At 53.8% G+C, this 137,408-nt stretch overlaps 31 protein-coding genes across 31 annotated transcripts; 9 read left to right on the top strand and 22 right to left on the bottom strand.

Moving 5' to 3' along the window:
* Positions 1–29,644: 29,644 nt before the first annotated feature.
* Positions 29,645–30,613, bottom strand: JKF63_05719 (uncharacterized protein; the record flags this gene model as incomplete). Its single annotated transcript, XM_067901673.1, has 1 exon — positions 29,645–30,613. One exon carries the CDS (start codon positions 30,611–30,613, stop codon positions 29,645–29,647), a length of 969 nt encoding a protein of 322 aa, XP_067757699.1.
* A 1,191-nt stretch (positions 30,614–31,804) lies between these two features.
* JKF63_05720 (uncharacterized protein) lies at positions 31,805–32,998 on the bottom strand (the record flags this gene model as incomplete). The annotated part of the gene is made up of 1 exon (XM_067901674.1): positions 31,805–32,998. The coding sequence occupies one exon, from the start codon at positions 32,996–32,998 to the stop codon at positions 31,805–31,807; it is 1,194 nt and encodes a 397-aa protein (XP_067757700.1).
* A 737-nt stretch (positions 32,999–33,735) lies between these two features.
* Positions 33,736–34,071, bottom strand: JKF63_05721 (uncharacterized protein; the record flags this gene model as incomplete). Its single annotated transcript, XM_067901675.1, has 1 exon — positions 33,736–34,071. The coding sequence occupies one exon, from the start codon at positions 34,069–34,071 to the stop codon at positions 33,736–33,738; it is 336 nt and encodes a 111-aa protein (XP_067757701.1).
* On the top strand, positions 33,890–34,423 carry JKF63_05722 (uncharacterized protein; the record flags this gene model as incomplete). The annotated part of the gene is made up of 1 exon (XM_067901676.1): positions 33,890–34,423. The coding sequence occupies one exon, from the start codon at positions 33,890–33,892 to the stop codon at positions 34,421–34,423; it is 534 nt and encodes a 177-aa protein (XP_067757702.1).
* Positions 34,424–34,681: 258 nt separating this feature from the next.
* JKF63_05723 (uncharacterized protein) lies at positions 34,682–35,017 on the bottom strand (the record flags this gene model as incomplete). The annotated part of the gene is made up of 1 exon (XM_067901677.1): positions 34,682–35,017. One exon carries the CDS (start codon positions 35,015–35,017, stop codon positions 34,682–34,684), a length of 336 nt encoding a protein of 111 aa, XP_067757703.1.
* On the top strand, positions 34,836–35,408 carry JKF63_05724 (uncharacterized protein; the record flags this gene model as incomplete). Its single annotated transcript, XM_067901678.1, has 1 exon — positions 34,836–35,408. One exon carries the CDS (start codon positions 34,836–34,838, stop codon positions 35,406–35,408), a length of 573 nt encoding a protein of 190 aa, XP_067757704.1.
* A 218-nt stretch (positions 35,409–35,626) lies between these two features.
* JKF63_05725 (uncharacterized protein) lies at positions 35,627–35,962 on the bottom strand (the record flags this gene model as incomplete). Its single annotated transcript, XM_067901679.1, has 1 exon — positions 35,627–35,962. One exon carries the CDS (start codon positions 35,960–35,962, stop codon positions 35,627–35,629), a length of 336 nt encoding a protein of 111 aa, XP_067757705.1.
* A 644-nt stretch (positions 35,963–36,606) lies between these two features.
* On the bottom strand, positions 36,607–37,410 carry JKF63_05726 (uncharacterized protein; the record flags this gene model as incomplete). Its single annotated transcript, XM_067901680.1, has 1 exon — positions 36,607–37,410. The coding sequence occupies one exon, from the start codon at positions 37,408–37,410 to the stop codon at positions 36,607–36,609; it is 804 nt and encodes a 267-aa protein (XP_067757706.1).
* A 1,671-nt stretch (positions 37,411–39,081) lies between these two features.
* Positions 39,082–40,380, bottom strand: JKF63_05727 (uncharacterized protein; the record flags this gene model as incomplete). Its single annotated transcript, XM_067901681.1, has 1 exon — positions 39,082–40,380. One exon carries the CDS (start codon positions 40,378–40,380, stop codon positions 39,082–39,084), a length of 1,299 nt encoding a protein of 432 aa, XP_067757707.1.
* A 1,037-nt stretch (positions 40,381–41,417) lies between these two features.
* JKF63_05728 (uncharacterized protein) lies at positions 41,418–42,716 on the bottom strand (the record flags this gene model as incomplete). The annotated part of the gene is made up of 1 exon (XM_067901682.1): positions 41,418–42,716. One exon carries the CDS (start codon positions 42,714–42,716, stop codon positions 41,418–41,420), a length of 1,299 nt encoding a protein of 432 aa, XP_067757708.1.
* A 701-nt stretch (positions 42,717–43,417) lies between these two features.
* Positions 43,418–44,626, bottom strand: JKF63_05729 (uncharacterized protein; the record flags this gene model as incomplete). Its single annotated transcript, XM_067901683.1, has 1 exon — positions 43,418–44,626. One exon carries the CDS (start codon positions 44,624–44,626, stop codon positions 43,418–43,420), a length of 1,209 nt encoding a protein of 402 aa, XP_067757709.1.
* Positions 44,627–46,516: 1,890 nt separating this feature from the next.
* JKF63_05730 (uncharacterized protein) lies at positions 46,517–47,437 on the bottom strand (the record flags this gene model as incomplete). The annotated part of the gene is made up of 1 exon (XM_067901684.1): positions 46,517–47,437. One exon carries the CDS (start codon positions 47,435–47,437, stop codon positions 46,517–46,519), a length of 921 nt encoding a protein of 306 aa, XP_067757710.1.
* Positions 47,438–48,899: 1,462 nt separating this feature from the next.
* Positions 48,900–49,781, bottom strand: JKF63_05731 (uncharacterized protein; the record flags this gene model as incomplete). Its single annotated transcript, XM_067901685.1, has 1 exon — positions 48,900–49,781. The coding sequence occupies one exon, from the start codon at positions 49,779–49,781 to the stop codon at positions 48,900–48,902; it is 882 nt and encodes a 293-aa protein (XP_067757711.1).
* Positions 49,782–50,794: 1,013 nt separating this feature from the next.
* On the bottom strand, positions 50,795–51,526 carry JKF63_05732 (uncharacterized protein; the record flags this gene model as incomplete). Its single annotated transcript, XM_067901686.1, has 1 exon — positions 50,795–51,526. One exon carries the CDS (start codon positions 51,524–51,526, stop codon positions 50,795–50,797), a length of 732 nt encoding a protein of 243 aa, XP_067757712.1.
* A 1,044-nt stretch (positions 51,527–52,570) lies between these two features.
* Positions 52,571–53,332, bottom strand: JKF63_05733 (uncharacterized protein; the record flags this gene model as incomplete). Its single annotated transcript, XM_067901687.1, has 1 exon — positions 52,571–53,332. One exon carries the CDS (start codon positions 53,330–53,332, stop codon positions 52,571–52,573), a length of 762 nt encoding a protein of 253 aa, XP_067757713.1.
* A 1,220-nt stretch (positions 53,333–54,552) lies between these two features.
* JKF63_05734 (uncharacterized protein) lies at positions 54,553–56,448 on the bottom strand (the record flags this gene model as incomplete). The annotated part of the gene is made up of 1 exon (XM_067901688.1): positions 54,553–56,448. The coding sequence occupies one exon, from the start codon at positions 56,446–56,448 to the stop codon at positions 54,553–54,555; it is 1,896 nt and encodes a 631-aa protein (XP_067757714.1).
* A 2,857-nt stretch (positions 56,449–59,305) lies between these two features.
* Positions 59,306–60,148, bottom strand: JKF63_05735 (uncharacterized protein; the record flags this gene model as incomplete). Its single annotated transcript, XM_067901689.1, has 1 exon — positions 59,306–60,148. The coding sequence occupies one exon, from the start codon at positions 60,146–60,148 to the stop codon at positions 59,306–59,308; it is 843 nt and encodes a 280-aa protein (XP_067757715.1).
* A 2,330-nt stretch (positions 60,149–62,478) lies between these two features.
* Positions 62,479–63,621, bottom strand: JKF63_05736 (uncharacterized protein; the record flags this gene model as incomplete). Its single annotated transcript, XM_067901690.1, has 1 exon — positions 62,479–63,621. The coding sequence occupies one exon, from the start codon at positions 63,619–63,621 to the stop codon at positions 62,479–62,481; it is 1,143 nt and encodes a 380-aa protein (XP_067757716.1).
* Positions 63,622–65,104: 1,483 nt separating this feature from the next.
* JKF63_05737 (uncharacterized protein) lies at positions 65,105–69,418 on the bottom strand (the record flags this gene model as incomplete). The annotated part of the gene is made up of 1 exon (XM_067901691.1): positions 65,105–69,418. One exon carries the CDS (start codon positions 69,416–69,418, stop codon positions 65,105–65,107), a length of 4,314 nt encoding a protein of 1,437 aa, XP_067757717.1.
* Positions 69,419–73,256: 3,838 nt separating this feature from the next.
* On the bottom strand, positions 73,257–74,483 carry JKF63_05738 (uncharacterized protein; the record flags this gene model as incomplete). Its single annotated transcript, XM_067901692.1, has 1 exon — positions 73,257–74,483. The coding sequence occupies one exon, from the start codon at positions 74,481–74,483 to the stop codon at positions 73,257–73,259; it is 1,227 nt and encodes a 408-aa protein (XP_067757718.1).
* A 1,604-nt stretch (positions 74,484–76,087) lies between these two features.
* Positions 76,088–76,579, bottom strand: JKF63_05739 (uncharacterized protein; the record flags this gene model as incomplete). The annotated part of the gene is made up of 1 exon (XM_067901693.1): positions 76,088–76,579. One exon carries the CDS (start codon positions 76,577–76,579, stop codon positions 76,088–76,090), a length of 492 nt encoding a protein of 163 aa, XP_067757719.1.
* Positions 76,580–79,552: 2,973 nt separating this feature from the next.
* JKF63_05740 (uncharacterized protein) lies at positions 79,553–80,509 on the bottom strand (the record flags this gene model as incomplete). Its single annotated transcript, XM_067901694.1, has 1 exon — positions 79,553–80,509. The coding sequence occupies one exon, from the start codon at positions 80,507–80,509 to the stop codon at positions 79,553–79,555; it is 957 nt and encodes a 318-aa protein (XP_067757720.1).
* Positions 80,510–86,387: 5,878 nt separating this feature from the next.
* Positions 86,388–87,344, bottom strand: JKF63_05741 (uncharacterized protein; the record flags this gene model as incomplete). The annotated part of the gene is made up of 1 exon (XM_067901695.1): positions 86,388–87,344. The coding sequence occupies one exon, from the start codon at positions 87,342–87,344 to the stop codon at positions 86,388–86,390; it is 957 nt and encodes a 318-aa protein (XP_067757721.1).
* An 818-nt stretch (positions 87,345–88,162) lies between these two features.
* On the bottom strand, positions 88,163–90,391 carry JKF63_05742 (uncharacterized protein; the record flags this gene model as incomplete). Its single annotated transcript, XM_067901696.1, has 1 exon — positions 88,163–90,391. One exon carries the CDS (start codon positions 90,389–90,391, stop codon positions 88,163–88,165), a length of 2,229 nt encoding a protein of 742 aa, XP_067757722.1.
* A 7,141-nt stretch (positions 90,392–97,532) lies between these two features.
* JKF63_05743 (uncharacterized protein) lies at positions 97,533–99,611 on the top strand (the record flags this gene model as incomplete). Its single annotated transcript, XM_067901697.1, has 1 exon — positions 97,533–99,611. The coding sequence occupies one exon, from the start codon at positions 97,533–97,535 to the stop codon at positions 99,609–99,611; it is 2,079 nt and encodes a 692-aa protein (XP_067757723.1).
* A 1,696-nt stretch (positions 99,612–101,307) lies between these two features.
* JKF63_05744 (uncharacterized protein) lies at positions 101,308–103,311 on the top strand (the record flags this gene model as incomplete). The annotated part of the gene is made up of 1 exon (XM_067901698.1): positions 101,308–103,311. One exon carries the CDS (start codon positions 101,308–101,310, stop codon positions 103,309–103,311), a length of 2,004 nt encoding a protein of 667 aa, XP_067757724.1.
* A 1,729-nt stretch (positions 103,312–105,040) lies between these two features.
* JKF63_05745 (uncharacterized protein) lies at positions 105,041–107,671 on the top strand (the record flags this gene model as incomplete). The annotated part of the gene is made up of 1 exon (XM_067901699.1): positions 105,041–107,671. One exon carries the CDS (start codon positions 105,041–105,043, stop codon positions 107,669–107,671), a length of 2,631 nt encoding a protein of 876 aa, XP_067757725.1.
* Positions 107,672–112,047: 4,376 nt separating this feature from the next.
* JKF63_05746 (uncharacterized protein) lies at positions 112,048–114,564 on the top strand (the record flags this gene model as incomplete). Its single annotated transcript, XM_067901700.1, has 1 exon — positions 112,048–114,564. One exon carries the CDS (start codon positions 112,048–112,050, stop codon positions 114,562–114,564), a length of 2,517 nt encoding a protein of 838 aa, XP_067757726.1.
* Positions 114,565–122,698: 8,134 nt separating this feature from the next.
* JKF63_05747 (uncharacterized protein) lies at positions 122,699–125,587 on the top strand (the record flags this gene model as incomplete). The annotated part of the gene is made up of 1 exon (XM_067901701.1): positions 122,699–125,587. The coding sequence occupies one exon, from the start codon at positions 122,699–122,701 to the stop codon at positions 125,585–125,587; it is 2,889 nt and encodes a 962-aa protein (XP_067757727.1).
* Positions 125,588–128,119: 2,532 nt separating this feature from the next.
* JKF63_05748 (uncharacterized protein) lies at positions 128,120–129,994 on the top strand (the record flags this gene model as incomplete). The annotated part of the gene is made up of 1 exon (XM_067901702.1): positions 128,120–129,994. The coding sequence occupies one exon, from the start codon at positions 128,120–128,122 to the stop codon at positions 129,992–129,994; it is 1,875 nt and encodes a 624-aa protein (XP_067757728.1).
* A 2,991-nt stretch (positions 129,995–132,985) lies between these two features.
* Positions 132,986–133,939, top strand: JKF63_05749 (uncharacterized protein; the record flags this gene model as incomplete). The annotated part of the gene is made up of 1 exon (XM_067901703.1): positions 132,986–133,939. One exon carries the CDS (start codon positions 132,986–132,988, stop codon positions 133,937–133,939), a length of 954 nt encoding a protein of 317 aa, XP_067757729.1.
* Positions 133,940–137,408: the final 3,469 nt, after the last annotated feature.

Consider the following 137,408-nt stretch of genomic DNA (forward strand, 5'->3'; position numbering starts at 1 on the left):
CATTAATTGTAAATAATGACTGAAAAATGCCGCGGACATGAACAACCCACAATCATTGCTATAGCGTTCCTGACGTGGCGAAAATTGTTTCACCAAACGCAAAGCTGGCCAAACCTTTTGAGGTTCTCATTGAGTTGTTGCTCCAAAATTGGGGATGGTGCGGAATCATAAAGGGATAACTGAATGCCTGTTGCATCCTCGTCGTCTTGCTCCAAAATGCCCGCTATCCAATGCTTCATAATAAAGATTGGAAAATAAACAAAGCCGTGCTCGCACACCATCTTCGTAAGTTGTTGGGTTTTATCGCGGTCCAAGTACACCATTGTATCCGACGGAACGATGCGTTTTGGTGGGAGGTACTGCTCGTAAATGGCGTCGAGTTCTATGTTTGATGTTTTGCCTTCGAGCATGTCGCCGCCCCACACTTCCTTGCCGAATTCGCGGGCAATATTCGACATATTTTTGGTGTGTGTGTGGATTCCTCCTTCAAAACGACGGCTGCCGTTCCGTCGCGCATCAGTTTTTGGATTTTCCTGCGGTTCGCCTCCGCGGTATGTGTGGCCTCTGCCTCCTGCGTTTCCGTTGCCGTAGCCGCCTCGCCTGCTACCATTTGAATAATTTCGTCCTTGGTAACTCTTGTAATTTGCGGGGGCGTCCGAGCGGTATTGAGTGCTTTGGCGCGTTTGCGCGCGCATGCGTTCTTTCATCATCCGAGAAACAAGCTCACGATCATTGGCATTGAGGGTGTCCAACTTTGCGTAAGAGTGGTGGCGAATTCATCCCAGCTGCTCAAGTCCAACGCTCCAATTGGTGACCCGTCCGTGCCCACAATTTGCGCATACGCAGCTCCACCTTCAAGCGGGTCACATTTATCGTCCTTTGAGTTCCGGAACGTGCTTTTGGGTTTTTTGGTGTAACCAGCGCCGCCTTCAAATTCCGCCTTTTTAGTCATTACTGCAGCCTGCGCTGTTTCCATAATGTCTCGCGTGAATCTCGCCAGGCGTGGCGTTTGTGGAAGCAATGGCTCGCTGACTTCTTGGATAATTTGTCGCCATGTACGCATCTGGGCTCCCATCGCCCTTGCAACATGCACGTTGTACCGGAAAAGGCGCGTCGGCTTGGGTTCTTCGAGAAACATATCGAGCCATAACGCGATCCGCTCCCTATCGCTCAATTCTTTCAGCTCCGGCCCGGATAGGCCGAGCAGGATTACCGCCGACGCCGCCACGACTGGTGTCACCTGTGATGCTTCGATTGCCGTTTCCAGTTTTCCAGGGCCCCTTCTAACGGGTCTCCCGTTGTTTGGCGTAGGCTCCGGAGCGCCTCGATAGCCTGTTTGTCTGCATTTTCCGTGTTCATGCATTCGCGGAGCCGTGTGTCCGCGTAGATGGTTTGCGCTTCCATCATGTTGTGTTGAATCCTCGCGTCACCGTCCAACGGCACCGTTCGGTCCCTTTCCTTGTCCTTTTCAAGACCCTCAGCCAGGCGCACAAGCTCTTCGTGATACTTCTCCGCTGAAATGATCCCTTGTTTGCGGAGACCTCTCCACGTCTTCGCTCTAGTCGACGTGCTTGGGTTGTTCAAAAAGAAACTGATGTCCACATCGCCCTCCTCGGTGGAAAGCGAAGCGATATCCGTCTTGTTGCTCATTGTTAAGCGCGAATGTTGTGAAGTACAATCGTCTTTTTGTGACGTGGCGGAACTTCTTGAACGGCTAGATGACGAGAAGCTGCGGATCTGCCTGGGCGCGTGCGTACGGTATTTTTTGTGCAAAATGTGTTTTTGTTTTCGTTTTTGCGTCAGAGACCGCATTAAACCCACTTAGATTACTTACTGGATTTGTATCCAATTCCATAAGAGACAGAAGTAGAAGGAGAGAGAACGAATAATCATTCGGTAAAGAGATAACAAACATACACGCATGTGACATCACATTTGTAGAAAACCACTTCAAGAGCATATCGGCACACAAGGTGCACTGGACCAAACCGTCCCGGGTACACCCGGGTCCGGGGTACCAAAATACATTCGGACCAGACATCTCGGACGAAAACCCGGACATGCATTCTTCAGAAATCCCCCGCACCACACACTGCATAGCAGTGAATGTGCGTCACTCACTCGGAAAGCCGGCCGACCACATGGTACCCGACCCCCTCGCTCGGACCCCCCCCCGTGCCGAGCTTAAAGCCCATTTCAATCCATCCAGAAAATCATGTACCATTCGATTGCCTCCGTCGAAAAGACTTCGCCAATGAAACCCTAACCCTAACCCTAACCCTAACCCTAATGCTACCGACCTGTGTGAGATGTGTCGCGAAAGAAGGAGGCCGAGGGGAAGTGAGGGAGGCGTGGCCTGAGGTGGGGCAGGTCATGGCATGATTCTTCGCGACCCCGATGGGAAGCGGCAAGGCAGGCACGCGACTACAGCCGCGTGGCCGCGTAACTGGGGTTCCGTTCGTCCACCCTTCGCGTCCAGTCGCGTGTGGGACACGTCACGTCGTCTACATCTCCGTTGTGTGTTTTTTCTTGTGGCTTGGCACCGGTACCGGGGAAGCCCCCAGCACCGAGTGCCCCTTCATTTGTGCCAAAGGTGTGCATGCCAACGGACATGCAAGAACAACGGATCACGAAAGTAAATCTGAAAACATATGAAACTACAAAGGCAAATCAGCTCCGACTGAACAAACGGTGGTGCCCGAGGGAAAAAAGGAAGAAGCCGAGGCGAAACGAGCACTCGTGTTGTCAGTGGGCAAAAAGATGAAGACAAGGGAATCTACTAAACTAGAGAAATCGAACAAATCAAAGAGTGACAGAAAACAAAGAAAAGATACTGGGTGGATGACAAACGCCCCGCCGGCGTTCGTCAGAGGGTTATGGCGAACACAGCGTGAATCCATGCTGTGTTAAGAGAAAACTGGAAACAAGAGAATCTTTAGAGGAATCAATCATAAACGTTAGAGATAGTTTTTCCATTTTTCGGGTCATCCTGGCTACCATTTCTTCACCCAGCGATGCCCAGCCATGAACTATTGAAGGGAAGAAACATGCTGAAAAAGTAAAGAATCTGAAAGGAATGTCATTACGGAGGGAACAAATCAATCAACGGTTCCCCTTTGTTAAAGCCCGCGGGGTGTTGAAACGCCATTGGCATATGAGGGTGGTTAGCTTTCCGGAAAGGTTTTACAACAGAGGAAGCGCACCCTTTCAACTTAGACACCCGCTCTCTTTCTTGGAAACCCGGGGCGCGGGGGAAAAGGAGAGCTGGTCGAAAACCCCCCTCGGGCACATGTAAAAACACGGAATAAAATCACAGTCGCGTGGCATTCTTGACCGCCTTGAAAACAAACTGCTTTGCTGATCTGCCATCGTGTGGCATGGAACAGCTTAAACTGAATCAACATTCTGAAAACCACTTCACCGTGGACCAGACACCGTCAGGAGTTCCGGTTCTCAGGGTTGGGTGGGTGGGCGTTTTTGCGTCAGAGACCGCATTAAACCCACTAAGATTACTTACTGGATTTGTATCCAATTCCATAAGAGACAGAAGTAGAAGGAGAGAGAACGAATAATCATTCGGTAAAGAGATAACAAACACACATACATGTGACATCACATTTGTAGAAAACCACTTCAGGAGCATATCGGCACACAAGGTGCACTGGACCAACCGTCCCGGGTACACCCGGGTCCGGGGTACCAAAATACATTCGGACCAGACATCTCGGACGAAACCCGGACATGCATTCGTCAGAAATCCCCCGCACCACACACTGCATAGCAGTGAATGTGCGTCGCTCACTCGGAAAGCCGGCCGACCACATGGTACCCGACCCCCTCGCTCGGACCCCCCTCCCGTGTAGACTTTCAATCCCTCCAGAAAATCATGTACCATTCGATTGCCTCCGTCGAAAAGACTTCGCCAATGAAATGCTACCGACCTGTGTGAGATGTGTCGCGAAAGAAGGAGGCCGAGGGGAAGTGAGGGAGGCGTGGCCTGAGGTGGGGCAGGTCATGGCATGATTCTTCGCGACCCCGATGGGAAGCGGCAAGGCAGGCACGCGACTACAGCCGCGTGGCCGCGTAACTGGGGTTCCGTTCGTCCACCCTTCGCGTCCAGTCGCGTGTGGGACACGTCACGTCGTCTACATCTCTGTTGTGTGTTTTTTCTTGTGGCTTGGCACCGGTACCGGGGAAGCCCCCCCATAGCGCGCGGTTAGCCAGAAACCACTCTTGCATCTTTTCTTCCCTCGAAGTTCTTCATCTCATGGTGTGCGTGTGTGTGTGTGCGGGGTTGGTCGTCACACTTCTCCGCCCTCCTCGCGGGGCCGCTCTTCGCATAGCGGGCACCACGTTTGACGGAGAAACGGCACACCGATGGGAGCTACACGCTCCACCTCCAGCGACCCCGTCGCGTCAACCCCAAAGTGGCGCGAGTAGGCGTCAGCCGGATTCTGCGCACCCTCGACGTAGAAAAACACTACGTCGATGCCTCTGTCATACCAGAGGTCATATGTGTACTCGAAAAGTTTGTTCAGTGCATAGCCTCTGCCAATGCCACCGAAACCGTTCAGGTGCTTTTGTGCAATCACAATCGCCCGGTGATCCGTTGCCAGCGCGATGCGTGCACCATCGGGAACGCGATGGTGTTCCACAATGTATCGCAGCATCAGTTGCGCTGCGCGAGGTTCCGCATGTGCCGAGTACCTCGCCTGGAACCGGTCCGTCTCGAGGTCCGGATCTCCTAGTTTGCCGTCCGGATTCCTATGGCATTGTTGCTGGTATTTTCGCAGTTTTTCCAGCACGCGGGTCGCCTCGCCGTCCTCACCGCAGAGCTGCTGCTCCAGGTCCTCGGTCCAACGTTGTCGATACGTCCACATTTCAGTGGCGCCGGCCTCGCGCAGGTGAAGGACCGCACCCCAGCCTTCCAGCGACGCGTCGGTGAAACACACCGCGTCGTAGGCCGCCTCGTCATAGGACGGGTGACGCTCATTCGATATTTTCCACCACTGGTTGTGCACAAGTGCTCCGCCAATCTCCTGGAGTGTGCGCGAAACCGCCGAGTCAATGTATGGAACTGGGTCGTCCCAGTCGAAGCCCCGAAACGTCAGACGGAATATGCCGCGGTAGGTTCTCAACAGCTTGAAGGCGCGAGCCGGGTTCACCTGGGTGGTGTGGAGTGCGAAAAATATCAGCGAGATCAGTGACGCCAAACTGCGGATCGTGTGGGAAGTTTTCCGCAGCGCAATCTGCATCTTCGCCACCGTCTTGACCGAGTTCCGAATCAGACGTTCATGTCCGTTCCACATGTATTCCTCACCGAGAAACACCGTATTGGCACCTGCCATCTGCAAGATCGCCTCGTCGGACATCACCTCCAACTCGTCACGGTTTGGTGATGTCATGAGGTTTGCCGCCTTGATGCGCGCCACGACCGCGCGCACCGCCATCAGGAACTCACGTTCCTCACCTTCTTTCGCTGCGATCAGAATGTTGTCGATGAGGGTGGTGATGGTGACTGGCGTGTCGATGTCGACGATCGTCCAGGTCACGGCCTGACCCACTGCAACGCTCCACCGCGCACCGGTCGGGAGCGTCCGCAGACGGTAGTATCGCCCGTCATGTCGTGCTCGAAAAACGAACTTGTTGCGGAGTGTCGCCGCGATCGGGATAGCGTCGTAATAAGCTTCGAAATCGATCTGCAGCATGTAGCGGGCGTATCGCAACCGCTGCCGCCTTCCAAGGCGAGTGTCGTAGTGGACGCGTGGCACGTGATGTGTCGGGATCACCCGGTTCAGCAGCGGCTCCGTGATGAGGCGCCGTCTGCCCTTCAACTCGGGCACCGTGAACACGTTCACGCCATGCACTCCCTCAGGCAGTTGCGCCTGGGTACCCAATTCGTTGGCAGGACACGGCTCGAATTTTCCCATGTCGACTGCCTGGCGGATCTCGTCCGCTGTCAGGGCGCATTTTTTGATGGTCCGCGAGGTCCGCAATCCGTCATAGAAGCAGGGATCCAGGAAGCACTGGATCCGGCGAAGAAAACGCTTTGTGGAGGCGCGTTTTGTCGGCATCATCAGCACCGCCTCCATATCCAGCGGCGTGTTTTGTTTCAAGTGCAGCGGCCAGTGCTTTACTAGCGCCGGCCTTTCCGCCATCACTCGGACGAACCCGGACATGCGATCCACCATGTCCGACACCTCTTGCGGTGCAATCGCGAGGTTCGCACATGACGATTCCTGGGAGCGGAAACGAAACACCGAAGTCGCCGCTTCTAGCGGGTCTGGAATAGCGCTCTTCCTGCGTTTTCCCTTGCGGTCTCGGCCTCCACCGTAGGCTGCTGGCCATACCCAAGGTAGCGCAGCAGCGTGGCTTGTTTGGCGTGGCCTGATATCGTCATCAAGTCCTTCAGCGGGACACCCGCTTCCGCCATGCAGCGGAGTGCGCCTTTTCGAATCGAGGGCAGCTGTGCGCCTCGCATCTCTGTCCGCACCTCGTGTGCGATCCGCGACCTCAGCTCCTCCGAGTGAGGCGCGAACAACTCCTCTGATGGTTTCCGTTTTGCCATCATCTCTTGCAGCGTGGCTGCAAGGTCTCTGGTCAGCATCGACGGCACAGGGTATGGACCCCTCGTCTTGGCACCTTTTCCTTTGCGTATCGTCAGGGTGATTCGCACGCACGGCTCCTCCTCTGCGATGGTGGTCGCTCTTCTCCTGCTGTGGTGGTCCGGCTCCGCCGCGGGTGTCGGAAACACCGTCACGTCCTTCACACGCAGCGTGGATATGTCGCACGCTCGCGCCGCGAATCCCCACATCATCGCCAAGAAAAGTGCAGCCCGAGGATGGCCTAGGCGAAGTCGGTCGAGGATTTTCTCGACCTGCGTACGCGATACGAAAGGAGGCGCGTCTGGCACCGACTCCTTCATGAAGCGCTGCGCCGTGCCAAAAGCGCTTCGCCATTCCGGGTCGTCCTGGAGGCGAATGCCTCGCGACTGGGTGGAATAGAGCGGCAAGTCGCGCAGCGCACCCGCTACTCCCGCAAACGCCTTCGCTGTCGTTGCCCACTTCCATTTGCGTGCCCGAGCGGTCGACAGGATCAGGTCGATGCACGCCGACGGAAGACGCATGAGCATCTGCTCTGAATTCATACATTTTATGCGCGTCAGCCATCGTAGATGGTGTGCGCGCGTGTCCGGCCTCACAAGACTCCATGCCAGCTGTGAGACGTGTGGCGGTTTCGCGCTGAAGAGGAACCAGTTTCTCGGGCAGGCCTCTGCTTCCTCTGCTTGCGAAAGAGGCCTGCCCTGCATGTTTAAAGGGTTTGAACGGATATCCTCGAGTGCTCGTTTCGCCTCCTCCGATATGTTTGCGTCGACATCGGCGTATCCATCACCTTTCCTGTTGCCAGGAATCCTGGATGTCTCGCCTTCATCGCCTTCATCGTTGATGTCCGGATCGACGTTCACTCCATCACCTGGCCATCTTTTCCGTCTGGTCAGACGTGGCGCTGGATCATCCGAACGACCTTGATGTGTCTCCGGCGTCGCACCTCTTGGACGAGGCACGTATCGGGACGCGTGGCGTGACGCACGCTGTGGCTTTGAGGTCGGGTAATGCGTCATCCCGGCGGGAATGTACACACCCACCGTCGCTTCCGACGCCACTTTTGTGAGGACGTAATAGCTCGGGTATCGCACACCGTTCATGTCTTCCGGTGCCTCGCGGAGTCTCGCTCCGAGAAGAAACTTATAGTTTCGTAACTGGTCAGACAACGCCGACATCGAGGGCCCTCGAACGAGATACAATTCGTCGATCGGAGGGTCCGGCGACACCTCATCGGCTCCGTTCTCCTCACGGAAAATCACCTCATTCGGATCGGTCGGTGATGGATCCACGATGTGGATCTTCTTGTGGAGAAGTTTCAGCATCTCTTGAACACTATAGGGTTGCAGCGGTGTCAGTTTGTGTCGCACACGCTGCTGTCCAACGGCTGTGTCGCTCATACCGCGCGCGACACCATCGCCGGCTCTCGCCAGAATCGTCGCAGCCCATAGGTGATCCAAAACAAATTCGTATACCCTCCTGGCGTGTTTGTTTGCCTCTGCGAATGTTTCTTCTATCCACTCGGAGATGCATTTCCCTTGTGGAGGTGGTGGTGATGGATTCGCCGGCACGTTTTCAGCTACACTCACGGTCGCGTTCGCTGGCATACTCCCTGGGATGTTCTCTGAGACAATCCTCTGCTCATTTTCTGATGCTTTTTCAGGAGTTTTCGCCGATGCGCTCTCAGGCTCGTGAGTCACGACTCGTGCTGATGCGCCATCAGGCTCGTGAGCCACGTCTCGTGCTGATGCGCTGGTTGTTTCATTGACGGGCACGTTGTCCCGTAGTGCTGCAGCGCGTGCGTCGGCACGCGCGATCGCATCAATCAGCAGCATGTCCTCATCATCGGATGAGGGGTCGCTTAAATGTGGGGAATGTGATGTGTTTTCTGTCACCTGAACTGGATCCACGGACGTTTGTCTACCACGTTTCTTTGCAGCCTTACGCCTTGGAAGCGGAGCATCCATCGAGGACCTGTCCGAACGTTTTCGGGACGACGCCTGCGATGTCGATTTTCTCTCCTGTGGTGTGCGCCTCGTTCGCGCAGCTCGGTCCACGTTCCTCTGCATCCTGGTTTCCTTTTTCTTCTGTCTCGAAGATGGTTTTGGAATGCTCTGGACCGCTCGTGTGGTGCGTGTCGTTGGTCGTTTCCGATTCGGCGGAGACTTTTTCGACTGCTTTAAACCACCGCCTCCGTGGAGGGCGTCGCGTGATCCGGACGATTGGACTGCGTCATCCATTTTTGCACGCTTCCATGGCATCTTTGCGATTTCATCGTAAAAGAAATCTTTCCTAGATACCGGGTGGTTCGTGAGCACCTTTCTCATTTTCGTGAGGAAATAATCACGAGGCGGGTGATACTGCGACGCCGCAAAAAATAGTCGTCGCAAACACCGTGGCAAATCACGCCGGTGATCGACCATTAATTGTAAATAATGACTGAAAAATGCCGCGGACATGAACAACCCACAATCATTGCTATAGCGTTCCTGACGTGGCGAAAATTGTTTCACCAAACGCAAAGCCGGCCAAACCTTTTTGAGGTTCTCATTGAGTTGTTGCTCCAAAATTGGGGATGGTGCGGAATCATAAAGGGATAACTGAATGCCTGTTGCATCCTCGTCGTCTTGCTCCAAAATGCCCGCTATCCAATGCTTCATAATAAAGATTGGAAAATACACAAAGCCGTGCTCGCGCACCATCTTCGTAAGTTGTTGGGTTTTATCACGGTCCAAGTACACCATTGTATCCGACGGAACGATGCGTTTTGGTGGGAGGTACTGCTCGTAAATTGCGTCGAGTTCTATGTTTGATGTTTTGCCTTCGAGCATATCGCCGCCCCACACCTCCTTGCCGAATTCGCGGGCAATATTCGACATATTTTTTGATGTGTGTGTGGATTCCTCCTTCAAAACGACGGCTGCCGTTCCGTCGCGCATCAGTTTTTGGATTTTCCTGCGGTTCGCCTCCTCGGTATGTGTGGCCTCTGCCTCCTGCGCCGCCGTTGCCGTAGCCGTTTCGCCTGCCACCGTTTGTATAAGTTCGTCCTTGGTAACTCTTTTGGTTTGTTTGGCGCGTTTGCGTGCGCATGCGTTCGTTCAATATCCGGGAAGCAAGCTCACGATCATTGGCGTTGAGGGCGTCCAACTTTGCGTTAAGCGTAGCGGCGAATTCTTCCCAGCTGCTCAAGTCCAAAGCTCCAGTTTGTGATCCGTCCGGGCCCAAAATGGGTGCGTATTGCGCCCCGCCCTCGAGCAGGTCGTGTTTGTCATCTTTTGCCCGCCTGAACAATCTTTGCGATTTCTTTTCATGGCCGCCACCTCCCTGGATATTTGTCGCTGTGTTATCCGCCTCTTTCCGCGCCTCCTCTAGCGCAATCCGGTTGAAACGCGCCAACCGAGCCGTCTCAGGAAGTAGAGGGGTGTCCACTTTTGAGAGTATTTCGCGCCACTCCATGTTGTCACCTTCAAGCGCGCTGGTAATAAACGTGTTGTAACGATATAAACGCGACGTGCTTGGCTCATGTACAAAAAATTCGTACCAAAGAGTGATCCGCTCTGCAAGGCTCATCTCCTGAGCCCCAGGCCCCGCAAGGCCGAGCAGGATTACCGCGGATGCTGCCATGATCGGTGTGAGAAGTTTTGCTTCGATGGACGCCTCTAACCTTGCCTGTAGTCCTTCCATTGGGTCCGCTACCTCGCTCAAACGCTGCAAGAGTCTCTTGTTTCTATCCTCCGTAGATAGATACTTTCGCATTTCCTTATCGGAAAATAACGATTGCGCGTGCATCATTTCCCTCTGGATGTTGCGCGGGTGTTCCTCAAAGGTCGCCCTGCTGTCATATGATCTGGCAGATGCTGACCCGTCCCCTTTGCCTTCGAGCAAGCCGGTGGCCATACCCATGCACAACTCGATAAATTGGTTGTGATCAATGCTTCCTCCGAGGTACATCTTTTTTATCGTTGAGGCTGAGGTTCGGGTTTCGGGATTTGCAAAATAGACTTTCATTTTCTCATCAAGCTCCTCCTCTGTGAGTCGTCTGGTTGGCTCCATTGTTGCGTTGATGTTTGATGAGTCGTCTGATAAATTGTCTGATAAATCGTCTGGTAGATTCCCTGATAAACGGCGTCTGTTTAAACTTTGTTGGCGTAACTGAGCGTGCTTCAATTTTTGTGTAAGAATTCGTTTTTGCGTCAGAGACCGCATTAAACCCACTAAGATTACTTACTGGATTTGTATCCAATTCCATAAGAGACAGAAGTAGAAGGAGAGAGAACGAATAATCATTCGGTAAAGAGATAACAAACACACATACATGTGACATCACATTTGTAGAAAACCACTTCAGGAGCATATCGGCACACAAGGTGCACTGGACCAACCGTCCCGGGTACACCCGGGTCCGGGGTACCAAAATACATTCGGACCAGACATCTCGGACGAAACCCGGACATGCATTCGTCAGAAATCCCCCGCACCACACACTGCATAGCAGTGAATGTGCGTCGCTCACTCGGAAAGCCGGCCGACCACATGGTACCCGACCCCCTCGCTCGGACCCCCCCTCCCGTGTAGACTTTCAATCCCTCCAGAAAATCATGTACCATTCGATTGCCTCCGTCGAAAAGACTTCGCCAATGAAACCCTAACCCTAATGCTACCGACCTGTGTGAGATGTGTCGCGAAAGAAGGAGGCCGAGGGGAAGTGAGGGAGGCGTGGCCTGAGGTGGGGCAGGTCATGGCATGATTCTTCGCGACCCCGATGGGAAGCGGCAAGGCAGGCACGCGACTACAGCCGCGTGGCCGCGTAACTGGGGTTCCGTTCGTCCACCCTTCGCGTCCAGTCGCGTGTGGGACACGTCACGTCGTCTACATCTCTGTTGTGTGTTTTTTCTTGTGGCTTGGCACCGGTACCGGGGAAGCCCCCAGCACCGAGTGCCCCTTCATTTGTGCCAAAGGTGTGCATGCCAAACGGACATGCAAGAACAACGGATCACGAAAGAAATCTGAAAACATATGAAACTACAAAGGCAAATCAGCTCCGACTGAACAAACGGTGGTGCCCGAGGGAAAAAAGGAAGAAGCCGAGGCGAAACGAGCACTCGTGTTGTCAGTGGGCAAAAAGATGAAGACAAGGGAATCTACTAAACTAGAGGAATCGAACAAATCAAAGAGTGACAGAAAACAAAGAAAAGATACTGGGTGGATGACAAACGCCCCGCCGGCGTTCGTCAGAGGGTTATGGCGAACACAGCGTGAATCCATGCTGTGTCAAGAGAAAACTGAAAACAAGAGAATCTTTAGAGAAATCAATCATAAACGTTAGATATAGTTTTTCCATTTTTCAGGTCATCCTGGCTACCATTTCTTCACCCAGCGATGCCCAGCCATCAACTATTGAAGGCAAGATGGTGCTTGGAAAACTAAAGAACTTTTAAAGAAGAATGACCTTAATGGGATCAACGGTTCCCCTTGTTAAAGCCCACGGGGTGTTGAAACGCCATCGGCATATGAGGGTGGATAGCTTTCCGCCACGATCCTACCATCTCGGAAGCGCACCCTTTCAACTCAGACCCGCGCCCTCTTTCTTGGACAGACCCGGGCGCGGGGGAAAAAGAGAGCTGGTCGAAACCCCCCTCGGGCACATGTAAAAATACGGAATAAAATCACACTCGCGTGGCATTCTTGACCACCTTGAAAACAGACTGCTTCGCTGATCTGCCATCGTGTGGCATAGAACAGCTTAAACTGAATCAACATTTCTTTAAGAAAAACCACTTCACCGTGGACCAGACACCGTCAGGAGTTCCAGTTCTCAGGGTTGGGTGGGTGGGCGTTTTTGCGTCAGAGACCGCATTAAACCCACTTAGATTACTTACCGGATTTGCATCCAATTCCATAAGAGACAGAAGTAGAAGGAGAGAGAGCGAATAATCATTCGGTAAAGAGATAACAAACACACATGCATGTGACATCACATTTGTAGAAAACCACTTCAGGAGCATACCGGCACACAAGGTGCACTGGACCAAACCGTCCCGGGTACACCCGGGTCCGGGGTACCAAAATACATTCGGACCAGACATCTCGGACGAAACCCGGACATGCATTCTTCAGAAATCCCCCGCACCACACACTGCATAGCAGTGAATGTGCGTCACTCACTCGGAAAGCCGGCCGGCCACATGGTACCCGACCCCCTCGCTCGGACCCCCCTCCCGTGCAGAACTTTCATCCATCCAGAAAATCATGTACCATTCGATTGCCTCCGTCGAAAAGACTTCGCCAATGAAATGCTACCGACCTGTGTGAGATGTGTCGCGAAAGAAAGAGGCCGAGGGGAAGTGAGGGAGGCGTGGCCTGAGGTGGGGCAGGTCATGGCATGATTCTTCGCGACCCCGATGGGAAGCGGCAAGGCAGGCACGCGACTACAGCCGCGTGGCCGCGTAACTGGGGTTCCGTTCGTCCACCCTTCGCGTCCAGTCGCGCGTGGGACACGTCACGTCGTCTACATCTCTGTTGTGTGTTTTTTCTTGTGGCTTGGCACCGGTACCGGGGAAGCCCCCCATAGCGCGCGGTTAGCCAGAAACCACTCTTGCATCTTTTCTTCCTTCGAAGTTCTTCATCTCATGGTGTGCGTGTGTGTGTGTGCGGGGTTGGTCGTCACACTTCTCCGCCCTCCTCGCGGGGCCGCTCTTCGCATAGCGGGCACCACGTTTGACGGAGAAACGGCACACCGATGGGAGCTACACGCTCCACCTCCAGCGACCCCGTCGCGTCAACCCCAAAGTGGCGCGAGTAGGCGTCAGCCGGATTCTGCGCACCCTCGACGTAGAAAAACACTACGTCGATGCCTCTGTCATACCAGAGGTCATATGTGTACTCGAAAAGTTTGTTCAGTGCATAGCCTCTGCCGATGCCACCGAAACCGTTCAGGTGCTTTTGTGCAATCACAATCGCCCGGTGATCCGTTGCCAGCGCGATGCGTGCACCATCTGGAACGCGATGGTGTTCCACAATGTATCGCAGCATCAGTTGCGCTGCGCGAGGTTCCGCATGTGCCGAGTACCTCGCCTGGAACCGGTCCGTCTCGAGGTCCGGATCTCCTAGTTTGCCGTCCGGATTCCTATGGCATTGTTGCTGGTATTTTCGCAGTTTTTCCAGCACGCGGGTCGCCTCGCCGTCCTCACCGCAGAGCTGCTGCTCCAGGTCCTCGGCCCAACGTTGTCGATACGTCCACATTTCCGTGGCGCCGGCCTCGCGCAGGTGAAGGACCGCACCCCAGCCTTCCAGCGACGCGTCGGTGAAACACACCGCGTCGTAGGCCGCCTCGTCATAGGACGGGTGACGCTCATTCGATATTTTCCACCACTGGTTGTGCACAAGTGCTCCGCCAATCTCCTGGAGTGTGCGCGAAACCGCCGAGTCAATGTATGGCACTGGGTCGTCCCAGTCGAAGCCCCGGAACGTCAGACGGAATATGCCGCGGTAGGTTCTCAACAGCTTGAAGGCGCGAGCCGGGTTCACCTGGGTGGTGTGGAGTGCGAAAAATATCAGCGAGATCAGTGACGCCAAACTGCGGATCGTGTGGGAAGTTTTCCGCAGCGCAATCTGCATCTTCGCCACCGTCTTGACCGAGTTCCGAATCAGACGCTCATGTCCGTTCCACATGTATTCCTCACCGAGAAACACCGTATTGGCACCTGCCATCTGCAAGATCGCCTCGTCGGACATCACCTCCAACTCGTCACGGTTTGGTGATGTCATGAGGTTTGCCGCCTTGATGCGCGCCACGACCGCGCGCACCGCCATCAGGAACTCACGTTCCTGACCCTCCTTCGCTGCGATCAGAATGTTGTCGATGAGGGTGGTGATGGTGACTGGCGTGTCGATGTCGACGATCGTCCAGGTCACGGCCTGACCCACTGCAACGCTCCACCGCGCACCGGTCGGAAGCGTCCGCAGACGGTAGTATCGCCCGTCATGTCGTGCTCGAAAAACGAACTTGTTGCGGAGTGTCGCCGCGATCGGGATAGCGTCGTAATAAGCTTCGAAATCGATCTGCAGCATGTAGCGGGCGTATCGCAACCGCTGCCGCCTTCCGAGGCGGGTGTCGTAGTGGACGCGTGGCACGTGATGTGTCGGGATCACCCGATTCAGCAGCGGCTCCGTGATGAGGCGCCGTCTGCCCTTCAACTCGGGCACCGTGAACACGTTCACGCCATGCACTCCCTCAGGCAGTTGCGCCTGGGTACCCAATTCGTTGGCAGGACACGGCTCGAATTTTCCCATGTCGACTGCCTGGCGGATCTCGTCCGCTGTCAGGGCGCATTTTTGATGGTCCGCGAGGTCCGCAATCCGTCATAGAAGCAGGGATCCAGGAAGCACTGGATCCGGCGAAGAAAACGCTTTGTGGAAGCGCGTTTTGTCGGCATCATCAGCACCGCCTCCATATCCAGCGGCGTGTTTTGTTTCAAGTGCAGCGGCCAGTGCTTTACCAGCGCCGGCCTTTCCGCCATCACTCGGACGAACCCGGACATGCGATCCACCATGTCCGACACCTCTTGCGGTGCAATCGCGAGGTTCGCACATGACGATTCCTGGGAGCGGAAACGAAACACCGAAGTCGCCGCTTCTAGCGGGTCTGGAATAGCGCTCTTCCTGCGTTTTCCCTTGCGGTCTCGGCCTCCACCGTAGGCTGCTGGCCATACCCAAGGTAGCGCAGCAGCGTGGCTTGTTTGGCGTGGCCTGATATCGTCATCAAGTCCTTCAGCGGGACACCCGCTTCCGCCATGCAGCGGAGTGCGCCTTTTCGAATCGAGGGCAGCTGTGCGCCTCGCATCTCTGTCCGCACCTCGTGTGCGATCCGCGCCCTCAGCTCCTCCGAGTGAGGCGCGAACAACTCCTCGGATGGTTTCCGTTTTGCCATCAGTTCTTGCAGCGTGGCTGCAAGGTCTCTGGTCAGCATCGACGGCACAGGGTATGGACCCCTCGTCTTGGCACCTTTTCCTTTGCGTATCGTCAGGGTGATTCGCACGCACGGCTCCTCCTCTGCAATGGTGGTCGCTCTCCTCCTGCCTCGGTGGTCCGGTTCCGCCACGGGTGTCGGAAACACCGTCACGCCCTTCACACGCAGCGTGGATATGTCGCACGCTCGCGCGGCGAATCCCCACATCATCGCCAAGAAAAGTGCAGCCCGAGGATGGCCTAGGCGAAGTCGGTCGAGGATTTTCTCGACCTGCATACGCGATACGAAAGGAGGCGCGTCTGGCACCGACTCCTTCATGAAGCGCTGCGCCGTGCCAAAAGCGCTTCGCCATTCCGGGTCGTCCTGAAGGCGAATGCCTCGCGATTGGGTGGAATAGAGCGGCAGGTCGCGCAGCGCACCCGCTACTCCCGCAAACGCCTTCGCTGTCGTTGCCCACTTCCATTTGCGTGCCCGGGCGGTCGACAGGATCAGGTCGATACACGCCGACGGAAGACGCATGAGCATCTGCTCTGAATTCATACATTTTATGCGCGTCAGCCATCGTAGATGGTGTGCGCGCGTGTCCAGCCTCACAAGACTCCATGCCAGCTGTGAGACGTGTGGCGGTTTCGCGCTGAAGAGGAACCAGTTTCTCGGGCAGGCCTCTGCTTCCTCTGCTTGCGAAAGAGGCCTGCCCTGCATGTTTAAAGGGTTTGAACGGATATCCTCGAGTGCTCGTTTCGCCTCCTCCGATATGTTCGCGTCGACATCGGCGTATCCATCACCTTTTCTGTTGCCAGGAATCCTGGATGTCTCGCCTTCATCGCCTTCATCGTCGTTGTCCGGATCGACGTTCACTCCATCACCTGGCCATCTTTTCCGTCTGGTCAGACGTGGCGCTGGATCATCCGAACGACCTTGATGTGTCTCCGGCGTCGCACCTCTTGGGCGAGGCACGTATCGGGACGCGTGGCGTGACGCACGCTGTGGCTTTGAGGTCGGGTAATGCGTCATCCCGGCGGGAATGTACACACCCACCGTCGCTTCCGACGCCACCTTTGTGAGGACGTAATAGCTCGGGTATCGCACACCGTTCATGTCTTCCGGTGCCTCACGGAGCCTCGCTCCGAGGAGAAACTTATAGTTTCTAAACTGGTCAGATAACGCCGACATCGAGGGCCCTCGAACGAGATACAATTCGTCGATCGGAGGGCCCATCGACACCTCATCGGCTCCGTTCTCCTCACGGAAAATCACCTCATTCGGATCGGTCGGTGATGGATCCACGATGTGGATCTTCTTGTGGAGAAGTTTCAGCATCTCTTGAACACTATAGGGTTGCAGCGGTGTCAGTTTGTGTCGCACACGCTGCTGTCCAACGGCTGTGTCGCTCATACCGCGCGCGACACCATCGCCGGCTCTCGCCAGAGCCGTCGCAGCCCATAGGTGATCCAAAACAAATTCGTATACCCTCCTGGCGTGTTTGTTTGCCTCTGCAAATGTTTCTTCTATCCACTCGGAGACGCATTTCCCTTGTGGAGGTGGTGGTGATGGATTCGCCGGCACGTTTTCAGTTACACTCACGGTCGCGTTCGCTGGCATACTCCCTGGGATGTTCTCTGGGACAATCCTCTGCTCGTTTTCTGATGCTTTTTCGGGAGTTTTCGCCGATGCGCTCTCAGGCTCGTGAGCCACGACTCGTGCTGATACGCCTGTTGTTTCATGGACAGGTGCGTTGTCCCGTAGTGCTGCAGCACGTGCGTCGGCACGCGCGATCGCATCAACCAGCAGCATGTCCTCATCATCGGATGAGGGGTCGTTTAAATGTGGGGAATGTGATGTGTTTTCTGTCACCTGAACTGGATCCACGGACGTTTGTCTACCACGTTTCTTTGCAGCCTTACGCCTTGGAAGCGGAGCATCCATCGAGGACCTGTCCGGACGTTTTCGGGACGACGCCTGCGATGTCGATTTTCTCTCCTGTGGTGTGCGCCTCGTTCGCGCAGCTCGGTCCACGTTCCTCTGCATCCTGGTTTCCTTTTTCTTCTGTCTCGAAGATGGTTTTGGAATGCTCTGGACCGCTCGTGTGGTGCGTGTCGTGGGTCGTTTCCGATTCGGCGGAGACTTTTTCGACTGCTTTAAACCACCGCCTCCGTGGAGGGCGTCGCGTGATCCGGACGATTGGACTGCGTCATCCATTTTTGCACGCTTCCATGGCATCTTTGCGATTTCATCGTAAAAGAAATCTTTCCTAGACACCGGGTGGTTCGTGAGCACCTTTCTCATTTTCGTGAGGAAATAATCACGAGGCGGGTGATACTGCGACGCCGCATAAAATAGTCGTCGCAAACACCGTGGCAAATCACGACGGTGATCAACCATTAATTGTAAATAATGACTGAAAAATGCCGCGGACATGAACAACCCACAATCATTGCTATAGCGTTCCTGACGTGGCGAAAATTGTTTCACCAAACGCAAAGCTGGCCAAACCTTTTGAGGTTCTCATTGAGTTGTTGCTCCAAAATTGGGGATGGTGCGGAATCATAAAGGGATAACTGAATGCCTGTTGCATCCTCGTCGTCTTGCTCCAAAATGCCCGCTATCCAATGCTTCATAATAAAGATTGGAAAATAAACAAAGCCGTGCTCGCGCACCATCTTCGTAAGTTGTTGGGTTTTATCGCGGTCCAAGTACACCATTGTATCCGACGGAACGATGCGTTTTGGTGGGAGGTACTGCTCGTAAATGGCGTCGAGTTCTATGTTTGATGTTTTGCCTTCGAGCATGTCGCCGCCCCACACTTCCTTGCCGAATTCGCGGGCAATATTCGACATATTTTTGGTGTGTGTGTGGATTCCTCCTTCAAAACGACGGCTGCCGTTCCGTCGCGCATCAGTTTTTTGGATTTTCCTGCGGTTCGCCTCCGCGGTATGTGTGGCCTCTGCCTCCTGCGTTTCCGTTGCCGTAGCCGCCTCGCCTGCTACCATTTGAATAATTACGTCCTTGGTAACTCTTGTAATTTGCGGGGGCGTCCGAGCGGTATTGAGTGCTTTGGCGCGTTTGCGCGCGCATGCGTTCTTTCATCATCCGAGAAACAAGCTCACGATCATTGGCATTGAGGGTGTCCAACTTTGCGTAAAGAGTGGTGGCGAATTCATCCCAGCTGCTCAAGTCCAACGCTCCAATTGGTGACCCGTCCGTGCCCACAATTTGCGCATACGCAGCTCCACCTTCAAGCGGGTCACATTTATCGTCCTTTGAGTTCCGGAACGTGCTTTTGGGTTTTTTGGTGTAACCAGCGCCGCCTTCAAATTCCGCCTTTTTAGTCATTACTGCAGCCTGCGCTGTTTCCATAATGTCTCGCGTGAATCTCGCCAGGCGTGGCGTTTGTGGAAGCAATGGCTCGCTGACTTCTTGGATAATTTGTCGCCATGTACGCATCTGGGCTCCCATCGCCCTTGCAACATGCACGTTGTACCGGAAAAGGCGCGTCGGCTTGGGTTCTTCGAGAAACATATCGAGCCATAACGCGATCCGCTCCCTATCGCTCAATTCTTTCAGCTCCGGCCCGGATAGGCCGAGCAGGATTACCGCCGACGCCGCCACGACTGGTGTCACCTGTGATGCTTCGATTGCCGTTTCCAGTTTTCCAGGGCCCCTTCTAACGGGTCTCCCGTTGTTTGGCGTAGGCTCCGGAGCGCCTCGATAGCCTGTTTGTCTGCATTTTCCGTGTTCATGCATTCGCGGAGCCGTGTGTCCGCGTAGATGGTTTGCGCTTCCATCATGTTGTGTTGAATCCTCGCGTCACCGTCCAACGGCACCGTTCGGTCCCTTTCCTTGTCCTTTTCAAGACCACTCAGCCAGGCGCACAAGCTCTTCGTGATGCTTCTCCGCTGAAATGATCCCTTGTTTGCGGAGACCTCTCCACGTCTTCGCTCTAGTCGACGTGCTTGGGTTGTTCAAAAGAAACTGATGTCCACATCGCCCTCCTCGGTGGAAAGCGAAGCGATATCCGTCTTGTTGCTCATTGTTAAGCGCGAATGTTGTGAAGTACAATCGTCTTTTTGTGACGTGGCGGAACTTCTTGAACGGCTAGATGACGAGAAGCTGCGGATCTGCCTGGGCGCGTGCGTACGGTATTTTTTGTGCAAAATGTGTTTTTGTTTTCGTTTTTGCGTCAGAGACCGCATTAAACCCACTTAGATTACTTACTGGATTTGTATCCAATTCCATAAGAGACAGAAGTAGAAGGAGAGAGAACGAATAATCATTCGATAAAGAGATAACAAACACACATGCATGTGACATCACATTTGTAGAAAACCACTTCAGGAGCATACCGGCACACAAGGTGCACTGGACCAAACCGTCCCGGGTACACCCGGGTCCGGGGTACCAAAATACATTCGGACCAGACATCTCGGACGAAACCCGGACATGCATTCATCAGAAATCCCCCGCACCACACACTGCATAGCAGTGAATGTGCGTCACTCACTCGGAAAGCCGGCCGGCCACATGGTACCCGGCCCCCTCGCTCGGACCCCCCTCCCGTGCAGAACTTTCACCCATCCAGAAAAACATGTACCATTCGATTGCCTCCGTCGAAAAGACTTCGCCAATGAAACCCTAACCCTAACCCTAACCCTAACCCTAACCCTAACCCTAACCCTAATGCTACCGACCTGTGTGAGATGTGTCGCGAAAGAAAGAGGCCGAGGGGAAGTGAGGGAGGCGTGGCCTGAGGTGGGGCAGGTCATGGCATGATTCTTCGCGACCCCGATGGGAAGCGGCAAGGCAGGCACGCGACTACAGCCGCGTGGCCGCGTAACTGGGGTTCCGTTCGTCCACCCTTCGCGTCCAGTCGCGTGTGGGACACGTCACGTCGTCTACATCTCTGTTGTGTGTTTTTTCTTGTGGCTTGGCACCGGTACCGGGGAAGCCCCCCATAGCGCGCGGTTAGCCAGAAACCACTCTTGCATCTTTTCTTCCTTCGAAGTTCTTCATCTCATGGTGTGCGTGTGTGTGTGTGCGGGGTTGGTCGTCACACTTCTCCGCCCTCCTCGCGGGGCCGCTCTTCGCATAGTGGGCACCATGTTTGACGGAGAAACGGCACACCGATCGGAGCTACACGCTCCACCTCCAGCGACCCCGTCGCGTCAACCCCAAAGTGGCGCGAGTAGGCGTCAGCCGGATTCTGCGCACCCTCGACGTAGAAAAACACTACGTCGATGCCTCTGTCATACCAGAGGTCATATGTGTACTCGAAAAGTTTGTTCAGTGCATAGCCTCTGCCAATGCCACCGAAACCGTTCAGGTGCTTTTGTGCAATCACAATCGCCCGGTGATCCGTTGCCAGCGCGATGCGTGCACCATCGGGAACGCGATGGTGTTCCACAATGTATCGCAGCATCAGTTGCGCTGCGCGAGGTTCCGCATGTGCCGAGTACCTCGCCTGGAACCGGTCCGTCTCGAGGTCCGGATCTCCTAGTTTGCCGTCCGGATTCCTATGGCATTGTTGCTGGTATTTTCGCAGTTTTTCCAGCACGCGGGTCGCCTCGCCGTCCTCACCGCAGAGCTGCTGCTCCAGGTCCTCGGTCCAACGTTGTCGATACGTCCACATTTCCGTGGCGCCGGCCTCGCGCAGGTGAAGGACCGCACCCCAGCCTTCCAGCGACGCGTCGGTGAAACACACCGCGTCGTAGGCCGCCTCGTCATAGGACGGGTGACGCTCATTCGATATTTTCCACCACTGGTTGTGCACAAGTGCTCCGCCAATCTCCTGGAGTGTGCGCGAAACCGCCGAGTCAATGTATGGCACTGGGTCGTCCCAGTCGAAGCCCCGGAACGTCAGACGGAATATGCCGCGGTAGGTTCTCAACAGCTTGAAGGCGCGAGCCGGGTTCACCTGGGTGGTGTGGAGTGCGAAAAATATCAGCGAGATCAGTGACGCCAAACTGCGAATCGTGTGGGAAGTTTTCCGCAGCGCAATCTGCATCTTCGCCACCGTCTTGACCGAGTTCCGAATCAGACGTTCATGTCCGTTCCACATGTATTCCTCACCGAGAAACACCGTATTGGCACCTGCCATCTGCAAGATCGCCTCGTCGGACATCACCTCCAACTCGTCGCGGTTTGGTGATGTCATGAGGTTTGCCGCCTTGATGCGCGCCACGACCGCGCGCACCGCCATCAGGAACTCCCGTTCCTGACCCTCCTTCGCTGCGATCAGAATGTTGTCGATGAGGGTGGTGATGGTGACTGGCGTGTCGATGTCGACGATCGTCCAGGTCACGGCCTGACCCACTGCAACGCTCCATCGCGCACCGGTCGGAAGCGTCCGCAGACGGTAGTATCGCCCGTCATGTCGTGCTCGAAAAACGAACTTGTTGCGGAGTGTCGCCGCGATCGGGATAGCGTCGTAATAAGCTTCGAAATCGATCTGCATCATGTAGCGGGCGTATCGCAACCGCTGCCGCCTTCCGAGGCGGGTGTCGTAGTGGACGCGTGGCACGTGATGTGTCGGGATCACCCGGTTCAGCAGCGGCTCCGTGATGAGGCGCCGTCTGCCCTTCAACTCGGGCACCGTGAACACGTTCACGCCATGCACTCCCTCAGGCAGTTGCGCCTGGGTACCCAATTCGTTGGCAGGACACGGCTCGAATTTTCCCATGTCGACTGCCTGGCGGATCTCGTCCGCTGTAAGGGCGCATTTTTTGATGGTTCGCGAGGTCCGCAATCCGTCATAGAAGCAGGGATCCAGGAAGCACTGGATCCGGCGAAGAAAACGCTTTGTGGAAGCGCGTTTTGTCGGCATCATCAGCACCGCCTCCATATCCAGCGGCGTGTTTTGTTTCAAGTGCAGCGGCCAGTGCTTTACCAGCGCCGGCCTTTCCACCATCACTCGGACGAACCCGGACATGCGATCCACCATGTCCGACACCTCTTGCGGTGCAATCGCGAGGTTCGCACATGACGATTCCTGGGAGCGGAAACGAAACACCGAAGTCGCCGCTTCTAGCGGGTCTGGAATAGCGCTCTTCCTGCGTTTTCCCTTGCGGTCTCGGCCTCCACCGTAGGCTGCTGGCCATACCCAAGGTAGCGCAGCAGCGTGGCTTGTTTGGCGTGGCCTGATATCGTCATCAAGTCCTTCAGCGGGACACCCGCTTCCGCCATGCAGCGGAGTGCGCCTTTTCGAATCGAGGGCAGCTGTGCGCCTCGCATCTCTGTCCGCACCTCGTGTGCGATCCGCGACCTCAGCTCCTCCGAGTGAGGCGCGAACAACTCCTCTGATGGTTTCCGTTTTGCCATCATCTCTTGCAGCGTGGCTGCAAGGTCTCTGGTCAGCATCGACGGCACAGGGTATGGACCCCTCGTCTTGGCACCTTTTCCTTTGCGTATCGTCAGGGTGATTCGCACGCACGGCTCCTCCTCTGCGATGGTGGTCGCTCTTCTCCTGCTGTGGTGGTCCGGCTCCGCCGCGGGTGTCGGAAACACCGTCACGTCCTTCACACGCAGCGTGGATATGTCGCACGCTCGCGCCGCGAATCCCCACATCATCGCCAAGAAAAGTGCAGCCCGAGGATGGCCTAGGCGAAGTCGGTCGAGGATTTTCTCGACCTGCGTACGCGATACGAAAGGAGGCGCGTCTGGCACCGACTCCTTCATGAAGCGCTGCGCCGTGCCAAAAGCGCTTCGCCATTCCGGGTCGTCCTGAAGTCGAATGCCTCGCGACTGGGTGGAATAGAGCGGCAGGTCGCGCAGCGCACCCGCTACTCCCGCAAACGCCTTCGCTGTCGTTGCCCACTTCCATTTGCGTGCCCGAGCGGTCGACAGGATCAGGTCGATGCACGCCGACGGAAGACGCATGAGCATCTGCTCTGAATTCATACATTTTATGCGCGTCAGCCATCGTAGATGGTGTGCGCGCGTGTCCGGCCTCACAAGACTCCATGCCAGCTGTGAGACGTGTGGCGGTTTCGCGCTGAAGAGGAACCAGTTTCTCGGGCAGGCCTCTGCTTCCTCTGCTTGCGAAAGAGGCCTGCCCTGCATGTTTAAAGGGTTTGAACGGATATCCTCGAGTGCTCGTTTCGCCTCCTCCGATATGTTTGCGTCGACATCGGCGTATCCATCACCTTTCCTGTTGCCAGGAATCCTGGATGTCTCGCCTTCATCGCCTTCATCGTTGATGTCCGGATCGACGTTCACTCCATCACCTGGCCATCTTTTCCGTCTGGTCAGACGTGGCGCTGGATCCTCCGAACGACCTTGATGTGTCTCCGGCGTCGCACCTCTTGGGCGAGGCACGTATCGGGACGCGTGGCGTGACGCACGCTGTGGCTTTGAGGTCGGGTAATGCGTCATCCCGGCGGGAATGTACACACCCACCGTTGCTTCCGACGCCACTTTTGTGAGGACGTAATAGCTCGGGTATCGCACCCCGTTCATGTCTTCCGGTGCCTCACGGAGTCTCGCTCCGAGGAGAAACTTATAGTTTCTAAACTGGTCAGATAACGCCGACATCGAGGGCCCTCGAACGAGATACAATTCGTCGATCGGAGGGTCCATCGACACCTCATCGGCTCCGTTCTCCTCACGGAAAATCACCTCATTCGGATCGGTCGGTGATGGATCCACGATGTGGATCTTCTTGTGGAGAAGTTTCAGCATCTCTTGAACACTATAGGGTTGCAGCGGTGTCAGTTTGTGTCGCACACGCTGCTGTCCAACGGCTGTGTCGCTCATACCGCGCGCGACACCATCGCCGGCTCTCGCCAGAGCCGTCGCAGCCCATAGGTGATCCAAAACGAATTCGTATACCTTCCTGGCGTGTTTGTTTGCCTCTGCGAATGTTTCTTCTATCCACTCGGAGATGCATTTCCCTTGTGGAGGTGGTGGTGATGGATTCGCCGGCACGTTTTCAGCTACACTCACGGTCGCGTTCGCTGGCATACTCCCTGGGATGTTCTCTGGGACAATCCTCTGCTCATTTTCTGATGCTTTTTCAGGAGTTTTCGCCGATGCGCTCTCAGGCTCGTGAGCCACGACTCGTGCTGATACGCTGGTTGTTTTATTGACGGGCACATTGCCGCGTAGTGCTGCAGCCCGTGCGTCGGCACGCGCGATCGCATCAATCAGCAGCATGTCCTCATCATCGGATGAGGGGTCGCTTAAATGTGGGGAATGTGATGTGTTTTCTGTCACCTGAACTGGATCCACGGACGTTTGTCTACCACGTTTCTTTGCAGCCTTACGCCTTGGAAGCGGAGCATCCATCGAGGACCTGTCCGGACGTTTTCGGGACGACGCCTGCGATGTCGATTTTCTCTCCTGTGGTGTGCGCCTCGTTCGCGCAGCTCGGTCCACGTTCCTCTGCATCCTGGTTTCCTTTTTCTTCTGTCTCGAAGATGGTTTTGGAATGCTCTGGACCGCTCGTGTGGTGCGTGTCGTGGGTCGTTTCCGATTCGGCGGAGACTTTTTCGACTGCTTTAAACCACCGCCTCCGTGGAGGGCGTCGCGTGATCCGGACGATTGGACTGCGTCATCCATTTTTGCACGCTTCCATGGCATCTTTGCGATTTCATCGTAAAAGAAATCTTTCCTAGACACCGGGTGGTTCGTGAGCACCTTTCTCATTTTCGTGAGGAAATAATCACGAGGCGGGTGGTACTGCGACGCCGCAAAAAATAGTCGTCGCAAACACCGTGGCAAATCACGACGGTGATCAACCATCAATTGTAAATAATGACTGAAAAATGCCGCGGACATGAACAACCCACAATCATTGCTATAGCGTTCCTGACGTGGCGAAAATTGTTTCACCAAACGCAAAGCCGGCCAAACCTTTTTGAGGTTCTCATTGAGTTGTTGCTCCAAAATTGGGGATGGTGCGGAATCATAAAGGGATAATTGGATGCCTGTTGCATCCTCGTCGTCTTGCTCCAAAATGCCCGCTATCCAATGCTTCATAATAAAGATTGGAAAATAAACAAAGCCGTGCTCGCGCACCATCTTCGTAAGTTGTTGGGTTTTATCACGGTCCAAGTACACCATTGTATCCGACGGAACGATGCGTTTTGGTGGGAGGTACTGCTCGTAAATTGCGTCGAGTTCTATGTTTGATGTTTTGCCTTCGAGCATATCGCCGCCCCACACCTCCTTGCCGAATTCGCGGGCAATATTCGACATATTTTTTGATGTGTGTGTGGATCCCTCCTTCAAAACGACGGCTGCCGTTCCGTCGCGCATCAGTTTTTGGGTTTTCCTGCGGTTCGCCACCTCGGTATGTGTGGCCTCTGCCTCCTGCGCCGCCGTTGCCGTAACCGTTTCGCCTGCTACCATTTGCGTTATTTCGTCCCTGGTAACTCTTGTAGTTTGTTTGACGCGTTTGCGTGCGCATGCGTTCGTTCAATATCCGCGTAGCAAGCTCACGATCATTGGCGTTGAGGGCGTCCAATTTTGCGTGAAGCGCAGTGGCTAGCTCTTCCCAGCTGCTCAAGTCCAACGCTCCAATCGTTGACCCGTCTGCGCCCACAATTTGCGCATACGCAGCTCCACCTTCCAGCAAATCGCGCTTGTTATCTTTTGCGCGGCGGAAACGTTTATGTGACTTTTTCTCCCGGACGCCACCGCCCTCAATGCCTGCCTGCTGTGGTTCGCTCTCTGTCTGCGCCTCCTCAAGTGTGATCCGGTTGAAATGCGCCAATCGCGCCGTCTCCGGAAGTAGAGGGGTTTCCACCTTTGAGAGGACACCACACCAATTGCGCTGCTCCGCTCTGCTGGGCAGCTCGTTGACGATCTCCACGTTGTAGCGATATAGGCGCGTTGAGGGCGGTTCAATCGCGAACATCTCGAACCATAGAGCGATCCGCTCATCTCCGCTCATTTCCTTTAACTCTGGTCCGGACAGACCGAGCAGGATTACCGCAGATGCTGCAAAGGCTGGCGTCATGTCTTTCGCTTCAATTATCGATTCAAACTTGGCCTGTAGTCCCTCCAGCGGGTCCGCTGATTCACGCATCCGCTTCTTGGAATCTTTGTGTTGTTCCGACACGTCCTTGAATTTTCGCAGTTCTTTATCCGCGTAAATGGTTTGCGCTTCCAGCACGTTGTGTTGAATCCTCGCGTTTTCGTCCAACGGCACCGTTCGGTCCCTTGCCTTGTCCGAATCAAATGAGTCCGACAGACCCACAAGCCTTGCGTGATACTTCTCCGCTGTAATGAGCCCTTGTTTGCGAAGACTCCTCAGGATCTTCGCTTCAGGTGCCGTTCTTGGGTTCTCCAAAAAGAAACTGATGTCCACATCGCCCTCCTCAGTTTGAAGCGAAGCGATCTCCGTCGCGTTGCTCATTGTTAAGCGCGAATGTTGTGAAGTACAATCGTCTTTTTGTGATGTGGCGGAACTTCTTGAACGGCTAGATGACGAGAAGCTGCGGATCTGCCTGGGTGCGTGCGTTCGGTATTTTTTGTGCAAATTATGTTTTTGTTTTCGTTTTTGCGTCAGAGACCGCATTAAACCCACTTAGATTACTTACTGGATTTGTATCCAATTCCATAAGAGACAGAAGTAGAAGGAGAGAGAACGAATAATCATTCGGTAAAGAGATAACAAACATACACGCATGTGACATCACATTTGTAGAAAACCACTTCAAGAGCATATCGGCACACAAGGTGCACTGGACCAAACCGTCCCGGGTACACCCGGGTCCGGGGTACCAAAATACATTCGGACCAGACATCTCGGACGAAAACCCGGACATGCATTCTTCAGAAATCCCCCGCACCACACACTGCATAGCAGTGAATGTGCGTCACTCACTCGGAAAGCCGGCCGACCACATGGTACCCGACCCCCTCGCTCGGACCCCCCCCCGTGCCGAGCTTAAAGCCCATTTCAATCCATCCAGAAAATCATGTACCATTCGATTGCCTCCGTCGAAAAGACTTCGCCAATGAAACCCTAACCCTAACCCTAACCCTACCCCTAACCCTAACCCTAACCCTAACCCTATGCACCCTCACCCTATGCACCCTCACCCTATGCACCCTCACCCTATGCACCCTCACCCTATGCACCCTCACCCTATGCACCCTCACCCTATGCACCCTCACCCTATGCACCCTCACCCTATGCACCCTCACCCTATGCACCCTCACCACATGGCACCCTCACCCCGTGCACCCTCACCCTATGCACCCTCACCCTATGCACCCTCACCCTATGCACCCTCACCCTATGCACCCTCACCCTATGCACCCTCACCCTATGCACCCTCACCCTATGCACCCTCACCCTATGCACCCTCACCCTATGCACCCTCACCCTATGCACCCTCACCCTATGCACCCTCACCCTATGCACCCTCACCCTATGCACCCTCACCCTATGCACCCTCACCCTATGCACCCTCACCCTATGCACCCTCACCCTATGCACCCTCACCCTATGCACCCTCACCCTATGCACCCTCACCCTATGCACCCTCACCCTATGCACCCTCACCCTATGCACCCTCACCCTATGCACCCTCACCCTATGCACCCTCACCCTATGCACCCTCACCCTATGCACCCTCACCCTATGCACCCTCACCCTATGCACCCTCACCCTATGCACCCTCACCCTATGCACCCTCACCCTATGCACCCTCACCCTATGCACCCTCACCCTATGCACCCTCACCCTATGCACCCTCACCCTATGATCCTGACCCTATCCCCGGGGCAAAGGGCCCCTGTTTAACAGTAGCCCTCTGCACTCCCATTCTCATATTCAGCACTCCCCTGAATCGCCCGCCTCAATCGATCCACGAGGGGGGCCCCGTGCACGAAAGCCAGGGAATGTTTGTGCAGTCCGTCAGTGGCCAATATCGGCGGCAAAGCGTCAGGGGGGGAACCCGTCTACAGCAACCACCATTGTGGCTGCCAGAGTTCGGGCAGACAAGACGCACGGCAGAATCTCGCCCACTACCCCACCACGTTGAGGAGGGCTGGTGCCTGCATCCCGTGTGGCTCGATGGGTGTGCGCGCTGGGAAGGGCACCTCGCAGCCGGTGCACAAGAACGGGAAGGAAGGCACCCGTTCATGCCAGCGAAGCAGATGCGCGAGGCTGCGGAAGAAATCACCACTGGAAAACACTGGCGGAAAGATATACCGCACCAGACTCAGAGAATAGGGGCCTCCGTAGTCGACAGACAGAGTAAGACAACAATAGTGGTGAAAATCTGAGCCATCATCGAGACGAGGACAAAGGAGCGATATGGAGGAGGTGATGTGAGGGGAGAGAGGCTTAATCGCAGAGCAAGCTTTAGGTACTCTATGCGTGGGGTGCGCGAAACAAACGGTGCACACCGCGCCTGTGAGCGGTGAATGGCGATCTTCGCCTCTCTTCCTAGTTGGTGTCGGCACCATGGCCACCGTGCTGTGCACCTCCGTCGCTAGTGTGACGTGGTGAAGGTTGTTGACCAGGGCGTTATGTGCAGAGAAGAGGCGGGAAGGGTCGGCATGCCGCAAGGGAAAGGGGGGAACATAAGAAGGCAGGAGCGTTTTGCGGAGAGTTGACGTCGATCATGGCGAGAAAAGGCCATGCGTCTCGACTGACTTTTTCATTTTGTTCTTTCAACTTTGTCGCCCATTCTCGCGCAGGCGGGCAAGTTGTGGGTATAGCGAAAGCCGTACAGCTGAGTGAGGACTTCGATACCGAGGTAATAATAAATACGGATAGTTTGTTCCCTTTTTTTTTAACCCAGCCTTAGAAGAGTGTCCCGTGCGTTCAGTGAGACATACACTGTAGACACACAACTAAGGAAGAGACAGAGTGAGGGAAAGGGTAGGGGTGTACAGGGCAGCAACTAATCATTTCAACAAGAGTCACCCGTGAGGATTAGGGTGACGGTTTGAGCAGGAAAGTGAATGAAACACAAGCAGATGAGAGGAGTAAAGAGCGACCTTGGGGGGGGGGGGGGAGCAAAGCTCACGTGAGGTGATGTACACCAGTGCTTGACCGAGACACAAGCACACATGTTCCTCGGGGCAATGTATAGAGCTTCTAACACGAGCTACACCCTGTTCAGATGACGTTGAACTGCAAAAGGAAGAAGCCAATCAGGGCAATGATAAGGAATACGCAGCAAAGGTACAGGAAGCAGTTCATCGGCTTTGTTTCCTTCATCAACTTCGTAAGTCGCCGATTTATGGACCGGAGCTGCTGGTTATTTTTGTCCATTGCGACTTCTGTTTTATCCAGCATCTCGTTCTGCATGGTAATCTGCGTGCCGATCTGCAGAGCCAATTCATGCAGCCTTCCGACGCCCTCCTTGATTCGATCTAGACCTGCGTTGATCTTTGCATCGTGCACCGCAATGGTCTTCATCTGCTCGGCGGTTTGCTCGTTGTCCTGGAGCCGGCCACCACCTGTCGTATTATCCACCAACACAACATCGTCAAGCCCCAGTGTTTCACCACCGTCGTCATAGCTCCGCCGCATACCGAGCAGCTGCTGGCGTAGCTGAGCGCGCTTTCCCAGCTGCTGTTCCTGCACGATATTGATTTCTTTTTTCCCCACTGCGAAGCGCTGTGCGTCCATCTCTTTGAGGTTCTCCAACGTGGAAACACAGCCTTCGTACTGCAATCGGAGCCCCTCGTAGTTTCTCTCTAGAAGCTTGACCTTCCTCTCGTTGGGGTTTTTTCTCTTGTTTTCTTTCACCAGCTTGCGCTCCGTCTCGTCAACAAAGTCCCTCATCGTTTTCAGTGTTTCCTCCATGGACCGCAGATGCTTGTGGATCTCGTTGGACTGCTCAATAGACATGCGATCGTGCCCGTGCTGCCGACAGCCCTCGTTGCGCTCGTTAATGCTCTCCTTGGTCCGTGTGGCGGTACGAACAAAGGCCAGTGTCAAGTCCTGAAAGGGGTCACCGGTCGTATGTTGGTTCTCCGCCTCATCCTTTGCGCCTGCTTTGGCGCGCACACGATGAAGGCGACGGATAGTGTCGCGCAAGGTGGACCTCATCAGCCCATCGGCGTTTGGAATGTAGTCCATTTTAGCGCTTCTCACGACAAGGTGGATCCCAGAAGCGGCGACGGCGAGGCTATGCCGGAACGCAAAAGCTGAATACGTTCAAATATTTATATACAGAGAGAGTGATGCTAGGAAGCGGAAACCAACCCGTTTTGTGGTTGTATCCGCCCGTGGGGACGCAATAAAACACGTTCAAAACTGGTTTGTGGCGAAGGGGCGTTTCTGCTGCTGGTTCAATCGTGCTCTGTTACGAGAAAATGAGAACGTGATGATCGGCGGCTAATCGAATATCACCGATCGACAGCCAGCGCAACAAGAAACACCGACAGAGATTTAAAAAGTAGTTTGCAGGAGGGGAAATCAAAGCAAAGATATCTCAGATAAAAGGTGCGTACATGTGTGCAGTCATGAAAGCAGAAAGCCCCCCCCCTCCGAGCCAGGCACGGTCGAAAGCTGGTGGTGCGCCGTCACGCCTTCATTCCATTGACATCACATGAGGTAGCAGTGACCTGTGAAGCGGGGAGCAGCACAAAGTTACAAGACGGATATCGAGCGTCATAGCCGAATGTGTTTTTTTTTATCTAGAAGCACAGCAAGAGAGGAGATCAGCGCACACAACATGTGAGACACAGGGCAGGCGACAAGAGTGGAGCAGCCGAGATCGAGCTGTGTGGGAGTCACGGTCACCTTACACCGCTGCCACTCCCTTGTGCAAGAGATCGGTTGTCTGTTTGGGTTTGCTTTTCTCCTCAGCCGCAATTTTGGGTCGTTTGCCGCCGTTCCTTCCTGACCGTCGGTGGTTGTTTGTTTTCTGTTTCTTCTTTGTTGAGGTTACTTACACAAGAAAAAAAGCGCAGACATACCGACGAGCCTCTTTTTTTTTGCGCGATGCACGCGACTGTGGGGAACTCTTCGCTACGGAAACATGTCCTCGGAAAACGTTTTGAGAAGTATTCCTTCTCTCTGACACACCTGTTCTCTAAGGAAGCGCACAGATAGTGATCTTTCGGGTGAGTATAGAAGGAAGTAAGAGAGGAGCACTGCCTCCTACATCGCGCAGTCATGTACTTCGTTATTCTCACTCTGGAAAACCTCGGTTGCTCAATAGCTCCTCACTTGCACCTCACTTGTTCCTTCCAAAACATAATGCGATTTGAGGAAAGGGTATTGCCCTGATTCTCACCACAAGGCGTCCTCGCTCATCAACCTGAACTACCAAACGCCACCGCCATTGGTCTGCTGAGGAGCACGGTTGAAAGGTACGGCAGACTGCTGACGCAGGGCCGCCTCAGGGACTTCGCCGGAGCGGAAGCGAACGGGGAACGCATTGCTGGGGGCACGTTGATGCGAGAGAGGCACTGCAGAGGGGTAGGAGTTGTACGGCGCCTGTGCTTGGGTTCCCACGAACGGTCGTGAAACAGGTGCGCGCTCTGATACACTGTTCCAGTAGTCAAACTGGCCAGCCGACGGCCAAGCCTGCTGCTGCTGCTGCTGCTGCTGCGGAGGCTGCTGGATGCGCGAGTCAGTACCGAGAGACCACTGCCGTGCGCCGAGGTTCGCTGTGTCAGGACGGTAGACAGCGTGCTGCTGAGCGGTCGGAGGGGGGGTGGGAGGCTTGCCCGCATGCGCCGAGAAAATGTACAGGCCGCGCTGCGTGTCTGCCATGTGGGTCACACGGGGGGGCAGCTTCATGGACACTACGCGCTCGATTTCCAGTACGTAGTGCGGTGCCATCACCGAGAGAGGCAACGACGGATCAGGAATAGGCTCCACCTCAACCATGGCAGGGGGTTGTACAGTGCCAATCACCACCTCTTCTTCCGATGACTCCTCCGCTTGCGCGGGGGCGGGCTGCTGCACAGGTTCCGGTTGCACCTTCAACGGTGCCTCCTCCTTCGAAGCCGAGTTTTCTTTAGCAGCGTGCCCCTCTGCAGCCGCGTTCGCGCGCTGGCGCACCATATCCGCGAACGATGGACCATTACCGTTTTTCGCCCACGTCGACCACGACGCAAGATCGCCCTTCACGTGCACAATAGGTCTATGCGTCTTTTCCTCGATAACTGGCTTGCTCCTCTCAGTGGCAGATACCGGCCCTGTCGTCTGCGGGCGGCGTGGGCGCTCTATGCGCTCTGGACGATTACGGCGATCGCCACGCTCACCGCCCTCACGTCGCTCCGTGTTGTCACGGTGCTCGCCGCCCTCTCGGCGATCCCCATTGCCACGGCGGTCCGCATTCTCACGGCGCTCAACATTCTCGCGGCGGTCGGCGTTGCCGCGGCTGTCTCCGTTATCGCGGCGGCGCGGCGGGCGCTCTGCGGGTGCACTACTGGAGTTGCCCGTGCCCGCTTTCCTCGAGTTTCGCTCCCTCGGGGCCTGGCGAACCTCTGGCTTCGGGCCTGCGCTCATTTTCAAGAAAAACTAGCACCTGTTTGCTCGGTAGTTTTTCGTTTGGAGTCTTTCAGTGAAACTCGGAGATAGTGCTTCTTACAAAGAAGGAAGGGGGGTTAAATAGCAACAGCTAAAAATAAAATGCGTTAGTTCACTAGCTGTGTGAGTTATAGGCGTCAGTGAGTGTCAATATGAACGTGTGTGCACATCGTAGAGAGACGTAAAGGAAGTGGAGTGACGGAAGTGGAGAAGGATAAGGCACGAAAATACGCAAAGCAAGCCCACGGCGAGCAATCCAGCCCCACTTGCCGAGACCAACAGATGAACACGGCGGGGCTGGAGATTGGAAAAAAAGGTAAACATACATCACTTTAGATAAGACGGGTAGATGGCCGGCTGGTGACGACCACGAGGCACGCCGTCCTCATTCCTCATGAGGTCGGGGAAAAAAACCGCGCACAACAAATGTGCTTCAATTCCGGTGTCCTGGTCTGTGAGAGCAACCCCCTTTTTTTTGTTCCGCTTGTTTGGCCAGTACGCTGTCACTAACACTTCATGTTGAGAAAGACGGGGAGGAGAAGTAAAAATATGGAGGAAAAAGCAATTTTTCATCTATGAAGAGGGGCTTGTCAAGGACTTCCTTGACGCACCCCGCGGAAACAGGGGAGGGAGAAGGAGCCGCGCGGCAGGCACCAAGAGCAGCGTCTGCGGCAGCCACCTGCTCCTACTCCTGCGGGGTCCGGCAGGCCGGTCCCCTACCGGGTCGAGTTCGACACAGCCTTCGTGCCCTCAGCCATGGCATGCTTTGCGAGCTCCGCGGGCAGCACAAGACGCACCGCCGTCTGCACCTCGCGCGCGCCCAGCGTGCGCTTCTTGTTCGTGCGAACAATCAACGCAGCCTCCGTGGCAATGCGCTCGAACACGTCGTTCACGTACGAGTTCATGATCTTCATCGTGCGGCTCGACAACGACATCTGGCTGTTGATCGCCTTCAGTGAGCGGCTCACGTACACGTTCCACGAGCGCTTCGGCTTGCGGTGCGCCTTGTGCGCGGCGGCAGCCTTGCGGGGAGCACTGCGAGGAGAGGCCATCGTGATGCGAGGTGGTGGGAGAGAAAAGGGAGAGTGGGAATGGGAGTGGCTAGATAGCGAAGAGAGGCTGGGAAGCTGTCACAGCACGACCACGCACGAGGGAAACGCAGAATTTGCGGAGAGACCAGGGAAAGTTGAGAAAGGGGACATTATAGCGCGAATGAACAAAGAGGTGAGAGCATGCAGTAGGAAGAGAAGAAGTGACGCTGTAACGCCTCCGCACCGCGATGTCTCTCTCTGCAGCGTCTGCAAAGGCACAAGGCAAATGATCATCACCGGTCGCGTCACGAGTTGCGGAGGCAGAGCGGGCAGGCGGATGAGGAAGAGGAAGAGGAAGAGGGGAGGGGGCTAAGTGCATTGGGAGTATTTCTCAATTTGGGCCTAGCTGCTAGCGCGCACTGATCATGTCAGACGACGATCAGTACAGCAGGAGGTTGAACAGAAAGAAGCGAAGGAAAAAAAATCATCTATGAAGAGGGGCTTGTCAAGGACTTCCTTGACGCACCCCGCGGAAACAGGAGAGGGAGAAGGAGCCGCGCGGCAGGCACCAAGAGCAGCGTCTGCGGCAGCCACCTGCTCCTACTCCTGCGGGGTCCGGCAGGCCGGTCCCCTACCGGGTCGAGTTCGACACAGCCTTCGTGCCCTCAGCCATGGCATGCTTTGCGAGCTCCGCGGGCAGCACAAGACGCACCGCCGTCTGCACCTCGCGCGCGCCCAGCGTGCGCTTCTTGTTCGTGCGAACAATCAACGCAGCCTCCGTGGCAATGCGCTCGAACACGTCGTTCACGTACGAGTTCATGATCTTCATCGTGCGGCTCGACAACGACATCTGGCTGTTGATCGCCTTCAGTGAGCGGCTCACGTACACGTTCCACGAGCGCTTCGGCTTGCGGTGCGCCTTGTGCGCGGCGGCAGCCTTGCGGGGAGCACTGCGAGGAGAGGCCATCGTGATGCGAGGTGGTGGGAGAGAAAAGGGAGAGTGGGAATGGGAGTGGCTAGATAGCGAAGAGAGGCTGGGAAGCTGTCACAGCACGACCACGCACGAGGGAAACGCAGAATTTGCGGAGAGACCAGGGAAAGTTGAGAAAGGGGACATTATAGCGCGAATGAACAAAGAGGTGAGAGCATGCAGTAGGAAGAGAAGAAGTGACGCTGTAACGCCTCCGCACCGCGATGTCTCTCTCTGCAGCGTCTGCAAAGGCACAAGGCAAATGATCATCACCGGTCGCGTCACGAGTTGCGGAGGCAGAGCGGGCAGGCGGATGAGGAAGAGGAAGAGGAAGAGGGGAGGGGCTAAGTGCATTGGGAGTATTTCTCAATTTGGGCCTAGCTGCTAGCGCGCACTGATCATGTCAGACGACGATCAGTACAGCAGGAGGTTGAACAGAAAGAAGCGAAGGAAAAAAAATCATCTATGAAGAGGGGCTTGTCAAGGACTTCCTTGACGCACCCCGCGGAAACAGGAGAGGGAGAAGGAGCCGCGCGGCAGGCACCAAGAGCAGCGTCTGCGGCAGCCACCTGCTCCTACTCCTGCGGGGTCCGGCAGGCCGGTCCCCTACCGGGTCGAGTTCGACACAGCCTTCGTGCCCTCAGCCATGGCATGCTTTGCGAGCTCCGCGGGCAGCACAAGACGCACCGCCGTCTGCACCTCGCGCGCGCCCAGCGTGCGCTTCTTGTTCGTGCGAACAATCAACGCAGCCTCCGTGGCAATGCGCTCGAACACGTCGTTCACGTACGAGTTCATGATCTTCATCGTGCGGCTCGACAACGACATCTGGCTGTTGATCGCCTTCAGTGAGCGGCTCACGTACACGTTCCACGAGCGCTTCGGCTTGCGGTGCGCCTTGTGCGCGGCGGCAGCCTTGCGGGGAGCACTGCGAGGAGAGGCCATCGTGATGCGAGGTGGTGGGAGAGAAAAGGGAGAAGATTGGTTAGTTGCCGGTTGATGGTGGAAGAAGCGAGGAGCTGAGATCCTGTTGGGGAAGTGTGTGTGTGTGTGTGTGTGTGTGTTTTGCCCAACCGGTAACCAAAGAGGACGTAGAGGTACCAAAAAAAAGGAGGAGGATAAAGATATCTAGGGAAAGCAAGAGATGTGTTTACGTTACGCCTCCCACCGGAAAAACTAAAACCCGTGCCTGTTGTCTGTGGAAGAGTGCTGTAATGAACATCAAGTGCGCTGTCCCCCGGCGATCCACGCCACTTCCACCACCGCCGCGCTCGAAACGGTGTTTGCATTGTCAAGTGACACGACGGTGTGGGCATTGTGAGAAAATGGGGGGAAAAGAAGCACGTAAAGGAACACCATCGAGAAACACTGTGCGTGGGGACGCAAGCGTTTTCAACACAGCGATGGAACCTCCGCACTAGACGGTGAGAGTGCACCGCTAGTAACGAGTATGCGTAACACGATGCTCATTTTTATCCGAAGATGCATCAAGGGAAAAATGAATTGAAGCGACAAAAAAAAAACTGATGAAAAGATAGGCGAGATGGCCGTCGAGTTTGTGGTATAAGACCCTCTCTGCTTTCTCCCCCTTACGCAGCAGCTGTCTCGGCAAGCAACACGGCGTGCTCGTCTGTCGGATCGCGGCTGGGCTCCGTATCTGCCCAGAGGTCGGGGGTGAGGAAGCCGTAGGTCTTGCGCAGGGCGTAGAAAGTGGCCATGATCAAATTGCCGTGGGTGCGGGTCTTGCCACAAGAGCTCGTGTACACGTCCTCGACACCGGCAAACTCAAGGATCTTCTTTGGCACGGGAGCAGCGACGATACCGGTACCACGGGGCGCGGGCACGAGGCGGACAGCGACGGAACCGCACTTGCCGGTCACCTTCATCGGTATCGTGTGAGGCTCACCGATCTTGTTACCCCAGTAGCCGCGGCGCACCGGCACGATGTTGAGCTTGGCCGCAATCATCGAGGCACGAATTGCGAGCGACACCTCCTTGCCGACGCGAGAACCAATGCCGATGTGGCCGTTGCCGTCGCCGACGACGTTGAAGGCCTTGAAGCGAGTGCGCTGACCGGCCGATGTGGCCTTCTGCACGGGGTAGATCTTCATCATCTCATCGCGCAGCTGGCCCTCGGCGATGAGGGCGTCAACGATCTGGTACTCCTTGATGGGCATCGAGAAGAGAAAGATCTCCTCCAGAGAGGTGACCTTCTGCGCCTTCACGAGGCGACCCAGCTTGGTGCACGGAACCCACTCCTTCTCCTCGCCAGGACCGCCACGGCCACGGCCACGGCCGCCGCGACCACGACCACCACGGCCACGGCCGAAACCGCGTTCCGCGCGGGGGGCCTCCGCAACGGGCGCCTCTTGAGCGGGCTGCTTATCTGCCATAGCTTCTTTTCCTAGAGAGAGGACATCGTTTAGGGTATTGTGAGAGAATCATGTATGCATGTGAGCACATGTGGAAAAACAAAAATGGGTTGGCACCAACACAGGTGAATGCATCGAACGAAAAGAGGAACGGTACCAAAGCAGAAGCGAGGAGTAGGTGGTGGCACCGATTGTGTGGTGATTCAACAGCGGTAGCTGCATTGTATTCGTGCTACTGGGGAAACGAGGCGCTGCTCAAGTTTTCTGTGGTCATCCTTATGCGCTACCTTCCACAGGAACATATGCGGATAGGCGTCGGTGCGCGGCTGTCTCAGGCCTCCTCTAGTACGTAATGAAACGGCCAACAATGAGAAAGCGCGTCCGATCGATCGACTAAGGGGTGTTTAAAAAAAGGCTTCCTGGAGAGCGTGTACACAAATAGCACGAGGACCCTCGCACTATACAATTGGGCAGAAACAGATAGACGCATTCTCATATGTGCACAGGTCACCTCATGTGACGCTGTGACTTCACCGCCTCTTAAAAGCACCTTGGTGCGCACACAAAAACGCAAGCGTGCGTGCTTTTTTTTTTCGCGCCCCCCTCCTATCCCTCCAGACCTACAGAAAACGGTAAGTGAAGCGAAGGAAGTCCGACACACACATACATTCAACACAGACAGGAAAGCACACCACACACCCTATACGCGCTCCTCTCCTCCTCACAACCAGAAACCCTGGGGCAACGTGAAAAGTAAAAAAGCAAGCTAGAGCCTTGCAGTTGGCGCCCCCCCCCTCCCCCTCCCCCTCGCCTATCCCATAAGAAAGAGACCAAAGCAAAGAGGGAAGAGAGAAAGGGGAGAAAAAAAAACAGAGAACCACACACTTGAACCAAATTCCAAGCCTACACAGTGTGACCAACACGGAGAAAGAAGAGGCGAAACAAAGCGAAGGGCAGGGGGTGGAACACTTTTGAAAGACTCCCTGCGAATCAAAAAGAACTCGTCAAGACACACAAAAAGAAACAAGATAAGCACTGTGTGTGTTTAAGGGGGTGAGCAGTCTCAGGAGCCACCAGTAAAAGATAAGTGTGATATCAGCACTCATCGTGACCAACTCCTCCCACCACTGCGGTACTAACGCGCCTAGGCATTGCTCTTGTGGTCTTCCATAAAAAGAAATGGCAGCAGGCAGCCTCCTCCCCCCCCTTCACCTTAACTTTCCGGTTCGGGGAACGAGCTCCACAGTGACCCACACTCATAGTAAAAGACACCCTAAACCTAATTCGTCGAGTCAAAGGCAATAAGTAACGCACACCAACACGAGCAGATAAACTGTGACGCCCTCTGCTTTGCCTCGTCTGCAACCCCCTCATCACAGCTCCCCACCCCAAGAGCCTTTCAAGACACGTCGCATATTGCCGCCTTTCACAAGTGACATGGTTTCTATTCGTTGCCTTTTCACGCCGTGTTATATCATTAATGGCGACGCAGTAGCAGAGTATAGGGTTAGTGCAAGCGGGGGGGGGGAGATCAAATGGAACACAGAAAAAAAAAGGGAACAAAGGATAGCAAGCACGGTAGAGCAGAGCAACGAATGCAAACAAAGAGCGATGCAAGGGGGAAGGGGAGGGGGGGGGAAGCGGGGCGTCAAGGCAATTAAAGAGAGCGTCGGGAACGACAGAAATGCGAGACTAAAGCTTCGTGATGCGTTCTGCGAGACGCAGAAAATTGCCCGGGACGAGACCTCGACGACCTTGAGACGAGTAGTTGCCTTCCTCTACAGTCGTCGCCTCGCACCAGCCGCCCTTGGAAAAATCCTCCACCACAAACTCGTCTCCCGCTTTGAAGCTCAACTGCAACCCGTCGGCCGCCGGTGCCTGGTAGTCGTAAAGCGCATAGTATACTCGACGGGGACCGTTGCCATCACGTTGCCGCGCTGCCTGTGTGGGACTGTACACGTCGTTTGAATTGTACGTCAGCCCACGTGCTCCAGAGAGTGACTCCCCTTCCTCGGTATCCTCCTCCGCCAGCTGCGACTCGGTGTCGCTGGTGCGGATGCTCACCTCGTACTCATCCTGGCTAGTCAAATTTCTGTATGCGCTCTCGGTGGCGCCAGTGATGTGACGGCGGACGTGCGGCGGCTTTGCACGCTGGCGCGTGACGATCCCGTAGACGACCTCGCCCAAAATAAAAAAAGCAATGCAGAGCAGCCATGTTCGCCACTTACTGAGACCTCCACTGGCAGCTGTGGCAACCTGTTGGGCTCCTGAGGCACCCGTCACGGCAGCCGGCGTCTTGGCTACCGCGACACCGTACGGGCTATCGGCGCCCATGCCCATCCTCATTACTGGCATCCGCTCTTGCGAATTTGAAAATGCGCGCACAGCCTTCATGCTATAGTAAGTACCGAAGCACACACCAAACAGCTCCATAGCAGAGCGGAGGCCCTGAACGAGCACGTTGGTGAGATGACCCGCGATTTCCATCCGGGCTTGCAGACGCGCTTGACGGTGTTGCTCTCGCTGCTGAGAAATCAGCTGTCGCTCTTTCTTGTGCTCCGCCTGGATACGGCGGCTGCGCTCCTCGGGTGACTCGTTCAACGGCGGCAGCGGTGTTGCGCGCTGGATAATGGGGGATGCTAGCTGATTGGGCTGGTCCTGTTGTTGCTGCAAATTGAGTGGGGATTGAATGCTGTTACTCTGAGCACCGTCGCCGTTGTTGGTAAAGCCGTTGGGACCGCCAAGGTTGTAGTTGGTGTTAGAACCGTAGTGGTTGATGCGACCAAGGCTGTTGAGCCCACCGCCCATTCCATAAGAGGAGCTTCCCATGAGACCAGAACCCCCGTACATGCCGCCGCCCCCGTACACGCCACCCAAGCCTCCGCCATACGCACTACTACCCATACCCATGCCCATGCCCAGCCCGCCGCCAAGCGCACTGCTGCCGTACATGCCTCCTAGACCGCCACCGTACATGCCGCCAAACATCATGAAAAACTGAGTGAGAAACTTTAAAAAACATATAATGTGAGAAACAGAACACACGAAGCGCACTGGAAGAGTTCAACTCCTCCACTAAACACTGCAAACGGCGCCGCCCGCATGTCGCGTGCGAAGCAGCCGTCAAGAAGAAAAATCATACACATACGCGTGCAAGAAAGAGAAGCGGCAGTGGGGAAAAAAAGAAAATGAGTACTTGAGAGTGTCGATCCCTTCAGCCATCGGCACCCGCGCATGCGGCTCATGTGATTTCCCGCTGGGCGCTCACTACCGTCCACCAGTGAGCGAAAAGCGCGTGGTTCAGGGCTTGCCATGACATTTCAACAGCACACGACTCTGGTCACGAATATTTTTTTCGAGGGTGGGGGGGAGCGAAGGGCGATGAGTGAACAGCGAGAGGATCTCCCGCATAGGAACTTTCGCTGTAGAAATGCACCGACGCCTTTGCTGCCTCCACACCCACATCTTTCCCGTCTCTCTTTGAACGTGAGAGCGCGAGAGAAGACGCTGAACTTTTCTCACCCGAGAATAACAAACGACTACTGCAGAAACAGCAGAACATTGTGTTTTTTTTTATTTTCTATACTTTTCATGAGTGTGGGTCGCGTGCGCAAGGGCGCGCCGCACCCATGGGAGCTCACACCTGAGCGTTTTTCCAGAAGAATAGTGTAGAGAGGGAACAAAATGAGAGACAACGGAAATAAAAAGGTGTACGCGTGGCGTGTAAGGGAGTTGAGGAATGAACAGAAAGACGCCCGCACACATTTTTTTAGATTACATCAGCTGTGCTTCAGTTCCCTTCAGCAGTTCCGGCTGTGAAGTGAGGCGGAGATGGAGAAGGATAAAACAGACCAGACCGCCAACGACGGCGCAGCTTGGGTGGAGACGAGAGAAAAACAGCAACGCAAGACCGCCATCTAGAACCAAACACATACCAAAGCGATACGAGTACCCACAAGGAAGAGCACAATGCATAGAGTGCACGTGCAAGAAAAAGATGCAGAACCAAGTAAAGCGAAAAGAAAAGGCTAGAGCTTCCACTCGTCCAGATTAATGGTCTGGCCGGCGCTTTTGGCGGCACGCAATGCCTCCAGTTTGGCTTTCATCTCTGCTTCAATACGATCGGTCTCCTTTCGCATTGCAGACACCTCTTCTTCTTGCTTTCGTCGCTCCGACATCATCTGGGCAATCACGCGCTTCCGCTGCTCTCCCAGCTCAGCTGTCGTGCGGGTGCGCTCCTGCTCTAGAGCGACCGCCTCTTTTCGCTGCTGTTTCTCGCGCTCCACCTCAGCTTCTAACGCCCGTTGCTCTTCCTCACGCTTACGCGCCTCCTCGTGCATCCGCTTCTCAGTGAGGGCACGTTCGCAGGCCTCGTGGATCGCCTTCTGTTCCTGCGCTTGTCGCACTTTTTCGTCTGCTCGACGCACGGCCTCAGCCAATTCCAGTTCGCGCTGCCTGTGCGCCATCTCGCGCGTGTAGCGGTTCTCAGCGGCCGTATTTTTCACCTCGGCCCTCTCTTCTGCAAGACGGCGACGCTCCTCAGCCAACTCACGCTTCTGTGACGCCAAGTCACGCAGATGACGATCGACGTCCGCCTGCTGCTCACGCTGCACCTGAGCGTACTCCTCCATGCGCGCTTTCTGCTCGGCCGCCTTCTGCTCCTGCGCCTCGGCCTCACGCGCGCGCCTCAACAGGTCACGCTCCCGCTCGCGCTGCTCCTTGGCCTGTCTCATCTCTTCCTCACGCTCCTCCTCTCGCCGACGCTGCATGTTGCGCCACTCCTCGGCTTTTCGCTGCTCCTCGCGCTCGAGATTCTTAGCATACTCGGCCTTTGCCCTCGTCACCTCCTCCGCCCGTCGCAGCTCCTCTTGCTTCTTCTTGAACCACTCCGCAAAGGTGCCCTCCGAGTTGGCGCCGCGGAACCCGCCATTGGGGGCACCGGAGAAGGGGTTCTTCTTGTACTGCTCATACGCATCCTTGAATAGTTGCTCGTCCGTGGCGAAGCGCGGCTTGCGCGAGCCGCCAGCGTCGGTGCCGTCGGAAGGCGATGGGTAGGCAGCGGGAGACGGTGGCTGTGGGGCTGCCTGGCGATGCGGACGAGCGCCAGTGTTGCGCTGCTGACGCATCAGCTCGCGATCATACGCCGAGCGCTTTGTTGGGTCATTGAGTGTCTGATACGCGTTTACAACTAATTTAAAAATTGCCTCTCCGTTTGGGTTCTTGTCAGGGTGCAACTGCAGTGCCTTCAGTTTGTATGCCTGTCGAATTGCATCCTTGTTTGCGGTACGTGATATGCCCAAGATGATGTAGTAGTCTTGTTTATCCATGGCTTCGTACAACAACACGCATTTCCGGGTTTGGGTCGAGGGTGAAAGCGGGAGACGTAAAGGTCGCCCAGAGAAAGCGCTGTGTGCGGTGATGGTAGCAGAAAGAACACCAGAGAGGTGGGGAGAAGAAACAAGCAGATGCACCTGCATAGGAGAGTCAAGCGAGAATTTGTATACGAGTGAGGAATAGCATAGAACAAAGCATATAGACGCGCTGGTGCGCTCGCCGAGGTGATGACAATGAGACGAAGCTCGACAGCGACATTCAGCGATTAAAGGCTGCATCAGTGGTCCCTCCATGGAGGAAGTGTTTTCTAAGCAAAATTCAAAGCCATCGGCTTAGACGCTCAATAAAGAAAAACGAGAGAGCCCACGCATAAGCACAGGCATGTGCCCTGAAAACAGCTCAGTAATACAGACCCATCACGCACGCGCTTTGGAACATGCGCACGGCAAGGACGTATTCCTCTGCAGGATCTGAGGTAAAGAAGCGCCGCGGTAGATAGATGGTGAGAAAATCCGAGGCAACGGATCGAGGCGATGTGTGCGAATTGGTGGTTTCCCGCCTCTCGTTTGCCTACACCATTGCCCCCTCCCCTTCTCCCCACGGAAAAAAAAATGTGCACCGCCGCATCTCCTAGCTTCAACGGCAGCGGAAGAGAGCCGAAGGGACGCATGCCCTACATGTCGACTGCGGGGGTCTAGTCTGTCGGCTCTGCCGGCTCAGCCGTCCCCCTCTCTTTGTCGTTCTCCAGTGTGGGATCCAGCTCGTCCAGGAGCCGCGCTGCATCCTTTAGCGCTCTAGGCAGACGCGACAGCACAAATAGCACGACGCACCCGAGAACCGCGGTCTCTCCCCACACTCCAATGTACTGGTGCAAAAATTCTAGCCACATCATGATGATGCGGTGCTTGAAGGTTCCCAGGGCAAGTTCCTGCCCCCAGCCACCGTGGCGAGCGCTAACGTGACGCATCTCCTCTGGTGGCTTCGCACCGTAGAGAAGGTAGTACTTTCGGGCATCAGGATTTTCAATGATCTCATAAGCATCCTTCAGCTCCTCCAGCGCCATATTGCGGTCCTCCTCGTTGTCTTCCGTCTCTAAGATTTGCCGACGCTTCTCCTCGTATTTCGTCTTCAGTTGAGAAGGAGTGGTAGAGCGCACGGACTTGGTGTCCTTCGCGTCCAGGAGCACACCAAACAGTTCTCGATCCACCTGCGAAGTCAACTTGCTGTAGGCAAGCTCTATCTGTTTATTCTGGGACTCACAGGTGCGACCACAGTGAACTAGTTGACCCTGCTTCTCTTGGTGGTCATGAAAGGCTTTTTTAATCTGTTGCCGGACCTGGTAATTCTCACGTCGGCGCTCTTTATCGGGGTCGCTGGTCGTCTTCTTCGATGTGCCGTTCTCCTCAGACGCTTCGGTCGGACCTGATGCTGACTTGTGTGAGAGGTCGAGACGGCCCGTGACACCGAGGACGTTGTAGTAGCTTTCCAGCTCTTCAGCGTCGACAGCGCGCTCGGGGTTCAGAATCTCGCCAAAGCCCCTCCCAGACTCCACCTGTGGCACCTCCAAGTTGTACTCCTCGTCATACTTGAAAAGCGTTAGTAAGAGGATGGCAGCGAGAATGAGAATGCCAAAGAAGTAGCGAAACCACCTACCGGAGTCTTCGTGCCGCTCGACGAGCTCGTTCCACTCGGCCTGCGTAATGACACCGCGATTAGGATCGCGGTACCGCGCTGAATAACCCCCATATCCGAACATGGGATTCCCTTGCCGTCCACCGCCCATGTTACGCATAAAGCCCTGCCGTGCGAGGAGGTCCTGCTGCACTCGTGCAGCACTCTCCTCCAGTTTGGCGCGTCGGGTCAGCGACTGCTGCTGCCGCACCTGAGCCGCTTTAGGCTTCATCGAGCGGCAATACTCGTATCCCGATTATCCTGTACGCGGTTGCCGCAGTCACTGATCAACGCCCTTTTCAAGAAAAGGGACGATATAAAGGGGGGAAAGAGCGGACACGCGAGACGCACTTGTGAGAAAAAGGCCGCGCTATAAAATAAGATGCCCGTTTTCCGTTTTGCTTCGCACCGTCACTACACGAATGGCGGTCAGCCTTGAGGGGCAAGAACGGAAGGTGGGCTCCACAGAGTGAGACCACTCTTTTGTTCGAGTTTCTTCGTGTGCTCTCGTGAAATGCCAGAGTATACCCCGAAGGACGAAAGCACAAGTGCTCCTTTGAAAAAAGCAAATGTTGAGTGCTTTGTTGCTTTGTTGAGTTGCTCCCAATTGCTGTTGTCTGTGCCCTCTTTTGATCGTGTTCACGGCCGGTGCTCAGACTTGCCTCCTTTGCAGGGGGATAGCAATGATGTATGCACTGGGCAGGGCGAAAAGCAACGGTGCGTGTTCGTGTTCAGATGCGCGTGTGGGTAGAGAGAGAGAGAGGTGTGCACATGTGCGTAAGGGTGCGCAGGAGAAACATGAATCGTGGAGATCTGTTGAGTGAATGCATCAAGCCGAGGACACCCCTGCAAAGGGCCTGCATGGGGGAAACTGTGGCTGGCGTTACGCGGGCATCGCTCACAGCCTGTCGGTCCATGGAGATGGTCGTTCCAAAACGGTGTGGCTGACCGAAATGGACTATACTCCATTGCCAAAGACATTGCTGGGAAGCTGCTGTCGAGGCTCTTTTTTTCCCCTCCGCTGTGCCACGCGGTTTGCGACGAAAGGATTGAAAAACAGAGAGGTTCTGCCGACCTCCATTACGAGCGCAAGAGCAACTTGGCACTAAACGGGAGAAGATACGACACCTGCATCGCTGCCGTAAAAAGAAAATTTCTTGGAAGCCGCCTAAACCCCCTCTTCCTTCTCACGTTACTCTCACAAAACATCGTCATTCTCCAGTGAAGTTGATTTATCTTTTGGTTCTTCGCTTTTTGCGCTTCCGCCTCATTTTTTTTTGGTGCTTTGGGTGGGCTGAATGGGCCATGAGGGGAGAACGCCGCTCATTCGTAGCCGTCATCACAGCCACATCACAAGAACAAAAAAGAAAATGCATGGTAAACGGAAGAAAACAGTATCGATTATGTCGCAGACGTTAGAGGAGACAAAAAACTTTTCGATTTCCTCTCCGTTATCGTTCAAAGGAAAAAAAACAGACACACACACACCGACAGATACGAAACGGAAAAAACAAAAAAGAGCGACTTATGGAACTGAGCTGCGAGAAGAGGAGTGACGGTGTCTGTATCTGTGGATGTGTGTGTGTGTGTGTGACATGATGTAAACTAGGCGATGGGAGGGGGGAGGGGGGGGAGGGGGGGGCGCCAGCACAACGACCAGGGCATATCACGTGCTGCCCAGTTTGGGCCTATGCCTAGTGTGTCTCCCCTCTTGCCCCTGCTGCGCACACGTTTTTCTGCCTTTAGACTGACGCCAAAAAAAAGGAAGAGGAACAAAAAAGGCAGACTGGACAAGTGTGCCGCTCTTTCCTCTTTATTGGCACTGTCTTGGGACCTTTTCGTGCTCCAAATGCGTCTTGGAGTGTTTGTGGCCCTTCCTTTGTATTTCATTACACAGCAGCACATGTCCGTGAACAGACAAGCACATGTACACACTGTGGTGGTCGTCACCAACCACCCTTGATAGCGCTGCCGAACCACCCTTTCGCCACAACAGAAGTTTTATCGTCGTGAGCCTGACATCGCGTACCCGCCCTCCGCATACGTCATTAAGAATCGTACTCCAAGGAGCAACAGGGCCAGATCCGGCAGATGAGTGTCTCTTGAGAAAGGCTGTGTCTTTTTACGTGGCCCGCGGGACGTTCTTGTAGTAGCCCGTGACGACGCAGTGGTCGCGCTCGAAAGGCTCTAGCGAGACCTGCTCCTTCGGGCGGAGGCCAGAGTCCTTCAGCTTCTGCACTTCCGATGCGAACACCGCTGCAGGGTCAGCCGTGGAGTCAATGCAATTCGCTTTAATCGAAATCACGAAGCCACCATTCTCCTTCAAAAAATGCTGTGCATTGAGGGCTAGAATGCGAGCCTGGTCTGGCTGGGCAACGTCCATGAAGATGCAGTCCACCAGACGAGGAATAAGCATGCGGTACTTTTGCGGGTAGCGGGCATCCTCCAGGACAGGGACAATGTTGCTGCGACGCTTCGTCATCTCCTCCAGGTCACGCCCACTGCGGTGCGAAAATTCTACCGCGTACACAACGCCCTCAGGCCCGACAAGGTCCGAGACGTGGCTAACAGTGGTGCCGCTGGCTGCACCGAGGTACAAGACGGCTGAACCAGGCTCCATGTATATGCTCGCTACACCAGCGTAGATGGCGGACGCTAGTTTGGAGCGGTACGGGTTCCACACGCGAAACTCGTGCGACTCACTCTCGCCGGCCACCGTACCGTTCACGCGCTTCTCGCTGTAAACTGACACGCCAGGGACCAGCGACTTCGTGGAGAGCGTGTCCTTGCCAGCCAAGAGGTAGCACCCGTTGAAGCGGGCATGTGGGTGGAAAATGTTGCCCTTTGGCGCGCCCGCGCCTCCACGACCACCACCGCGACCACCACCACGGCCACCTCCACGACCACCACCGCGACCACCACCACGGCCACCACCACGACCGCCACCACGACCGCCGCCCCCGCGTCCACCGAAGCCACCGCGGCCGCCGCCACCGCGACCGCCGCCCCCACGTCCACCGAAACCACCACGGCCGCCGCGCATGATTACCTGATTGCAAAAAGGGGGAAGTGTGTGAGTGGGCGTGTCTGTCTGCTTCCCTCTTGTCTCGAATTTGTGTCGGAACCAACACGAGAAGAACTTGAAGAGAAAATGTGCGTTAGTGTGTGTGCGTGCGTGCGTGCGTGTGTGTGTGTGTGTGTGTCGCCCCGTGTGTAGACCCAACGTACTACAAAAAATGAAAGAGTGCGGAAGAGTCCGAGGATGAGTGAGAGTGTGTGAACAAGCGAATGGAGACAAAATAAGAAAGGAGACCAAAAGTGAGAAGAAAAGGCACAGAACCGCTCTTCATAAGATCGTGTCCGCATATAGCGCATCGACTACCAGAGAGGAACCTCATGGAAACCCCACCTCCAATTCAGATCGGTGCCCCTCCCCCTCCCCCCCCCCTCTCGCTCCGCCGGCCCTTCGAAATCTTCATTCTGCATGAGAGAGAAAAAGGCACATCAGGCAGGCTCTGTACCATGATAAACCCCGCACTTCACCACACGGAGACGCACACACACTTTCCCTCCAAACAAAAAAAAACACCAGCCCTCCAGAAGTAGAGAGGAGGCAAGCGATTACGCATCTGCAATACAAGGAGGGTGTCCCTACATTTTCTGCTGGTTTGTTTGCTTGCTAGTTTCGGGGGTATGGAGTCGGGGTGATCAGAGCAAAGTCAATATTGAACAGAAGACTGAGCGGGAAATGGGGGTAAATATTGGGTAAGCCAAACGAGACATGAAGCACACCTCCCCTTTTAACGCACCTTTCTCTGCCTCCAACAGCACCGGATAGACATACAGGCGACATTCCGCTGATTTAAAAAAAAACAGGAAGAATCCTCAAGGAAAGATATCGAGTGCAAGTGTTACTGCCAACAGCGTGTAGGGGAAAAAAAGAGAGCCACATCGACAACGTTGTAATGCACATCAAAGCAGCGACAGCAGCGGGGTGATCTCAGCAAGGCGGATACAGACACACACACAATTGTCAAAGGAAACCGCAAGCAGACGTGTGCGCGACACGGCAGCTTTGCGGATCTCCTAACTTCACCCCCTTCCTCACTTTTTCACCTTTTCTCCCCCTTTCCAAGATAGCCGAGCCGCGCTGGAAGATATTGACCAGCCTTTCTCCTCCAAGTGTGATCGACAAGCGTGAAGTCGTAAATAAAAGTTTGGGTCAAGCGAAAACCAGGAACAGTCGATAGCGTCGCTGTTACCCGCCCCATTGCAGATGAAAGCAGAAAAGCACGCACTCTCCCCTCCACCTGAAACACCCACCTCGCGTCGCCCCCTCCCCACCCCATTCGAGAGAGCACAAGAGAGTGGGGAGGGAGAAAATACACCGCGTACAGGTGGATGCGCACCGCACATCAAAAAAAAGGGACATGAGAAGCCACCGAAAAAAAAATGCAGCAACAACGACTCCGGCCATTGTCGATCAGCAACACTGTTGCGGGTGCTTACTTTTTGTCAGGCGCGGTGTTCAGTGTGGAGAGTACTGAGCGCATATGCTCGGTGCTCTTGGAGTACAGGTTCGGCTTCTGCAAATCAACCAACATACCTACAGCATCCCAGACAGCACCGCTCTTCTTGTAGTCGCTGATCCTTTTGACATCCATTTGCTGCTCCTTTTTGTGATTCTCCTTCGCGGCCGTAACCTCCTCCTCCCGCTTTGCGTTGAGCGCTTTGAGGTATTCCTGCGCTGCAGCAGTGATCTTCGCCTCCCTTTCCTTCGTCGCCGCATCCATAGCGGCGGTGCGATTGGCGATCTGCCTGTTCAGCGCATCTACCTTTGCCGTCGTTGAGGCGGAGGGTTTCTGCGGCGGCGTAGGTGGACGTTTAGGCGAGCCCTCTGGGGTACATGACGCGATAACGCCATCCATCGCCAGCTGCGATGTTGCCACCTGCGTGGGGTGGGGGTCAGTGTGTAAGCTAGGGATTTTCTCTGCAGCAGTTGAAGCCTGAGAGAGTGCGCCATTCCCTGGGGGGAGTGAAGGACTCGCCGGCGCTGCAGCGGGAGCGAGACTGTGCGCGGGTGCACTTTGTGTGTTCCAGACATTGTCGTTATCATCCCAAGGGGCCTTAACGGCAGCTGCTACGGCCGGTGGCGAGATGAAGGAAACTCCAGCACCCGATGTTGCCGACGGTGCTGAATGCGGCTGGGACTGGCGGTCATGATCCACATGCATGGACAATGGCTCTGGAGCTGCATTGCCCCCTTGCATCGATGCGGGAGAGTGCGGATTGCTTATCTGATCATGGAACGGAAGACCTGAGTGATCCGAGGCTGAGTCGGGTGAGGCTGCGGAGGGGGCCGATAAATCGGGGTAAGCGGCCTGCATTGCAGAAGCTTGTAGTATATGACGTTGTTTATGATGTGAAAGTGAGCGACACCCACCACAGCACAAAGGCTAAACGAAAAAAAAAGCAAATAAACACAAACGGGTTCGTCGTGACACAAGACCACCGACGATAGCCGATGCCCCGATACGGGTCCGTGTGTGTGTGTGTGTGTGTGTGTGTGTGTGTGTGTGTGTGTTCGTATCAAGAAAAAGGGTGATACAATAAGACCAGCGGGGAATACTAAACAAAAAAAAACAGGAAAAAACGAAGCGGTAGATCAGAAAAACCTGCAAGCGTCTGCGTGGACTGAGAATGTGAATGGAACGTGCACAGAAAGACTTGCACGCATCGTGAACCCCCAAGCGACACGCATGCGGGAGGGAAGTGAGGAGATAAAGAAGTACAAAATCGAAAGAAGGGCGTACCGATCAATCATCGTTGATTTGCGATGGGGAAGAAAAGTGGAGTTGAGGGTTTGGAAGAAGATGGAGGGAGGGGTGCAAGAGCATAGTGAAAAGACGACGACACCATTTCTGGTCAATTGAGCGCAAATGCTTGCCTTGTTCGTGGGTGGATCTTGGTTGAGCAGCTCAAGGGGTATTTCCATCAGCCCCCGGAGCACGCGTCTTGGTTTTTGGTCCGCGATACTGGATCTAGAGTTTTTTTGTGTGTTGACGCTCGATTTCAGCCTCAGTGTGGCAACCATCAGCGCTGTTGTTGCGTGCAAATCAGCGCAGGGACAAAATGCCGGGGAGGGAGGGAGGAGGAGGGGGGAGGGGGGGTCGAAACAGGAAGAGCGGTGGTGATAAGAAGGGGGTGAGGGACACAATAGGCAGAGAAAATGCAACAACAGCAACAATGGCCGCAACTGAGTGAGTTGCATATACAGTTTCCCATATTCCGCTCAAATCGGTTTCCCCTGTGTTACGGAGCAAACCGAACGAGAGGGATGAGGGGGGGGGGGAAGGAGAAAAGCAGCTTTCAAGGAAAAACACAAACAGAGAAAAGTCTGTCACAGGGCGAAACTCACGACGACGATGACAAGGGTCACTACTAAAAGGAGCAGGACACTCCCGAGACATCCAATTTTACGCCATGATTGCTGTTGACCCGAAGCACTTTGAATCTGATCGTGACCGCGCTCGATGAGAGAGTGGGACTCCGTCACATTGTTCGACACGTGATCGAGGCCCTCCTGCTGCTGGCGCACCAACGAGTAGAACTCCTGGATTGTCGTTTTCAAGTCCATTACATCGGACTCGATATCGCGCGCACTTTGCAGCTTCTCGCGCTGAATCGCCTCCTCCGTGTGAAAGCCTGACATGTCAACGGAGCGTACTTCCCGAAACGTTACCTGTGACTCTAAACCGTCCAGGTGCTCCTCCCGCATATCGGCCGGATCCGTCTGCCGAAAGGTCTGCTGTTCCCGGCGTGTGGCCTCTGCATTGAGTACCTCGAACTCTGCCTTCCTCTGAGTGTACTGATGTTTCAACGATTCAAGAGAAAGATCGGCATTATGGGGGATCACCTCTACGCGACTGTTGCACCGCTGTACGAGAAGCCGGGTGTGGCGAAGCCTGTCACGAGCGATGGCGTCTCGGCCCGTGCCTAGCTCTTTAATGGAGACTTTCACATCACCGCAGGCCTTGATGAGTTGCTGAATACACCGCGAAAGGGTCTCGCCGTTCTCCAAGGACATTTCCCTGTTGAATGCTTCCCGTTGATCTGAGGACTGCGTATGCATACGTCTTTATGGTCGCCCGTCATGGACGTGACAATAAAAAAAAAACGAACGAGCACGTCTCGCTCTTCTAGAGCCCCGCACTCTCCTACTCACAAGCATACATGCGCGGAGTCAACAGACACAGTAGAGTGAAGAAGCAAATACAAAAAGAAACAAAAATACAAATGGCACAGGGACGAGCAAGATGAAGCGACCCACGTGGGGAGAGAGACGTTAGCAGGCAAACGAAAGAGCTTCGGAGCACGTGCTGAGCAGGACACAGAATGATCGGGACGGCGGGGGGGAGGGGGGTCAAGTTGAAACTGTGCAGTTATGTGTGGATGTTTGTGTGTGCGCACATTGATAAATAAACGAATGTTGTGGAAAGGAGTCGATAAGGGGGAAAGCGAGTGTTATGGGAAAGAGGGTGAATGAGCAAAAAAAAGGGACAAGCCCCAGAGTGTGGGGGTTATGAGCAGGAAAGCTCGATATTTCATATGTGCCAAGATTAGCCACGCAGCACGACGAGGGGTGTGGCTTTCTCTTGAAGTGAAATGCTCTTTCCATGAAAACCTTTTTTGAACATACAAAGTTCTCTTGGTGCCCTCGTGACACCTGCCCCCCTTTCTTTGGTCTCCGACGCTTGGCGTGTGTGGGTGGTAATGTGAACGAAATACCCTCACCCCAGGCATATCAGCCAGGCTAGCAAGCACGCACCATGTGCGACGATGCGCAAATGAGCTGATCGTTAACATGAACGCCTGAGAGGGAAAAGCTCATCCAAAGCAAAAGAAAAAATTGAAGACGAGGAATACAAAAATCCCACACTCCAATCCGCTATTCAGTGTGTCGATGGCATCACACGGGGTAGCCCCCCCCCCTCCGGGCAAAACAGCAGAGATATGACAGGGAAAGCAAGGAACAGTCGGCAGGTCACCAGAGGGTGTGTGTGGGTGTGGGTGGGGGGGAGAGAGGGGGGAGGGCGCGCACACGCTCCCTCATGTTTTGAAGATGTGGGGGTAACAAGATGGATGCACACCCGCCAAAAAAAAAAGCGCCGGGACTTTAGTTGCCACCAAGCGCCTGGCCACGTCCCCAGTTGTGCGAGATGCTGCTCCCCTGCTGATTCTCGCTTCGCCGCGCAGCCTGAAAGCGGGGATCGTACGGGTGCACCTCAGGGCCGAGGGAACCCATACGGTGCGGCGACTGTGGAAACTGGCGCTGCAGCCACCTTGGCGTCTCCAGCCACCGCTGGTTGTGTGAAACTGGAAAAACGTCTTTGAAGAAGACGTAGGCGTGTCCAGTCACGATACCGAGAATATCAGCAAATACCCCCTGCCCCATGACGAGGTGTAACGCCATCAACACCCACGGAAAGACGGACGAATGGAATGCGAACCCAAAGAGCGTCAGCTCTCGCTCAGGGTGGCGCTTGCAAAAGATCCAACACAGAGCCATCAGAAACGAGAAGCTCGTCACGTACACGTTGAAGAAAAGACCAGCAGCAGAGAGGGCGCTTACCAGCAGCAGAAACATGTACACCATGTCTGCTGTCTTGCCTTTGAAATCGCTCTCCTCATTGTTCTTGACGTACGTGGCGAACATCGCTACAGTCATGAGCCAAGGAAAGGAGAAATTGCCGAGGTACAGAGCAGCCGTTACCAAGCGCCACACCTGCAGCGAGGTGACTGCCTCGGAGGTCAAGATAACCGAGCCGACACCCACCACGTTGAGGGAGCACGCGGCAGACAGGCCCACTGACGCGACGAGAGACACACGGGTAACGACGCCCAGCTGATTGAACCAGTCTCCGAAGTTTTGCGACATGACTCCAGCCCTCGTAGTTCACTGTCTCTATACGTGGGTATCGAGCTGCTGTGGGTTATCGCTTGTGGTTATACTTTTGACATCATTGCAAGCAAGTGTGTGTGTGTGGGGGGGGGGGATGCAGTAGGGGGGGTTTAACGCGCCAGAGACCATATGGAGTAGAGATTGAGAGAGAGAAATGAGAAATGTGAATCTGCTGAGCGGGAGATGAACCAAAGAACGCACTGCATCAATGAAGGAGAATGAACGAGCAACACCGATGTAAAAAAAAAAGCTTCGACCACACACACGCACGTGCGCGCAGACCCCCGACTCTGTTTCCCTCACGTCTCATGTGCAGAGAAACGGCGCAGTGCATTAACGTGTGTATCCGGTGAAGTAGGCAATCATATAGCTCAAAAAAAAACCATACGAGACGGGGAATCGGTTGAGATCCGCCCAACACAAAAGCTGGTTTTATCTCCTCTGTAAAGACACGTGACTGCCGAGGACCAAAGCTACCACAAAAGGTAAGCAAAGTGGGCAAAGCAGCTAGCGAAGAGGGTGCACACTATGCTCCTGGCCTACATATGTCATGGTGTGCAGACAATGCGCGGAGTTGTCATGTAGTTTTCTCTGTTTTTCTCGGTTTCCTGTGCCTAAAGGCAAGCCTACACAAGTACGGGTTACGCATCCATGAAATACCCACATGTGCACGCACACGCACACGCACACACACACACACACATGCGCGTATGGAAAACGAGGAGGAGGCAAGAAAGTCATTACACACAAAGATACACAGACGCACAAAAAATCGACCAAGAAGGCAACGGCGGGGAACGCTGAAACGAGATGAAACAGCGAGGAGAGGGCGCACGGTGCGAGGGATCCATAGAGAGAAAGAGGAGCTAAAAAGGGGGAAAACGAGAGAGAGAGACGACAGAAACACAAGGGGAGGGGACTCTAGGAAAAGAGAGGGAGGTACAGAGAAGGACAAAATGATGATGATAAGCGCAACACCAGCTGTACTGTAGGTGAAATTCACAAATCCAACACAAACACAAACGTTGAGTGCAAGCGGTCAACGGGGAGGGGGAGGAGAGAAAACCGTAGGGCGTGGCGAGACGGAGAGTAGCAGCGGAAGCGGAAAAACTCATGCGAGAATGAAAGAATGGACTATCATTCTCGAGATCTTCAGTACACATATCTACACTCATTCTATCACACGCGGACCCGCCTCAGCCAAGCTTTTTCACCTGGGAGGCGCGCACGAACAGACCTTTGCCTTTAGGACACGTGAAGTACTGCTTCTTGTCAATAAAAGAAGAGCCGTCGTTGGTGCCTTCACTTCCTTCTAACATCTCCAGCCCGATCCAGATGCCGGCACCAAACGCGGTTGATCCGTTGAACCGCACTATAGCGCGGCAACCCTTGTATGTGACCTGGTCACCAAGATGCAGCTCGTTGGCAGGATTCACAGCGTTCGTGGAGTGCGGCACGCCGAAGGTGGTGCCGTTGCCAACACCAGAGGTGGAGCTGCTGTGTGGAGTACGCGAGCGATTGGTGGCACTGTAAGCTGGTGTGGTAGAGCGTGTCGGCGTGGCGCCACGAGCGGGAAAGGTGGTTCGCGCCAAAGAACCCGAGCGAGGACCCGTGACACGAGACGGGGTTCCGCTGCGGGCGGGGGTCGTGCCGCCAGTGCGTGCAGGGGTGCCACGACGTACTGCGGCGCCGCCTGCGCTGCGCGCCAGCGGGCTCCTCCCGCGTGGAGCAGAAGAGCGAGGGGGAACAGATCCAACGCTGCTGCTATCACGGCTGCCTATGCGGCGATGAGTTACAACGCGCGCGGGTGAGGAAACGCGACCCGTCAACGCGGGAGAGCGCGTGCTACGCGGCCGCGACAATCCATTTGGTGTCTGCGCACGACGGGACGGCGTGTGGGTTTCTTGGCAAGCTGGGCGCTCCGCCTCGCGCGCACGGTCTCGCTCCCCTCGGAGCGCGGCGACCTCGCCCTGCAGCTTCGCCATGCAAATACGCAGGCGGCGTACCTCCTCGTCAAAACGAGCGGCAGCAGACTCAACGTCTGGTGAAATGACGCTCGCCCGTAGCTGCGCCGCCACGACGGAGCCACGCTGCACCACCACGTCAGCCAGCCACGGGTGGCTAAGAGCGGCGTACAAGGGGGTGCGCTTACTCGGATCTTTGTTCAGCATCGTCTGCACAAACTCCCACGCCAGGGGCGATATGTTTGAGGGCTTCGGGAGCGGTGTGCTCATTATCGTTCGAAAAACTTCTTTTTCTGACGCGTTGGAGCCTGGCGAGTAGGGGAAACTACCAGAGAGCGTAATGTATGTGACAACGCCAATTGACCACGTGTCCGCGTTGAAGCCATCATAGTGGGTCTGCGTGAACTTGGCGTAGAACATCTCTGGGGAACCGTAGCGAGGTGTGCCGATAACATCCGAGCAAACCACCCGCTTGCCGAGGAGACGCTCGCACCCGGGATATGGCATCATCAATGCCGTCACGTCCAGTGGGTCTTGCGGAGAGTCGCCAGTGCACGCGCCGCGCGAGCGTTTCGCTAAGCCGAAATCTGTCAGCTTGATATTGTCGTCCTCGCTTACCAGTAAGTTCTCGGGCTTGATGTCGCGGTGAATGATGTCGTGGAGATGACAATGCAATACCGCCTTTATGATCTGGTACGTATAGAGTTTCGCCTTCTCTTCGGTCAGCTTTCCGCTGGAGGAGTGCAAAATGAGTTCACACAAGTCGCCGCACTGAACTCTTTCAAAGAAAAGCAAAAACTGCTTCTCCGTCTCCACGTACTCGAGAAATGTGACCACGTTCTCGTGGGGTGGAATGTGCCGGAGCACGTCGATCTCTCGCTTGATCTCCGCCATGGCCATCTCGATGTCGCCCTTGGCGAGGGAGATGAGGTACTCTTTCTCGATCATCTTCACCACGTACTTCATGCCAGGACGCGACCCTGGTGGAATGTACGGATGAATTGGTGTGCACACTTTTACAACGCTGTATGCTCCCCGGCCAACGATGTTCGCATCCTGAATGGTGTACTTACCCTCTACAACAACGTTGGCACCGGCGCTCACTGCATCCTCAGTACTGGGCTGCATGGTTGAGCGAGTCTAATTTTTGTTAAAGGCGAAAACAAAAGAGGAACTGCCGCACTGGGTTGCACTTTGAAATCGTATCAGCAGACACCCAGTGGAAACAACAATTTGAACGAAGCAGTTTGAGTGAAAAGCGGTGAGTATCGGGCGAAGCAGGCCTCCACGATATTGTTTGTGCTTGTGTGAGCGTACCGATGTGCGGTCCCCCAAAGTTGGAGGCAGTACGTGAGAGATCAGCGTCGTACTGTACAGTGCCTCTTTGGGGGGAGGCTTTGCAGTCGCCTCTCGATGTTTCCTACGCCAAGGGCTGATCGCCTAGCAAGGGATGGACGTACAACAAGCGACGAAACCTCACACACGTACCGATAAGGAAAGTCCCGCAAGAACAGAAGTGTGGCGTGGGCAGGATGGAAAAAAGGGACGATGGGGACTTCTTCAGATGCATGTGCAAATGTTTTCCCGGGGTTAAAGGCAAAGAAGGATGGGGGAAGGCGACGGTGGGACAGTAACATCACGCAACCACGAGGTAGAGAGAGAGCAGAATAGAAAATTCAAAGATATATCAAATCTCTCGGCCGCACGTTGCGCTAGAGCGTGCTCTGTAGCGAAGAGGCGGCAGTTTACAAAGCAGCCCCTCGCCCTTTCTGGCGTTCGAGGCGAATATCCTCGGTACCCGAAGAGAAAGAGAGGTGTGAGTAGGCGATTGTGATACATACAACGGTGCAACCACGGCGACTTGAAATGAGCCCAGCACTCGTTTGACGGTACGTTTTTCTAGAAACGCGCAATGAAGACGCACGAGTGTCCTTTAGCCGCTGAGTACACACAGCACGAACGGATCACACTTGCCCCATCCAGTGAACGCGCAGTCCTTCGTATCTTCCTCACTTCAGGTCCATTGAGGGTCTCCTGAGCTGTGGTTTCTTCTTTTGCCTGGGTGTGTGTAGCCGCTCTCGTTGTGCGTGCTCAAGCTGCAAATCGCATGGTTTGTGTGGCTTTCTGGTTTCACTCTCTTCGCCTTTGCCTCTTTTTGTTCACATCCGCACGCACTTACACAGTGTCCCTCCGCTCAACACACCTCAGGCACATCAACTATTCGCCCCCGAGACAATTCGAGTGTCACTGCCGTACACGGGCGCGGGTATCGCGCGCATACACACACACACACCCACGCACACACCATCCATGTGTTCGATGCACGATAAAAGGGGAAAGATCAGCAAGAGGAGAAGACCCAGGGCGACGCGAAGGACTGCTGCCCAATAGCACGTGCACATACAGGCAGAGAAAAAGAAACCCATCGTATTTACCTGGGTACCCTAATAGCCACGGGGTGACCGAAACGACCGCCGACCAAAAGGACGGGTAGAGAGAGCGGCGCAGATGTCAAGACAGATGCATGGGTACGCAACGAGCCACACACGCCCGCGCGCGGCGCCAAGACTGCAAAAGAAAACAACAAGAAAATAAAGAGAGGTGCGCTTTACACAGAGGGGAACCACAGGGAAAAAAGATCAAATCATCGACATGCGGCAACCACAAGTAAAGCATGTAGCGCAGGGGAAACCGAAGAGACAGAAAACACGATCGGCTTCATGAGGAGACGGGTAGGGAGAGAGAGGGGGGGGGGAAGAGTTAGACGCACACTTCAGCTCAATTAAGTATATTTCTATCCCTTCAGCCCGTCAAAGGCGCACGACATTCACAAAATGTACACCACAAACACAAACGCACAAGGCGAATCACCAAGCAATCGACTACACCAAGGCGAAAGAACTAAACAAGAAACACAGACGTCAACAAAAACATACCCAAAGACATCGGCACCTCGAATTGATAGTGCAAAAAAAAAAGCGGTGATGAACGCGAGGACTTGCCAGAGAAATAAAAACATAAAGGAACACGCACCGCACGATTTACAGCTCGACCGCACCTGCAGACACAAACTGACATGCAGCTACGCATACCCTCAGTCTAGCACCGTCACGGGGAGGGGGGGAGGGGAGAATGCACCAACAGAGAGGAGAAATGCTCAAAGAGGGCGAAGTATCCTTCGGAGATTACAAAGGGGAACCCTGTGAAGGTGAAACATGCGCGCACACACAATACAAACAAAAAGAAAAACGGGACAACCACGGAGGCATGTAACTCTCTGCCTACTCTGCTCAGCTCCCTCTTTCCACACATCTTTCGAGTCCCCTAATCATTACCGCCGATTTCTTTTTTTTGCACCTCCTGTGCATCTTCTCTTTGGCATGCAATACTTTCCAATGTCTCTGGATCACGGAGTACACACCAGTGTGGCATCGAAGGGGAGAGGGGAGTTCAGTCCCTCCCTTCGCGGGGAAGTCTGGTGGCCCCTCTATGGCTGTCAATGCCGCGCTGACCCCTCTGTGGTGCAGAGTGCCAGGTGCGCGCCGAACTTAGAAGTGTTCGTGGCGGATGTATCGCAGCGGATGTCGGCGGTGGGGCCTGCGACAGCGCTTACCGCTTGTGTCATGCACATAATAGGCAAGGTGCCCAAGCGACTCGAGCGTATCCCACACAGTTCTCAGTGGTCGCTGGCGGTGAAGGCGGGGGAGGGGGGGGGAGGGGAGAAGAGGCTGCGCCACGGCGAGAGAGGCACCCCGTGGCAGGAGTGAGTACGACTTGTGACGGAAAGGGGGGGGGCGCTGCTCAGATGGCTGAGTCGGTCACTGCAGCGGCGTCGGCCCGCCGCCGCTGGGCACCAGGCGATGGACCTGTGACGACCCAGATCGAGGGCGGTGTTCAACTACTTCACTGCGGCAGGAGGAACACATCAAGAAAAAAATCCCTTTCCATGGTCTTGGAGACTGGCTGGGTTCATTCCTCCACCGTATTAGACTTGGAGAAAGACGTGTTTGAGAAGGGTGGCAGCGGGCGGCCGCTTTGACACATCTCGCTGGAAGCACAAGTCTAAGAAGTTGTAAGCATCTTCAGAGCCGAGTTTTTCCGTGTCTTTTGGCACCGCATCAGGCCAGCCGGTCGATTGCGCCAACTTGTTCATGATGTGCATCACATTCGGCATCGGGGTCCACGGAGCACGACCTGTGATCATCTCCGCGACGGTGCAGCCCGCTGACCAGATATCAGCTTTGAATGGATCATAGCCATCTTCGTCTGTGATCACCTCAGGTGCCATCCAGTAGGGCGTGCCCGCCAGCGTTGCTGTCGCAGCTTTGCGCAATGTGCCGTGGGTGTTCATAATTTTTGCCTGATCAAAGTCCGCTAGCTTTGCTGTACCTGTGTCCATGGAGATGAGCACGTTGTCGCCCTTAATATCGCGGTGGGCGACCTGGTTGCTATGAAGATATTCCAAGCCTTGAAACATGTGTCGTGCATATACGCGCACTACTGCGTAAGGCAGACAGCCATTTGGCAAGCTCTTCATGAGCGACGTCACCGAGCCACCCGTCACGAACTCCAGGTAGACGTAGAGCTTTTTGGGGGTGCTGTCCGAATCAATGCGACTGTGCAGATAACGAATGACGTTGGGATGGACCATCTTCCGGTGAATCTCCACCTCCGTGTTAGTTGGCGCATCATCTGAGAGCTCGAGAATCTTTACTGCGACGAAACGACCACTCGGCAAGACGCCTACAAAAACAGAACCAAAGCTACCAGCGCCGAGCTTCTTGCCGAGCGTCACGTTCATCAACTCTTCAGTTGAGACCGCCGCCATTGTTGGATTAGCGTGGGTCTTTTTTAGTTAGGACACGTTGTTGTGAGTGGTCTGCTTTGTTTTTCTTTTTTTTCGCAGGGTCTGACCTCCTCGTGAGCGTTGTGGATAATGTGCGCGCTGGAGGGTCAGATCGGGCGGGGGGGGAACGGTAGCAGCCGCAATGGAAATACAAAATGATCGGTAAAAGAGGAAACGTATTCTCTCAATAGACGTCGGCTGACAGCGGTGATGGGTGCACACGATTACAGCCTCGCCGCTTTTGACCCTCGATTGCAAAACCCGCAGGGGAAACTTTGGCGTGCGTGTGAGGGAAGAAGAAGAAAACGCTGGCGTGGACAAGCGTCGGGGCGGGGGGACGGTGTAGTAGTAGTGGTCAATGCGATACAACGCGGTAGCCGAAGCGGGGGAGAGGCGAAGATGTGAGGAGAAAAGAATGCGGGGTAGTGTATACACACGAAAAATACCCCAAAGTACGATCAAGAAGCCACCAAAAAAGAGGAAACACACATGCACACCTTTTTAGGGAGACAGAGCACTTGATGATGAGAATGCTGGAGATCAGCAGTCAACAGGAGTAGACCGGGCTAACGGCAGCGAAGACGGCTGAGAAATGTGAAAATATTGATGAAGCCAACGAAAACGAGAGAAACGAAAGGGGGGAGCAATTGACCAAAGCAGCCAAGCGTGATGAAAAACCACAGCGGGTGAGTGTAAAATGCGAAACTCTTCGCCACGACCGATGAACAAAAAGTGAGACGTGTGTGTGTGTGTGTGTGTGTGTGTGCTTGTTGATGAACGTGGGGGAGAAAATAAATATGTCGGAGTACTTCGACACCGATGAGTGGATGAGCAGGCGTACTCAGGAGAGAGCTGCGCGCACGCAGGTGTCGGGGGGTATGATGAGGGAGCAGCGTTAAATGTTTCGCGTTCAGACTAATGGGTTTTGGATTAGTAACCAGAGGCACCCAACCCAGACGTTACAACCACCCCCACGAGTATTTCAAAACAAAAAATTGTGAAGAGTTAATGAGACAAATAGAGACGACTGTTTCGACACGCATCAGATATGCGCTGAAGAACCGAAAGAAAAACAACGGACCAGACACACCACACTCATATAGGACGGGCTTCGTTCGCCTACGTACTGATATCTCCACTTTCAGGGGAGAGCCCTCGAAGGGCCACACGATGCAAAGGAGCCCTTTGGTGAGTGAAGGTGGCGATAGTGATGAGGCCACACACACACACACCTCCACCGGCCACCTTCGTACTCCCCTACCCTCCCCCCCCCCTTCACTACCTCCTGTAACAGCCGCGAAGACTTGAGGGCACACACACGCACGTCACCGGCAGAAAGTGTGCATACCAGCCCATGTTCCCACCGCTTGACATCGTTTCAGCGAGCCGTACGCACGTGAGCTGCCTCTTGTTTATTTTTCTTGAAGCTTATGACTTTTTTTTGAGCATGCTCATCATGCTTTTTTTTATGGAGACTTCGTCAGCATTGCACGCTTGACATACAAACACGCACACCGGCACGACATGCATTCAACTGGTCCTGGCATGTAGGTGCCACATAGAGACATACGTATGGCAGGAGAGGGAGAAAAGGCATTAAAAGTGCAGGATATGTGTGTGTGTGTTCGGACAGAAGGGGAGGGGGTAGGGGGCATTGAAAAGAGAAAAGAGTGCAGACGACGCATGACTGTCGAGTATGTTCTCCTCCACATACGCCAACACACACACCTATTTCTCAGCGATCGTGTTGCACTTTCAATGTTCACCGCGATTGCCCACCCTCTCACCGCACATCCACACACCAGCACGATTTCCTTTCTCCACCCTGCCGTTATCCTCTCTCAGTCTTTTCCATGCGAAGAGGGGGCAACGCACGCACGGGTCCACAGGCGCGCGTACCCGCACGGTGCGCCAGCCCACACTTCTCAGGCGTGTCGTTTTTTTCCCTTTTCGTTTCCTTTGCTTTTTACGTTTCCCTCTTAAACATATCAGATAAAGACATGGAAGACCTGCACCGATGAAGCCTCCCTCGCACTCACATGCCCACATCCGCCCACCGCGCATCACCACAACTTGGTGCGTCTGTACGCTCAGGCAGGCGGGGTGGATCGTTCCTACCTCTCACGCATCCCACCACACACCGGACGAGACGTCATCGCCGGCAAGGATGTTGAGAACAGCGAAAGAAGGGAGGGGGGAAGAGAAAACAGAGTGGACGGCTCCCCGTCTGCAAACAGTGCATGTATATGCTTACCAACAGGCGTGCGCTTAACAGAGGTCGTGTAGCACAGCGTCGCGGATGTCACTGTGATCTACTTTGGTGCCTTCTTTTCTAGCGACAGTGAGAGCTTGTTCGCTGCGAGCAGCAGCTCATCCGTGTACGGCTCCAGCGCTGGGGCTTTCTGTGGCTTCAGACCGGTAATCGGCTCGACCTTCTTGTTGCTGATAAGCAGGGTTATCTTGAAATGAGCAACGACCTCGCCTTCTTTTTCGAAGAGGATGGGATACGGAATGACGGCGTTGTGCTTCAACATCTCATTGAGACCGAGGCGGGCCTTCTTGGCCTCCAGGTTTCGGATAGCAAACGGGAAGGTGGCGTACTTGGAGTCGATCTCCTTCTGGACCTCCTTTGCGCTCTCCATCTTCACAGAGTAATTGGAGTCCAGCGCCACCTTGAATACACAGGGTCGTACGTCCCGCTCCTTAAGCTTTCCTTTGCCAGAAGACATGAGGATGTCTAGCGTCCACACCTGCGCTTTCTCAAGATCGTAGTCGTGTACCATGTGCTCTGCGACCTTGCGCTGCGGGATGCATCGGTAGCCGTCGATGATGTAGCGCTTCATCATGTGCGAGAGGACGCCATCAACAGGGGTCACTTTGTAGTGCTCCGCAGCCTTTTCGATAATCTCCGTCACCTGGTAAATGGTCGCGCCGGGGCGCATCTGGCGCAGCGCCGTGTTAAGGATGTTGTATGCCGCCGTAATGACGCGCGCCGCCTTCTCGTCCTTGCCGAGTTCGTTGTCCTCCGTCACCTGGATGGTGTGCGCGACGACGGCGCAGTAGCCGTCCACGTGGATACCGAGGTCGAAGTGCACGACGTCGCCCATGGCGATCTCCTGCTGCGCCGCCTCGTCCGACATGCCAGGACTGTTGTGGCACACGCAGTTGTTCACCGAGATACAGGTCGGGAAAGCGAGGCCCTTGTCCGTTCCCTTGAACATGCTCTTAACCTTAGTAGCGATGGTGTCGTCACCAAGGCGGCACAGGTCGCAGACCTTGACCCCCGGCTTTGTCGCGTCAATGAGCACGCGCAGCGTTTCATTGCACCACGCGGCGGCCTTCTTGTAGCGCACGACCACATCGGAGTTGTTGATGGTAGTGTCTTCCTCCTCTTCATCCTGCTCCTCCTCGTCACCGAGGTCCTCCCACTCCTCCTGATTGACTTTCTTTGACATTTTTTTTTGGGGGGGGTGTCTTAAACAGTGTGTGGAAAGGCTGCCCTGTTGGTGTGCACCTGTTTCACGCGTATGTGTTGGCGTGTAAGTATGTGTGTGTGTGTGTGTGTGTGTTGGTGTGTGGTGAAATACTGAGGGGGAGAGAAATAGAAAAGCAGTAGCACCAATGTCCACAACAGAACAATGATGATGAGCTCGAACGAAGAAACAATGGGGAAATGTGGAAGAGTCCGCGCAGGCCCACTGCAAAACGCGCATAGACAGCCGCGTCTCAACAATGAAGATTGTGGCGCATATGTTGCACAGAAAAAGAGCCGGGAAGCGGGTTGAGAAAAAAGTCCCTGGCAAATTGCACCGCGACAGGAGAAACGGTAGTATTACGCAACGCTATGAATGCGTGGACAAAAGCAGGGAATGTACACCGGAGCAATGCAAGCAACGGAAAGCGACCGTGCATGAACAAAGAAGCGATCGGTGCGAAACTAATGCATCGTGCACAGCCTGATGCACCCAGCAGCACCACCATCCACACTCACTCTGTCACCCTAAGCAACTGCCGTGTGTTGTGCGAGGAGGGAGTGCGTTGCTCGCCGGGAGCGCGTCACCATCCATCACCCCTCAGTGCAGTGGTGCAGCCGCGGAAAATAAAGAGACCGCGGCTAGCACCTTTACTTTTGGCACAACCTCATGCTTGAGCTGACTCCCGCCTCCCTGCCGAGAGCCGGCTCAGCTGCACCGCATTTTCACACACACACCTCACACCTCCAAGACACGAGACTGGGACTTCTTCACACACATACGCGCTTGCACACATATCCATTTCTCTACTCGAAGCAATTCTTCCCTGCTTTACTAGAGAGGTGCAACCTGCACTCCACCCTCCCTGATGAGCGCGTCCTCCAATTTTATTTTTTTTTGGGGGGGGGGGTCTTCGGCTTGAGAGCAAAATTTGTGTTCTACGAGACACTGCAAACGTCACACACCTCGAATGCGCACAATCTCACAGAGAGCTAGTAATTTGCACAGCCCTCCACACAAGCGCGTATTCTCGGTCTTTACACAACGCTGCCCTAGACGCCAACCGCCCCCCCCCTCCCTCTCCTTTCCGCCAACTTGCTATACACAGTATCAACACGAAATTGTAAGGAGCACAGGAACCACAGAGGGCCCAATAAAGCAAAATCAAAAGAGAAGCATGCCGATCACAGAAAAGGAATAGGGGGAGAAACCGGAGCAAAAGAAGGGGAGCGACACTCAATCCTCCACAGAAAGAGAGACCCACACGTATACCGGCAGTGAGAAGATTGATACACAGATACACACACGATGCACACATTGCTGTATCAAGGACTAAAATATGTTGTCCTGGTGAAAAATATATATATATTTTTTTTTACAGGACGAAACTACTGCGGGTCGTTTTACCCACGCAGTGCGGAAGCGACGGAGAAGTGTTGGGAGCACACTAGCGTCTGTGCACGCGCTAACGCTTCACTTTCTCCGGGGCGGACGAGCAGGCGGAGTCGCCCTCCTGGTGGGTCAGAAAAAATGTCCGGTTGGACAAAGGTGGCGAGCCCTCCATGTCTCTCGTGTCGTGTAGCTCCTCCCCCTCCTCCTCGGAAGCATAGAGTGGACTTTGGTGACCTACATCCTTGGCACGCACAAGGGGGTCTTCACCAGTCTTATCCTTGACACTATTCTCAGCCTCTGGGACCACTGGACTGCTTGGGTTTCGCGGTGGCGGGGAGTCTCCGGCTTCCGCAAACACCGTTGCCCTCTTGCCAAAGCGCGAATGTGACAGGGTTGGAATGGTCTGCTGGATAGAGAAGGCGACGAAGCCAATGGCGGTGGGAACGACAACGACGCAAAAAAGCGCGATGCTCAGAGCGGTGTAGTTGGGGTGTCCGCTCTGAGAGCCCGAGGTGGGCAGATTCAGCACGGAGTACGCATCCCAAAAGGTTTGGTCGAGCAAATGTACGCATTCGGCCTTGGAGAGGACGAACCAGGTCATCGCCTTTTCGGATCCCTTTACAAACAGAGGTAAGTTGGTGCCCTTTGCGAGGATATGGTAGAGCTGCTTAGACGGTGTCATCGTCGACTGTGGTGCTGCCCCGGTTTGCAGCGCGTCATCGATAAAGAGCTCGAAAGCATTGTTGCCAAGGGAAGTCACCAGCACCACCGTCTCCGGAACATGAAGCACCGTTGCCGTGTACGTGGCGAGAGCACCCCGCGCAGCCTTGGAATCTAACACGTCCGTCGACGCGTTGAGCGGCAGAAATGTCAACCGCAGTGACATGGTGTCGCCGGCTAGCCGGGTTCCGTTGGCCTTGAGCATGATGTAGGCGTCTACGGGAACGAACTCTGGGCTCGCGCTGCTAGACGCCGTGGCGCACATCTTCACGTACACATTGGTGGCCCCACTACCGCCCAAAGTCTGCGGCACCCACGTTGGAACCGTCACCCATCGGTGCCCGAGGTCATCCGTTTCAACCGCCAGCACCGTAGCGTACACAGCGCGAACGCTGCACACCGGCACGTCACTCTCGCTACTCGCCACCTGCAGCGCAAGCCGCGTTATCGGCGGGTTTTGAGGGTCCGTGAGAAGGATGCGCGTATCGGCGGGAGCCGAGACCGAGAGCACGAGGTACGGAAGGTAGAAGAGGGAAGAAAGGGTGAGCTGCATGACCCGGATAGAGCGACCGCGACGCTCCTCAAATGGCAGCGGTGATGCTGTGCTACCCGACTTGCTCATCGCGTAGCAGGGGTATAGGGCTCGTTCTGACAGGCCTTCCGGTGCGGCGGCAATCAACGACACCTCTACTGTCACCCTCGAGCTGCTAGGGGAAATGTAGTTGAGGGGCGCTGTGTGCGCCGCAGCAGCTTTACACGTCGCGTCGTTCCAGACCAGCTTCAAGACCAGACCAACAGAAGGGGAAAACGTTCCCACAACGGCCCACGTTGCCGTCTGCGTTTGGTACAGTTGAATGCTTCTCTGCTGTGGCAACGCGTCCCCAGTGCTGATCGCTTCGGCACCATACATTGTGACGACACCAGTGACAATTTTTATGTACGTGTCCGTCACAGGAGCCCACGCGTCGCCGTTGCGTGTGCACACTGCGTAATAACCCTCAGACTTACTAAACAGGAGTCCGCTCGTGTCTATTACAGAGACACCGGTTTCAGTACGCCCTACCATCACATCCGAGCCGACGTGTGCACCGAGGCACGTGACACCCCACGGCACAAACCCCACTACAACACCGGAGACGTCGGTGGAAGGGTTCAGTAGGATCTGCGGGTGACTGCTGAGCACCACGGCAGCCGGGCCGTACGTTTCCCCATTGTCAGTGGAGAGCTCCAGCATGCTAAACTGCTGGCAGTGCACGAACGCGGCAGCCACTGGCACGTAGACATCATTCATTAATACGATCGCCGGTGTCTTGTACAAATTACCGACCATGAGCACCGTGACACTGCCAGGACCCACGAAGGCGCCCTCCAGTCGCTCTGGCCACACATTTGGCCGGATGGCGCCGTTGCACACCTGGATGTACTGCTGCTCCGTGTGCAGGCCACATGTCGACGCGCTGCCACATGGGGTCCACTCAGTGGTGTCGATTCCAGCTTCCTGCATCCACTTGTGTCGGGCCAACGCGTACGATGCAAAGTCCACCTGCAACCCGGTCGACGCGAACATGGATGTGCCAGTTTCGTTGTAGATCCCTACGCAGACAGTGTACACGCCCACCAACGCCGTCGGGATGGCGATGTAGTTCTGAGTGCCGTAAGACTTCATGCGAACTGTATAGCCAAAAGCACAGCTGTCGTTTTCAGACATACGCACCATCGTGCGAGACACGAGAGAGGTGGGGTTGCTACTAGACAAGGCGAACGGCACCGCGTCGTACTTGACTCCAGAAGAGAGCACAACCCTGCGGGGGGCGATGTCACCGGTGCCAGTCTTTGATATCAGCCCATTTGTGGGTTGCAGTACTGTGTAGTCAATTCGCACGTACTCACCGTCAGCGCACAGCACACCGTGCGTCTGGTGCAGGTAGAGTGGAAAGGAGAACTGCATGACTCCGCTCGCGGCGTACTGCGTTGCTTCTTGTCTAGAGCGTCCACAGGCAGCTTTCTTGTCCGCAGCGGCGGCGCCTGCCTGAACTGCTACAAAGCGAAACACGCGGTAGGCCCCAGATACGGTTTTCAGAGCAGACAGGTAGGCTTCTGCGTCATCTGTGCTGGCTGACGGACGCACAAACTCTTGTAGGTGTAAGGAACCACTACTGCCGTTGAAGATTGTCAACACGGGTGCTGTGGCGGCCGCCGGCGGCGGTATTACCTTGGCGCCAATGGTGACCGGCTTGCCATGATACGCAACGGCAAATCTCATCTTGGAGGCGATGCGCCGCATGCACACGTAGCGACCGGCGGGGACGTCGGCGCCTATGACGAGGAGGGCGCTGACCGTGGGGTTGGAATCGCCGCTCATGAAAGAGTTTAATGGAAGCAGTGATATGTTTGCCCCATCCGAAGTGCAGTCTGGCGACGCGGACACGAAAGCGGCGTACGCACCGCTTGCGATGCTGGTTGCTGTACCGCCGTGGAGCGTAATCGGGATCGCCGTCTCCGGAGAAAAGCTGGCGGCCGTGGTCATTGCAGCCACGCCCTGGAAGACAAGGGGGGCCACAACCACGCTTTTACCGTTGTACGTGGCACAAACGCTCTTTCGGCCAGCGCGCACACGCCCCAGATAGCTTCTCGGCACGAAGAAGCGCATGTTATAACGAGTGATCAAATACGGGATAGGTGAAGTAGACGCCGTGCGGCGACCACCGAGAGCGCCGTTGTTGACCATCGAGAAGAACAGCGTAGATGTAATGACATGCGAAACGTCCGTTGTATGCGGAAGCGCTGTCCCCACGCCGGCGAAGCGCACTGTCGCCAGGATATTTGCGCCTTCTAGGGTCACGTCATCACTCAGCATCACGCCAGCGGCCATCTGCTGAAGTGCCATCATCACCGGTGTTACGCGAAGCTGCGAGCCGGTGGCTAAGACATCATAGGTATCTCGTGCGGTCAGAGACAGAGAATGTGAAGTCACCTTGGAGACGTTGTACAACTCATTCGGCACCTGGAAGCAAACGGTTGTGGTGGTTGCACGCGACGAAAGAGTCGATGTGGGGCCTGTGGCACCAAACTGTACCGCGATAGCGGTGCTAGCCGCCTGAAGGAGCTGCATGTCCTGCACAAGGGACGCCGTCGCTGGAAGGCAAACCTCGTTCGAGGTGAAGTCCATCACAGCCACCACCGGCGCTGCAGCAAAGACGACGCTCCTCAGTGTCTGCATAACTGACGAGACTGTTGGTACAGAAGACGGTGGTGATGTTGTGGTCGTCGTCGTCGTCGTCGTCGTCGCCCCGCCATCCATGCCGTCAGTGCAAAGGTAATTCCCTTTCAAAGACGTGGATACGGGGGCCCACGCGCCGGTCCTTTGCAAGACTAGCCGGTACTGACCGACAGATGGGGGAGACTGAAAGGAGTGAGGTACCCACACAATAGGCTCGCCGTTGTCCCACTCAACTAATCCGTTGGTAACCATAGCCGGAAGAATAGCAAAGGTTATATTGTTCTCGATAAGACACTGCACACCCTTCACGTTTTCGGCGAGGTTGTGAATTTTAAAGCCTGATGTGCCGGCACCGCAACCGCCCAGAGGTAGCGTGGGGGCCGCCTCGCACCTTGCCACCAGAGAGCACAAGAGCAGCAGCAAAGCCACAAATGGACTTGGAGTCATGATTCACGTGTGTAGCCGGAGGAATGCGTAATACTCAAAAAAGGGGGGGAGAAAACCCTGAAAGAGAAACACTTTTTTGGTATGATACACATGAGACTTGAGAAGGGGGGGCAAAACAAGGGGAGACAGACAAAAGCGTATATAAGTGCAAGTCAAGGGAGGAGAGTATACGGTGCACCCTCTTATTCCGTGTGTATATCTCAACACCCGCGCCACTGCAATGCCATCCCACTACCCAAGCACAACAACAAAGATCGAACGCGCAGAAAACGGCAAAAGAGAACAACGACGACCGGGACTCACAAATACATGAAGAACGAGCTTAGTGTTCTCGGGCAGAAGTGCGTCCCCCCTCTCCTTTCCTACAGCCGTTGTCTCTATTACAGGTGAAATTCGAACGTGCGTTGGTGACACTCTGAAGAACGGTAGAACCAAACAAACCCAATCGATATAACTCCGTAGAAACGTGAATAAAAAAAAACGTTTACGAACGGGAATAAGAAGAGAAGGAAAAGGAGCTGCCCTTGAGGAGGACACAGCACGGTAGCGTCGCTGCTAATGATAGACAACTAGTCGTGAGGCTTCCCCTCAATGAAGACAACGTCGCCGAGCTCAATCTCAGGGGAAGAAAGCGCACGGCGACGGAAGAAGTAAAGAGAAAAGTCGAGGTGGGATGTGCTCGAGGAGTTATTAGCGATGCAAGAGATATTTCAATGATGGCACCGAAACCTCCGTAAAACACCAAACAGGAATGGAGATGACAGGAGGCGCTAGCGCCTCGCTGACGCTTCCCTCTTCTCAAGGTCTTTTGGCTTTCTTTCCACTGCTCCAGCTGCTGAATGGACAGACGATGTGTCCCTCCCCAGTACTCCTTGACAAACTCACACGCAAACGCACACACCACACGTGCTCAAGACGAGCAACAATATATAAAGATGTCGTCGCTCGCCGCCACACGCCGAACAGCTAGCAAGTGCGACAAGACAAAACGTGGCTGAAGGGAACAGCTGAGAGAAAAATCGCCGTTGCGTTGAGCAAAGGAAAGCAGAAGCGAGAGACCGGAGGGCTGGGGAAAAAAAAACCAGAATCGCGCCGGTGCAGCAACCCCTGGGGCGTTTTTCCCCCTCTTTTCCCAGCGCACACACACACACCCTCCCTCCGCCTTGGATGCGTGCCGGAAACCGTTGCGTGTCTGTCCCCTTTTTTCCCTACGACGCTGGTGGTGGTAGTGTGGCGTAGACTCAACGGTTCAATGACGCCGTGCAATTTACGGTTTTTACTGCCTTTAGGAAGCGATTGTAAGGAGGGGGAAGGGGGAAGGGGGGGGGCTGTCTTTTTGAAAAAGACAACGGAAAATGTTTGGCGTTTTTCGGCTGATTCACCTACGAAGATCAAAAATATGAGCGCCTCCTTGTTTCGGGGTGGTGTCTCTGCTGCTGCTGACTGGAGGAGGGGGGGTATAGGTCCACAGCGCGCAAGAGGAGATGGACACGGAAAGAGGTGGAAGTGGTGATGAATCGGGGGAAAGAAAACCGGTGCTCATAGCAACACACACACTCACGAAAGTAGCAGCAAAGACTCGCCTGACGTGATCGCACGCCATTAAGAAGAGCTCTGAACCCCTGACGACAGGGCATGACAAGAGGCGGCAACGAAAGTTTCGAGTTGTCGCTCCTCCCCACCCCACATCCCCTCCTGGGATCTCTAGGGCTTTGGCGGGTTTTTTTTTGTGGAAGCAACTCAAAAGACACACGCAACAGTCTCTAGGACCAGCGCCCCTGGCCCCTTGCTTTACCTGGGCGTCAGTCCGTTTGAAGTGTATGGCGGAAACACCATGTCCTCATCGGACACTACCGCTGTGTTGGTATTTTTCATTCCTTGCAAAAGGCTCGGTGCATACCCGGGGTGCAATGGATTCGACGACAACTATACCCCATTCTTCTCACTTCTGTTATTGCGTTTGTGTTCACGCGTCGCATCCCTACCCACCCACCCCCGGCACACATTGGCTGCACGTACCTGTGTCATTCCACAACCCCAGCACACAGCCACTGCCACCCTACCTTTTCGCTCTCCTTGGTCACTCACTAAAATCCTCCTCTCGCTCTCTCCTAAGACTTGTCGGCCATCCCTGACGCAGTGCACGGCGAAGGGAAGCAGGATTGGAGAAAAAAGGGGGAGACTAGGAATCACACACACACACACACACCTGCTAGCAGAAGGGCAAACGAGCAAGACAGCGGGAAAGGTACACGGACAGAGAAGAAAAAGGGAACGCGGGAGAAAAGACACACCCACATACCGAGAGGACGCAAACATGAAGCTCGGTGGCAAAGATACGGCGCCCTTTTATTTCCATCTGCCCAAACTCACACAATGAAGTAGTTGAACACCGCCCTCGATCTAGGCCGTCACAGGTCCATCACCTGGTGCCCAGCGGCGGCGGTCCGGCGCCGCTGCAATGGCCGACTCAGCCATCTGAGCAGCGCCCCCCTCCCCCCCTCTCGTCACAAGCTGTACTCACTCCTGCCACGGGGTGCCTCTCTCGCCGTAGCGCAGCCTCTTCTCCCCTCCCCCCCTCCCCCGCCTTCACCGCCAGCGACCACTGAGAACTGTGTGGGATACGCTCGAGTCGCTTGGGCACCTTGCCTATCATGTGCATGGCACAAGCGGTAAGCGCTGTCGCAGGCCCCCGCGCCATCGAGGGCCCCACCGCCGACATCCGCTGCGATACATCCGCCACGGACACTTCTAAGTTCGGCGCGCACCTGGCACTCTGCACCACACAGGGGTCAGCGCGGCATTGGCGGCCATAGAGGGGCCACCAGACTTCCCCGCGAAGGGAGGGACTGAACTCCCCTCTCCCTTTCGATGTCACGCTGGTGTGCATATACACACACAGACACAACTCGTGATCGGGGCGAAAACGCATGCAAGAGGGGAAATATACATCGCGCAACATCGAAGGGGAAGAGACGGAGGAGTCGAAAAACGGAGAGTGTGCAAAACAGGGGGATACAGAAAAGGGGAAAAAGATGGTGGAGAGGCTGAAGAAACGCTACGCCATTTCAAGCAGACAAGACGGAACCGGGAGTGGTCGCGGGACGTGGGTTTTCTGCCCAAAGAGACAGGAAGGTCTTGGGTGGGAGCCGAAGGGGACGCTGCGCGTTTAGGAAGACAATGAGATACAGCGATGAGCCTCCGGAAGCAGGAAAAAAAAACACAGAGAGTGACTGGCAGAGGGTGCTGTTCTGGGACTAGCCTCAGTGTTGCTCGCCAGTGAGGACGAGAATTGACAGAAGAGGGACGGGGGGAAAACAGTGAAACATGCAACTAACAACCCCCTAGTAACATCAGCAGTAGTGGTGCCACCAACTGCACACTAGCTCAAAACGCATACACAACAAAGACATGGAACAAGGAGGGAAAAGCGATGATGCTTGCCATCGCCCTCCTCTGTTTTCTTGTTTGATAAGTTGTGGAATGAGGAGCACCATCTCCATACCCACGCAGCGCTCCTCTTCCTCTACGCCTTCCTGCTCCCCCAAGAGACAGTTGCCCACAAAGGTGCACCGTGGCAGAGCGGGAGACAAAGTGGTGCAAATGGGAGAGCTCACAAAAAAAAACGAGACGATGAGACTGGGGAGATATAGAAGTGAGAGTGATGCGACACCCGCCGTGCCTCAACAAAGCAGCGCATAACGGGAAATGTGGGTGGCCACAGAAACAACCTGAGAAAAAAAGAAAAAAAGAGGAATGGGAGGGAGGGAGGGGAGGGAGAGAACGCACAGGAGCTGGAAAAAAGAAGCGTATGTCTGTGCATATGTCCCTCATTGCCTCAGAAGTTGAACTCGTCGTCGCTGTCTGCCACATTGGTTGTGGTGGTGGTCTTGAGCTGCGTGGGCACAGGACGAACTATGTGGCCGCTATTCATGCTGTTTTGCAGGGCGCTGCTGCCGGCAAATGGGGCAGAGGTGCCGCTAGAGGAAAGTGGGCTGCGATTTCCCTGATTGAATAGATTAGCGTACTTGAAAAGCGACGTGTTCAGGGTGGTGGGTGGGGGGCTGCTGCTACTGGTTAACCCCACATTCGACATCGTCTGCGCAGCGTTCACACCGCTGGCAGCCATTTGAAACGGGTTGTGCGGCTGGCCGGTGGCGATGCCAGCGTACAGCGCAGAGCTGCCGCCACTGCCGGTGAAATACGGATGCTGTAGGCACTGCGTCGCAGTGGGTCGCTCCGCTGGGTTGAAGCGTAGCATCGACTCCATTAGGTCTACTGCCGCCTGTGGCGCCGTGGAGAGGATCTGACGCAGTGGTGTTGGCGCAACGGTTGGAAAACGAATATTCATGCGGCGCGCTAGCTGATACCCTTCATCCCACTCGTTGGGAGCGGGGGAACCAAGCACGGAGCAAATCTTGAACAGCTGGTCGCTCTCCGATGTTCCGGGGAAGAGGGGGCGGCACAGGTAAAGTTCGGCAAATATCACCGCACACGCCCAGATGTCGATGGGAGAGTTGTAGTGCGTCGAGTGGAGCACAATTTCCGGCGCGCGGTACCATCGCGTCGACACGTACTCCGTGAATGGTGGACGGGAGCGAATCTCTTTGGCGAGACCGAAATCAGCGACCTTGAGCAAGTCGCCCGAGATGAGCAAGTTCTCTGGCTTGAGGTCACGGTGCATAAAACCAGCCTTGTGAATCGCCTGCACCCCAAGCAAGGTCTGGCACATGATGCTACGGATCTCCTTGTCACTAAATGCCATGCTGCCACTCATCTGATTAGCGCGCTGGCGCTGAATTTGGAAGATATTCTTCTCGCAATACTCGAAAATCAAAAAAAGCTCGGTCTTCTCACGCACCACCTCCTTTAATTTGACCAAGTTGGGGTGTTGCACCCTCCGCAACGACTGGATTTCACGCAGCTGCAGGCACTCCTCCCAGCTCTGAAAGCGCTGCTTCATCATCTTTACTGCTACTATTTCACCAGTGCTCGTGTTCTGAGCTTTACTCACCGTGCCAAAGGAGCCGTCGCCCAGTTGGCCCATCACTGTGTAGCGCTCCATTTCCCCAAGCCAACGTGCTGTTCGTCAACAACAAAAGAAGCCTACAAGAAAAACGGACACCAAGAAGCTGAGTGGCTCACGCGCGAGAGAAACCTGTATGAGAAACGGGGAGAAAGGCTTGTGTGTGCTTTGCTGAGGTCACGTGACAGTATCCTGCAGATTAGCCGAAAAGGAAGTCTGTGGTGGTGAGGTGGGTGTGCCAAAGGAGTACTGTGACCACGCTAACGGCGTAGATGAAGGCAAATCCGGGAGCGCCGAGGAAAATGAAAAAAAAAAAACGGAAGGGCAGCCAACAACACGAGGGCCAAAAGTAGGAGAATACAAAAGTGATGAATGTATGACAATTCTTGTGAGTTGTCGCAAAGATTCTCTTCAACCTTTTTCCCCTTGTTTATTTGGATATTGTTGCCCTCGCTGACCCGCCCTTCGTCTCGTCTTCAGAGTGAGGGGCGTGAGTGCCCTACCCACACATGCACAGTTTGGCAATTCTTCCGTGTGGGGTATGTGGCTGTGCGAGCGTGCACGTGCGGCGGGTATGTATGTCCTTGTGCGTAAGCAGCACTAGAAGAGCGCAAGAAGAAAAGCGACAAAAATTAGAGTGGTTCAACAGTGAGTACAGTCGCCCTCTGAGTGAGTACAGAGAAGGGCAGAGTAGATCAAAGGGGCCGCAGAGGTGCGATACACTAAAGAAAAAAGGGGAAAGAACGACTAGCGAAAACAGGCGAACGGGTGTAAATCTTTGTGGAGCCCACACATACATACACACATACACACATACAAAGGCACGGGAGCACATACACGCAATTATATAGCCGTGAAAAAAAAACCGAGCGAGTGAAGTCCAAACAATTTTTTTTTCTTTGTTGTGGGGGTTGGCACTGATACTCTTGCACCGCGTATGCGCATTGAGCAGTAGGGCGGGAAAAAGACGAGGAAGATGGCACCCTCCAAATGCCTTCCTCTATGGGCACCCAACGTTGCACAGGGAGAAACGCCCGTTTTCTTTTCCATCCAAAGCACAGAAAGTCCCGCCGACTCTCGCCCCTCCCTCCTCCGCACCTCGCTCAACCAATACCTCCATGCCTTCCACCACGACTGAGCGCGCACCCACACCACGCAGTAGATAAATATTTCCTCACGTTCAGAGACAAGTGCACAGAATACAAACACGCGGAGAATATGCCCAGAGGGGGGGGGTATATATGATGAAGAGCTAGAGGCAACAGCAGTGCGTCGGCGTCTTCACTCTTTTATTATGCACAAAACAGTGGCTAAATTGTTTTCTTTTTTGTCCCTTTGCTGCGTTGCTGCTCCGCCCCGGGCGTACGTGTTAGGCTAATCAACCTACCTTTCGTTAAAACTAACATTCGCACACGTCCGCATACACACGTGCAGTAAATAAGTGTGTGAAATGCGATCAAAGCGCACTCGTCATAAGTGCGGTCCTTCTAATCGCGTGGGAGCTTCACCTGGTCGCTTCCACGCCATCTCCTCTCTTGGAACCCGCTCGTGGAGTACGCACCCACTGATAGCGGGGAAAAGACCGCTAGCCGGGAGCTCAAAAGGTAGATGAGGGAAATGAGCAGGCTCCTCGTTTCCTCCCTTTAATCCTGAGGTTTCGGGGTGGGACGGTGTTTGCCCATCGGGCATCCAGCCATGGCCCCACGCAAGTGAACTCCGAATGCCTTCTCCATCTTCAGAATGACCCGCTCTTCCGGCACCGCCTTGCCGTTTTCATACTCAGCCACTACGGACACACGCTCAGAGATGCGCTGAGCGAGGTCCTGCTGGGACCAGTGCAGCGCCTGGCGCTCCTTCATTATGCGCAAACGGAGATGCGGGTCCACCCTCTTGACTTTGAGTGAACTAGCGTCCTCGTCGAGCTTCTTCGCGTTAGCGCCAGCGCTGGCCACCTGCTGGTTAGCACGCTGATGTTCCCTCCGCTGTACCTCCACGCATTGGCCGCTTTGTACAGCACGGTTGGCATCACGCTCCGTCACTTTCCGAGGTTGGCCAGAGCCACCGCCGCCATGGTGCTGGAAGTCGAAGCGCTGCTCCCCCCAATCCTGCCCTGTGGGAATAGTTCGACTGGGCATTTTCCTTAGCTCACTCTTGAGACAAGTAGCTGTAGCTGTGTGTATGTATGTGTGTATAATTGTGCGCGTTGGCAAACTGAGCAACCCTGAGGCGCGACACGTGTGACGACGCCCCAACACAGAAAGAGTGTAAAGAACAACGAGGAAAACAGGTGAGAAGTAACTAATGAAAACTAGTCCAAGGAAAATGAGTTACGCGGAGAGAGGGGAATGGGGGGGGGGAGGTCAGTGTCAGACGGCGCAACCAAAGCTGACATTCCTCGTAGATCATCGAAAAGGAGGAGAACGGAAGCTAGTGAAGAGACTTCTTTGAAGAAGGTGCTACGCACCAACTCATCTATAACTGGGGATCAACACATTGTGAGCGAGCAATGTGCCGCCACACTGCCCCCCCCCCGCCTCACCTCCCTTTATTCCGTCGAAGATAGGCACCCGCATTATTTTGTCCTTTCCATTGAACATGCCAACACACACCGCTACAGCCGCCACCTGTCACGTTTTCTTTTTTGCCTCTGCTGCGGTTGTATTCCTCTCTTGTCATGACTATCGGCTACACCTCACAGGGAGGAAAAACGGGTATCAGAAGACACGTACTGTGTATGCCATGTTTATATTTGTGCTCAATGTCACCATTGCCCCTGTAGGGGGGGGGGTAGTTGAAGAATGCGAAGTGACAGTCCCTCTATCTTCCTCCCTTTCCCCCTTCCCGTTGAAGAAAAGGCTGTGCTAAAGGAGGTCGGGGATGGTAGGCGCTCTAAGTGAAAGAAGCATAGAAAAAAGAAGTACAGAGTGTGGACAGTGATCACACACTACAATTCCACCTATACCCCTCAACCTCACTGCACTTTTGGACTTCTGGATCGTTCTTTTCTTTTTACTGTGCGTCTCCTTTACTTCCCTCAACTGCAGAAGTGTCCAGCGACACCGAGGCTTTTTTGAATGCAATAGGGAACAACCTCCAAGGCGTACACATGCGCATTGGGGGGGGGGGGGGTCAGAGGGGAAACCTGGCGGGTAACAGTGAGGAACGGCGATGACCTTGAAAGGACGGAAGGAAGGCGAAGTGATGCATTTTCATTCATGTGTACTTTTTCAGTTCATCTTCCTACAGCCCCCAGGCCACGTTTTATCTACGACACGCATACGCATACACGAACAGCCACGCCGACACGCACACAGACGCTGTGAAAACATACGAGAGGGGGGAGTAAAAGACGGAGAGATGGAGAGACAGACCGCTCCTATTGCATTCCTCTTTTCTTCCGTGAAGAGAGGAGTGGCACGTGTACACAAAACATGTACTTGTGCGTCTTGTGTGTATAGATCCCCCTTGTGTCTGTGTGTGTGTGTGTGTTTAATGGTAAACTCGAGTGAGTCACACACACGCACACTCATGTGTGAAAGAGGGGGGGGAGAGGAGATATAGGATGTACACGACGATGCCCGTGTTTCCATTTTGTCATACTCTTCACTTTCCCTTCCAGTTCCAGGCGCGCCTTTTGAGGTGGATGTTGGTGATCAAAGGAGCGGTTTAGTTACATTCAGAAGAACATCAAAACCAAAACAAAAAGGCACAAAAGGGACGAGTGAGTGAAAGGTGCACACAAAATGAAATCGCCGAAATGGGAAAAGACGGCGTGTTGTGCGAGAGCGACAGCGAAGAGGTATTGAGGAGAGAAGTGAGGGAAAGGGGGGGGGCGTTGATGGGCAGCGTGATACGAAGAGGAATTAAGGTGGAAAGAGAGACGGTCCTGAACTCTTAACGAAACGTACAGACACGAGGGTCGCCAATACCTGCCACAAAAACTTACATGAGAACACGGACGAATCCATTCAGTCGGATTCGTGCCTGAAGACGAAGGCGGCCTCTAAACAAAATACGTTCGCGCGCACGTATATGCGCACACGCATACACATGGCAACACTGCACCCTCATCACAGCGAGGAGCGTTCACCACGTATACATACAAACAGACGGACGCGTGAAACGCAGTACTCAAGCACAACAAGTCGCGCCCATGAACAGAAAGAGGAGGAGAGATCGGAGGGACACGAAGGGTAAGAGAGAAAGAGATGTGAGGTGTAAAAAAAAAAAGAGAGACCACTAGCACACGTATCTTAGAAATAAATCGAAGGGGGGGCAGATTGAAACAAGCATATCCGTGAACAGTACCTTTTAAGCTACCAGCGAGAGGTACTCACTTTAGTTTCCGTTGGGGGGGGGGGGGGGGGGGGAGGGGAAAACAAAAGGTGCACACACACACACACACACACACAAATAGAGGAAGGGTAACCCCCCCCCCCTCCCTCCCACAGGAGAGAGGAGAACGGAAAAAAAAATTTAGCGTCTTTTCAACAGACGTGCAGACAGACACAAACACACAAAACTTTTACAGAATGAACGTGACGCTGCTTCCCGTGGGCTTCCGGGGGCGTACGAGACACGACCTCGCGCACCCCTCTTCAAGTCTCCCGCTCGTGGGAAATCATTCTCCCATCAGGAAACAAGAGCCGCAACGACAGATGCGTACTTCGAGGATCGCCACACCGACATGAACGGATCTCAAGTACATACGTACAGGCTCCCCACAATACATCAAGATTAGTGCGAGGGACGTGCGTTGGCACGCAACACCCATATCCAGATATATATATGAACATTTATATGTACCAACGACCACACCGTCATCCGCCTCGTGAGGAGGCACTGAGAAGCGGGTCGGGGGGAAAAAATCATTCTTAACACCTCGCAGTCCCACCAACATAGAAAACAAAGATCACTTGCACGTTAAGAAGCCAGCCTTTCGTTCTCGCGCGCCCATGGTACGATTACAGTGACAGGGACAGCAAGCAGCGTATCGAGGTCGATGAGCGTCGATTTTATCCCCTTCTGTCGTACTGTCCACCCCTGTACGTGAAAGAAGTTAGCCCCAAAAAAAAACTGTGCTACACGATCTTCACCGCTCACACAGCTTAATCCTTCTTCGCGCGAGCCTTGATGTAGTACGGCTTGATGGCATCAACGCCGGAGAGCACCAGCGCGCCAGCGACACCGCGCAGAATGTTCGCGCCAGCGCCGCGGAACAGCGATACCGCGCCCTCGTTCTTCACACACTGAGTGAAGCACTCGAACGAGTTGCGGTAGTTCTTGCCGGTGCCAGATGTCATCATCATGCGACGGCGCACCGTGTCCAGCGGGTACGAGATCAGACCAGACACGATCGTCACAACCCAGCCCAGCATGAAGTTTACAATAAAGTTGTTCACCGGCAGCAGCGGCTGCAGAGTGTCGTACAGGCCAAAGTAGAAGCCGCGGTACGCGACGATGCCCACACATGACACACAGAAACCGCGGTACAGACCCATCAGACCGTCGCTCTTGAACGTCTTGATATAGCAGTCCACCATGCCGTTGTACTGGCGCTCGCCACCCTTCTTCGCAGACTTAGTGTCGTTCGCGAGGCGCGTACGTACGTAGTCCAGCGAGTACACGAAGCACAGCGACACAGCGCCGGCAAGACCGCCGGACGCCATGTTGCCCATGAACCACTTCAGGTAGCCATCGCGGTCCTTCTTGAAGTTGAACATGCGCTTGAACTGGTCCTTGAAGGCGAAGTTCAGCGCCTGCGTGGGGAAGTAGCGAATCACGTTCGACAGGTTGCCGCGCCACAGTGCGTAGATGCCCTCCGTCTTCACCGTGCGCGTCAGGCAGTTCATCACGCCAGTGTACGGGCGGTCCAGTGTGCCCTGCTTGATCATTTCACCCTGGTTTTGCACCAGCAGCTTCACGCGCTCGATCGGCGCAGCGGCCGTCTTGGCGGCACCAGCCGCAACACCGCTGATCATGAACTCCTCCCAGAAGCCCAGCTTCGGCATCTCCTGGCGCGCTTTCTTCGGCGCGGACGCCGCGGCAGAGTTGTTGGCAGACATGCTTGGGGTGTTGTTGTTTTTAATGTACGTGTGACCACGCTGATATAAAGTTGAAAAAGTGCTTGAAAAGGGCAGAAAAGGAAAGAGAGGAGGGAGAAAGGGAAGCGGAGAAAACCTCTGCAGAAGTGGGGCCAGTGTTTGCAGTGGTGAGAATGGATGAGTGGATAGGTTTACCGCGCAAAGTGAAGGCAAGCGAGGAAGAACGAACGGAGAAATGAGTGCAAAAGGGGGGTGGAGAAAAAAAGAAAACGCAGCACACGTTGAACTGTGGCGATGGGTACCTCACTGCCACACTGCACAGCGAACTCCGCTAAGGGAGAGGGTCAGAGGTAGCGGAACTGGCAACGGCGGCTAAGGGGCCCCCTGGGGAAACGGAGGAGCAATGATCAGCCATTTCACAGAGGCGGTGGTGAGAAAGAGCGACGCACTATTCCACTAAACCCTTGACGGAAACAGATGCAATTCATTTTTAGTGTTTGTTGTATTGTTTTCGTGTATATGTGTGTGCGTGTGTGTGTGATGGCCAAAGTGAGGTCAGAGGAAAGAAAAACATGCATACGCTTACGCCTGTACGCTTACACGCACACAGCCTCACAAAATCCAGCGTCTTGTCAGATACAAAAGAGGAGAGGAGAGGGGAGAAACTAGAACTTGCCACAGATCGGTGTCACGAGCGCCTCCAGCGATGGCTGAAGTGCGACCTCGTTATGGACACATTTCCTCTCGCTGTGCACACAAATCATGGGAAGCCAGCGAGACTTGCGGGGGCAGAGCTCGAGGAGAGAAGCAGCAGGCAAACTGATACGGCAAAAAAAAAGTTACAGAAATGCACAGGGTTCGGGTGTGACTAGAAGAAAACAAAAACGATATTGAAGTGCAGCCACGACGGAGAAGACGCGCAGCACAAACGACAACAAGTACACATCAAAAAAATACGCGTAGCCTCTGGTTATCAACAGAGATGCGAGAAGTAGACTGGAGAGGAGAGCATTGGAGAGAGAGGCAGCAGCGGCTTCAAAGTGTTATTCCCTTTCCACCTGTCCAAACTCACGCAATGAAGTAGTTGAACACCGCCCTCGATCTAGGCCGTCACAGGTCCATCGCCTGGTGCCCAGCGGCGGCGGGCCGACGCCGCTGCAGTGACCGACTCAGCCATCTGAGCAGCGCCCCCCCCCTCTCGTCACAAGCCGTACTCACTCCTGCCACGGGGTGCCTCTCTCGCCGTAGCGCAGCCTCTTCTCCCCTCCCCCCCTCGCCGCCTTCACCGCCAGCGACCACTGAGAACTGTGTGGGATACGCTCGAGTCGCTTGGGCACCTTGCCTATCATGTGGATGGCACAAGCGGTAAGCGCTGTCGCAGGCCCCCGCGCCATCGAGGGCCCCACCGCCGACATCCGCTGCGATACATCCGCCACGGATACTTCTAAGTTCGGCGCGCACCTGGCACTCTGCACCACACAGGGGTCAGCGCGGCATTGGCAGCCATAGAGGGGCCACCAGACTTCCCCGCGAAGGAAGGGACTGAACTCCCCTCTCCCCTTCGATGCCACGCTGGTGTGTATTACACAGCCCACGTCATCGAAGCAGCATAGGACTGCGGATCGGGGAAAAAAGAGGGCTGCTCTACAAACAATCGTTCCAGGAAATTCAAGTGCTGCCTCCTCTTGATTCTCCGCTCCCCCCCCCGCCCTCCGCCTCCACAGAGAGACAGAAGCGGGAAGGAGAGGAAAGCACACCGAAATGACGTGAGCGGGAGTCTCGAAGATCCGGAATGAAGTGAAAACAGGGGAAAGGGGATGAAGAATGCGCAGGTAGATGACGATGAGCAGCGAGAGAGGAGGGGAAAATATATATATATATGCACGAGCCTGTCTGCAGATGTCTGCCTTTTTGCGAACAAATAAGCACACATTCATACCTAATTGCGATTGAAAAGACACATAACCCCTATGTGCGTATACCAACTACACACGCATACAACTGTACAAATGGGGGAGAATCCTTTCCCCTCTTCCCCGCCCCCTCTCCCTCTCCTCGCGGGTACTCAAAAAATTGATGTATGACGAAGTAACAATTATAAATAAAGTTTGGAAGTGTTGGCGGAAAAAAGAATTTTTCAAGGGAGGTAGGAAATTTAACCGTGGCAACTCTCAGAAGAGGCTTACAGACACACCCGCACGTACACACAAGCACACAAGCGACAGTCTGAGTGAAGGTGCACACAGCAACAACACAGTCCAGGTTGCCACGTTTCACGTGTGGTTGCTCATGGGTGTGAGAGCGTTTATCTTTGCCTCAGTATCAGGTGTCACTGTGGATCGGCAGAAAGAGGGAAATGTGCTCGAAGCTGATGTGGGGAATCAGCTTGATAAAACGAGGGTTTAGTGTTGGGTGCAAAAAAAAAAAAAAAAACGACTCCGCCTTCAACTCCATTAACGCACACAAATTTCAGGAGAGACAAAACAGCGAGACGAAGTCTTCTGCTTGAACAGTGGAGCTGCGACACGGAAATACACGCCCACACAGACAGAGAAATCACCAATCATCCTAGAGGAGCCCGTATTATGGCTGGACACACGAGAAAGTATGCTGCCCACAGAAGCTCTCGCTTTTTCTCTCGTCGGATGTTCACTAACGAGAGCGCACACACACACACGCATGTTCATCTGAACATTTAAATTGGTGTTCGTTGATGCCAGGATTATTGGAAAAAGAAACCGTGCAGAAACTGACATGAAACATTGAGAAAAGTGAGTCAAACTGAAGAAATCGCACTTTTCAAAGATGTATCACAGACGCAATTGTATATATTTTCAAAAAAAAAAACAGAGGAGGGGGGTAAGCCAACTCGGATAGAAAGGGAAGAGGGAGGGAAGTAAGGGCTAGAAGAAACAATTGGCCGCGACCACGCTCAAGACGTACAATGTGTGGCAGAGCACATAGAGGGGAGGAAAGGACATGCATCCGCCTACCATGCGAATATGAAACTAAAGAATTAAAGACAGCTGTGTTAAGGTAGCAACCCGCTTCACACACCTCCTCCCTAGTGATCTTGCATCGCACGGCTGCTCAAACGAGAGAGAGGGCGTGTTGACCCACCAATCACGGCGTGAACGCAGTGGAAACAAGTGAGGAGGAGAAGGGGGGCATGAAAGAGCTGCAAGTGCGATATCTTGGACACGAAAAAAAGAAACGAGCAACATCTGAAAGAAGTTGAAAAAGAGCTACACGCATGAAAAACGCAAACATACGCACACTCAGACCCAGTCGGACAAATACACACAGAGTGTGAGAAGTACGACTGCCCCACATGACAAGAGAACAGCAAGATACAAGCAAAGAGGCAAAACGAAAAGGAAATCACTGCTGTGTGGGGGGGTGTAACTAACAGCTACACAGGAAACCCATCATAATAGCAGAGAGACGCGAGACAAAGATTCTAGGAGTCTGGGGTACGCGTTGCCGGAGTCCTTGATCTCTGAGCCTGTACGAGTGTATGGTGGCGAACACACCACAGCAGGACTATTTGACAACGATTGGAGCGGTTTTTTTTCGAAAACTCTCAAGTAGGCGCTTGACAATGCGCTGTCGTCAATCCAGCTGCTAAAAGCGCACGGGCGCCGGTGATTATGTCCGCGAGACGGAGCTGCAGACGAGTCCGAGAAAGCAAACGAGGGTGACGAATCAATGCGCATGCCGACTACCTTCGAGTAAAATCAGTTGAGCTCCTTCGCACCAACCAGGACGTTCACAAACAACGCCGACAGAGAGCCGCAGACGGTTGTGTTGATGGGGAAGAGAAGTTTGAGGCTTTCTCCCCGCTACCGCGAGATGGGTATAAACTATTCGACAGAAGTACTGCGAGGCCCTGGCGTTTGCAGATGTTCTAACCTGCCCCGAGAAGGAGAGCGATGTTTTGGTGGCACTAGCATTGGCTGTGGCCCAGAGGGAGGGATAGCGATACACATGTTAGCGTGCTGCAGAGTGTGACCGCCAGGAACAGTCCACATGACAGGCGATACCAACGCCAAATGCACACATTCGTCACGATGTCGTCCTGAACATGTCATGAAACAGTCCGATAGAACGAGTCACAGCAAACAAAGGCAAAAGAAACCATCTTTCGCGCCTGGTGAAAAAAACGTGAAGAATACCCCAAAAGGCAGAACATCAAAGGGGGGTGCTAAAACACACGCACCAACTCCTCGAGTGTACACACAGATAGGGTCCAGAGGGGGAGGGGGTACCCAGCATGGCCAGGGCAGGGAGGGGTTCTTGGACCTTTGCCCAGTGGTGTCGGTCGCTGCTGCTTTGCATTTGTGTACGTACAAGGCGAAGGCCATTTACGGAGGGGAAAAAGAGGAGCACAATGTGAAGTGAGTGAACAAAACAAAAGAGCAGTGCACGTTGCCCATTCAGCCTGCCGTGCACATACTGCGCCATGAGGAGGGGGGACAGGGGAGAGGGGCCCTTCATGAATCCATCACACCTCAACCTTTCGCTCTGCCCAACGGGAGGAGATGGTAAAGTTCAGGTTTCCAGGGGGGGAAGGCTGCGACTGACGGACAGTTTTCCCGTCACCAGTGCGGCGGGGGGTAAACCCACTACGCCGATGCAGCTGATGGCATGGGTCACCCCCTTTCCCAACACTCAAGAGCCCGCATGACTGCGCGCTGTTCACGCCAGGCCTGGATTCGTACCTTCCTCCCGTGTATACTGTAGCACGGAGAGTGACACGTCTGCAAGAGAAAAAGCGTCCGCCGCAATGCCCCCCCCCACCACCACCACTTCAGTGTATCACGAAGCATGCATTTGTTTGTGCGCGTCTGTGTGTGGGAATTTCTTTCACATATTTTTTTCATTACTCACTGCTTCTTGAAGCACGAAAGACCTGTCACATTTTTTTAAATAGAGAAACATAACCGATACGGCTCCTACTGCTGCTGCTGCTGCTGCTTCTCCCTCCACGCTTCTATTTTTTTCCTCCTCATCTGTTTTCTGTCCTCGTCATCTCAAGTGTGCCTTATCACGTGAATGCCCTTATCGGTTTTTGCCGAGAGACAGGAAGGGACCACGAAAACAAAAGGAAGGAAAAAACGGAAACACTGTCACTTGCTGGGGAGAAGTGCACATAAACGTGGAGATGCGCTGCGAAATCAAGACATACAGAAGCCCACACGTGGGGGGAAGGAGGAGGATGCGTGTGGGCTATTTCCTAGTTTCGCCGATACATATTTCTCTCTCTACTGGCGGTGCTCTACTGCGCAGCTTCTTTAATACCTTACAACTCATCACTTTTCTCCTACCTATGAACAATCACATACACGTGTGTGCGCGTCTAGGGGTGTGAATATATATGCTCATGTCAACACAAAAGACCTGCGTCATTTTCCTCTTACATTTTCTTCGGACAAGCATTTTACTGCATCGTTCGCGGGCAGCTGTCCCGCCCTTTTTTTTCTGCGTTTCCTTTGTTTTCCATCGTCTTTGCCGCTTTCCTTTCACTGCTTTATGCACAGCAGAATTGTTCCCATACGCGCACACGGTCCTGAAGGGGAAAGCACAAGGCAGCAGCGCTACCAGGCAAATGGAGGTGTGCCCCACGCTCAGACGCAGTGAACTTGCTTCGTCCCCCGCATGATAGAAAACAACTTCTGAGAAAATGAATACAGCGGCGTTGGAACAAGGCGACCAACACAAATTTTGAAGAAAGAAGCACAGGGTGCACATGTCGGATGGGGCCGGAAAAAAGCCGACAAAAAAAAAACGGAGCACAACAAAAAAAGCGATGGGCACTCAACTACACACTGCTCATTTCCTCCGTCGCACAACACCAGAGCAACGGGGACCTTGAAGCAGATCTCACCGCTCACACAGCTTAATCCTTCTTCGCGCGAGCCTTGATGTAGTACGGCTTGATGGCATCAACGCCGGAGAGCACCAGCGCGCCAGCGACACCACGCAGAATGTTCGCGCCAGCGCCGCGGAACAGCGATACCGCGCCCTCGTTCTTCACACACTGAGTGAAGCACTCGAACGAGTTGCGGTAGTTCTTGCCGGTGCCGGATGTCATCATCATGCGACGGCGCACCGTGTCCAGCGGGTACGAGATCAGACCAGACACGATCGTCACAACCCAGCCCAGCATGAAGTTCACAAGAAAGTTGTTCACCGGCAGCAGCGGCTGCAGAGTGTCGTACAGGCCAAAGTAGAAGCCGCGGTACGCGACGATGCCCACACATGACACACAGAAACCGCGGTACAGACCCATCAGACCGTCGCTCTTGAACGTCTTGATATAGCAGTCCACCATGCCGTTGTACTGGCGCTCGCCACCCTTCTTCGCAGACTTAGTGTCGTTCGCGAGGCGCGTACGTACGTAGTCCAGCGAGTACACGAAGCACAGCGACACAGCGCCGGCAAGACCGCCGGACGCCATGTTGCCCATGAACCACTTCAGGTAGCCATCGCGGTCCTTCTTGAAGTTGAACATGCGCTTGAACTGGTCCTTGAAGGCGAAGTTCAGCGCCTGCGTGGGGAAGTAGCGAATCACGTTCGACAGGTTGCCGCGCCACAGTGCGTAGATGCCCTCCGTCTTCACCGTGCGCGTCAAGCAGTTCATCACGCCAGTGTACGGGCGGTCCAGTGTGCCCTGCTTGATCATTTCACCCTGGTTTTGCACCAGCAGCTTCACGCGCTCGATCGGCGCAGCGGCCGTCTTGGCGGCACCAGCCGCAACACCGCTGATCATGAACTCCTCCCAGAAGCCCAGCTTCGGCATCTCCTGGCGCGCTTTCTTCGGCGCGGACGCCGCGGCAGAGTTGTTGGCAGACATGCTTGATAGAAAACGGAGATGGCTTTGAGGTGCAATATGTCAGTGCGGAAACGAGATAAAAAGAGAAGCGCAAGTGTAAAGAAATGCGTAGAAGCGGTTTGATTTCGAGAATCTAGAGAGGACGAGGTAAGGGTATCAAGCGGAGATGGCAATTCCTCTTCGGCATGAGGCACGCGCACACCTGCTGGAGCGAAGAAGCCCAAGGGGGACGCCAACGAGCGCTGAGGCGGCGTGTACGTTCCAAAAGTAGCGAGAGCCTCTCAACTTCCATCGCCTTTGTATTTTCTTTTTCGTATTGTAGGAAATATATGATGCGTCGTTCGTGCTGACGTGCTCCTGGTAAAGCGCAACAATAGGATCCGTTGCACTTGGATACGTGGTGTAACACAAGCTCGCAAGAATATATATGGTATTAACGTAGTGAGTACACGATTCTAGCAGGCAGACACAAGCCAGAATGCAACATGGAGACCCTTGAGTTGTTCTGCACCCGTACAAGCCGGCGCGACAAAACAACGGGGGAAAAAAATACCTAACGAGGACACCACAACCCGAAAAGAGAGCAGCCGGGGTCGAGACACGTCAGAGACTGGGGCGCAAAAGCTGAAGCGACGGTCACATTCGAGTCCACGCTGCTCGGGGGAGAAAAAGATTCTGCCATATAGCCCACTCTTTTACAAGTGGGAGGTCTGTGAGCCTTAACGTTTGATACACTCCTCGTCTCATCGACCTGCTCCGAAGGCGCTGCTACGCACTCCGTCAGAAAAGACCCTGGAAGCAACGCTGTTATGTGGTCGCTCCGCTACCCTGCAACGTCCTCAGTACGTGCGCTCCACGAGGAAAAAACAGAACGTACGCATCACCAGCTTCGGGAAGGAGTCCTCGAGCAACGGGTCTAGTTCATCCCACGCCTTTTGCAGGTGGCGACGCGCGATCAGCAAGCACTCTGAAGGGGCGTCAACTTTTGTGATGAGTTCTACTGCATGCCGGATATCCGCTGCTTCCTTCGTCGACTTCTGCAGAATCGCCCAGAGCTTCTGTCGGTCTGCGATCTCAAGCCGGTCCATCGCAACGGCGATCGGATACGTAATCTTACCGTCACGGATGTCCTCAGCCTCTTCCTTGAGATTCCCTTCAAAACCGCTTACGTTAAGCGCGTCGTCCACGATCTGAAACGCAAGGCCCAGCACTACACCAAACCTTTCCACAACCTCGGAGACAGCCGCGGATGTATCACAAAGTACACAGGCCATAGCGCAGAGCGAGCCGGCTGCACCACCCGTCTTGTACGTATGAATCGCATCAAGCGCGTCGAACAACTCGCTTGCATCGCCGCTCTCCACGACTTGCGGCATTAAGTAATTGAGGCCGTGGATATCTAAACCCTGACCAGCGTGCCCTGCGAGCAACACATCAAAGTACAGCTGGTAAATGCGACTCGCCTTTTCCGGCGGGAGGTCCTGGATACGGGCGGCAGTCGGTGCCATAAAGTAGCACGCACTGCCCGCGTTGATAGCAGTTGCAACACCGTACTCCACGTGCACGCACCTCTCGCCGCGGCGGACTACAGAGTTGTCCTGGATGTCGTCAATAATCATAGACCCCACGTGCAGCAGCTCTGCAACCGCAATATACCGACGACAATCAAAGTACTGACGTGACAAGGCATTGCAACAACTCACAAGAATCAGGCTGCGCCACGACTTGCCACCGCGATCAATGATGGAACGCACTGGACGAAAAAGAATTTCGCAAATCTTTTCCGGAGTCACTCCTCGACTTGTCGCATGGCGACCCAGCACATTCGCAGAGACCCACGATTCGGAAGCGTTCAGGGGACAAACCTCCTTCAGTGCACTCTGCACGTACGACCCGACACACTTCAAGAGCTCTGATGTGTTGTTGTACGGGGCAGCTTTCTTCTTGTGCTCCAGGAAACCGCGTATGGTCACAGCCTTGCCGCCACACACGCCACTGCCCTCTACAACACCCTCGTAGAATCCAGCACCGCCCACCACAACTGTGCCTAGCTCTTGTGCATCGAAGGCTGTGTGTATGGTCACATCCAGCCCCATCGACGCCGAGGATAGTCGAAACTCGGATGGATACGTCATGAATGTGACAAGGCTTGACCACGTCTTTTCCGTCTTCATGATCACATCGGCGTGGTAATGTCGACTTCCATCCGCCTGCGTCTCCACAACAACCATTTCTTTCGTCTCAGAATCTGTGATATCCGCGAAATGAAACACGCTCAACTGCGACATATCCGAGATGTGAAGCGAGAGCCACGACCAAGTGTACTTGGCGTCGCGACCGACCTCGGAGGTTGAGCCATCAAACTCACGATCATACCACCCTAACCCCGTCACCTCACGCTGTACGCCCTCCAGGGTCACGTACCCCGTGACGCTCATCGAGGGAAAGTAGTAGTAGTACATGCCATTCACACAACCATTCCGGCCATGTAAGACAGGTTGCTGATGCGTCTCCAAGGAGAGCTCCACGTGAACATGGCTCGCTGTGTTTGTCATCACAAAAGTGTAGCGTCGCACTGATCCTTCCTGTGCAGTTCGCATCACGCAGGTGTTATCCAGTGCGATGCTGAAGGGTTCCTGTGTGTACACTGCCTTTTTCTTCAGCAAACGGTCTGGACGCGGCACACGGCCTTTTTCGAGGAGCTCGAAGAGCGCAGGCTCCACGTGCTCTAGTCTCCGCCCCGTCACCGCTGGATCAAGACGAAGCTTCAGTTGTTCGATCGACTCAGGGTCAAGAGCACTCTCCGCGTAGTACTTATTGTTCTTCAAGTCAATAAGAGCCCACATACAAGCGTCGTGATGCTTTGTAGTGGCCGTCGGACAGGTCTCTTCCGCCCGCCGGAAGAAGGAAGCAAAAAACGCTAGGGATGGTTTGTCCTCGCCCTTGACCGTGAGGTGCGCGTTGGCATACCACCACTGAAGAACGGATGCGTCAATACACCGATCATACACATTAGCATCGGGTAGCGTTCCTCTTGGGGGGAAGTGCGAGGGCCAATCGTCGGTCATTATGCACTACCAAAGTCCGCAAATTAATTTTTGGGCTGCTGCTCATGAGCTACACCAGACATACAGCGTCGCTCTAAACGTTCAGTGCACTTGCTACTATAAACGCCTTTGGCGATGCACTTAACGTCAGTAAAGTCACAAAATCAGTGGCGATAAGGACCTGGATGTGTGCAGCGACTTTTGGCCAACCCGATGCTCTCCACTGCTGACATACAAAGCCAAATATATATATGTATATATATATATATATACAAAGAAGATGAATGAGAGTGGAAAATGCAAGAGTTGAGTGGAATGGATTTCAAACAATGAGCGTATCGCCGCATCGCTTAAGAGCTACAAATCATGTCGAAACAGAGAAAAATTCTGATATCGAATGCCAAGAATTATTTTTCTCGGTCATGCTCGATGCGCAACACCCGCGCTCAAGCAGTTCGCCCCTTTTGTGCAGAAGAATTCAAAGGGGGAAGTTCGCAATTCTAATGATCACATACGTAGTAAGCACGGAATCAAGCCTATACAGCTTGAACGATCGTGTTTCCAGCATGCTTGCTTCTACTGCGTAAAGGTGCACGAAAATATTCTTAAAGGACCAAATAAAAAAAAACGTTTTCTGGCACAGCCAGACCAACCAAGAACACACAAAACCTGAGAACAAGAAGACGCATGTGAACGCTTTGATTCGCCACGGCTGGGTAATGAAGACAAAGAAGAGCCTACACCTTGTGTCACATTTCAACTTCCACAAGCACACGCGCCAGCGACCGTCGCGGGACAGTAACAAAACTGATAATATACTGAGCCCCGGTGTCAACACACTATCATTTTTTCCGATTCAAAAGAGAGGTACAAAAGAAGCTAGAATAGCGGCAGCCCAGAAAAAAAAACCAAAGATCACAGTGTTGATTTTTTTTTATCGTCTCTATCATCCAGAGAAAAGGTTGCATTGAAAACAAAAGTATCGCATGAGACACAACCAGAACAAATGAACTTGACCATTTTGAGCAGTCGCTCTCATAGGAAAGCTGGAACCATTGAAAGAAGATTTTTTATCATCTCTTCATTTGGTATGGATGAGTCAATGAATGGGCAGCACACTACAGCATTAAATAATTGGAGGGCATCTCTTTACTAAACTTAGGTGGCCAATAGATGAAGCGAACATATGCCTTTGCCATCTACATATATCACCCCCACTCTGGTACGTGAACAAAACTCGGGATGGAACAAGCTGGAATTCTTTTGTGCGAATTAAAAGGAGTCTTTATATTTTTTTTTACCTATCGACACAAACAAACAGATCATGTAAAATATAGTCTATACACGAATGACCCCGAAATATAGCTAGTGAGCAGCGCCAGGAGTACCAAAAGAAATTTATGCGACAAGACATGCACACCGAAAATGTGTTGTTCATTACTATTCCCCTTTTGGATTTGCTTTGAGATGCAGAAGACAGCTATTGTTCCGCGATCAGATACTGGAAAAGATAGCTACTATCGAAAAGGCATGTGCCGTAACGACTCAAACCTCTATTTTTCCCTTTCCATCACTGACAGCTGTACGTACAAAGACAGAAATGAGCACGGGCCACTGTGAGTTTAAGACCACAACCATGTGTCGAAAACGAAAACTGTGAACAGAAGGCTACCTGGTTAGCTATGAAATGCTTTATTCTTTTAGAAAACCGCTCCGGCCCTTTTTGTGTGAAAAAAAAACAGATTAAACCGCTCAACGTTGCGGGTGCTGGGAAATCAGGAGCCTTGTGGTGTTTTTTTTTTGGGGGGGGGGGGGGTACACTGGCGGTTTTCAGAAAAACACAGGAGTATGGTGAACTCCACTCGCAACAGCAGTGCAATTTAATGGGAGGAAAGAAAAAAGCTTGTGAGCTGAAAAGGCGTAGTCCAAGTAACAGCAAAACCTTCACACGAAGAATAGAGATTTTGCACTCACACTAAACCACACCTTTCTCCCTATTACACGTAGTAGCTGTAAAGGAGCGTTTCGTCACACAGAAAAAAAAAGAACACAGAGCCGATGCCAGAAAGGATTTACACGGTAGCTCCCACTCATGTTAGCCGTTTGCCTTGCTGTGGTGTGAGTCGAGAAAGGCGCACCGCGCTACTCGATCGGTCTAATTCAGGGTGAACAACTTATGTTAAAATGTGCAAATCGCTTACGCTCAGCATTGCGAGCCCTTCCCACTTACCCTGATGCATGATCTTAACCGCGGGAAAAAAAATCAGAGCTCGAAATTTACACTGATTCAGATCCAAGAACAAGCAATTTTCATTCCAAAGGTTTCAAGCCCCCCTCAAAGTATTTCCAGCTCTACGTGAAGAGCTGACATCCTGTATAAGAAGTACCATCTAAGAAAGACAGCCGAGGACTAAGTTAATTGACGCCCATTGTGGGGTTCAATGAGAGATTTGTGGAGATATTAAAGTTTATCCTAGTACACACCTCCGCCAGCGATTCTTTCCACTACTGACCGCTTGCTACTTTTTCTCCGGATGCTAAGCCTCTTGCTTCAAACATCACGCAATGGGTATTTCATGACTTCTTATACAGATAAGCAAAACCAAACCTTATCATTCCCCCCGCACAGAAATGCTTGACCCGGTCGGTCTCAGTTTCCAGTTACATCGGTTGATGGCACCGCTTAGTGTGCACGTTTCTGGCAATACTGGGCACATCAATTTCTTTCCAGTGTAGTTTTCCGTAATACAAAGACTTGGAAGATAAAGGTGTCACATGTGGGGGAAAAGGAGGCCATTTGCCTTGCTTTGCCTCCCCGTTCTCGTTCTTAAAAACCCGAAAATGGGTAACCGGTTGAAGCGAAAACGAGTTTGGTCGAAATCGCTGTGCACGAGTGTAGAATGTGCCACCTCGTCTGAAAAAACACCCATATGCCATTGGGCACGCCGCAACCTCGGGGTCCACGGAAAACGGAAAGGTATTGAATTTCCAACGCTCCAGCAAAGCAACGGCTTGCCGAGTTTTTCAAAGTAATTCAATAACTCAAAAAGAAAGTGGATTACACTGTCGTGAATGTATTCATCGCAGACAGCGTCACAAAGATCCACACAGGCGTACTGACGGTCAGTGCGTTCTGTCGTTTTGCGCTCATAAAACGTTTGCGCAGACCTATTGGAAAGCGTTCCCTTTCGCTTACTCCTGCTACGTGCCTACGCGTTCTTCGTTTCTCCGTGCTGAAAGAGTCACTACAAGAACTTGGCTAAGTTTTTGTGTGTGTGTGTGGGGGGGGGGGGCGGAGCGAACCACACCCCATGCGCCAGCAACAGCAACACGAAATGTTTAGTGGACCGCTCTCCACCCAGGAACAAGAGTTGTGACACAGGTGCACTCATGCACAGAGGAGCCTGTCGATACTATTTTCCACACTCCCGTTCACTACCCTGCTGTACAAGTTTTTTGCAGGCATGTTCTCATTGCTGAATAATTCAAACGATTAGAGAGGGCTGCTTGCTGACACCTTTTTCCTACGCTTCTGTTCAGTTGCTATTCAATTTAGCTGTCGACGTCTGCTTGCGATGAGCAGACATCTGATACGTCAGAGCCCCCCCCCCCACCCACCCTCACCACCACCATGACGTCCCACAATTTTTTGCGTGGTGAGAGCGCATATAATTTCCCAGGCTACATCAGCAGGGGAGGGAGGGAAAGCCAGTTTTTTCAGCACCCAACAGCTATGGCAGCCTTGCGTTTTCTATCGTTTTCCTCCTTTGTCAGCACTGGAGTCTGTTTTCCTCACCTCACGAGAATTGAAAGTTGTCCACCAAGGAATTCCCTCAAAGGGCTCCATACACCAGCGTTTCCGTTTTTAGGGGGGGGTTCGTATCTAATTGAGAAGTTCTTGGCAAATAGGGACCTCCACCAATGGAAAATTTGGCGCCCTTTGGGACGACCACACCGTCGTCTCGGAGTCCATTTTATTAATTTGATAAGCAGACAAATGAAAGAGTGGTATTCCTGCCAGAATACCACGGGGTGGCGCAGTGCCTGTTTCACACGTTTCATCTGGTTTGATTGGTCTCATAAGCACCGTGAACGGCGGGAAGGAGCTCTCTAAACTTCATTTTCCCGCACTCACTGAGACACAATAGCGGAAAGAGTCTTTAAGCAGCGCCGCGTTACCATGTCTTCGACCTAGGGGCCCCCTTTTTTTTCTTTTTGCTCCTCAACACTGCTATCGCAGAAGGGGGTAGTCACCAACTTTGCGTTTCCTCTGAGTTCTCGCTGCTCAATCTGTATAGAGCCAGTCTGAGCACGACTATAGCTTGAACACAATTAATCTCTTAGTAGTAGTAGACAAAATATGGAGCGCATAGTGTCTACTAGCACCCTTACCTGCCGTTGTCTGTATGTCTCGCGTTTTGCGGGGCGCCGGTTTTCCCTTATCTGGGAAGCTTTGAGACACAGTGTCTTTTCAAAAGCTGGACTCTCTTTTCGCACCGGCGCATTGGCCTTATGTTTTTTGTGTGTTCGTAATGCGGGGTTCAGAATGGCGATTCTAGAGTAGCTTCTTTAGCGCAGGTGAGCTCTGAGAATTATCAACCAGACTTAATCAAGTGTTGCGCATCAAGTGAAAAAACTGAGCCCGCTCTGCACATTTACGTCATGCCCCAGTAAAGCCTTGAGTGCTTCCATTTTGAACAAAGTCTCCATCAATCCCCACCGGAGCACTCGAGAATGAGAACGCACTTCCCACTTCTCACGTTCGCTGCTAAACAACTACAATGCCTCTAACGTATGATGCTTTGTTTCCCCACATCCTGACACAAGCCGCACACGACGGTTGATAAGACCAACCCCTTTTTTCTTGCTTGCCGTTTATCGTTTCCAGCTGCGCCGTTAGGTCTCTCGGTGCTAGTAAGACCTTTGCCCTTGTGTCAACTGTGCTGCGGGCCGTGAGTTGGCCTTTTGTTCCCCTATTCCAGGTCAGACTATAGCCCCTTGAAGTAGCGCAAGGAACCCAACTTCTTACAGCTTGAGGACTCATTTGGCGGGAACGCATCATTGCCCAGTTGTTTAACCAGCTCTTTTCCGTGGCCTACCATCGTACCTCACTTTTGTTCTGGTACACATTGATTTGATTGCTTTACGGTGGAGCCGCCGCCACAACCAATGCAGGACATACCAGGTTTATTTTCCAAAGCATTCAAGTAGCGGCATATGAGTTCCTGCGGCACTTGCTTATGGAAGCAGTGGGTTGTGGCGCTCGGTATCACACTGTTAATCATTATTGGAGCTCCTTGCATGCTTTTGTTCCAAACTAGGACACGCAAAGCGCTTTTGTGTGCCAGAACGTAGTTTCTTCCTCCAATTCCGTGTAGCTGAATTGTGTGGTATTGTTCTGTCTAATCCGACTGAATTCGAACTTCGGTCAAGAACAGTTTTTTTTTTTTGCTCTCCTTGCTCTTTTTGAAGTGCTGTGCAGCCGTCCCCATCGAATGCGGTTTCAAACATAGTCCTGAGCCCCCTGAATCGTCACACTCATGTGCGCACTGGCAGATAGGTATACCTGATGAATATTCTCTGGCAGATGAAATGTGAAACAGCAGTGAATCTAAACTTTTTTCTTTAGGTGTAACCACGAGGCACCTCACTGCTAGGCTTTTCTTTCTTTGAGTGCCTGGCTCAGCTGCCTTGCGATATCCAAACCGTGCATTGGCGGATTCTCGATACTGGTTATTACTCTTTCTTGGTGCTGCCATTTCACAAGACGGCTGGTTATACATACAAAAGTGTTTTGTGAGTCTACAAAATGGAAGATTACAGATGTCACTACCGAAAGTCTTCCTTGTCGTACTAGTTGGCTCGGTTCCATCCCTCTTCATGCATGGCACTGTTACAGATTTCGCAGTCAGGTTTGTCTTTTTTTCCATGCCGAAGGTTTTCATTGGTCAACAAGCAGTGTAGTAGTGCACTCGAAAGCGCCTCCACTTAGAGTTTTCAGCTCTCCACTTTCGTATCACAACAGGTATGGAGGTAATGTGAACTACCAAAATATATATCGAATTCAACCTAGCTAAACCCCTCGCTGCTAGGAACTTCACAAGGAAAAAAAACTGATAGCGCGCCCAACGGGTATGACGATTTCTTTTCTCTGATGAATGTGTTTTTTCCCTTGCTCCTCCTCGCTCCAGCTGTGGACGCGAGAAAGCAAAAACTTTATTGACCACACCGTAAATGAGTTTATGTTGTTGGGACTTGTGCTCAAACATAGAGGATTACGGACAACTATGTTGTTGCTGAGCTTGCCCTCACCTTTTCCCATGTGCCAGCAACTTATGTCGGTCCCCTAATGACATAAGTTACTGCAAATATCTTCCTGTTTTTCTACATTGGTGTGGTTTTGGTGAGTGCTGCCCGGCTCTACCTGCTGTTCCTGTAATTAAGGTGCCGACTTTTTGTACAAGACCACAGAAAGGTAACATTTTCTTCGTACCTCCCGGCGTATGGTGTGCCCTGTCCAACCAACACGTAATCAAGAAGTTTTTGATTCTTCTCAGTTGGTGCAGCCACGTTCAATGCACGTCTCGGGTGCGGCTAAAAACCCTGTCGCACAATAGTGGAGTTCAGTAGTCATGAGCCGGACTCCATGACCTCACAGATTATACACCAGGGACTCTCACACGAAAGGCGTCATGAGCCGCTTTTTTTTTGGTCGAACCAGATGCCTGCGTCATTGCGCGAATTTTCATATCACTGTGTCCATGAAAAAAAAATGTAAGACGCCCTTCTGCTGGAATCGATACCAAGTGTTGTGAGCAACTCGATGGAAAAAAAGAGAGTATAACGGAATTCTTAATGTGACCGCAGAGGACAGAAACAAGAGCCGTCTTTGCAATTTATTTGGAATTGTCCATTGCTCCTGCTGCGAACACCCACCGGCACCTACGAAGAACGGCTCGATAATATTCCGTTTCTTTGCACTTGCTCTAAAATGGTTCCTCAATACGCTTTCTATATTTTTCTCCTTTTCATATTCTTTTTCTGTTTGTATTTTGTAGGCGTGTTCACGGCTTCTCCCGTATTTTGGGCCTGTTTTTTTCTTCCTCGAGTATACTTGATCCTGCAGCGAATGTTTTATTAGTGTCTTCTCACCGAAAGCAAAATGTTGCGACGTCTGCACGTTCCGCTGTGTGCGTTCGCAGCAGAGCTGCGCTTCAACTCGTCGAAACCGGGGCCTTCGAAGACGAACGAAGGTGGGAGAACCAACTCAAACGGAAAGGAGAAAGAGTCTGAGCTTTACGCTGAGAAGCCCCCCCAAACGTACTATGAGGAAAAGTATCCCAACAATATTGAGGAGGTGGGCTCTCTGAAGCCACCGACGTACGACGTGCCCCGTGGTCTCTCTGACAACCTGAAGACACCCGAGTTCAATACATCTTTAGGAAAATTTGAGCAAGCCCCCTACTTTAGTGGTGGCCCACCAGCGATGCGATACCATGGCTACAAGAGAGATCCTCCTGACGAGGGAACCGATTACCGCGACATCCTGCCAAAAACACCGGTTGAGGATCATCATCCCCACATGGAGTACCTCTCGATCACTGGGCGTCGCGAAGGAAGCACATTTCTCCTAGCGAATGCTGGTGTGAACTGGGAGCTGAAGGCTGCTGCAATGTCCCTCTACCGAGCAATCCTCAAAGCGTTGCCCATCATCAAGCACTACTATTGGCTGCTAATTCCGCTCCCACAAATGAAGGACAAGGTTCGCCTCCGTTTTTTGCAAAACCAGCACACAAAAGACCCAGATGCGATTCGGCATCTGCTTCACAACGGGTGGATGGAGTTTCAGGAGTCTGTCATGTTCCGCCGCCCGCGCGCAACCATCGAGAAGTACTTCGAGCACGAGAGCATGGATGAGTTGATCAAGCAGTACACTAAGGAGGAGGGCCTGGTGAATAGTGAGCGTGAGTTCTGGAACGGTGAGGAGCAGCGCCGCGAGGGTCCACACAACGGTCATTGGTCGTGGCTCGGAGAGCAGTGCGAGAAGGAGTTTAGTAAGATTGCTGGCCGTATTCCTGTCTCCTGGACAGCATCAAAGGGGTACTTTGAGAAAGGGAAAGCGGATGGCACAAACTTCTGGGAGAAGAATCTTGATTACGAAGGCTGGTACATCAAAAATGTCGACCCTGACCGGCAGAATGCACGGCGTGAGATGCAGGGGTGGATCGAAAGCGGCTACAATCAGCCGAAGCACTACGCTAGCAAGAACCGTCGCGGATACCGCCGGATGGTGAAAGATATTGAGACACTCATGGAAACTTCCATGGAGGACCTGTATACGCACAACCGTGAGCAGCTCTTCCAGTACCTGATCCGCGAAACCAGTCCTGAATCCAATCGCATCAACGCGGAGCGCACGCTGGCATACCAGGACGACGACTTCTACTCCACTCGGTTTGAAGAGTATGAAAAGTACCTGAAGCAGGCGATGCGTGAGATGCCGAATCCACGTCTTTGGAAGACTGATGCCTTCTACTTTCGCCTTCGCTACCTGTTGGCACCGTTAGAATACAACTGGGCCAAGATACCCATCGGCGCCGCTCAAGAGAGGCTTTTTAACGAGTGGATATCGGACAACATCAACTACGCCATCTATACGAGTCATGCCTTTGCGCAGATAAAAGCGGACAAGACGCGCAACCCCATGGCAAAGACGTGGGCTGATTTCTACACAGAGTTCGATCCCGACGTACCGGAGACACGCAACCTACCGTGGTACCACAAGGACTTCGACTACGACCGCCGCCACAAGTGGGACGAGCGGTGTATGCGGATGAAGCGATGGGTCCAGAGTGGCACCATTGACGGTAAACATGCGTACTTCGACAGTTTCGTTGCGGAGTGGGAGCAGTATGTGAACCGCCCAGAGCGCTTCCGAGCGCCAGATAGTGCCGAGCGCCGCTACGCGGCCCCGCGGATGGTGCAGCTGTACCGCGCGCTTAACCGTATGATGGATGTGGCACTTGCCGATCAGATGAGACAGGTGATCGATAAGAGCGGCAACCTTGGCAAAATCTCCATTGAAGATGCTCAGAGGCAGCTTGCCGCCGCCAACTTCACCAACTTCCGTTTTGAGGTGCCTGTCGTGATTTACCCTGATGGGGCCATACAGCCACAGCTTGGTCTGAGCGGCGGCTCTGTTGACCACACTGTCGCTTCCTCAGCGACAATGGCTGCATAGTGAGGGTGAAAAATCCGCGTTCCCGAACGTTCGTGCTGCAATGAGAGAGCCTTTTCGTTTAGCGGTCTTGCCTTTTTTTTCTTTATATGCTTTGATGGACGTGGTGCGCCTCCCCAGGTACGCTCGTGTGCTGACAGTCGTTCGGCACCTCGGCTTTGGGCGGCCGTTATGTTTTCTCTTTTATTCCCCGTCTTGTGCCTGCTGCGTCTCAAAGAAAATCTTTTGCTTTTTTTTTTGTGCTTTATTTTTATCCGTAGTAGGTAGCAACCCCGGCCTCTCTGAGACGGACACGCGTGTGATGACGTACCGAGAGGGGGTGTGCGTGGGTGACGGAGAGTCTGACGCAAAGAGGAGTTGATCCCGCCCCTCAGAGGCGTTAACGCAGATTATCAGTAGAAGCTCCCCGGGTCGAATCTCGTAGATGGAGAGCATTCCAAGGCGTGCAGGGACGGTGGCAACAACAAACTGCTCTGGTCTTATTCGTTTGGTAGACTTCACGCATGGTCACCCACACTGCAGGCCTGCCCTTTCCTGCCTTTTTCACCCACCCAACGCTTCATTTTACAGTAATGCGGGCTACTCGCTTCGCACTCCTCTGCGTTTTATCGGTGTGCCATTTCTGTCTCTTATCTAGAGCTTAAGTGCGTCTTTTTCTGATCCCACTTTTGGTGCATCATGCTTGCACGCGCGCATGTATACGTTGTTGCTCTCGCTGTTGTACCCCATGTACATCAATGGGGGAGGGGGGACCGGTTTCTATATCGACTAGGAATGCTTAAGGGATGGCTGGTGTGAGAAGTACTGGTGGGCTGCACCACTCAGTGTAGAGAGGACAGAGTTTTCCTGCCCGCAGGGAGGGTGTTTTGCAACAGTAGTAGTAGCAGCGAGCCCACGCCGAGTAGCGCCGAATATGTGCACCCAGAACAAAGCACGAAAAAAGGGAAAGCTGAGGCGTGGGGTATATATGTTTGTATACATCTATCCTGTTTTTCCCCTTGTCTGTACACCACGCAAAGAGGCAAACGAAGTATGTAAGCTTCGCGCAGCATGGGCATCTGTCGGCGCGTGTTTTGTACTGATTGGCGAGCGGGGGGGGGTATGGGAAAAGGGCGGTGCATTGTCTGGGAAGCAAGTTGTGCGTTTTCCTCTCCCTACGACAGGATGGCTCACACCTTATCTCCTCCACTCCACGCGTCGATGATGTGCTCTCCGGTGGGGAATGGCCATTTCCGCATAGTTGATGCCTTTCCACACAAACGTCTCACTAGGTAGGTTGGGAGATGATGACGTTAGCGGCAAGACCAGCTGCATGGTTTTTCTTGGTGCGATGACACACTCTCCCGCGATCTTCTTCTCTTCTACCTTGACGGTCATCCTGGCGGCGGCCGTGTGTATGTTTTGTAAGTCTACGTTTGCTGTGAGCCCCCCACCCCTTTTGCGCGGATATCACCCTCGCGCGTTCAACATAAAACGACACCAATCTCGACCTATACAGAAATTAGCACGTTTTGGTATCCAGCGGTCTCGGTCACATCCCTAAGAGGCGCAGGTTCTATCTGCCTTGTATCTGGGAGTGCGCGTTCGTTGGCTTCTCTCCCCATTCTACTGTACAGTCTCTCTTTTTCTTGTCAAGTGCCCCCCCTTTTTTCCCTTCGAACAGTCCCCCTTCCCCCATTCGCTGTCACCCACAGGCAAGATGGTCAAGGTAAAGGCCTCCAAGTCGAAGCGCATGTCTTCGAAGCAGCGCCACAAGATCGACCGCAAAAAGCGTGAGCACAAGCGCGATCTCAAGAAAGCTGCAAAGGCACTGAAGAAGACCGGAATGGCTCCAAAGAGGAGCAAGAAGTCACGCGATATGGCAAAGCTGGCGCTGCAAGTGTCCAACCGCCACCCAGACAAAGAGCAGATCCTCAACCACGTGCTACAGGCGCGCGAAACTGCGCGTGTTATGAAGGCGGAGCGCCGCGCCCGCAAGGGCACCGATGCGGAGGCTGAGGGCGCTGAAGAGAACCAGACAGACAGCGTCAACGCACGTGCTAGCAATCGGCGTGAGGTGCTGTACATTTCTGTAAAGGACTCGAATCACTTTGGTGTGCAGTTCAACCGCGCGCTCACAGAGCTTGTCTTTCCTGTTCCGGTGTCAACTGAGGATGCTGCCGATGCGCTGGAGCTTCCTGCTGTCGCGTACGTCGTGACGCTCGATGCTCGCTTCGCGGTGCAGTCGATGCCATGGACTTTGTTGGATGCCATCATTGACCAGGCCGCTGACTACACAGGGGGTCGGAAGGTGTTGCTACTCTTCACCCTGACCAAAGCTGATGTCGTCTCCGCTCCCGCTATGGTTTCACAGCTCGCTCTTCTAGCGTTTGCGTTACAGAAGCGCTACCCACAAGGTCTCGGCGACAACATCTTTGCCACCGTCACACCTTTTTCGGTCCAGAGTGAGCGCACTCAGCGCCAGTTTCTGCGAGTGTTGAATCAGTTCCATCGGAACGAGGGCTGCAGCAGCAAGAAGATGGCGTCGAACTTGACGGGTAAGATCTGCGCGTTTGTCATTGGGCTGCCCAACACCGGCCGTCGTACGCTTTGCCGCACCCTCTCACGTGAGTCCAATGGGAGCAGTGTAAGCACCGTCCCGCTGCGCGCCGCTCAGCTGCAGCTTATTCGCTCTGGCTTCAACGAAGAGGAGAAGGTGCACACAAAGTTCGCCATACCCAATGCTAAGGCAGTGACGCTGGTGCAGCTGCCAGAGGATGCGGGCATGATGAAGGAGTTGCGCACACCGGTTGGCGGGGATGTGCTTTTCCGCTCTGCAGCGTTCGTGGAGCGCGTCTCGGAGCCGGAGGCGATGGGATGCATCTTGTTCGACGGAATTTCCGATAAGGCAACTATAGCGCAGGCATTCTGTGTGCCGGCGGTGGGTGGGGAAGAGGGTGATGAGAAAAACTCGCTCAAGGTGGCGGAGAAGTTCTTGCGGGAGCTGGGCCGCGCCGTGCGTCGCGACGGTGGTTTTCACGTCTCGCCGCTCTTCACATCGAATGCCGGAACCATGGGCAAGGTGACGAGTAGCAGTCTCACCGGCCATCGAGGCTTCAACTCGGGCCAGCAGCGCAGTCAATCGACCTTGCTGGATGTCACCTACAGCAACGCTACTCCCAGCAAGCTCGTGCATATCTCAACTATTATGAAGAAGGGCAAGGGCAAGGCTAGCAAGTACCAGAGGGTTTCGCGCGCAGACGCGCACAACGCACTTCGGCTTGGCGCCCGCACGTTCCTTCGCGAGATGTCGGAGGGACGCCACATTCCATGGGCCGTGATGCGCGCGCCTGGCGATGTTACACTGACGCCTACACAGGTCGGTGCCGCGTCGGAGATTTTCTCCCTGGCGGCTGCCGAGGGCAAGCGATTCTCCGAGACAGACGAGCTCTCAGGTATGGATCACCTCAACGCCCTAGTGGACACCCTCGGGGCAGCTGTGCGGGACATTGCGGCGCTTTTGCCGAACGGCGTGGTCGAGATGGGTCCCGACTTCCTGACGCCTCCTCAATACAAACTTGAGGACGACGAGGCGACTGCGGAGGAGACTGAGGAGGATGAAACAGAAGGGGCTGCTGGTGAGCATTACGTGATACACCGTGAGGAAAGCGGCGATGAGGCAGCGGAGGCCAGTGAGGAGATTGACGTCGAGGACAGCGAGTAGTTTTGAGGCGCAACGTTCTTGGTTCTTCTTTTCGGTGCACTGCAGCCCTCTTCCTATCTTGAGAGGAAGCAGGAAGCTCATGCCACTGACGGGGTGGGGAGGGGGGCACATATTAGGTGCGATACCATTTGTCGCTTCGACGAGGTCGTTTGTTATTGAATGCCAATGTTGAATCCCCCCCACCCCCAACCACCGGCACGCCGCTTCTCACCTCCTTTCGCTCATGTTGCGTCGCTTCTCTTTTTTTTTTCTCAGTGCCGATTCAGGTGTCCGTATGCGGACTTGTTATGGGGCCATTTCTGGTCTCTGTATTTTGGGTTTCTGTTAAACACACCTTGAGTAACTCTCGGTTAAGCTGCCTGCACAATGTGAACTGCGTTTAATAGTCGGCGAGGGAGGGAGTGCTCGCACATTCAGATAAGTTGTCAACAAAGGAGAAGCAAATGCAGAACGCACACACACATACACACAAGGTTGTTTTTCTCCGACAGCGAAAATGCCGTCGCTGCTGCGGTGAGGATGATGAACAGAGAAGACGGCGAGTCGCGCTGCTCAATGGCCGGGTAAAGGAGAAAGCGGATGATGGGCTTCAAAGCAGGTCTGTGCTCCCGTCACTTCCGTTCCCCTTGATGTCACTTCACAATGCACCCCAATGGCTCTCGAAGATTGTGTGCTGTACTTGAGTAAAAAATTGCCCGGGGTGGTTCCTTCAAGGATAACAATGACCACTGGAGGAGAGTGAGCCTTTCCACTTCCTTCTACACCGAAATGATGTGCCGATAAGAAGACTTACGCACATACACACACGCGCTGTATTTGTCCCTCTTCTCTTTCTCCCCCGCAAAAAAAAAGCGTCACTCTTCTCTCCACACGGTACGTCGTTTCATTCCGTCCTTCCTTTCTATAGAAGCCCCACATCACAGGGGTAAACGCTTCACCGTGTGGCGTCTCTCTCTTTTGATTTCCTCGTCTTCCAGATTCAGAGGATTGAGGAAACCGCTGAGCCATCGGGCCTCCTCGCACACCTCTTCTCTCAATATACCTCCTCCCTCCCTCCCTCTATCCTTTGTGTGTCAAGGAAGGCAAAAGGCCGCTGTGCTTCCCCTGGAGGCACAAGTTGCCATCTTACTCAAACACCACCACCCTCATTTCGCTGTCTCCCTGTACCTGATTTGGAGTAGTGCTCTTCCTGTCCCGACCCGACCCATCATTGAGGCATCGGAGGGCGACAGGAGTAGATCTTTTTTTTTTGGCGGTGACATCTTTTCTGCACATTGCCCCCGTTCCGTTGCTACCTTGAACACTCCCTTTTTAAACCAAAAAAAATTGATCGTTTTTTTCCCTCGTATATTTGTCACTGTTTGGTGGGTGATGCGGGTGTGTGTGCGCCGTATATTTTCCCGGTCGCTTTTTGTTCCTCCCTCTTTTCTGTTGTCAGATTAGCCGGCTGCATGAACGATTGGATGCGCCTGGGGTCCCGTGCACTCTATACTTATTCTCCTGCTTTTTTTTCTGCGAGTGTATCTTCCAGCTTCCCTCCCCCTTCTCCCATTGCTGCTCCACTGCCTCTCTTTCCACTTTGCACCTGACCGTCAGCTGAGAAGGAAGAATATTGAAGGAAGGACTCGGGCTACCAGCAACCGCATCTGCGGCACAGTCTCCCCCCTCCTCTCTCGATGTCGCAGTAATTGAGTAACCCCCCTTCTCTTATTTTGTTCTAGGGCTACTAATGTTTCACTCAGAGGTAAAATACGGTCCTCGCCTCCATGTGTACCTGTGCCACGTTAGCTCCCAGGATGACGTTCATCCGGCAGATGCGCTCCGCGTGCAGGATCGGCACTCGTGCGGATGGGTCTCGTGGAGGAACGCCCCTTATCCACAGGAGCTTGGCTTCCGCTTCGACGGTATTGTGTCAGTGAACACACTACGCATCCTTGTCAACGAAAGCAAAATATCGTCGTGCATGATCGTCTATGTCGCCGAGCCGACACCGCAAGAGGAACAGGATGGCGTGTGCGGTCCGTATAGCAAGGCGGACTTCAAGCATATTGGCCACGTCCGATTTTCTGACAACGCAGCCAGTGAATACCAGGCACGGGAGCTCAAAACCGTTGGCCTGTATCGCCGTTGCACGTATCTGAAGCTGGTGCTGCGCGACCCCCACGTCAATAGCTACAATATATCCAAGCAGATTGGGATTGTGGCCCTGGCGGTGCACGGTAAACTCATTAAGAAGCTCCAGGACTGGATTTCTACCCCACTTGCCATTCACGTAGGAGAACGTGTCACGGTACCACTGGACGAGATGATGCCGCCGCCTCCCACTGAATGTAACCAAAGTGTGCTAACAAAAGTTGCCAGCATCAACGCTGCCCGCCTTCTCGAGCTTGCTGCGAAGAAGCAGAAGGCTGTGGAAGAGGAGGACTTCGATACTGCAGAGTCTCTCAAGCAGCAGATTCTTGCTATCGAGAATAGCGATCGAGAGATTGCTCGGCTTGAAGTAGAAAAGCGTCAGGCTGTGATGATGGAGAATTACAAGCTAGCCAAGGAGCTCAAGTTGCGTATCGAAATGCTCCGAGAGACAACCGAAAATAACACATCTCATGCACAAACTAAAACGCCATCGACCATGGGTAACAGAGCGACTGTATCGCTACCGCCGCAGGACCTCTTCCCCGCAGTCAGCGTAGCGGGTGGCGCAGCAGTGCAGAACTATGACAACGACAACGGCACCGCTTCCCCGCCTCCCCCCCATGGGAGTTCAAATGCGCATGACGAGGTGGTAGTAGGCGGCAAGGGTTACTACGATTTGTCCGACTTCACCGGTGGCATGATCGTCAAAGAGCCAAGCAACGAAAACGGCACTGGTGGGGACGAGGTACCACTTGCCGGTGATGGCGCCGCCTGGGAGGTTTCTCTCAACGCTGCTATCAAGCGCGAGTTGACCGGGTTGGCCGGGCCATCTGCACTCACTGGAGACGCCGCCGCAGTGGCGAAGCCTTACACGAAGGATCTCGGTGTGTATTGTGTAGCCTGCTTATTTAGCCGAAAAGGGCAGCAGCGAGAGGCAGCGTTGCGGGGCGCTGTATCGAATGAGGGCTCTCAGGCTCTCTCATCTCACAGTAGTGCAGCATGGACCCAGTTGATTCTGTACTTGTCTGTCAAGGGTTACGGCATCGGGGACCCGGTGGCAGGTGCTGCCGTTGCCGCCTGTACTGCTCTGACGAAAATTGTCCAAGGAGGGCTGCCAGGGACCTTGGCACACCACGTCGAGTCTGTCACGAGGGTGCTTCCGGAGCTGACGGCTCGACTCGGTGAGTCTAACATGCGTGTTCAAGAGAACGTGGAGAGGACAGTGCTGGCTCTCGCCCACTCTCCTTTCGGCCATCAACGCATCGTAGAAGTGCTGCTGGTGGACCCGGACAAGCAAAACAAGAAGCCTGCGAGCATCCGGGCGCATGTGTCGCGTATTAACATTCTCAGCACCTTTGTGGATGACTTTGGACTCATGTGCAAGACATCCGATGGCCTGGACACACACGGCCTCTGCACCATGGTCTTACTGCCAAGCCTGCAACACTCCAACGTTGATGTGCGAGAGGCGGCGGTGGATCTATTGGCCAAGTTGCTCTTTCTAGACCCCGACTCCACGAGCGGCTACGTAGAGAACATCAAGCCGGCGCAGCAGGCACTGGTCGAAGAACACTTGCAGCAGTACAAGCAGAGTCAGTTTGTTTCGCCCAGCATTTCTCGAAAAGTGTCAGACATACAGACGGAAAAATCGTATGCGCAGCGTAACGGCATGGGCAGCGCAGTCTTGGAAAAAGCACCGCCTCAGGGCCCATCGGTGCCTTACGTTGCCGGGGCAAGTACCGCTGCCCCTGAAGTGCTTCAGCCCTGCGTTTCCTCTGAGCCGCCCTTGCAGAGATCGCCTGCTTCGGTCGGCGAGGTGGAGTACCGGTGGCTGCGTACCTGCCAGTTCTGTGGTGAGTACAATTCCAGCTTCAATGAGCATAACCTAGACCTGCACTATGTGAGCGCTTGTCCTATGCTCTGCCCGTGCCCGCTGTGTGACCAGGTGACGGAGATTTGTCAACTGCAACAGCACTTGGTGACCGAGTGCGAGAAGCGGCGTCTGGTGCGGGAGTGTCCTCTGTGTCAAGAGGCGGTACGCGCAACGGAGTACGACAAGCACGTTTCGGCGAGGAGGTGCATCAAGGCAGTGCCGACGCATAGTGTGTGTCCGCTGTGCCACGCGCGCTTCAAGAGCGGTATGGACGAGTGGCGGCATCATCTGGCTTCAAGTCCGGGTTGCCCAAACAATCCACGGTGCTACGATGGCTCTGGTTGCAGCACATGACACGCACCACCTGGGATACATCTTTCAGTGAGATCGTGTGCAGCCAAGAAAATATGAGATGACAGAGGGAACATCTGCACTTGAGGCGTGTCACTGTCACTGTCTGTTGGTTTACCGCATTTCCCTGAGAGAAAGGGACCACCACTTGTTGGTCTAATGTGGTGTGTTTTGCCCTTCTTGAATGTCTTTTTTTTTTCGGTTTTGTCTTTCCCTTTTTTTTATCCTGGAGGACGGGGATGCAGCCGTGGTGCCGCAAGCCCATGGAGGCTGTGGTTGTATTGCGTGCGTACATGTGTGTTGTTTTTTTTTTTTGGTGGTGGTGGAGCGACGAGTTCAGCGCATTCAAAATACGGCCGCTCCCCTCGTCATGGGTCGCAACGGAAACCGTCGTTGACTTTCTTTTTCTCTGCGTGATTTGTATCCTGCTACCCGATCTACCACACTGCTACTGGGAAGAGGGCGGGGCATTCAACTTGGGCTATCGTATATAGTTGTGACGGTCTTTGGCATGCTTTTTTTTCTCCGTGGGTGTGCGTGCTTGTGTCCGTACTAGCTGCTGCTGCTACCTTTTTTCTTCTTCGTCCCCACTCCCTATCGCCCTGCCGGCCTGCTCCTCATCTTCCCAATTTGAATTCCTCGCACCCGCCACGCACACTCACACACGCCTAGTTTCCTGCTCGGTGTACTTTCTTTTCGTGATTACAGGGTGCACACCAGCGTGGCATCGAAGGAGAGAGGGGAGTTCAGTCCCTCCCTTCGCGGGGAAGTCTGGTGGCCCCTCTATGGCTGCCAATGCCGCGCTGACCCCTGTGTGGTGCAGAGTGCCAGGTGCGCGCCGAACTTAGAAGTGTCCGTGGCGGATGTATCGCAGCGGATGTCGGCGGTGGGGCCTGCGACAGCGCTTACCGCTTGTGCCATCCACATGATAGGCAAGGTGCCCAAGCGACTCGAGCGTATCCCACACAGTTCTCAGTGGTCGCTGGCGGTGAAGGGGGGGGAGGGGGGGGGGAGGGGAGAAGAGGCTGCGCCACGGCGAGAGAGGCACCCCGTGGCAGGAGTGAGTACAGCTTGTGACGAGAGGGGGGGGAGGGGGGCGCTGCTCAGATGGCTGAGTCGGCCACTGCAGCGGCGTCGGCTCGCCGCCGCTGGGCACCAGGCGATGGTCCCTCGGACTGGCCAGAGTAAAAGGTGAAGCTAGGACTACGATATTCTGTGTGAGTTCCTGTGAAGCAGGAGAAAATTCGTCATGCTGTCGTTTCTCTTCGCTGCCTTACCCTCTGTCTCCCGCTTCAGCGCTGGCTATCTCCCGTCATGGGATTGTGTTGGTGTCTCTTCTTTTTTACTCAAGACATACTGGATCTGTCTTGTTTCTCACATGGGTGTGATGGTGACACCTTACTTGGAGCAGATTTCTTCTTATACGTGCACCCAGGACGAGCCTCCTGTTGTCTTTGTGTCTTCTCCGTGAACCTCTCGGATTGTATTGTATTTACCCAGTCGTTTTTTTTTTTCATGATGCGTGTGTGTGTGTTTCGCTTGTGTTGCCCCACTTCGAGCATTCCCTGGCTCGGTCGCTCAGTTTTGCGGCCACACCACTCTGGACGGCTCCTTTCTTAGCTGCATTGTTCAGCCACTTTCGCTTTGACGTGGGTTCTCTACAATGATGCTTCACCCCCCCCACACACACACACAGCGGACGACGGTGTGTGTCGCTCGTGGGGTGGTATTTGGTCCCTCATCCCGCCAGGGTATGTACCGCTTTTCTCTCTACGCCCCTGCGTGTGTCGCGTCCACGATTGTTCATCGACAGATGCCCTTCTCACCGCACATTCTACTTCTCTCGAAGGTGCACGGACTCGGAGGAGGCGAGGCGTGGCGTGGCGTGGCGTGTGTCTCTCTGTTGTCACCAACTCACCACAGCGTCCCACGTGCGGTGACACACGCGGGCCCGCCATCCCGATAACTGCTCTTTCCCATAAGATTGACGGAGGCGAGTAAGGCTGACAGCAGGCTCGTCTCCGCAGAGCAGCGCTGCCCCCAAACAGCTCTCAAGATCCGTAGAGAGTCAGGAGCTGTGCGCACGTGCTGCCGCCCGGCATGGCTGTCGTGGTGCGTGTGTCATCCAAGCAACGCACGCCTGCGGGTGGGCGGGGTGTCATGAGGGCACGAGGGGCGGATAAAAAGAGGGCAAGCAGAATACGCCCACCGATGATTCGTGAAGGGTACACGCGTGTCCGAAATGCGCGGCACTGCCCCGCACCCGACCGGGTGTGGGAGGGCTGATGTGTATCGCGCCGATGCCGGGAACGCGACGACAGTGCCCTCGGGGGAAGGGGGAGGGCTACATCATCTAGTCTTGCTGGCTCGAGCCTGGAGAGTCTGTGCATCATGCGCTTTGGAATGCCGCGACCTGATGTGACTGCGGGAGGGACGTGGCATGCCTTGAGGGTTTGGGGTTTCCGAGGGCCCTGACCTGGGGGCGTGCCAACGTGCCTCTTGACGCCGTCCGGCATATGCACCACGATCCCTGTCTGCTACCGACCGCAGGGCAGGTGCATCCGCTTTCAACTTTGAGCGGCAGGGTGCTGAGCGCGCGGCTCGCGTGTGTCAAAGCATACGGTCCCCGCGCATGTGTCTGGCGCCGGTCGTGGTGTGGACGTTCGAAGAGGTGGCTGAGCTGGCAAAGGTGTGTCTGTGTGTGTGAGTGTGTCTGTGTGTGGGGAGGGGGAGGGGGCGGCGGATGTTTGGCTGCATGTCCCCCGGCTCGACGGCCAACACAGCTCGTTTCTCAGACGACTGGGGTTGGGCCGTGCTGCACCTAAGGTGGATGAACTGAGGTGGTATACGCGTACATGTTCGTGTTCTGTTTTTTTTTTGTGGCTCAGTCTCACACTGGGAAAAATGGATTATGCGCTATTTTATTTTTTCGATTACAGCTCCCTGCGGCCTCCGCTGTGTAATTTTGTTTTTCCCGTTCCACGATAGAGACTGATGATGTCCTTTTTTTTTCTTCTTCCGGGGTTTCCTCCTTGCTGCGATGGTGGCGAGGAAATGAAGGTGTCTTTTTTTTCTTGTTGTTGTGAGGGTGTAGGGGGGGGGGAGGGAGGGAGGGAGGTACGCAGAAGCGAGAGACAAAAGAAAGGGGGCCATTTCTGTTTATCAATCCTACAGAAGTTATTGATTGGGTGGGATAAAAGCGAAGAGTGCACATCCGCGCACCTGTCACACTTGACGTCTGCGAAACGCCTCGTGGGCATGTGCACTTGTTCGTGCTCTCTGATAGTTTACAGAGTCTTGTCGACTCTCTTTGCCCCCCTCCCCCCTCCACAAACGCACATACTGTTTTTTTCGGAGGGAAGAAAATGTTGTTGTGTGCATCACATTGTCGCTGACGGTGTCTTTGATCTCTCACGAGATTCTCTGCAATGTGGCGCTCCCTCTTTTATGTTCTTTTTTTTTGGGTGAGCCATTTTCCCCTGCTACTGGTTCAACGTGAGAAAAGGGCCCGCACACATCGGCCTTTGTGAAGATTTACTCTGAAGGAATAATGGTTATCGCTACCCCCCCCCCCTTGCGATCGAGAGTTTTGTTAACATACTCCTATATATATATTTATATTTGATGGCATGACTTTGTATTTGGGTGTCTGCTTCTCTTGGTCTACATGTCATTGGCTATACACACCCACACACACACACACACATGTGAGGTGAGGTGAGGTGAGGTGGGGGGGGGGAAGGAGGAGGAGGAGGCTCTATAGCCTGAGGTGTCAAATGGGTACCCTTTTTTTTTTTCACCGTCATGTCGAGTAGCGGCTGTGGGATTTTAAACCACTACCTCTTATGCACTGACTGACCAGTGCAATATCAGCACCCACTACCCTTACCCTCTGCTTTTTTTTTCGTTTTGACTGCAACCCGTTCTTATTGCCCCATTCATTTGCCATGAGTAATGCTACCTTCACATTGCATATCCTCGCTTTATGGACCGACAGCACGCACACTCATTTTTCATTAGCAGCTGCGGCATATAATCGCATTCCTACACAAACACACGTCTACGTATATAGAAAACTTTCAGAATAGGAGTGCTTTGTCAACTACGACACCTCGCTCTCCTCTCTTTTTTTTCTCCACCGCCCCGCCCCGCATCACCCCACCCCAGCTCTGCATCTGTTCTCTCTGACTCTATCTTTTTTTTTCCCCTCGTTCTCCCCTCTTTCCGTTGGTTACAAGAGTATATCTATATATCTTTCTCTCTCTCTCTATATATTTATCCTCATCACCACCCTTTGTGTTTTGTTGCCTCAATAGAAGCATCCGTTCGCTGGGACACAGTCACCCATAAAGAAGACTTTTCAACCACCAGCGTACACGATGAATTTGCCGCTTGGCCGAGCCTCGCAGTCGTCGGCAGCCTCGGCTGTCGAGTTGGGGATCCCAGAGCTGATTGCGCGTGAGATTTCCTCTCAGGATCCGGAGGGTGACTCGGATGCCACAGCCCGTCTTGTCGAGCACATCCGTCAAGGCAGCGGTGGCGCTGTGCTGGATGAGATTCGCCAGCGCTTTAAGCACAACGCACCCGCAGTGCAGATGCGCATGGTCACTGTGATGGATCAGTGTCTTATCAATAGTGGCCCGCAGTTTGCCGTTTTGTTGTCCTCAGCGAAGTGGACAGATCGTTTGTTCAAGGTTGCCAAGACCACTACCGATGTTGAGTTACGCGAGAAGATTATGCAAACCGTCATCACATGGTACAAGCGATACCACACTAACGGGCATCAGCGTTTGATACAGCGTTTTCAGCATAGCCGATCCCTCGGCGAACCCTTTGACCGCATCACCGCCAAGATGCTCAAGGATCAGCAGCAACAGCGCACATCCAAGTCTCAACAGCGCGACTTAGTTCCTCTTGACGCAACGAGCCGCAATGGTGCCCTCGACACGGAAGAGACACTTCTGCTGGAATGTCAGGGGGATCTTGCGTCTCTTGAGTATGCGCTGGAGCATCCGCATGTCCTCCCGGACACCGAAATCGCAAATGACTGCAAAAGGCACAAGGTAATGTGTATGCGCATGCTTGAGTCCGGTGATCACGAGCGCATCGCAGCTGAGCTGATGACACTCATTGAGCGGTTTTCCGAGGCTTTAAGCTTGTTCGAGGCCATGACCGGCATCGATGTTGGCGAGGGCGAGGGCGCCAAGATGCGCGCCATGGCCGACGAGGACTTGGCTGAGGCCGACAGCGACGATGACGACGAGCAGCGGCGGCTTCGCCAGCGCCGCATGGGTCGCCAGCGTGCCGATCCAACAGCGGTGATCATGCAGGCACAGAAGGAAACGGAGAATTTCATGAATCACGAGCGCAGCGAGGTTCACAACCTGCGCCAGCAGCTGGCGGAGCTGCGCCAGAAGCATGAGGAGCTGCAGAACAAGTACAAAGATGTCAAAGCGAAGAACAAAGAAGCTGTTGGCATGCTCAATCATTACGCCGAGCGCGTGGAAACTCTGGAGAATGGCGGCGGCGGCGCCGCCAATGCGGCGCTTGCGCCGGTGCTCGGAGTTCCCTCGAACAAACAGGCGGCTCGCGACTCGACCAAGCCTGTCTCGCCGGCGCTGGTCGCGCGCATGCGCAGCTCTGTGGCAGCCATGCGCAAGTCCTTGCGCGAGATTAAGGAAGTGCAATGCGCCGAGTTCACGGAACAGACACAATACTTTTCGGCGAAGGTGACCAACGCTATGGCAGCCATGATACAAGCCAGCGATGTGGACCGCCAGGCCGACCGCAAGGCACTGCTGTGGACGCAGGAGCTGTACAAACGTGAGATGCAGTTGCGCAAGCAGTACTACAACACCATCCAGGACCTCAAGGGGAACATTCGCGTTTACTGCCGTGTGCGACCCTTGCTGCCGAAGGAAATCGCGGATGGCCACAAGAATGTCATGTCTTTCCCCTCGCAGGGCGAGGTGAAGTTCATGGATTCGAACGGAAGGCCGAAGATTTTCGAGTTCGACGAGGTCTACTCACCGGCAGTGCCGCAGGCGTCTGTGTTTGAGGACACTGCCCCACTTATCGACAGTGTCGTTGATGGTTTTAACGTCTGTATTTTTGCCTACGGCCAAACCGGCAGCGGAAAAACCTTCACGATGAATGGCACTGTGGGCGAGAATAAGGGTATTAACACACGTGCCCTCGAGCGGCTTTTCAGTATCATTGACGAGCGCAAAGAGTCAGAGGTCTCTACCGTGACGGTCTCAGTGCTAGAGATTTACTGCGAGCAGATCCTTGACCTCCTGGCTACGAAAAAAGAGGCTTCCGGGACTACGTACGAGGTGAAGCAGGGCGGGCCGTTTGGCACGTATGTGACGAACCTCAAGGAGGTCACGGTGACGTCGTCGAGTGACATTGACGACATCATGGCGACGGCCCAGGCGCACCGAAGCGAAAGCACGACAAACATGAATGAACACTCGTCGCGCTCGCACATGCTGCTGTATGTCATTGTGCGCACCACGAACAAACATACCAACATGCAGGGGTACGGCAAACTTTCACTGATCGATTTGGCTGGAAGTGAGCGCCTCGATAAAAGTGGTGCGGAGGGTCAGCGCCTCAAGGAGGCGGTTTCGATTAACAAGTCGCTCTCTGCCCTGGGCGATGTAATTGCCGGACTCTCCCAGAACGCCAAGCATGTTCCCTTCCGCAACTCTGCCCTCACTTTCCTTCTCCAAGACTCCATGACCGGGCAGGCAAAGGTGCTCATGTTCGTTTGTGTGAATCCAGCCGATTACAACGCAAGTGAATCGAGCAGCTCACTACTCTTTGCCTCGCGTGCCCGTGGTGTCACGCTAGGTCAGGCCAAGAAGAACACCTTGAAGGAAAAGGATTCGTAGATCGTGAAGGGCCGCCCCTGAGGAGGAGAGAGAGCAGAGAGCAAACAACATGCCACACAGGAGGAGAAGTAATCTGGGGTGGGTGGGTGGGTGGGTGGGTGGGGGGAGGGGGGCAGAGAGGCACAGCGTGAGTGAGAGTGGCGTTTCGTGTAAGCGCACCACAGAACGACATGTCCCCGTTGGTGATGTGCTTTTCCTGATGATTTTGCTGTTGTTATTTGGAGGTTTATTTTCCATCGGTACTCTCCTCCCCCCTCTTCTTTTTATTTATTCCCAAGTTCGTTTTAACCGCTTTGCCTGTTTCGAGAGCGGATCGTTTGCGCGAGACTTGTCTCTCACTCCAAGGGGGCGGGGGTCTTCGCTGTGTGTGCGTGTGCAGCAGTGTTGGGGCACATATGTGGTGATGCGCAGACTCAGAGGAGGAGGGGGGAGGAGAGCTCAGCTGGAACAGGCGAGGGGGCGTTCATGAGTTGACTATTCACCCTCACTCCCCCCTCCCCCCTATACCTACCACCCACACACGCACTAAATTTACAGGCTGATGCGGTTCTTGCTTGCTTTTTTGGTTTCGTTGCAACTCACGTTACCTGCCATCCCCGTCATCTCCTGAATTAGTCGGGGTGAACCTAGTGTCAGTTGATCGGCTCTTGCATCAACAGCTGAACAGGTCACTCTCGCGTCCACATCGTTCTTTCTTGACCTCCTCTTCCCTCTTCACACACACACACACACACGCCGCATTCACGTGAGTTTCATGTGCTCTCATTACTTTTTTTCTGCGCATTTTTTTTTGGTTTCCCTCGTCCTTCTCTTTTCTGTTACGAGTGTACACTCTGTGTTCTCAAGCCTCCTTTCCCCCTCTTCCCCGGAAGCCCTTGTTGACAATGCTCTTTTTTTTGTGTACACGCTCTTCATCTGTTGCCCTGTTGTCTTGAATGCTCTTCTTTTCTTCCTCTTCTTTTCGTCTTCCTCTTCCTCCTCCACAAACCTAATGCCAAGGTATTTATTTCTCAGCTCTCCCCCTTTCACTTCTGTAATTTTTGGTATGCGTCTCTGTTTTCGATTTGTTTTTGTGCCTTATAAAATTTTAGCGCTTACAAAGTAGTGGTGAAGCGCGGTGTCGTTGGTTTCATTGTATGCACACGTGTGGTTGCCGCGTGCGGAGGCAGTTTTGGCTTGCGTAGGAAGCAGTGTTATTCGAAAACAGAGATATAGACAAATGCATATTTGTGCGGCACCCAACCTTGAATGGTCCCCCCCCCCCCCAGGAGAAAAAAATGTCAACTGATCACGTCGATCCGTTCACTGCGCCTTGCGCCGCTGTCTTCATGTCCAGCGTGCATTCCCGTGGCGCCCCGACTCCTCGTTTCCGGGTTATACTCTTGCACGCGGACACTCCTACATGCATGTGTGCGGCCTTCGCCCACCCTCTCGGACTCCTGTCCGATTCCGCGTCGCAATTTGGCAAACCGCAAGTGGAAGGGCCTGTGCAGGGGGGCACCCTGTTAATCATTTTTTCCTCCCCCCGTTTTGTCTCATGTCTCATATTGCCTACGTGCGCCTCTCTCTTGCTCCTCCCACCCCCTTCCTTCCGTGTGTGGGGTGTATGCGCCATACCCAAAGTTTATCTGCGAGAAAAACAAACACAGAAGCGCATACGACCTCCTCCCCTCCCCCCCCCCCCACACACACACATTCACAGACAGAGGGAAAAAAATACGAAAGGTGGCCTTATCAACAAACAAGCTCAAATCTCATCACCCTCTTCCTCCCTCCTTCCCTCTAGTAAGGTGGAGAGCGAGCGAGAGACATCCCGCCTCTCCCCCCGTTTGTTCCTTCTGCTCCTACGCACGCACCGACTTTCTCACCCCAAATAGGCTGAACCAGCGAAGGTCCACTTCCAATTAGCACTTTACCCCCCCCTCTTTTATTCCCTCCTCTCATCAGCATCAAACTTATTGACAAGACAGCCGTTGAAAGAATTCACACATTCTACTGATTTGTGGCCTCCCTTACCTTCCCCTTCGGTTGTTTGACCTCTCATCGCGCCAGCTCGCTCTGCCGTTTTTGCGTATCGCTGCGTATGTGTGTGCCTCCTCCTCCCCTCCTCCTCCACCCCCTGTCTTTTATCTCTCTGCCCCGCCAATCAATCGTGTTTTTCCGTTGAGGCGACGCCCGTGCTCTCGTTTATCTTTCCTGCCTTTTTCGTCATACAAAAGGTACAGGGGCACTCGTTTACCATAGCGTGCTCACCCCCCCCCCCCCCCCCCCCCCCACACACACACCTCCCACCTCGATTTTACTTCATTGCGCCTACGTTTTCTCGGGATCTCGTCGTTGACGCGTTCTGCATTTCGCTGACATTCACTGTAAGGGAAACGGGGATTATTTGCTTCTCTCTTCCCCTGCCCGCCCGCCCCCCTTTGTGTTTGCTCGCTTTGTTTTCACCCGTTGTGGTTGTTACTTTGGCTCTACCACCCTTATCTGCCCTTCCGCTGTGTTTCCGTTGAATCTACGTTGTCTTTTTTCCATTTCGTATTTGCTTTGTTGGCTTGCCTGCCGTTGTCTCCTCCCCTTCCCTCTTCCCGTCGCCTCGTCTCTGTCTGTATGTATCTCTCTCTTTCTATCTTTGCTTCCATTTCTTGTTGGTAGGTGTTTTTGATTTTACGAGATTTTTCTTTTTTTTTCTCGGTTGGTTTGTTGATATTTTGGTTCTTGCGCCAGTCGGGCATTTCCCTCTCGTCGTTTTTTTTTCATCCCCCCCATCCCTCCCCTCTCTCTCCTCTCTCAGTGTTCGTTTACTTCGTCTGTTGACGTTTTATTTACACTCCTTCATTGCCCCCTTCGTTCCCCTCTTCATTCCCTTTTTTTGGTTGTCGTCGTCATCAGTTTATTTTTTTTTGGGGGGCATGCGTCTGTGTGTGTGTGTGTGTGCCTCTTTCAGTATCTGCTTCAAATAACATTGTGATTGCAAGCCTATCTCCCGCCCAGCCAGTCTCTCTTCCCCCCTTTTCTCTGCCTGTGTGCGGGTCGTTGCTGTGCGGTCTTGGATCATACCACGCGCCAGTGGCCAAGAAACTGAAAGAAAGACAAGCGACGCACCCCCGAAAAAAAAGAGGAGAAATAGAAGTACCCCTTTTTCGCTTCTCCCCTCCTTCCCCCTCCTCCCCCCCCTCCCCCCCAGCGCTCGCCATATCTCATACCCCAATTCTATCTTTCTGTTTTGAAGTGGTGCAGCCTGTGCTGATTTTGTTCAGCTCACTCAGACCCTATTCACCTCGTATACACGCTTCCAACCGTTGTGAGCCCGTCAAGGCCATCCTGTGGTTTCTTTTGTTGTTGTTGTTGCTGCAGACGGCTTTTTCTTGCCTGTAACCCCCCCTTTCAAATCCGCCATTAGCCCCGTCTTGTTTGAGCCTTTTTTTTTGCTGTTGCTACTGTTTTTTTTTTTTTCCAGTCCTCTCTCCTCTCTCACCCTTTTTTTCCCCTCTTGTCGAGATACAGCAGCAGAGCTAACTCCCAGCGCCAGTGCAGGTGCTGTTGCGGGTGAGCTTCAAGACGTTCAGTTCCACTGTATTTTCAAAAGGTGACAAGGGGACATAAACTCACTGCAAGGCCAGACGGACCAAAAAAAAAAGAGGGTGTTTGTCCACTTTCTGCCCCTCTACGTTATTCCAACATCCGTGCAAAGGGCGAAGAACACTGCTCAACCACTCCATATTGATCATCATCATCATCATCATCTGAGGCCGCGATTCCGCCCAGAGCTAGACACGCGATATAATACAACGAACCGCAGATAGATAACAGCACATATACAACCCCGCTTTGCCTCATTCGCACACACACACACACCCATTCACGTACACACGCAAGCCAGGAAACAGAGCGAGGGGGGGGGGTCCATATCAGCCAATCCGCGAAGTAAATCAGAAGAAGAAAAAAATAAAGTCCGTTGTTTATTGCTGAGAGCGGCGTAAGCAGTAGAGTGATAAAAACGGGGGTTGGATAAAGCAGAGAAGGAAAAGATACACCCCCCCCACAAAAAAAAGTTCCACGCACATATTTTACGTTCGCAAGGGGCCAGTTGAGCCTTTTTTTCTCAGATCAAAAGTTTTGACGGTGCGCGGGTCGTAATAGGACACTAGGACTGCGATTGTTGGTGTATCCCTCCCCCCCCCCTCCGTCTCCACGTTGGTGTGCCACCATCTCTATCCCCTTGCCGTTTTCTTCTCTTTTTCGCTTTTTTGCTCATTTTCGTGGGCCTCTCTTCGTGCCGTCAATTTTCATATTTTGTTCCATTTTCATTTTTTCGCTCTTGACCAGAACTGTTCTCACCGCGTGGGTGTCACCGGCTCTGGTTTCTGCCGGCTCTCTTCGTCCCCCTGCATCCGTCCTCGTCTGCTGACAGGATTGAATTGTTTTTGTTCGACTTCCTCCTGCCTTTCTCCTGCCTTCCCCCTCCCCCCACTCTCCGCTACACTTCTCTGCATCTCTTTTGTCACCATCGCTTACGAGTGCGCCTTGTTTTCCCCGCTTCCCTATTGTTATCTTCCCCCCTTCAAAAACAGCTCGTGCAGATTGCAGTGTTGTACGGCGTGTGTTTTGGGTCAGAGGTCTGTTCACTCGCCGTTGCTGTTTTGATTTTTGTAGTCGACGTTACATTCTTCTTTTTTTCCTTAATTCGCGTTTTCCTCCTCAGCCTGTTTTCTCGTGGCCGCCTCTTTTCTCTGCGCTCTTCTACACCTTCCTCGTCCGAGAGGTTTCGAAGGTTGTGTGTTTCGCCTTTCTTCTGTCCTCCTCGCATTGCCCCCCCCTTTTTTTGATCTGCACACCAGCCTTGTTTATGTAAATTTCTACATATATACGCACATATATGTACACGAGCTCTTTGTCTCTCTCTCTGTTTTCTTGAGTCCGGATTATACAGTTCCCAACAACCGGGACATCGTTCGTATAGACAGAAAAGACAAGGACGCAAGGCAACACGCTTGGAAAGGGAGGAGGCTACACCCACATCCAGGTATACATCCTCACTAATCTCCCTTATCGCTTGTCTGTAGTTGTGTATTATTCGGGTATTCGGACTTTTGTTTTTTTTGTTTTTGGTACGGGGGGCGTGTTGGCAACAGCGATTCATCTGTTTGCTCTTCCTTTTTTTTTTGGTTTGCTCTCGCCCTTTTCCCTGCCGTATCAGTGTTGGTCTGTTTCTCTGAAGGTCTGTGTGCTTGCGTGTGCGTGCGTCTGTTTCATTCTTTGCTCCCCTTCCCCCCGTCTATACTGTGTCCCCCCCTTCTCCATTCCCCTCAAGCGAAAACTCTCACGCCCGCCTTCACGCTGACACACTCACCTCCTCTCTCCTCCCCTCTCTCCCCCTAAATCTGCCCTACTACTTCCTTCCGCTCTTCACGGTGTCACGAACACCCTCATATACATACAGGGGTAGGGGAAACCAATAGAACAAACTAAAAAAAAAGGGGGGGGGTAATATCGTCCAGACTCATTTGCTGCACACACAGGGGTTTCCCCCCCGTGGTGCATCCAACTGGATACCACTACGTAATTTGTCTCGACTTGCTTCGGTCCAATTCTTTTGCTCGTTAGCGCCTGACCTTCTTTTTTTTTTTCTTATGAGCTCCGTACACAAGGAAAATCGCGTTCTCTCTCATCTATCAGCTGTTCTTTTGTTGTTCGACCGACTCCTCTCTCTCTCTATCATACTTGCGTGCCTTGAACGTGTTGGTGTTGTGTTTGTCTCTCTCAGCCTTCATCCCTGTATTTTGCCTCATCATCTCTCGCCCCTCTCACACCTTGATTCCGTTTGACAAATCATTTTTTCTTCTTTCCCCCGTTTTTTTTTTCGTTGTTGTTCATTGTCATCTCTCCCACCGTTGATTTTTTCTCCCTGCTGTAAAATTTTTTTTCCACCAGAGGATATCCTTCTGGCGACACCGTCACCGCCGATCGTGCTTCTTCGTGGGGTGCGCGCGTGAATAGAAAAAGTTGTCAATTTCTTCACGTTTGGTGCTCTCCCTCCTCCTCTCGAACAACGAACGAAGGGAGGGAACAAGGGGCTCCTGCATCAGCTGTGGTGTGGGCGTGCCTCGGGTTTGTCCTCCTGTGAATCGTTTTACCGGCACCATTCGGGCCTCCTTTCAAAAGCGAAGAAAACAAGATACACATCAACTCCGGTGTGTGTGTGTGTGTGTGTGTGTGTGTGCCCACTGTTGTTCAGGTGAGGTTCTCGTTGTTTAGCGCTTCGTGTAGTCCCTGGTTTCCTCGCACCGCCTCACCTCTGCGCTTCTCTGCTTTGTTGAGTTGGTGTTTCTTTTGGGTTCTTGGTGGTGCCGTGTCTGCGCTGTGTCATCAACGTACTGCGTGCTCATCTGCTTTCCAGAGATCGGTGTTGCTCATTTTCGTTACTCTTTTTCCCACCTAAATCATAATCCTATACAGTCCAACCGTGCACCAGAGAAATCAAGTGCGTTCGCGTATAAAGGCGGTGTCTGGGCGCGCGTGTGTGCGTTCATGCATATTTCCTTCGAGAGCGGTCGATTCCATTCCCCGTATTTTTTTTTGTTTGCATAGTTCGTGCCATTGCCGAGTGTTTTCTTGGCTGTTTATCTTTTTTTCGCGGTGGCGGGGGGGTTATCGATTTTTTTGGTCTTCACTGTGTGGGTGTGATTGTGCAAATTTGGTGTCGTGGACTCCATTTTTTCTCTTCTAGGTGTGTTTTATATTTGCGTGGAGAGTAGACGTGGGTCTGCGCTTGTCTACGTCTGGGCTCTGGTGAGTTGCCTCTCCTCATCCCCTCATCTCCTTACCTCGTGGTGGTAGGTGGCGGTGGTGTTGGGCTCGGACATACACACACACACGCACACATATTTATATATTCGTTCATTCATTCGTTCTTTCATTTCCTCCCCTCTTAAGATTTTTTTCAATCTGCTGTGCTTCACTCTTGAGAGGTGATCTTCTGGATCACCCCCCTCCCCTCCCCCCCCTCTTGTACATCATTCCGTTATCGTTTCTTGTTGCGTATTTATTCTATTTTAAAAAAATCATTTTTGTGTCTTTCTTTTGTCGTTTCTTCTTTGTCCCCCTTAGACGGCTTTCATCGAAGTGGTCCCATCATCATCTCTCTTGCACACCAGCGCAGTCAGATAGGTTTCCCTTCTCGCATCTCTCTTTCTTTCTTAGTTTCTTTTTTTCTCTTCTCCCCTCCCCTCCACTCCTCGTTTTTTTTTTCTGGCTGATCTCCGGCCTCCCCCCTTTTTTATTGGCTATTACTCGATTGCGTGTGTGTGTGGGTGTGTGCGTGTGCTTGACGACCCTCCCTCGAGTTTGAGTATTTCCCTCTCTCTTTCTGTCCTCGTTTTTAGTGGGCGCCACACCAACCAGCATCGACTTAGCTCGCGTCAAAACAGTTTTTTTTTTGGTTTCCTGCGCTTAGTTTCTGTAGCAGCGGACTGCGTTTCTCTTCTCACACCGCCCGCTCACGAGCGCACCCGACAGGCGGGACTACACCCCGTGGCTTGCGTGCGTGAGTGGCAGTGAATCAGATTGCCATCATTTTGGTTTCTTTTGAAATTGCCGCTTATCGGAGCATACTTGGCGAACATCCGCACATAACCCCACGCACCACTCTTTTGTGCGGGCTTTGTTGCATCAATTTTTTTTTGTTTTTGCTCTTGTTCCCCCCCTGACTTTCCGTCATCTGCGGTCACGCTAGTGCCCGTCTCATTCTTTGGTCTTCTTTCGGCTCGTATCCCATTCACCACTCATCACATCTCTCCCCGCCGCTTGAGTATTTTTTTTTTCATTTTTTCTACTTGCGTCTTTCTCTTTGTCGTCCACTGTCGCGGTATCCGTCATCGGTGTAAGTGGAGGTTGGTGCCCCTCATTGTCGCGGGAGGTGACGCGTAAAAAAAGGAAAAATAACAAAAAAAAACCGGAGTTTTATCTTTTTTTTCGCGCCGTGCCTCGATCTGCGTGCCTCCGCACCACCGTCGTAGCAGCGTGTAGGTGGGTGGTGCGTTTTATTTGCTTGTTTTTCCCCTTTTTTCCTTTTCGAGCGTTTTTCTGTGTATTTCTGTGTATTTGTGTGTATTTGTGTTGATATTGTTGACGTTGCATGTCTCATCAGGGAGCGATGGAGACAAATAGACCGCTGTCCACAGCGAAGTGGGTCAGTCGACGCGCCCTCGACAGTCAGGCCAGCCATCGCGACAGTGGCGTTGGACTGCCGCACCCGCGCGGCTCCAATGCAGACAACAACCCCAACATAGCTAACCACCACCAGAGTGCAGAAAGGCGCAAGTATGGACACGCACCGGAGGCGGCAATTGCAGCAATCAGTCGTGTGAGTGGGGGTGGCGGTAGTGCTGTCGGCACCGCTTCCACTGCCAACTCGTCGCCTGTACCGTTCCACACAAACGGAGGCGGCGTCACCAACCGTTTTGGCATCTCTGGTGGTGGCAACAGCGGTGTTTGGAGCGGCAACGCCCCCAACTCGAGCTCGACCAACAGCAAGCTCAATCACCACGGTAATGTATGTGGCACAAACACCACCAACATTCACGGACAGCACGGCAGTCTCAATAATAACGGTAATGGTGGTGGCCGTCGCGGATATGGAGGAGTTGGCGGCTACGGAGAGGCAACAGAACCAACAATGCCGCCACCGCCGCGCAGCGTGCAGATGGGGCAGGGTACCTTGTCTGCCCAAGCCGCTGCGGCCACCTCACGGGATTTCATTCCACAGCCCCGCCACGCAAAGGTAAATAGCAGCGCCAGCAGTCACTCCATGAAATCGATGGAGGCATCGCCGCCGCCTGCCAATCAGACTCCTGGTTCGAACGCAGCGCTCCGCTGGGGTGCCAGCGCGACCCCAGCCCAGCGGGGCGCTAACAGCGGTGCAACAAACCCGAGAGCAGCTTCACCGGCTAATGCCCCCGCGACTCACTTTGACGCCCATCTGAAGCTCCCAGTTCCCAAAACAGGCACACGGTCTACGCTCTCCCACGCAGCGGATCGTAGCGGCTTCGAGGCACCCGTTTCTGCAAAAGCGTCGCCAGTTTTCACCACTGTTTCGCCACCGCCCACGAAGGCAGCCTCGACCGCCAAGGCTTGTCTTCTCTCGGCCGTACCAGGTGAAGGTGCCCCAGCCCCCCCGGTCGTTCCACCGTGTTCAATCACCGCTAGCGCAGTGAATGTCGATCCCGCACCCTTTGAGGCATTCAACGTGAGTGAGAAACTCAGCTTTGGCGCTTCCGTCTTGGGCGGATCGTTGCAGTTGCCGTCGTCTGGAATCGAGACGCTGCTCGGGCAGGTGGAGCGCAACACGGAAACGCTGTCGGTTGGGGCACCAGGTGAGCGTGTGATAAGCGGATCGCTGCGGGAGCGGCGCTCAGTGACTGACTGGGGCATCGAGGAGGCAATCCGCACGGTGTTGCCAGGGATGGACGAGGACGACAACTCGGACGACATACAGGGCCCTAATCTCTTGTCAAGCGGCCTCGCAGCCATTACTGGCAGCTGGCACACTTCTGGCGATGTCGAGGTGCAGCCTGCAACCAGCGGCGTCGCTGGCAGCCTTCTTTCTGACTTCCACACATCGTTTGCCGCGTTTTCCTCAGAGCCGGTGGGGCTGTTTCCACAGCCGTCTTTCACTGCCGACGCGTCTTCCAACACGATTGAAAATCTCAGTCGTGCGTTTAGCACTGCGGCCCGCGTGGGCTGTTCCTCATCGACTACATCGCCAGCCACCACGGCAGCAACCCCGCTGCAGCGACCTCCGACTTCGCCTGGGGTGCGCCTGCCACTTCGCACCACGCCTGTCGAGGCAGTGACGATGCCTCCCTCGACGAGAGATTCTGCACACCCGAATGGCAGCTCGTACACGGCTCCAACAACGACGCCGCCGCTGCCGCGGTCTACCAAATTAGAGTCCTCGGTCCGTATAGAAGATCTCTTCCAGGTAGGCGGTCAGGGTGGCAACGGCGAGCTCTTCGCCCTCTATACCCGGTCGCCAACGATAACATCTCCGTGGCACTCTCCTGGGATCGGTGAGGCGGCGACACCCATGGCTCCGGTGAACCGCACGAGCGACACCATAATTCCAAGGCCATCGGGGCACCGGTCGCCGCGCACGAATGTGACTTGGCCAGAGGGATTCCAAGCGATCACATTGAAGGAGGGGAGCATGAGCAGCAACGGTGGGCTAACGACAACCACCGGGAGCGCCGTCACCCCAGCAATGGCACCCAACCGCCAGTCCAACACATCCAGCCACGGTGGCTCGGCGCCCAACACGCCATCGCTGGGAAAGGAGCAGTCGACGCCGCTGTCGGGTAACCGTTCCTCCCAGCCCTACACACCGGGCGCCCCGCGCCCACAGCGGCCGCCCCTCTCTGCACCCGTTGTCAACCGGCAGACCATTGCTCACATATTCCGCGAGTCGCCTCAGTCGCTGCGGCGCAAGGAGCGAATGGAGCACAACCACCACCACACCAGCCAGGCTTTGTGCAAGGATATGCACTGGCCCCCACACGACGAGGCGGACGTCGAGAACATGCTCCGGGATCGCAACGCCACAAAGCTGCTGCGCCACCTCACCATCATCAGCTTCTCACGGCAGCATGTTGGCGGGGTGCAGCAACTCTTCGACACGTGGGCCAAAAACGGCATTCCGGCGCCGGACATGGCCTTCGGCGCGTACTACTACTACGTGAAGGAGAAGAGTGAGAAGCTGTTGTGCATGAAGCACAACGGCCGCGGCGCTTCACCAGGCCACGGCTACGGACGGTGCGATTTTGAGACTCGCCGCCCGTACAGCACGTGCCGCTACGAGCACGTGTGTCTCTTTTGCCGTTCGAAGGAGCACGGCTGGTTCGAGGAGGGCAAATGTCAAGGTTACCAGCAGCTGCTGACTGAGATGGAGGACTTGGGTGTCACTGAGGAGGACATTGTGACGCTACTGAACGCGATGGAGAGGCCTGCGAAACCCGTGCGGTTCCGGTAGAACCCTTCCCCCCCACACACACACACACACGTTGAGGGGAGGGAGGGGGGGGGCACATAGATATCCAGAGGCGGGGTGTGTTGTAATTTTCCAGCGCATGGTGTGGGAATCTTTTTTCATCTATTTTGATCTCCCCATGCATTCCTGATTTCACACGTACCTTGACATTTATCATTGTCCTTCTGGACTCTGTGCGTGTGTGTGTGTGTGTCTTGGAATTGAACGATGGGTGCAGCTGTGACAGTAGTGGACTCTCTCGGGCTTCGTCGTCCCCACCCCCTCGTTTCCTCAACACCCTCTTTTCCGCTTCATGTTGTCGCATCGATGTACGCCTCCTCGCTTTTTTTTTACTGTTTTTACTTTGCGAGTTCTGCGCTACCCTGAGAGAAATTTGCTGCGGCACGAGAGCCAACACACTCTCACACACACACACACACACACACACACACGTTTACATGCACACACACAAAAAAAAAACGATTCTGTAAAGGAGGCTTGTTCTAAGGCGAACATCTACGCTCTCCCTTTTTTGTGTTTTTCTCTCAGAGCCGCGGCGCGTGTCTGTTTTTGCGACACGCTCAATTCACTAGTAGTAGTACTAACACTACTGCTCCCCCCTCCCCCCCAAAAAAGAAAAACAACTATGGGCATCGGTTGCGCACTTCTGCGCTGCTTCACTAATGTTTGCTCCTGGGCACTGCTCTAGTATCCATCTATATATTTTGTTTTTGCTGCTTTTCTTTCTCCAAACTCCTTTCAACGTCTTGTCGACTTCCGATGTGCCGATTGTTGTTTTTTTTATCTATCAAGCCACCCACCCACTTTTTCTCCCTCTTCATCTTTCTCTCTCTCGGTGTGTGTGTATGTGTGTGTGTGTGTGTCTGAGTCTGTGCTGTGTGAATGCATTCGTTTTCTCTCTTTTTCTTCTGAGAATGTAACGGATTCCCGCGTCTTTTCTTCAGGCGTGCGTATGCTTGTTGATGTGGGTCTGTGGTGAGCACAGCTAGCGTCGACACATAGTGTGCTGTCACTTGCGTATATATGTGCGTGTATATGCACGTGTATATTCGCCTCTGCGCACCAGTCAATGTGTGGAGGCATTTCAAATGGGTTTCCGTAGATGTTTCCGCTACTTGTTGGTCCAAGACGTGCCTTTAGCCGCTTTCTCAGGCTTCTGTTTCGGCGACTTTCTCTTAGTCTTTTTGTGTCATGAGGGCTTCCCCCGATGGGTCTTCTCGTGTGCTCGTGCGGACGTCAACCTCTTCCCTCTTTTTTTTTTTTGATTTCGTTGTCCCCTCCTGTTCTTTTGTGTAGTGGTGCTTCGCAATGACAATGTCGCTGTGGTTGAAGATTGTGTTCCTCGCCGGGCTCTAACTTATGTTCCTTGACATTATGATACACTAGACTGCAGGACTCGGGTGAGGCGTAGCACAGATATACGTGTATTGCCCCCCCCCCTTTGAGCCCGCCTGTTTTCTGTAATGTGTGCGCTCTGGTGATCTGGGCAGCTTTTATTTTCATGGGGCTTTCTCCGCGTTGACGTTTCTCTTTCTCTCGCTCTTTCTCTGCGAGGGTTTCTCCGCATTTACCGCTGTTTGTGTCATGTTGCGCGTTGAGTGCTGATGTTTCTATTTCCTTTCCCAGCTGCCCTCTCTCTATTCCGCCTTCCCCCCCTCCCTTCCCCTCCCCTCTCCTCCCCTCCCTTGAAAAAAAAACAATATGTATGTTGCCATCTGTTCTCTCTACTTTTTTTTCAGAGTTTTTCCCCGCTCTGCCGCTTTGTGACGCTTTGCCTATGCTCTACGACTCTTTTATGTTCTTTTATGTCTGTTTGCTTGTTCTACGCGCGTGTCTGTGAGGTGCCTCGCCAGCTCCTCACTTCACCTCACCTTACCTCTCTTCCATGCCCTCTACCTTGTTTCTCCGCACTCCCCCTCATCTCTTTCCCCCGTGATGCGCCCAAGAAGACTGGGGAAAAATGTTGAGCGACACGCTAGCAACAAAAAAAAAAAACAACAATTGAAGAGCCAGAACACGTTATTGGGCACGCAATCGTGTGATCACAGAGAGAGAGGGAATCTGTTTACTTTTCCTCCAGCAAGGGTTTGTCGGTGGTGACGCTGCTTTCTCACTCATAGTGCTGCGTGGGTCACCTTGACTGGGCTACTCTGCTCTCTCTCACTTTACCTCATCCAATGTTGGAGACGCGCAAGCGCAGTCCAGACTAGCCGCTTCGAGCCGACAAGATCCTCCAACACTCGTACTTCACCACCACGACTTCCACACTTCTCCCTTTCTCTGCTTCCCCCCTCCTCCCTCCCTCCCTCCCTCTCCACACTGCACATGGTTCAGCATTTGTTTTTTGTCGGTTCCCAGGCGCGCGTGTGTGTGTGTCAGTGAGCTCGTCTCTCTCTCTCTCTCTCTCACTTTCTTTCTTCGCAGTACTAATCGGTTCAGGTGATCGCGCGCATCTCTTCAAGGCTGCTGCTTTCTTGGCTCGCTACCTTTTCGTTTTCATTGCCCCCTTTGCCGATGTCCAAATTTGGGGCATCTGCCGTTGAGCCTCTGCATGGCAGGGAGTCGGGCGGCGATGTCCCGGGCAGCATGAGTGCGCTCATCAAGAAACTCCACCCGCTATACACCGAGCGCGTGCGGCCGCTGGAGGAGATGTATAGCTTCGACATTTTTAGGCCAAACTGGTTTGAGGAGACGATGCAGAACGAGCGTCCCTTCGTTACGCTGTTTGGCCCTTGGTCAGCAGGCAAGACCACCTTTATCAACTACCTCTTGCAGAGTAACTACTTGTGGACTGGACCGCAGCCGACAACAGCGGAGTTCACGGTGGTGATGAAAGGCCAAGAACCAGGTCCGATTGACGGCCAGGCGCTAGCCAACTCGAAGGCCTTGCCCTTCAAGGGTCTACTCGAGTTTGGCGAGTCCTTCATCAGCAACCTCAAGGGCTTTCAGGTGCCCCATCCACTTCTGGAGCGGGTCACTCTCATCGACACTCCTGGCGTGCTGGAGAGTGCCAGTGGCATACACCAGCGCAGATACGACTACGTGAAAGTCTGCCGCTGGTTCGCCGAGCGAAGCGACTTGATCTTCGTCTTTTTCGATCCAAGCAAGCTCTCCGCCGGTGCGGAGCTTCGCCATCTCTTCCAAACGTCGTTCAAGGGAGTTGAAGGTCGTCTGCGCCTTGTGCTGAACAAGGCCGACACGATCTCCACCCAGGAGCTCATGCGTGTTTACGGCAGTTTGTTCTGGAACCTGTCGAACTTCATCAACACCACGGAGCCACCGCGCGTGTACGTTGGAAGTTTTTGGGATCGGCCGTACAATCCGAGCTCCTTTTCTCTTCTCTTTGCCGAGGAGAAGGCGGACTTGCTCCGTGAGTTGCTGGAGGTGATACCGCAGCAGGCCAAGGATAAGAAGATCGCTTCACTCCTTCGGCGGGCCAAGGAGGTGCTCGTCCACGCCGCCATCATCGGCGGTATCCGATCTGAGTTGCCAGCGATTTTTGGAAAGGACAAAGCGAAGAAGAAGGCGAGGGAACAGCTCTCAATTCGCTACGAGAGCATCGGCGCCAGGTTCAAGATGAACCACCGGGACTTTCCACCGGTGCAGGCGTATCAGGCCTTTATGGAACGCTTTGATGTCGAGAAGTTCCCGTCTCTGAAAAAAGCGGAGAAAGCCGGCCTCATCCGTGGCATTCAAGAGCTAATTGATACGATCCTCCCATCCATGCTGCGGCCAGTGCGCAGCACCTCTGCGGCGAATCCGTTTGACGCGCATGAGCGGCAGAACTTGCTAAACATGTACCGAGACCAGGTGCGCTTGCAGTTTGATGGACATCCTGGCGTCCAGGACAGCTCAGACATCCTTGCCCCAACCGTACGCCAGGTCGTCTCCGCCTCGGCGAGACCGAAATCATCGTGGACTCCGGCGGCTGCCCCCACATCGAACTCTACCTCTCAGCTAGACTCCAGCCCCGCGAGCACAGCGCCTGCTGTGTTGCCCTCTACGTCGCCTTCCCCCGCAGTGGCTGCTGCATCCACTTATTCCCACGTCCCACTGCCGCCGTCTCAGTCGCCTGACATGCAAGCAATGATGGCAATGATGCAGGGGATCATGGCACATCCGCCGCAGAAACATAATGAGCGGCCAGACCAACAGCAGAGCAGTTATCCACTCATGATGTCGACAAGCGTGCGCGCGGCGCCGTCTTCAGCAGCACCACCGCCGGAGGTAAATTTCGCTGAGTCCTCTATCACCTCAACCCCCAAAGTGGCGGACAGTGACGACGATCTGTTCCCACCCACGGAGATACCTTCAACCAACTTACCTCTCAACAGCGCCCCCGGTGTCAGCATGTGGGTTAACGAGGATGTATCAAAGCCAATGAAGTGACCCAAGTCCTGCGCTTACTGTGAATCACAAGCCCTTCTCTCTGCTTTCTTTGCTTGCTCTTGCACCCCACTCCGCCCTTTCGACGGTGAGGATCAGTGGCTTGTTGCTCTGCACACTTTTATCAATACCGTGCGCGTGTTTGCCTGTCGGCACGCGGACCTTCCCTCCTCTATTCTCCCTTCTCCCCTCCCCCCTCTTTGGGCTGCATGTTGGTTTGTACAGTGGCTGTGGTCGGCTCCCTCTCGCCGGTCTTCACCACCCCATTTTTTCGGTGCCAGCACCACCTTGTACTGTGACATGAGGTGCATGCCATGTTGAGGAGGATTGGGAGGGGGGAGGCGGAAGTGGTGTTGTGCTCCGTTGCCTTCTTCCACTGTTCCCCTCTTCCCCTCTTCCCCCCGCCCCTTCACCCCCCAGGCAGCGCCTTTTCTTTCGTGGGCGCCTCCATTTGCGTTGTTTTTTTTTCCCCTTGTTTTTACTTTTTTTTGGTCTTCTGCAGTGCAACATATATCCGCGGCGGCTTGGCTTGATGCTGTCCGAAGCTGAAGAGCGCCTGTCTGCTGTCCGTACTCTATTGAGAGGACCCTCAGCGCAGGGCGTACACTAGGTCTACCATTCCTGCCTCTTCCATTCCCCCTTCCCTCTCCTTCCCAATCAATAACAACAAAAGGAAGCCAGCTAGAGAGAGAGGCGGAGGGAGGGGAGGGGAGGGGAGTGGGGGAGGGAGTGGGATGCAACTGACCTTGATGAAACATTTATATTACAATACACATGCTTTGTGGCCTCACTACGATTTTCGATGGAGGAAAAGTTGCGCACACATACGCACGCACACAAATGACGTACAGAGAAAACGAAAAAGAGTTTAAAGTGTCACTGACATCACGTGTTTGGTGCTGCTTTTGCTTCGTCCACGGTGCGCACAAGGCAAGTGTGAGGGGCAGCGATCTAGAGAAACAAAAGAAGGAGCGACCATAGCCCTCCTCCCTCCTCCTCCCCCCTCCCCTGGATGATTTGCGTAAATTGCTCACTTGTTCTCACCTTGGTAATGCATCTCTCTTTTAAATTTACTTTTCGCTTGAGCGTGTCAAGACACATATCCGAAAACTCAGGTGCTGTTGCCTCCTCCCCTCTCCAACAGAGAATTCTCGACAGTGGCGTGCATTTTTGCGCCTCGGACCGCGACAACCGAACCACCGCCCAGAGTACATCAGAACCACCTCGACCTCGGCATCCTGCGGCTACGCCCCGTCTCATCTAATTTCACCTGCAGCATACGAAACTAATTAGATGCAAGGCTACTCTGCTCGATATTGTGTGAGGCGACGTCAGTTCCTCGGCACTGCTCTTTGCATGGCCGCGTTGCCCTACTGCCACGAGTAGAGATGCCGCCGAAGCGGTGTGTGTGGACGAGGGCCGATCGCGCTTGTTTATATCTTTTGTGGAGTGCTTCTCAGTGATGGCCGCTGTTGATTCTAGAAGAAGCTCTGTGAATGTGGTGACTACCGGTGTCCCCCTACCCCTCCCCCCCACCCACCCACCCCCTTGTGGGCTTCAGCTTTCCCCCACCGTCCTCTTTTTTTTTGTTAAAATTAGTTCGGTTGGGCCACAACGAATGGCAGTGCATACCAAACCATAGTCGACAAGCGGTATGAGGCGAAGAGCGAAGAAAAATGGATGTCTCTGGTCATTTCCACAGGCTCGTTTGCACGCACCTTATTTGGCATGAGGTGAGGCGCGCACAGTGGCGTGGCACTCCATCGATACCAACAGTGCTGCCGCATCGACGTGTGTGTGTCAGCGGCCCAGTAAGCAGGTCTGAGCGGCATACCGCACGCCAGCCGCCGTGGCAAGCGCACGCGCGCGCTTCCCCGAGCCCTTCATGGTTTCTCGGGGCATTGCTTGGGAATGATCTCCGCGCACACACATACGTATATATACGTGTATATGTTGAATCCCTGTTGCCTACCTGTCTTGTCTCCTCTTCACTCCAACCTCCCCTCCACATCCTCCTTTTCTTCCCCCCTCTTCCTCTTCCTCTTCCTCTGCCTTCTCTTTCTCTTCTCCACTCGGTGCGTACGTGTGTGAATTGACGTGCGCTCGCAGTGTAGTTGGAAGAAGAAAAAAAAAGGGGAGCAGCACAGCGTCATTTTTTCCCCATACTTTCCGCGTTTTATTTGATTTGATATCTACATATCCACATATCTACATATATTGCCTCTATAGTGATAGCGCTAAGTAGTTGTTTGCTGTATCGCGCGTCACATATTTTCAAGATTGGCGAACAGAGCGGCACACAGACACGCGAACCCGTACCTCCACCGACTTCACTCCTCTTTCTCAGACGACAGGCGCACACACTTGCCCAGATTTGTTCCTGAACTTCCTACGGGGACAAGGAGTCGTTGAATCAGTTCCCGGGGAGTGTTGCTTCACAGATAACGAGGAAGAGTCCCCCCCCCCTCCCTCCCTCTACAGGAGCACACACACACACATATATATATATATATATAAATATATATAAATATATTGGTGTATATATATATATATATAAATATATTGGTGTATATATATATATATATATAAATATACACACGTCTATAAGAGCGCGTCTTACACCAAAAGGCGGTGGAGTAAATAACACGCACGTGTCGATCGCTGCGCAACACACATCCCTCGCCACTTATCATCCCAGTCTTCGCCTGCATCTCCCCCCTTCCTCGTGTTGTTTCTCCCCACCGGTGGTTCTTGACCTTGGAAATTGCTTCTCTCTCCCCCGGCTCGCACGCCTGCGCTTGCGCACCTCCTCACATCGCTGCCGTTCTCCACACTGATTTTTTTTTTTGATTCCCTGTATTTGTTTTTTCTAGTTTCTTTTTTTTTCTTGAATTCAAGCGGGTCCTTCTGCAACCACTTTTTACTACATTCGCTCTTGTTGAGTTGCTTCCGTTCGTTGCTCTTCGCCGCGGCCACCGACGGTTGCCTGATTACATGAAGTCCAACGTCGAGGCTGCTGTCCCCGTGGTGGGGGGGGCCTACCAGGGTGATGGCGTGATGGCGACTGGAGCGAGCACGAGCGAGCCAATGCAGCTGGTGTTCAACCGCACACAGAAGCGGCTGCCTGTATTACGAGAAAACATGATGATGTACGAAATGAAGATGCTGCAAGTGATGGAGGATCTGCGCACACTGACGATGGAGGTGGACGCGCTTCGGGAGCATTACGAGGAGGCGCTCCAGGAGAAGCTGTACATTGAGAACCTCGCGGCGCAGGCCGAGAGGCGCGTGCAGGATGTGACAGAAATTGTGGATCGCTATGTCGATGTCAAAGATGCCGTGGTAGCTAGCGACGGCTTCACGTATGAGCGGGAGACCATCTCGTCCTACATCGACGGGTGCAAAGAGGCTGGCGGCACGCCGACATCGTACCAGACTGAGAAACCGCTGACCTCGTTGTTGATTCCCAATCGGTCTCTGAAGACGTTGGTGGATCGCTTGGTGACGTTGCAGAAGGCGGAGCCGGCGCAGCCTGCGCAGCCGGCGCAGGCAGACCGCTCCACCATGCACAACCACTCGAAGCCGACGGCAGCAGGTCGCGCAGGTCACACTTCTGGCCACCATTATGATGGGTCCCGACGCACTGTGCACAGCGGTGGGAAAGACAACACCGCCCCTGTCGAACTGAACGCCAAGGGGGAGCGGGTGCACCCGTGCCTTCGTGTGTACGGATACTGCAATTACAACGACAGTTGCGCGTACGCCAAGTATCCGTTTGATGCATGTTTATCAAATCTCAAAAACAAGTGCCGCTTCAAGAACCAGTGCCATGAACGACATGTCGAGTTCCGCGGCCCTTTAGATAGCAACGGTAACTCTACGTCCTCGATCCAGTGGCCCAGCCATGAGAAGACATCTCCCGAGACCATGGGGGAAACGAATAGGTAGAACCCATGTTTATCTTTGGCTCTCCCTTCCTCCTCCTGCCATCCACAAACGCAGGGTCCTCATCCATCAAATAAAAAGCGGTAGGATGCGACGGCAGGGATCATGAGCGCAATGGTCTGGCTAGTGCACCACTGTTTTCTTGTTTTTTTTTCTCTTTGGTGCTCATTTTTGTTTTCTTTATCACATGGGTCTCTCTCTTTGTGTAATGGGGCTACTCTCGCTTTTTCCCCTCATACCTCGGTTGCTTGTTGTGGTCTGTTGTCCTGTGGGTGTGTTCATGCCCCCTCCCCCAAATGCCTGTCTGTCTATCGCTGTGCCTCGTAACAATCGGAAATGGTTGGCGCTCTCACTCTCATTATTGCCTTGCCGTCTCCACACACTCTTTGCCTCTGTTGTCATCTTCTCTCCCCCTTCCTTTGGCCTTCCCGTCCCTACTCTACCGTCTTGCGTTCCACTCTCTCTGATCTCTGTCTTTTTTTTTTCTCCACTCCCTCGATTCTTCTTCCTTTATGCTCCCTTTGTGGTTCTTCGATCTCCCATGGGCACCGCAGCTGGTGTTCCCCCCCTCCCCCCCCTCCCCCATGGCTTCTCCCTCCTCTCTCTCTTCTTTCCCTCTGTTCTTGTACCGTATTCATGACGCTGCAGGCCTTCTCTCTTTCTCCTTCACTACTTCACTCTTTTTTTTTGTTATTGTTATCATCGTTGTGAACTATTAACATTGACGCTTTCGCATTATTCACTTCAAATCTACTGTGACTATATTTGCTGTTCTTAATGTGTGCTGGTGAGCAGCTGGCCGCGCCGTCAAATACACGTAGTGGTCGTGGTGGCGCTGGTGTTTCCGGGCGGATCGTTTTTTTTTGCCAACGATAACAGTGTGATGAAGGGGTAGTGTGAGATCTTTTGGGAGGGACGGTCGGGGAGGAGGAAGGGAGGGGCAAGATTTGTGCATGCACTGTTACTCACGCAGATTCGTTTGTTGATTGTGTATTTTTCATCTTCACGCCAAACGTTCCCCTCTTTGCTTGTTTGCTATTGTGTGTGTGTGTGTGTGTGTGTTCACTCTTTTCTGTGTTTGTTGTTGATTCATATTTTTGCGGACTTTGTACGTGTTTCTCCAAGGCTCCCTCCTCCCCCCCCCTCCACACGTCTCTTCGCTTCGTTCTCTGCACGGGGAAAAAGAAGGAAAACAAAACGGCCCGGACATCTTCGCTATTTTTGCTGAATGGCATCGTGTGGTGCCTTTTTGCTGCTTCCAATCCATAGCTCTGCTGAGACGCATCCGCGTGTACGTCTGTTGGGACTCTCCTCTCTTCACACCGTGTCCCCGTGTCATTGTTGTCCAGTCTAGTGTACGCAATTTTGTTCTGTGTGCCCCCCCCCTGCCGCCGCCGTGACCCGTCCTTACGTACATACACGCACACCGGATTTTTTTTCCAGGTGTGTGTCCACCGCGTGCCTCTTCTCGTTGGTGTTTTTAGCTTGGCCCCATGACTGCTGTTATTCGACTCTCCCTTTTTAAATTTTTTTTTCATTTTTTTTTTTGGGGGGGGGGTCTCGCCTCTTTTCCCTTTGTACATTTGGATTGGGTATGGAGAAGGTAGGCGGCGGAAAAGAGGGGGTGGGTGGGTGGGTGGGGCGAGTGGGCATGGGAGAGAGACTGTGTGAGGGCGATTGCGCGAGAAGTTGAGGTGAGGCAGGGCTCGGGATGTCGTGTGTGTGTCCAACACCGTATGTGCATGTGTAACCGTGCAGTTCTGTCGCTCTGCCGTGCTCCGTTTGGTCTCACTGCTCTGAACAACACACAGTAAAGCAGAGGCAACATCACTGCCTTCCTATCAGCAACACAGATGTGGTTTAAACACACAGATGTCGACGTAGCGCGTGAGAGCGTGTCTTGAGTGGTACCGAGTCCTGCATATTTACGACGGTTTCTTGGACTTGCGTGCATCCATACATAGCCGCCAACCCTGAGACAGGTGTTTCGTGGTACGCCTGTGTCTGCGTGCCCAGAGTCAAGCTGCTAATAATAGCTGTCATGGGTTTCCCTCTTCTTTGTTGTCACGCTGAGTGGGAGAAAAAGACAAAATAGAGCTCACCCTTTTTGTGTAGAGTCCCCCCCTCGCCCCCCTTCTCCCCTGTTCCGAGGGTTGGGTTCACAAATGGAAGAGGGAGGAAGGGTTGAAGGAGCGGCATGATGTGGTGAGGCACGCGATCGAGTACACTTGATTGTTCGATGGGACTCTCGCCTCACCATTCTTCTTGTCGTGACCCCCTGATCTCAGTACTCCTATCACAGAATGGGGAATCGAGTCTCCCGTTGTTTATTTTTCACACAGCTCTTCAAGTGCATTTCTTCACAACCGAAGGATCTGCCCATGTAATAAGCGGGGAGGGGATGGAGGGGATGGAGGGATGGAGGGATGGAGGGAGGGAGGGAGGGAAGGGGGCGACAAGAAAGAAGAGTCTACCTTGTCGTGAGTAGTGTCTGCAAAGGAGACAACTGGAGAGGTAATATCCAATTCCTCAGATACCCCCGTGTGTGTGTGTGTGTGGGAGGGGGGGGGAGTGAAGCAACGTCGTCGGTAAGGAAGAGTTGGGGGAAGAAGTTTTTTTTTTCGGGGCGGTGAAGATTCATGGTGCTTAACTGGTGACATCACTCTTTTTTTTCATAAGTTCTCATGTACAGTTGCGGGGAGGAGGTTGGATGCGGTGAGTTTGTCACCAGAACCGAAAAGTCAGAAAAGGGAGAGTCCACATGTCGTGAAAAAAAAACTTTTTCCCCACCCTTTTTTTTTAGCACTGTGGGCTACCCCCATCGGCACGGAGAGGGGGCGGTGGTGGTGATAGCCAGCCGGCCACGCACCTTCCCAGCATGTGTACAAAAAATAGCTTCATCGTTTTCTTTATTCCATGAGGGATATTCACCGCGTTCCTTTCTCCATGTGTGTACTTCACGTCTATCTTTTTTTTACCCCTCTACTCTTCCTTTTCTCTTGGGGCTGCGTTGTACCCATTGTGTCGTCGAAGCCGCCTCTCCGCGGTGCGCACCCACTCAGACCCACACCCACTCACACACGCACACAGACAGCCCGTGGAAGCTGCTCATCGTAGCGGTTACTTACCTCTCCATTTTGCCCCCGGTCTCATTGTTCTCTTGCGCGACTCCTGCATGCTCGTCTCCCGCGCTGGCCCTCATTCTGGCACAGAAACGCGGTTACACCTCCAAGCTGACCGAGACACACTTTTATTGCGCACCGTGGACGCGCACCTTGTCTGCCGTATTCTCTGTAATGGTCTACGAGACTCTTAAATGTAACGAAGTGCGTGTCGAGTCTTTCGAGACGCTTCCGAGGTCGAAAAACAACAAAACGCGCGTTTGGAGAGGGGGAACGGCCAACGAGACGGACTCTCAGATACGCATCCGCACACATGCACGCGGGTGGTTGTCTGACTCGAGGGCCCCCCT

Source organism: Porcisia hertigi, chromosome 19 (genome assembly GCF_017918235.1).
Source record: "Porcisia hertigi strain C119 chromosome 19, whole genome shotgun sequence".
In the NCBI taxonomy this organism is placed as follows: Eukaryota; Euglenozoa; class Kinetoplastea; order Trypanosomatida; family Trypanosomatidae; genus Porcisia; species Porcisia hertigi.